The sequence below is a fragment of the Cornus florida genome, unplaced genomic scaffold, assembly GCF_030987335.1.
Source record: "Cornus florida cultivar Cherokee Brave unplaced genomic scaffold, ASM3098733v1 CherokeeBrave_3.0.0_Hap2_Chr01, whole genome shotgun sequence".
In the NCBI taxonomy this organism is placed as follows: Eukaryota; Viridiplantae; Streptophyta; class Magnoliopsida; order Cornales; family Cornaceae; genus Cornus; species Cornus florida.
In genome coordinates, this window is record NW_026775571.1 from 119,929,279 (window position 1) to 120,052,338 (window position 123,060).

At 35.4% G+C, this 123,060-nt stretch overlaps 16 protein-coding genes across 21 annotated transcripts; 7 read left to right on the forward strand and 9 right to left on the reverse strand.

Annotated features, from left to right (window-relative positions):
• Window positions 1–7,135: 7,135 nt before the first annotated feature.
• LOC132282117 (uncharacterized) lies at window positions 7,136–7,525 on the reverse strand. The gene has a single exon (XM_059783742.1). The coding sequence runs from the start codon at window positions 7,523–7,525 to the stop codon at window positions 7,136–7,138; it is 390 nt and encodes a 129-aa protein (XP_059639725.1).
• A 2,995-nt stretch (window positions 7,526–10,520) lies between these two features.
• On the reverse strand, window positions 10,521–11,831 carry LOC132282126 (uncharacterized). Its single transcript, XM_059783749.1, has one exon. The coding sequence runs from the start codon at window positions 11,829–11,831 to the stop codon at window positions 10,521–10,523; it is 1,311 nt and encodes a 436-aa protein (XP_059639732.1).
• A 9,205-nt stretch (window positions 11,832–21,036) lies between these two features.
• LOC132282134 (ubiquinol oxidase 4, chloroplastic/chromoplastic-like) lies at window positions 21,037–22,694 on the reverse strand (the record flags this gene model as incomplete). Its single annotated transcript, XM_059783758.1, has 3 exons — window positions 21,037–21,528; window positions 22,467–22,514; window positions 22,601–22,694. Coding segments are annotated over 3 exons (333 nt in total), but the record flags the coding sequence as incomplete, so codon positions are not given.
• Window positions 22,695–24,107: 1,413 nt separating this feature from the next.
• Window positions 24,108–38,023, reverse strand: LOC132267364 (E3 ubiquitin-protein ligase COP1-like). Of its 4 annotated transcripts, none has more exons than XM_059768536.1 (13): window positions 37,504–38,023; window positions 33,929–34,006; window positions 32,320–32,475; window positions 30,988–31,350; window positions 30,375–30,505; window positions 30,166–30,231; window positions 29,936–30,014; window positions 29,178–29,333; window positions 25,946–26,044; window positions 25,410–25,514; window positions 25,132–25,311; window positions 24,435–24,545; window positions 24,108–24,339 (listed from the first exon to the last, which is right to left on the reverse strand). In XM_059768536.1, exons 1-13 carry the CDS (start codon window positions 37,819–37,821, stop codon window positions 24,166–24,168), a joined length of 2,016 nt encoding a protein of 671 aa, XP_059624519.1. In that variant the 5' UTR covers window positions 37,822–38,023; the 3' UTR covers window positions 24,108–24,165. The 4 variants fall into 4 exon arrangements, with proteins under 4 accessions (XP_059624519.1, XP_059624515.1, XP_059624526.1 ...); XM_059768532.1 differs by having other exon boundaries at window positions 30,375–30,520; window positions 37,504–38,020; XM_059768543.1 differs by having other exon boundaries at window positions 30,375–30,520; window positions 32,320–32,479; window positions 37,504–37,643.
• A 2,537-nt stretch (window positions 38,024–40,560) lies between these two features.
• LOC132267400 (ubiquinol oxidase 4, chloroplastic/chromoplastic) lies at window positions 40,561–46,614 on the reverse strand. Its single transcript, XM_059768567.1, has 9 exons — window positions 46,322–46,614; window positions 45,179–45,374; window positions 44,365–44,458; window positions 43,732–43,847; window positions 43,071–43,179; window positions 42,415–42,483; window positions 42,006–42,077; window positions 41,878–41,925; window positions 40,561–40,927 (listed from the first exon to the last, which is right to left on the reverse strand). Exons 1-9 carry the CDS (start codon window positions 46,486–46,488, stop codon window positions 40,737–40,739), a joined length of 1,062 nt encoding a protein of 353 aa, XP_059624550.1. The 5' UTR covers window positions 46,489–46,614; the 3' UTR covers window positions 40,561–40,736.
• Window positions 46,615–49,169: 2,555 nt separating this feature from the next.
• LOC132282144 (non-specific lipid-transfer protein 1-like) lies at window positions 49,170–49,523 on the forward strand. The gene has a single exon (XM_059783767.1). The coding sequence runs from the start codon at window positions 49,170–49,172 to the stop codon at window positions 49,521–49,523; it is 354 nt and encodes a 117-aa protein (XP_059639750.1).
• A 6,461-nt stretch (window positions 49,524–55,984) lies between these two features.
• LOC132282153 (protein AGENET DOMAIN (AGD)-CONTAINING P1-like) lies at window positions 55,985–56,580 on the forward strand. The gene is made up of 2 exons (XM_059783776.1): window positions 55,985–56,363; window positions 56,465–56,580. Exons 1-2 carry the CDS (start codon window positions 55,985–55,987, stop codon window positions 56,578–56,580), a joined length of 495 nt encoding a protein of 164 aa, XP_059639759.1.
• Window positions 56,581–62,116: 5,536 nt separating this feature from the next.
• LOC132271421 (RPM1-interacting protein 4-like) lies at window positions 62,117–65,955 on the forward strand. The gene is made up of 4 exons (XM_059772833.1): window positions 62,117–62,902; window positions 64,115–64,558; window positions 65,231–65,419; window positions 65,785–65,955. The coding sequence occupies exons 1-4, from the start codon at window positions 62,897–62,899 to the stop codon at window positions 65,815–65,817; spliced, it is 672 nt and encodes a 223-aa protein (XP_059628816.1). The 5' UTR covers window positions 62,117–62,896; the 3' UTR covers window positions 65,818–65,955.
• A 1,509-nt stretch (window positions 65,956–67,464) lies between these two features.
• Window positions 67,465–73,942, forward strand: LOC132267411 (EH domain-containing protein 1-like). The gene is made up of 16 exons (XM_059768577.1): window positions 67,465–67,669; window positions 67,765–67,844; window positions 69,031–69,099; window positions 69,211–69,268; window positions 69,989–70,044; window positions 70,138–70,180; window positions 70,262–70,323; window positions 70,526–70,639; window positions 70,790–70,892; window positions 70,972–71,021; window positions 71,846–71,974; window positions 72,066–72,317; window positions 72,423–72,502; window positions 73,066–73,192; window positions 73,281–73,424; window positions 73,502–73,942. Exons 1-16 carry the CDS (start codon window positions 67,585–67,587, stop codon window positions 73,685–73,687), a joined length of 1,638 nt encoding a protein of 545 aa, XP_059624560.1. The 5' UTR covers window positions 67,465–67,584; the 3' UTR covers window positions 73,688–73,942.
• Window positions 73,943–74,937: 995 nt separating this feature from the next.
• LOC132267422 (tropinone reductase-like 3) lies at window positions 74,938–78,526 on the forward strand. Its single transcript, XM_059768586.1, has 6 exons — window positions 74,938–75,122; window positions 75,373–75,489; window positions 77,322–77,456; window positions 77,732–77,857; window positions 77,950–78,051; window positions 78,155–78,526. Exons 1-6 carry the CDS (start codon window positions 74,991–74,993, stop codon window positions 78,302–78,304), a joined length of 762 nt encoding a protein of 253 aa, XP_059624569.1. The 5' UTR covers window positions 74,938–74,990; the 3' UTR covers window positions 78,305–78,526.
• On the reverse strand, window positions 78,348–80,069 carry LOC132267440 (uncharacterized). Its single transcript, XM_059768606.1, has one exon. The coding sequence runs from the start codon at window positions 79,520–79,522 to the stop codon at window positions 78,971–78,973; it is 552 nt and encodes a 183-aa protein (XP_059624589.1). The 5' UTR covers window positions 79,523–80,069; the 3' UTR covers window positions 78,348–78,970.
• A 342-nt stretch (window positions 80,070–80,411) lies between these two features.
• LOC132267433 (probable carboxylesterase SOBER1-like) lies at window positions 80,412–85,314 on the reverse strand. The gene is made up of 6 exons (XM_059768595.1): window positions 84,964–85,314; window positions 83,275–83,327; window positions 81,924–82,047; window positions 81,666–81,787; window positions 80,748–80,855; window positions 80,412–80,671 (listed from the first exon to the last, which is right to left on the reverse strand). The coding sequence occupies exons 1-6, from the start codon at window positions 85,226–85,228 to the stop codon at window positions 80,582–80,584; spliced, it is 762 nt and encodes a 253-aa protein (XP_059624578.1). The 5' UTR covers window positions 85,229–85,314; the 3' UTR covers window positions 80,412–80,581.
• A 1,840-nt stretch (window positions 85,315–87,154) lies between these two features.
• LOC132267451 (alcohol dehydrogenase 1-like) lies at window positions 87,155–90,210 on the forward strand. The gene is made up of 9 exons (XM_059768614.1): window positions 87,155–87,337; window positions 88,189–88,325; window positions 88,445–88,491; window positions 88,632–88,957; window positions 89,055–89,137; window positions 89,234–89,309; window positions 89,397–89,554; window positions 89,656–89,817; window positions 89,917–90,210. The coding sequence occupies exons 1-9, from the start codon at window positions 87,301–87,303 to the stop codon at window positions 90,031–90,033; spliced, it is 1,143 nt and encodes a 380-aa protein (XP_059624597.1). The 5' UTR covers window positions 87,155–87,300; the 3' UTR covers window positions 90,034–90,210.
• Window positions 90,211–91,844: 1,634 nt separating this feature from the next.
• LOC132267461 (mediator of RNA polymerase II transcription subunit 11) lies at window positions 91,845–93,487 on the reverse strand. 3 transcript variants are annotated; one of them, XM_059768637.1, is made up of 3 exons: window positions 93,346–93,487; window positions 93,133–93,249; window positions 91,845–92,375 (listed from the first exon to the last, which is right to left on the reverse strand). In XM_059768637.1, the coding sequence occupies exons 1-3, from the start codon at window positions 93,397–93,399 to the stop codon at window positions 92,199–92,201; spliced, it is 348 nt and encodes a 115-aa protein (XP_059624620.1). In that variant the 5' UTR covers window positions 93,400–93,487; the 3' UTR covers window positions 91,845–92,198. The 3 variants fall into 3 exon arrangements, with proteins under 3 accessions (XP_059624620.1, XP_059624613.1, XP_059624605.1); XM_059768630.1 differs by having other exon boundaries at window positions 91,845–92,087; window positions 92,184–92,375; window positions 93,133–93,458; XM_059768622.1 differs by having other exon boundaries at window positions 93,133–93,458.
• A 107-nt stretch (window positions 93,488–93,594) lies between these two features.
• On the forward strand, window positions 93,595–104,018 carry LOC132267484 (mitochondrial pyruvate carrier 4). The gene is made up of 5 exons (XM_059768647.1): window positions 93,595–93,752; window positions 94,691–94,789; window positions 95,046–95,098; window positions 103,131–103,204; window positions 103,623–104,018. The coding sequence occupies exons 1-5, from the start codon at window positions 93,698–93,700 to the stop codon at window positions 103,678–103,680; spliced, it is 339 nt and encodes a 112-aa protein (XP_059624630.1). The 5' UTR covers window positions 93,595–93,697; the 3' UTR covers window positions 103,681–104,018.
• Window positions 104,019–105,343: 1,325 nt separating this feature from the next.
• Window positions 105,344–109,379, reverse strand: LOC132267494 (uncharacterized). Its single transcript, XM_059768656.1, has 3 exons — window positions 108,906–109,379; window positions 106,255–106,416; window positions 105,344–105,858 (listed from the first exon to the last, which is right to left on the reverse strand). Exons 1-3 carry the CDS (start codon window positions 109,236–109,238, stop codon window positions 105,703–105,705), a joined length of 651 nt encoding a protein of 216 aa, XP_059624639.1. The 5' UTR covers window positions 109,239–109,379; the 3' UTR covers window positions 105,344–105,702.
• Between the last annotated feature and the right edge of the window lie 13,681 nt (window positions 109,380–123,060).

The window sequence follows — 123,060 nt, forward strand, 5'->3', positions numbered from 1 at the left end:
GCATGCATAGTTTAAACCTTAAACATAAAATGATCTATCATGCATCCAATATAAGATTTATAATCTTATTATAATCCATTATGTTACCCAAAATTTAACTAAGCAATTTGGTTCTTTCCATCTATTATCAGTATGCTAAGTTGTATGCTTTTATACTGATTCATCCTTTAAATAATTTATAAAAATTATTTACATATCCGTATTGTCAAATTTCCTAAGCATAAGAAGTGTATTATGCATTTTAGAACCATCCAAAGTCCATTTAACCCATTTAGATTACTTAAAATAGGTTCCAAAACAATTCTGGGCAATTAAAACTAAGTTCCAGGTCGCGGCCCAACTTAGTCGGCTCAATTGCCAACTGAGCAGGCTAAGTTGCTAACTTAGTCGGTTAAGTTCCTAACTTAGTCGACTCAGTCTCCAACTGAGTCGGCTAAGTTGCCAACTTAGTCGGCTCAGTCTCCAACTGAGTCGGCTAAGTTGGTGCTGATGCCGTCTTCTTTATCCGTTCAGCCTCTGTAAACCCTAAAACTCCATTGTTAAGGCCTCTAAGCTTTAACCTAAGCCCCATACGTCCATACTAAGTTATTTTAGATGTTTTTACATGCAAAATTTAAACTTAAACATAAATTATACATCAAAAATTTCAGAATCATACAAAATAAGAAATTGGAACTAAAAACATATACTCTCAGTTTTAATCCAGTTAAGCATGCATGACTAATCAATTTTAGCATGTATTAATCCCCTGGAGTCTAGCTAGGCATGCACAGAACACAGATTAAAAGGAAAGAATAGAACAGAGACTTGCCTTCGAGACTTTGGTTTTAAATCTCTAACTGTCGTCTCTGAATTTTTTGACAAAGTTTTCGACTGTTGTTCCACCTCCGTCACTCTTGGTTTAGTCTTAGTTGAAACCCACAACTCTAGCTTCCCTCTTTAATCCCTCTCTGTTTCTCTGCTCTCACAACTCTCTGTATCACTGTATACGGGAATAGAGTTTTATGTATTTTTTCTCCAACCCTAAACCCACATAAGGTCATATTTATAGGCATAGTAATCCAACCCTAATCCTTGTATAAGTTGAGCCCTAATAGTCGGCTCAAGAATAATCTAAGTTATAATCTATGTAGGCTAATATGTGAATACACAGAAAACACAATCCTAATTTGTAACGACCCAAATCCTCATGGATCCGGACTATTAAACGGGTCCTTACCCGACCCAAAATCATCCCAGGGTAAACGGTCTTTTCACATTAAATTTAAATAACAAGGTCCAAAAGGGTAAAATGGTAATTTATCACAATTCAATAATTTGAGACTCAAAAGGTATAACAGTCATTTGCCGCATTACATAAGAAATAAAATAAGGTTCGGGGCAATACAGTCCGTTCGGTAGTTAAAATATAATTATTTCACTTATTTGGGTCATAAAAGTAATTACGTGTAACCTCACTTGGGTGCCAAAGTGTAATTTTAGGAAACTAAACACATATTACTTAAGTGACATTAACCAGTCGACGTCTCCACACCATACGTCGACTGGTTTGGGTTATGAACAGTGGGAAAACCTACTGCCGAGATACCGGTCGACGTCTGGAATTTTTACGTCGACTGGTTTGGGACGTGCAAGATGAACAACTTCTGGGAGGATACCGATCGACGTATGGGAAGCCACATGTTGACTAGTTTGGGACGTGATACCGGTCGACGTCTGGGAAGCCACACGTCGACTGGTTTGGAACGTGTACAAGATTACCACACTGTAAGATACCGGTCGACGTATGGGGAGCCATACGTCGACTGGTAGGATACTGGTCGTATGGGATGCCACACGTTGACTTGTTTGGGTTATCCAGACTTGGTTACCACTGTCCAAAGAAAAACCAAACACTGAATGTTCAACCACGCCATTACACTTACGTACATAAATTAAGATATGCTTGAACATCAAATTGTAATAACAACCACCACGTTGATAACGTAATTTACAACACGTTACACCAAATACGAGAATTGGTGTAATAAGAATTTAATTACATTACCCAAGTGGCTTTACACAAAATAGACCTAAATACATCACATGATGCTAATTAATACATTTTGAATCAACCCTTTTTCAAAATTAGGCCCAATACAAAAGTAACAAAAATGAAACATTTTTCTACTCCAAGCTAAGGCAAGGGTGGATAGTCTTCCGCTATTTCTTTACCATGACCTGAAAAAAATGTGAAATATGATGGGGTGAGCAATATGCTCAGTAGGTGACACTTAAGACACGTCTCTTGTGTCCCCGTGAATCCAACCAAAGAATAGGGCAATAGGAATGGGGATCATACAATATTGGGATAACACAACATAATAACAAGTCTTATTATAAACAATAGCATGCTATGGGATGCAATGCATGCCGATGTCACTCCCCATTTTCTTTTCTCAAAACATCACTTTCAAACTGTTAATATAACCTGCCCTTTGGTGACCCCGCAGTGACACGAGAGGAGGATTGGCTAGTGTCCCTGATCCTTGGTACCCCCGCGGCATCATTATGGGGTCCAGCTAGCTCAACCAGGCTAGGGCGACTCCCTAGTCCCCTCTAGGCTATATTAACACTTCGGCCCTTTGGTACCCCCGCGGCGACTGAGTTTTCCCAAAACAATTCGTCAACATACTTTCCCAAAACTCCCCTTTTTTTTCGTTTCAAAATTAATTTTCTTCCCATTTCTTACCCAATGTAAATGCATAGATGCATTTATGTCATGCCAATGTTCATCATTTCACAATTAGTTCAAATTTGTCTACAAAACATAGCTCACAAGAATTTCACAAGAATATACCACATGCTCACATACATTAATAATCTAGCATTTTGAGCATACATACGTCAACACACAAGCATGTTCATCACATGGATCATCTAATACACATAGTCCCATAATTAACAAAATACATAACAATTAGACAATTGTCTAGGAACTACCCAAATTAAGCATGTTAATTAACCATTTAAGAGGAGCTAACTCACTAAAGCACAAGAACATCATGGATTAAGAGCCCCTACCTCAAGTTAATGCAAAACCCTTAAAATGGGTCCCTAATTTCGAATTCCCTAGGGAGGCTCAAAGCTAAAATCGTTGGTACTCACGCGTAGAGCTCGTTGTGCTCTCTGTTTAGCCACAAACGGCACTTAAAAACTCCAAGAATTGAGAGAGTAATCATGATACAAAGTTTAATATAAAAGAGAAAGAAAATGAATAGGAAATGGAGCAAGAAGGGAAACCAGCAGGGAGAGAGAAGATAGAGACCAAAAATGTGGTCTCAAGGCTTTAAAGTTGGTGGTGGTGGGTCCCATGAATTTCCTTTTCTTTTCCATTTTTCATTAGTCTCAATTTGCACCACATATTACAATACATGCACCACTAGATAAACACCACATAAACATATAAATTTAAAATGCACAAAAGTAATTGGACCCAACCACAATCCCGTACACAAAACGTGAAATGATGGAAATGCCTTTACGGCGACACAACTTCCGAAAAAATGAAAAATACTGAAAATTGGAAACGTCACATAATTTAAACCAATTTTATTAAATAAAACCAATTATCAATTAAGTCAAATAAAACATCATAAAACATTTTAATACAAGAAAATAAAACACTTTAATCAATTAATTAAAACAAATTCAAATATATATAACCATGGAAGAAACACACAATTAAAATAACCAATTAAATAAAATAACACGCAATTAAACAATTAAATAAAGGATTAAATAATTAAATAAATGCCAGGACTATCCTTTTAAAATTAGGGGTATTACAAAACGTAACCTAACCAAGGGAGCTTGCTCTCAAATAAATAGAGCCGGCTCTACACCACTTGGAGCCGACTCCCTAGCCCTTGGAGCCGGCTCTATAAAGGGGGGAGCCGGCTCTTTCCTCCTTTGAGAGCCCCGCTTGCTTCCTTCTCCGTTTTCGACCTTCTGCCTCATCTCCGGCCCTTCCTACTCCTCTGTTCGTCCTTAAAACTGGTCCTAACTGTCTAATGTATATCTAGTGACAACCCCCAGTCCTTAGTTTACCACAGCAAGAACTAATATAGCGTTTTAAAATAACAACAATTTATATGCTTAAAACAGTCGACGAAGAACACAGTTGCAAGAATTGTTTCAAACAAAATTCAACCCATACAGACGATCAAATTAACATATATTAATCATGAAAGGTTCAATTAATATTCATTTAACATCCTAGAGATCCTCTAGGTATGCACAGAACACAGGCCAAGGGAGAGAGGAAAAAAAGAACTTGCCTGTACAGTTTGGTAACCAAACCTTGTCGCCGTCTCTCTAAGCTTTTCCGACGACGTCTATCCACTGACAACTCAACCTCCTATTGTTCCACCTTCCCTTCTCCTAGGTCCGTCCGTTGATCCACAGCCGAAACCTTCACCAAGATTGCTCTGTTTCCCTCACAGGCTCTCTCTGTTTCTCCCTATTTCTTGTTTTACAGATTCACGTTTAAGTATTCTAAAACCCTAAACCACTATAATGTTATATTTATAGGCGTAGACCAATAAACCCTAGTCCATGTAATATTAGAGACAGTACCCTAATATAAATCCCAGTCGGCCACAACGTGTAAATCAAAAGAAAACCCTAAGTTTTTACATTATAACAGTTAAACAAGTTAATCCAAATACACACGTGAATTCCAAATAGAAAAATATAAATAGACAATTAAAGAAAATAAACACAATAAAAAACAATTTACCAATTAAATCACATAATTCAATTAAACCAAGTAATCCAATAATACAATTAATACAATCAATTCAAATAATTACAATTAAGTCTATTTATCCAATTAAAGAAATAAAAATTCAATGAAGTCAAAAATCACACAAATAATACAATTAAATAAAAAAAATGCAACAAAATACTTAATTAAAAATACCAGAACTATCCTTTTAAAATTAGGGGTATTACAGTATACTCTCTGGCTACGAGCCTGAGAGAAATTGTATTGCATTGGACTCCTATTGTTCGAAGTGATATGTTCCTCGGTCACGAGCTTGGGAGGAGCTGTATTGCGCCGGACTCCTGAGGTCCGAAGCGATGTATTCCTTGGCTATGAGCCTGCGATGAACTTTACTGCGCCGGACTCGTGAGGCCCGAAGCGTTGTGTTCCTCGGCAATGAGCCTGAGAGGAACTGTATTATGCTGGACTCTTGAGGTCCGAAGTGTTGTGTTCCTCAGCTATGAGCCTGAGAGGAACTGTATTGTGCCGAACTTTTGAGGTCCGAAGTGTTGTGTTCCTCGTCTATGAGCCTGAGAAGAACTGTATTGTGCCGGACTTTTGAGGTCCGAAGCGTTGTGTTCCTCGGCAATGAGCCCGAGAGGAACTGTATTGTGCCGGACTCTTGAGGTCTAAAGCGATGTGTTCCTCAGTTATGAGCTCGAAAGGAACTATATGGTGTCGGATTCTTAAGGTCCGAAGCAATGTGTTTTCCTCGGCTATGAGCCCGAGAAGAACTGTATTGTGCCGGACTCTTGAGGTCCGAAGCGATGTGTTTTCCTCGGCTATGAGCCCGAGAGGAATTGTAAGGTGCCGAACTCTTGAGGTCTGAAGCGATATGTTTTCCTCGGCTATAAGCTCGAGAGGAACTGTATTGCGTCAGACTCTTGAGGTCCGATGCGATGTGTTTTCCTCGGCTACGAGCCCAAAAGGAACAGTATTGCGTCGGACTCTTGAGGTCCGAGGCCTGATCTAGAAAACTTACCAAGTATGTAAGGCTGGCCGAAGATTCAAAAATGACATGAGGCCAAGAAAGAGAGTAACTGTAACTGGGAAGTCCCCCATACATTTGTTTGGGAGACTTTCTTCCACAGAGACTCTCTTCGTGGCAACCGAATGTGGTGTGCTAACTCTATATTAACTATACACCACTTGTATTCCTATTCGATGTGGGACAAAGAATGGAACTCAAGATGGGCCAAACAACCTGGTGTGTTTGAAAAAAGAATTATTGCAAAGAATGCCCACTGGTACCAAGGTTTTTGAACACAATCTGGGTTGGGCCGTTACTGTTACCAGTGGGCCCTCTTTGCAATGCACTAAAATAATATAATATTTCCTTATATAAATGAATGTACAGAGGTATTATTTTTCGATGTGGGACAACAATACGATATGAGTTCTGAGCTAAGTAAAGCCTAAATGTCCAATAAGCATTTGTTTGCAATATACATGCACTCTAAAGTACGTTTCCCATGTAAAAAGACTTGCAAGTACAATCAATAAGCAAAAAATATAGCTTTGCTTTGTTTGTAAGAATATCTTTCTTTCATTTGTTTATGATAATATCTTTCTTTTGTCGTAATATCAACAGTAGGGTGTATGTATTGCCCCCTATGACGAAAAAGAAAGTAGCAACAAGTAATATCCCATATTACTAAAGTAAAAGGAGTAAAGATGTGTAGTACTCAAGAAACCTTTATTATGTGGGCTTAGAAACTGCCATGTTTATAGAAAAACAGATGTATACTGTTTGTAAAAGAAAATGAATAAACCATATTGTCTAATGATAGTACCTTTTTAGGTGAATTGCATTCCATGGACGAGCAATTGAACGTCCATCAGCTTCAGCCAACCGGTAAGCTCATTTCCTTACTACGTCTGTGATTCTGTAGGGTCCAGTCCAATTGGGTTGTAACTTCTTAACATGAGCTGTTCTTGCTTCAGCACCCAATCACCTTCCATAAAACTTCTGAACCGGACTCGTTTGTTGTAACTATTACGCAACTGTTGTTGGTATGAAGCGAGTCTAATTGCTGCAGCATCCCTTTTTTCTTCTAAGGGGTCGAGGCTGTGCTCAAGCTGCTGATCATTGTTCCCTTCGAGCACCAAATGGGTCCGAAGAGTAGGAACTGCTGACTCCGTGGAGATGACAGCTTCGGATCCGTAGGCCATGGTAAAGAGACTTTCGCCCGTTGGCCTTTACAGGGTGGTACGATATGCCCACAATACCTGAGGCAAATTCTCGTACCACTTTAACTTGAGCTTCTCCAACTTTTTCTTTAGGCAGCTAAAAATGGTTCGGTTAGTTATTTCAGCCTGCCCGTTCCCCTACGGATGGCTAACTGTGGCCAACTTCTGCCTGATCCCATGCTCGGTAAAAAAATTTCTGGTGCTTCTGTTGTCCAAGTTTGGACCATTATCCATCATGATAACTTTTGGTACTTCAAATCGGCAGATTATGTTGTTCAATAGAAAACTCTTTACTTGCTTGTGGGTCACACTTGAATAAGCCTCTGCCTCCACCCATTTTGTGAAGTAATCCGTGGCTAACAACACATATTCCTTTTGCTCCACTGTTTTGGGTAAAGGACCTACCATATCAATCCTCCATTGTGCAAATGGCCATAGATTCGCCATCGCGTGCAAGTCTTCTGCAGGCTGGTGTTTCATCGGGCCATCGCTGGCACTTGTCGCACCTTCGGGAGTATTCTTCGGCATTCTGAGCCAGGTATGGCCAAAAATAGCCTTGAGTTAGGACCTTATGTGCTAAGGACCTACCACCGGAGTGATTGCCATAGTCCCCGTCATGGATTTGCTTCAGAATTATGAGGGCCTCGGTAGGACTTAAATACTTCAGGTAGGGGCCTGAGAACGACCTCTGATATAATTGATTATTGATGATAGAATATTTTGCTGTGATGAGCTTATACTTGGTTCGTCCAAGATGTCAATTAGTACTATCCAGACTAAATCTTCGTCTGAAGAAGAAGCTGCAACAGCCAACTGATCTGCTTTGGAATTATCCTCACGAGGTACTTGATGGAATTCGATTCAATCGAACCCTCGTGTGGCACTCTCCACAGCCTCCTTGTAGGCCTTCATTCTATCTTCCTTGGGCTGATACTGGCCTATTACATGATTTACAACAAGTTGAGAATCACTAAAAACTTTTAGACATGTTACCTGGAGCTGGTTTGTTAACCGAAGCCCGGCGAGCAAGGCCTCGTACTCCCCCTCGTTGTTAGTGGCAGGAAAAGTCTGGCGGACTGATTGCTGTAGCTTGGTGCCTTCGGGGGTCATGATAACGATTCAAGCCCCGGCACTAATCAGGTTCGAGGAACCATCCACCCGAAGCTCCCATTGTGGCTCAGGAGGACCTGGCTCCTCGGGCTTATCCTCATACTCCAAGAGGAAGTCAGCCAATGCTTGTCCTTTGTGTGACACCTTTGGTTCGTAAGATATATCAAAGGAACTGAGTTTGATTGCCTATTTAGTTATTCTTCTTGATAAGTCTAGCTTGGAAAGAATGATTCGCATGGGGTAGTTGGTAAGAGCTTTGATGCTGGGGGACTCAAAGTAGTGTCAAAGCTTTCTCTTTGAATACACCAATGCTAGTATGATCTTTTCTGCTTTGCTGTATCGTGTTTCTGTATTTGTCATTGTCTTACTGGTGTAGAAGACTGGATACTGATTCCTCCTTTCTTTTCTAATCAACACTACACTCGTGGCTATGTTGGAGATTGCTAAGTATATGATAAGAGTTTCACCAGGCTTCGGAGCCGACATAATTGGGGGTTCAGCCATGTAGCACTTCAGTTGATTCAGAGCAGCCTGCTGTTGAGGTCCCCATATGTTTTTGTTTTTGGACCTTATTGCATTAAAGAATGGTTTTCACTTATCTGACAATCGAGAGATAAATCGATTGAGAGCTGCGATTCGGCTGATAAAAACCTATACTTCCCTGCAGGTTTTTGGTTTTTGATTTTGTATGAGGGCCCAAGCCTGGGTTGGGCTTACCTCTATTCCCCTCTCGTTGATAATATGGCCGAGGAACTGCCCTGAAAAAACTGCAAAGGAACACTTTGAAGGGTTCAGCTTCATGTTATACTTTCTCAAAGTGTCAAAGACTTCTTGGAGGTGCTTGGGATGATCCTTCTTCTTTACACTCTTAACCAATATGTCATCAATGTAGGCTTCAACCGTCTTTCCAAATATCTCGTCAAAGATCTTATTAACAAGGGGTTGGTAAGTGACTCCATCATTCTTGAGTCCGAAGGGCATAACTCTGTAATAGTATGTGTCTTTCTCTGTTATGAAGGCAATTTTCTCTTCATTTTCTGGATTCATAGGGATCTGGTTATACCCAGAATTACCAGTGGTAACGTCGACCATCTGATCAATTTTGGGTAGTGGAAAGCTGTCATTTGGGCAAGCTCTATTCAGATTAGTAAAATCTATGCACACCCTCCATTTTTCATTCTTCTTCTGAACTACCACCACGTTAGAGAGCCATTGTGGATAGTGCACCTCTCTGATGAAGCCCGCCTGAAGCAATTTACTTACTTCTTCAGCTATAATTCGGTTGCGCTCAGGAGCGAACCTTCTGTGCCTCTACTTGACTGGTTTGAACGCTGGATCCACCTTCAGGCTATGGCATGAGACTAAAGGATTGATTCCCATCATGTCTGAATGTTCCCAAACAAATGCATATGTGTTCCGTCGAATGACATCAATTAATGCTTTCTTTTCTTTGGTTGTGGGGGAAGAACCTATATAGGTGACCTTTTGAGGATCGCCGAGGATTACTTCAACATCCTCCAAAGACTCCTCAGCAGGCTTTATAGTTTCGGCTTCATCCTCTGCTTTCAAGTACCTAGGCAGAGGGGCTCTGTAATTAGTATTTGGACAGGTTCTCAGGAGGTGCGATTGGTTGGGGCTATTTTGCTACCTTCTTTGCTTCATTCTGTGTCAACATATAGTATTCTTTGGCAACAACTTGATCTCCCCTAAGATCAATAACCTCTTTACCGTCCGGAGATAAGCATCACATCACTTGATGAAGGGTAGATGGAACCCCATTCATTCAGTGGATCCAGCCTCTTCCCATAATAAGATTATAAAAAGGATGAATCTCCGTTAGAACAAAGTTCTTCTTCAGTGTCCTCTTTGCTGTGGTCACGGATAGGTCAATTACCCCAAGAGGGTCTACCTTTGTGCCATCAAACCCCATCAAGGGACTGGAGGTGGGCCGAATTGATGATGACGAAATCTCTAACTGCTCAAAGACCGCCTTTGTGATGATATTGGCACTATTACCTGGGTCTTTAAAAACCCTTTTAATCATGCAATTCGCCACCAAAAGACTGATGACCAATGGATTCTCGTGGGGAGTTGAACTCTGGATAGATCTCCATCGCCAAACCCAATATTGATGTTTCCCGAAGTGATAGTATTCACTGAAGATAACCTTCTTAGCTTATAAGCTGTCCTCAGTCGGGATCTATATACCTCATTTGACTCTTGATCATCCTCTGATCTTCCATGTATTGTATGGATGACCTTCACTTGATTACCTTCAACTTTCCGTGGATTAACCTCCCGGGGCTTCATGTACTCCTTTGTTGTGAGGTAGTCCGTCAATTCACCTCTCATTATCATGTTTTCCACCTGCTGCCTAAAGGATCTATATTCATTAGTTGTATGCCCGTAATCTCTATGGTAGGCGCAGTACTTGCTCTTGTGTCTCTGCCCAAAGGTTGCTTATTGGCTGAGGGGCTGCAAACTTCATCTTATTTTCTTGGAATAGCCAAGCCAATGTTGTGCGAAGAGGTGTGAATCTTTCCTCTGTCCTTTGCCTTTTCTCGGGTACCTGAATTATTGGTGTTGAAGCATGCTGGTTTTTTTGGCTTTTTGAATTTGAAACTCTTTTCCGAGGCTTGTTCTCCACTGTGACGAGGGTGACATGTTGCGTTTGGTGGGCTATATTCTCCTCAAGCTGGATGTAGATCTGTGCCCTAGCATTGAGAGTCTGCATATTCGGAGGGGAATATTTAATCAGGGATGTATGAAACTTGGTTCCTTGAATCATTGCAAGCTTGAAAGTTTCTATTGCAGTAGCAGGATGGTAATCTGCTATTTCCGAAGCCTCCATGTTAAATCTGGACAAGAAATCCTGTAATGTTTTGCCTTTCTTTTGCCTTATAGTGAAGAGGCTAGCAATACTCTTCTTTTGCTTCTTATTTCCGCAATACTGTGCCAGGAACATAGTGCACAGATTTTCATAGTCTGGAATAGATTTGTGTGGCCTATTCCTGAACCACTCCAGCATAGCTCCGGTTAGACTGGTAGGAAAAACTTTGCACATCCATGGATCGTTGTGATCGTCAAGAGCCATCTTTTGTGCGTAGTGATCTAGGTACCGAGAAGAATCTCCCATACCATCAAACTGGGTAGTGGAAGGCATAGTGAATTTCTTAGGTCTGTCAATAAGGTATACATCGTCAGTGAATGCGGTCTTCACTAGAGAATTATTGTGCTCCCTAGCCATCTCGGCAGGCGTTTGAACTCTCAGGAGTCTCTTCTCATCAAAGACCTCATTTACTCCTGCACCATTTGGAACACCATTAGACCACACAGTAAGCTTACGGCTGGACTCGGCCTGTTCGTCTTGCGTGCGACGAGGAAGATTGTCCGAAGCAATCGCCTTGGTCCTTGTCCTCTGCTCTTGCTGAACTTCGTTGGGCCGAGCTTTATTAGGCCGCACCCTATTGACCTGAGGCTCGTTAACCTGAGGATCGTTTTGGTTGGGAGGAGGCGCGGCCACATCAACTGGTGGTGGCTGAGGTTTCAACTCAGGCATAATAGTTTGAAAGGTATCGTTTTGCTGTTGAAGTAATGCAATTTGGGCTACGCTGGCTTCGTTCACCTGACGAAGTGTTTCAAATTGGTGCAAGAACTCTTCTCGCATCTTCTGCATTAATTCCATCTGCTGATCAGTCGCCGTTGCAGATTCTCCATTCGACATTTCGGATCGTAGTAATAGAAACAATTTGAAACAACAGTGGGAATATATTCTTATACATTCCCACAGACGGTGCCAAAGTGTATGTGCAAAATTTCTCTCTATTAAAATATATAAAAAGAAAAATACAACTCACTAAAAAACAAGCAATTATAATACTCAGAAAAAAGCGTATAATGCTCTATATCTTTATTGGAGGTCTAAACCTCTATTTATACACAAAAAGGTGGTAGAATTATAGTAGGATTTTCTTTACTTGTCCTCCAATTCTTTCCATATACAACCTACTTTACAAATAGAGTTCTTTCCTTTTTGTAATTCTTTTCATGCCAGACTTCCCTTGCAAAGAACTTGCCTTCTTTGCTGAATCATTTGCCTAACAGGACTGCTCTTGTTCTTTAAATGAAGTTGGGCTGAATGCAATGGATTTGGGCCGGATATGTATTAATTCGAATATCAATATTAATAGGCGGAGATTCAACCTTAGCGACTTTGGGCTGTGGGTATCTTTATCCGGTCCTAAATAGTATTGGGCTATCTTAACCAGTAAAAATAAAGCTTCAAATACAGCCACGTGGATGACTTTTATTAGAGGAGGATTTTTCCCTTCACACCTGTGCTTAATTGAAGTTGCATATTTCATGACATTGTGTTCTTTCAGAAACTGGACAACGCAACTATCAAAATAGTACTTTTTCAATTTCCCTCTTTGCTCTTCGTTCAACACTATTGCCCAAAATTTTACCACCTGAATTGAGAAATGAAATTCTAATAGCTTGATCATATGATAAGGTAACGTAAAACTACATATAAATTAATTTAAATGTGTTGTGTAAATCCACACACCAAGTTCGAGATCCAATTTGGGTAAAATAACTTATGTATCTCCGTTCTAGAAAGATGCATTTTGTACATGGAAACCAAAATTTCACTAACAAATGCAATTATGAAATAACAAGTTAGTATATGTGTAGTACTATAATTGTTCTTACTAACTAATTACAGAGGAAAAATACAATGAACAACAATGTACGGACTTAGGAAATTCAGAAATGTGGGTTACACTTACATTTCATCACAACCTTGCGCAGCAGCATAACTCAATAATTTCTTCTGTTTTGGAGTCAATTGAATTGTCTCACTGTCCCTATATACCCATGGAGAGTAGTAATATGCTGCGGGGTTATTGCTCCTCGTACCTCTTCTGACTTGTCCCACTGCATCCTTCCCTTTACCATGTACATTTTGTGGGAAAATTTCAATGACTGAACAACTGGGAGTTGATTCTGCTAGTCCTAGGTTCTCCTCTAAAGCCATGCCCACAGCATCATTCAACTCTGTCCTTTCATCCACATATAGTAAGTCATTGCTGTAGGAGTAAAGTGGGCATCATCTCTATCGCCAAATTCTTGTTCCTCACCTGTGTGAACGGGGGAGTAAAATGTTTCCCTCTCAAATTCATGTTCAGAATTCTGTGGCCCATCTTTCTACTCAACAGATGCTCCTCCATCTGCTCTAGAAACACTTGTTTTTCTTCCAGCCCTTTTAGACTTTTTCATCACCAAACTCTCCATTTGCTTGACCTTCCTCTTCAATATTTTTCTGTCTTTTTCCATTTCGTTACAAATATTTTTAACGCAACGCTGCATACAAAATTGTAATTGGTTGTCACTGATTAATTGCATATTCACAATTTCATTCTTAGTCGTTAACCATAAAGTAATATATCATTACCTCAACCTCACTTTTGGAACAACTAGCATTGTCTTTTTTACCTCCCAACCATGACGACGACGAAGAATGGGACACATTCGCCTTCAAAGGAATTAACTATTCCGTATAAATATTTTCAACCTAATGTACTTAAGCAATGGAATAGTATCATAAAATACAACAAAAAAATGGGAACTTCAAAAAACTTTTTAAATTTATTGTAATACCTGACCCAATCCAAAACCTCCCATTTTCAGCGTTCGCGTACAAGGGCAGTGTCCCAAAAACCAAAGTTGTTTTTATCGTTGGTGATGGGATAACAAGGGTATTGCACTTTACACCTCATCACATATAGAAGCTAAATTAAATTGCAGCGTGTTTAATTAGTCATGATTTATATTAATGACATAAATAATAAAGTAATTTGTAAAATATAAGTAGGTTATGTTATTTACCTGCAGGAAGAGTGTAATGCTACCGATTTTCCTTATTTTATTTTTTTCTGGAATTTATTTGATTTTTCTGGATTATTTTAATCATTTCCTCGTTGTGCGTGCCATATGGGCCCCGAAGGGCGTTTTGGTCATTTTAAGTCAATTAGAAATGACGGTTTCATTCTTGAAATTTTTCAGAAGTCGGGACGATTTCTGGACTTAGAACATCTCCCGATTTTCTCATTTTAAGTGACATGTATGTATGTTGTATTAGTGGTATTAAGTGGAGGGTGATATTTTATGGTATTATTGAGGTTGTAAAGAATTTTAAGGGGTATCTTTGTCATTTTAGTCTTATGGACCAACCTAGAATGTTCTAGAGACCAAAAAGGATGGCTTCATTTTTTACCCATTCTTTTCTTTTCCTTTGGCAGACATGTTCTTCCTCTCTCTATTTTCTCTCTCTATATTGCTCTCTTTCTTCTCTCTAGAATTTCTTCATGCTAAAAGAAGATTTGGTTTAAGCCGGAGTTAGCAAATTATAGATCATTGCAAAGGCTACGTTTTGGTACCGGTATTACAAACTTTTGGTGGGATTTGAGTTCGGGGCTTGGAGCTAGGGCTTGCTGAGGCCTTGTTGGGTTTGCTATCTTGAGGTAGGGGTTCCTAACCCATGTTTTTCTTGCTCCTTTATGAGTTATCCCTCATTTATTGTTGTAAAACATGTTTAATCTTGAGTTATTAGCCTTGAGGATGATGTGATTGTTGTACATGGAGTTTAAGATCATATGTGTTAAATTGAATTATATGAATAACATGCTTATGTGTTAATTTCCTTGTCTAATTGTTGATCTTCTATGCTTATTATGTTGTAAACTTGCTGAAGTATGTGAAATTTTCTTGGAATTCTTGTGAAGCATGCTTATTTGGGTAGTATAAAATCCCTTACTGCCATAGCATTGAAAGCATGAGACATACATGCATATTATGGGGCATGAATGGAAGAAAATGATTTGGAACAAATGAAAAGGGGATTTTGGGGTGAATTTTGATAAAAAGGTTTTGAGAAAACCCGGTCGCCGCGGAGTCACCAAAGGGCCGGTGTGTTAATGTAACCTAGAGGGAACTAGGGGAAACACCTTAGTGTGGTTGAGCTAGCTGGGCCTAAATGACGCCGCGGGGGTACTAAGGGTCAGGGACAGTAGCCAATCCTTCTCTTATGTCGCCGCGGAGTCACCAAAGGACGGGTTATATTAACAGTTTGTGAAGTGATAGATGTTTTTTGAAAATGGGGACATGCATGGTATTGCATTCATGACACGACATTTGCTGGTTTTGAATTTGGAATTAATACTGTATTTTCCCTGGTCTAGCATGACCCTGCTCTCTATTGTTCTATTCATTTGTTTGGACTCACGGGGTTATAAGAGGTGTGTCTTAGGTACCACCTACTGAGCTTTACGCTCACCCTATTATTTAACATTTTTCAGGAATTCTGAGACAAGCCGGAAAATGATGTGCATCCATGGACAATGATGTAGCTAGGAATTTATTTCATTTTATTTATATGAAAGCTATGTAAATTTTGGCCATGGAGAGCTCATCCTTGTATTTAATTCTTTTCAATTGTATAAAATGAGACTATGTAATTATTTTATGATGGATGGGCAATGGAGTTATGTTTTGATCAATTATTGATGCTGTGATGACCAAGTTTTATTTTTATTTTCTTCCTTTTTATCTTTTTTATTTTATTTTATTGCATTTTGTTTTGTTGTGGGGCCTAGGTTGACTAGTGGATAAGATATGTGTGGATGGGAATGTGTGTGATATGTACATATGTGTTTGTATATAGAGAGAAAGTGGAATAAAAGCCCAAAAATCCTCTCACTCTCCTACTTCACCGACACACTTTCTTCTCTCTCCCATTCTTTTATTTTTCATTTTACTTCAACCATTTCTCCACCATTTCTCCTTTAACCTTTGAGATTTTGAACTTGCATAGAAGAAAAATTGACGGGGACTACAAGAGGAACAAAACCCCTCAATCAATTTTGGATTTGGAGCACACTTTTCTTTTAGAGTAGCTAGGGTTTGCTCCTAGCTTGAGGTAGGGGTTGTAACGACCTACTCCACCACATGGTATGATATTGTCCGCTTTGGGCCTGAGCCCTCACGGTTTTACTCTTGAGCTTTACCCCAAAAGGCCTCATACCAATTGGAGGTGACACACTTACATATAAGCACTTCACCTTTCCTCTACCCAGGCGATGTGGGACTGTGCACCGCACCCGTAGCTCGCCAGTGTGGTAGCCTGGCAGTATCTCTCGCACCCTCCCACGGCACACCCGCCTATAGAGTCATCACAATCCACCCCCCTTGGAGGCCTGACGTCCCCGTCGGCACACTTCCGGCTGGGTTAGGCTCTGATACCATTTGTAACGACCCACTCCACCACATGGTATGATATTGTCCGCTTTGGGCCTGAGCCCTCACGGTTTTGCTCTTGAACTTTACCCCAAAAGGCCTTATACCAATTGGAGGTGACACACTTACATATAAGCACTTCACATTTCCTCTACCCAGGCGATGTGAGACTGTGCACCGCACCCGTAACTCGCCAGTGTAGTAGCCTGACAGTATCTCTCGCACCCGCCCACGGCACACCCGCCCACAGGGTCATCACAATCCACCCCCCTTGGAGGCCTGACGTCCCCGTCGGCACACTTCCGGCTGGGTTAGGCTCTGATACCATTTGTAATGACCCACTCCACCACATGGTATGATATTGTCCGCTTTGGGCCTGAGCCCTCACGGTTTTGCTCTTGAATTTTACCCCAAAAGGCCTCATACCAATTGGAGGTGACACACTTACATATAAGCACTTCACCTTTCCTCTACCCAGGCGATGTGGGACTGTGCACCGTACCCGTAGCTCGCCAGTGTGGTAGCCTGACAGTATCTCTCGCACCCGCCCACGGCACACTCGCTCACAGGGTCATCACAATAATGTACCCCTAATTTTAAAAGGATAGTCTCGGTATTTATTTATTTGTTTTAATTGTATTTTTGTTAATTATTTGACGATATAATAAGGCCTTTTGGGGTGAAGCCCAAGAGCAAAACCGTGCGGGCTCAGGTCCAAAGCGGACAATATCATACCATATGGTGGAGTGGGTCGTTACAGGGGGGTATTGTGCTTATAACCTATGAGTTTTTGGAATTTTATGACCATTGTGTGAGTTATGCATACACTTATGTGTGTGGGTTTAATTAGAGAGCTTATATACTGATTTAATTGCATGTCCATCATGTTTTATTGAGTTTTTATATCAATTTTCATGTGTAATATGTTATTTGTTCCATTGTTGTTATTATGGATGTTAGTTAAAGTCCTAGATCTTAATGTGTACAATTTCTTGTAATTAAAGTGCCTTATATGTTGTGTTTATTCATGGAATTATCATGTATTTGTTATTTTGTGAAGGTTAATTTTGAAGATGTATATAGCAATGATGATGTTAAACTTTTACACACTTGAAATTTGATATACTGATAACATGAATTTAAATGACTTTAAAATACCCAATTCGTTGACATTGCATCAAAGAGTATGACATTATAGTGATTTGGACCATAGGACATGGATTATGTGATTAGTATAATTTATGTGCGCATGTGAAGTGCAATTTGGGCATATCATGGAATATGGATTATTTTGTGGACTTGTTTGTTGATTTTGGGAGATACTCGGGGGTTGTTACTTTGAGAATGCGAGAGCTCGGCGCTCGCGGGTGAAACATGAGTTTCCCCACTTTATATTAGCCAACCGGTTAGTTTCTGGCGAACTAGTAATCCGAAAATAACTATTTTTATTTAGGCTCATAGCATGGCTATGTGACCGAGAGTGTGGGTTTGTTCTGAGTTATCTCATTAATTGATTTCGACTTTTATTTTCAAGTTAGCATTTATGTGTTATTGCAACTTGTGAATTTATGTACATTACACTATATTATTTATGCTTGTCTTGATGAATGAATTAATATTATTTATGTTAGACTATGATGATCCTATTTAGGTTCCCCTTGAGACTAGACGTTAAGGAGTATGTTCCTTGTATTGTATGACCATGCAATGTTTGTAGAATTTTGAGAAACCTAGTTTATATTCATGAGACATTCCTACGGAGCAATTCGTTGCTCACCCCGTTGATTCTTATATTTTTCAGGAAAGGGCATTGCCCAAGAGGAGGTTCCTTATCCCTAGTTTGATTAGGATCTTGACAACATTTTTGAGCTACTTGTGATAATTGTGACATCCATTGTGTAGCTTACTTTTGGACTTGTATTTTGACACATGGTGTATTTTGGATATTATATTTGATGACATGTTTGTAATATTCTTTTGGAGGAGGGAAATGACGTAGGAACTTACCCATCTATCTTTTGAAGTTCTTATGGAATTTCCTCTCTTATCTTTACTCATGTAATCCCTTAACATTATTTCTCACCTTATAGATTGTAATGAGGCCATGGTGACCATGACTTATATAGTGGGATTGAACAATCATTGTTTAAGTTGTGTACATGTGGGTTCATTTGGATAGTCTAATATAAATGGTTAATTAATCATGCTATTATTTATTTTATGAAACTATTATTATTATTACTATGATTATTATTATTATTTATGTGGTGAATGACATCGGTTTTCTCCAATTAATTATTTATTTACTCAAGTGAATCTAATTAATTAATTATTTATTTAATTATCTATTATTATTATTATTTTTCATTTATTTTTATTTTTATTTTTTTGCGACCCGAGTCGTGGAATTCGGGGCGTGACAGATGCCTTTCAATTATTTATGTTATGTTTTATTGACGAGTATTTGGGTTCAGCCGACCGAAACCCCAGGTTCAGAAGGGCTGAACCTTTCCTTCAGCCGAGGGCAGAACCTTTACATCAGTTGAGGGGCTGAACCTTTCCTTCAGCCGAGGGCTGAACCTTTCCATCAGCTGAGGGGCTGAACCTTTCCTTCAGCTGAGGGATGAACCTTTCTATCAGCTGAGGGGCTGAACCTTTCCTTCACTAAAAGCTGAACCTTTCCATAAGCCGAGGGCTGAACCACTCCTTCAGCCGAGGGTTGAACCTTTCCTTCAGCCGAGGGCCGAACGTTCCTTTCCGAATGGCTGAAGGCCAAACCTTCCTTTCTGAATTGCTGAAGGCCGAACCTTCCTTTCCGAATAGCTGAAGGTTGAACCTTTCTTCTGATTGGCTGAAGGCCGAACCTTCCTTTCTGAACGGCTGAGGGCCGAACCATCTAAGGTCAGAACGACCGAGCCATTCTAGGTCAGAACGACCGAACCATGTAGGTCAGAACGACCGACCTTGTATGTCAGACCGAGCGACCATGTGCTGAATGATTATGTTTTGTTAGCTGACCATTCCTCTTTGAACTATGTATATGACCCTCTTTGTAAAGTTGTGTCTTAGAGCATTTGGACAATGGATTGACTCGTCTGACAGTCATGGACACAGAAAATGGTTACACAATTTCATACTAACAAATAATCAAACAAAACTAATGAAACAAAATTTAATAGGATTAAATCAAATTAAACCTCTAAGTTTGTTTGGAAAAGGGATGGACGTAACCTTTGTAAAGAAAACCTAAGTCCAAGAACTGTAACAACTTCTTCTTGTGACCTTCTTCCAATTCCACTTTTGAAAACCTAAGTCCGAGATAATTATAATAACTTCTTCTTGCGACCTTTTTCCAACTCCATTTCCGAAAACCTAAGTCCCAGAACTGTAACAACCTCTTCTCGCGACATTCTCCTTCTTCCAATTCGACTTCCCTTCAGACCTTTTCCTTCTTCCACGACCTAGAAAATGAAGGATATTTTGGAGGAAAATGAAGGATATTTCTGGAGATTTTTGAATATGGAGGATATTTCAGTAAAATCCCCCAAATATACACTATATAATATATAAATATACACAATATACATTATATATATAATAACATATACACTCCAAATACAATGTGTAATAACTGAGAGTAACTTTTAAAACAATCAATTTTTTTAATTGACGTTACCCAATTTGGGCCACACATTATAACCAGCTGGAACAGGAGCCTTGTTCCATTGGAGCAAATTTTGGTCCATTTTCAGAAACTTTGCTTGCAGTCGTGGGACCGTCACATCTCCTTCTTCCTCTTTTGGATCACTACATAACTTAAAAACTCGTGCTTTTTGTTAAATATAGTCCCTATTAGAGCATCTCCAATGCTCTTTCATTTTGAGCTCTCAAACTAATAATTTGAGAGATAGGTAAAAAAAGACACTTCAATGGCCTTTCATTTGACCTCTCAAAATTTGAAAATCTCAAAATTTCTCTCACATATAAGAGCTGCCAAATACAAACTCATATGCACCTCCCATGAAAAGAAACTAGAAAGTTTCAACAGCAACTTCTTTCTCTAGGTGCCTTACTTGAATTGAATTGATCATTTCATCTCACTGTAAAATTCCATAACAGGACATTGGCCAGCAATTCCTAGTGTGTGTGTATATATATTTCACACACCCACATTGCCCCTAATGAGACTTGAACCTAGACTTCTACTTTGAAAGGCTACTGAGAGAGTGAGAGCGAGCGAGCTAGCTCAGAGAGGGGTTTCCTAAATCAACCTTTGAATGATCAAAAACAATCACCACAAAAGTAAATAAATACAAACTCATACGCACCTCCCATAAAATGAGACTAGAAAGGTTCAACAGCAACTTCTTTCTCAAGGTGCCTTACTTGAATTGAATTGATCATTTCATCTCACAGTAAAATTCCGTAACAGGAAAATGGCCAGCAATTCCTAATTGTACAAGACTGCGTTCAGGATTTCATGAGAGATGTTTGAACTTTTTGCAACCCTTAGAAATATGACTCCTATACTTTGTATTGATCAACAACTGATTGGGACGAATCAAAAAAATAAACATAACACAGAAGAAACATATTTCAATGATTGTTAGGCTGCAGTCTGTATCAATGTAGTGTAGCCAAAAATCTGAAGCTATCCGTTGAAAACTTTTAAAAATACACAGGCATTTTTATTCCCTAGTCCAAATATATACTACGGTATTTTTTTATGCATGAGAATCTCAAAAAATTGGGTCTCCCATGTCAAACATAATATATAAACTAGGGTCAAGCTCAAAGCCCTTTAGAAACTACAAATACAATCATTGCAACATATATACAGAAAGGGTAAAGTTGAAAACGGAAAACTTACATTGGATCTATAATTTCTATATACTGTATTCATTGGTATCGATTCTCACACTTCTTTCATCAGTATCACTTTTCCTTTGCTTGAGGAGATGTGACTGATTTTTTTATAGGCGGGATGCAGCCAGATTCATCTTCAAATGAATACTCTGGATTCGAGTGAGGGGAGCAAAGATCCACATGAGTTTGGCACGCCTTCATCATCTTACAATGTTCTGCTTCATCATCTCTGATGTTCATAAACACGTCGTACAAATTCTCTAAAAGCAAAAAACAGTTGAAAAGAAGTAAACACAACTTATTCAGGAAAAAAAAAAAAAGTTGACACAACTTATTTAGTATGCTGTTGTGGTGGTTAAAAGAATACAAGGTAATAAGAAGGTTTAATTTCCCATAGCTGCAGCGATTGAGAAAATATATTAGTTGTTTCCAGAGGATTTATTCCACAAAAGCAGTAACTTGAAGTAGATACTGCATATTTACACCTATCATTTTTATGAAATTGAGATATGGAAGAGAATTTCCATAGCCAAATTCTCAATTAAATTTGAACACTAAGCTTAAATGAGAAAAGAAAATATGCTCAAATACTAATTAGCACAATAAACACCCCATAAAAGAAAAGGAAAACGAAAAACAGTCGCAGCCACAAGTATCAAAAGGTGACATAAACATAAACAGATACAACAGTTACAAGCTCTGTAGGACATTAGTTTTACAAAGTATTTGATTATGGCTAATGATCGATTGTTTTTCTTTTTTTTTTTTTTTTGGTAAGGGATTATGGCTATTGCTTGCTACAAATAGAAAATCAGAAAACAATTGACTTCTCATGAAACCAACTGATTTAGACACAATACATTGATAGACATTAGAAAGAATCAGCATGCCCAAGACCAGCAACTGGTCCAGCAACTATTTGATCACATTCTTAACAGATAACGAATTGGTCAAGTTGAAACCTTTGACGGACACTTATGGTGTTTTCATATCACCATTTATATTTTATAAGTTTTATTGCAAGGTTTCATTCACTTGACAGAACCTTCATAACCCAACTAAATAACAGCACATATTTTCTAAGTACCATTTCGCATGTTATATAAATAAAAGTAGAGTTTACTATAAGCAACTGTTATCTTTGTTTCCACATATCTGAATCACCAACCAAAAGGCAAACTCAAAGTTTGGTTCTTACCTATTTTTGGCCTCCGGGAATTAGGAACTCTTGCAGTTTGAAATTCATCTGGGAAAAAAAGCTCAAAAATCATTAAACCTAGGCACGTAGTAATATGAGAGATAAAGAACAACTGGTAGTAAAAGTCAACTTACCAAACAAGAACAAGTCACCTCCAGTGTAATATTTCACTGCAACTTCAGGTGCAGGCTGTGTTTTCAATTCCTCTATAAAGAAACGGAAGACACGTCATAGTAAATTTTAGATAATTAAATAATAGTTCTTTCTTAAATTCAAAGGTCAATTTGTCAATTTTGGCTTCATTTGGTTGTATATAAAAATTTATTAGGAAGCAAGAACTTGGAAATAGAGAACATCTTATCAATTTGTATGAGAAATTATTCATTTACAATTTACTCTAATATGTGTTTTTTATGGACTATTATTTTTTAATCTTATTTTCTGGTTTTTGTAAAAATTTGAAATCATTTTCTAAAAAATAAAAAAGAGAAAAAAATCGTCAATGCGACTAATTAGTATTTACTTTTTGAGGTCGCAAAGTTCAAATCGCATTTAAACTTTTTCAGATTACCTAATCTTCAGTCAAACTAAATCAGTTTTGTATTAATATATAAAAATTACAAAGTTGTTAACACAGGACAATGAAACTCATAATTTAATGACGATTGAGTTACCAAAGATGCAAAAAATTGCATAAAAAGGGCTTTGTCTACCCGAATCTAACAAATGGGAAAAGAAAAGAGTAAAGCTGGACTTACGAAAAAAATATATATATATTAAGTTGGTATGTCAAACAATTCTATAAACCTTTATTTTTTATTTATTTGTTTATGTTTATTAACAATTTTTAATGCTAAACCTAAAAGTCACCATCAAAATAGTTTCACACTAAATCATCATATGGCTGCTCAAGTCTTTTTATAATGTTAAAAGACCTCCTCAAGTCTTTTTATAATATTTTTATAATGTTAAAAGACCTCTAATTGTTTATAATGTAAAATCTTAAATTACATAAAGCAAACGACGGGATGGAGATTATAGACTGGCTTTTAAAAAGAAACGGTGAGATGGAGATGATAGACTGGGTTTCAAAAAAAAGTCATCGGCAAAGAAGCAAGGCGGCGACCATGATTGAAAACATGTTTAACGAAAGCCTAAAGCCAATACATGTATAAATGTAACAGAGAAAAGAAAAAAAATAAAATAAAAAATCAATGTATAAATGGTTATAATTGCTATTGGGCTTTTATTATTTAGCTATTGCGACTCGGTTTAAAGTTAAATGAGGGCCCAATGAAAGGTATTATTTTGGGAGGCCAAGTTTAGGCTTCATGAATATTTACTTTTGATGGCACCATATTATATTAAAAAAAAAAATCAAATTTTTTGGGCGGTTGATTTTCTCCAAAACTATTTACCAAATGACTTAATTAAAAAAAAAAAAAAAAAAAAAAATCCCGTTTAAGCTTACAAATGTTTAAGAGAACTGAAATCCCTCCAAACCGTGATACAACAATTAAATATTTAAATAAGAATGAGCCGAGGAGGCAACAACAACCGGTCAAAATTAATTTCAACAGAACAAATTGAAATTATTGAAGCAAGATAAAATGCAATTATGCAACCATAATCTTTAAAAGATGAAACAAAAAGACAAGACCTTGCATTAATATTATATTTTTAATCTTTAATTGTTCAGTCAGGCAGCAAGTGCAAGCACTTTAATTGTTCCTTGACTGTTTGCTGTTAACATTATGGGGCTATCACTTTTCCAACACACAGCACTAATGAAGTAAATTCCTGCTGCATCTTCATCACCAACATCCGTATCTGAAGAACTTAATCTATGCCTAGCTGCTGGCTTCGAGATAGCCTGCAAGTGAACCCCAAAATTTAATTAGACGCCGAAATAACAACTTACAAATTTAGATGCCTAAAATGACAGCCCTGTGAAATATAGTGACCGACCTTGTGGTAGACGAATACTTCATTTGTTTCGCTGCCACAAGCAATGTATTCACTGTTTACCGTGAGACCCACAAAATTCTTCTCATTGGCGTGGCCTCTAAATGTGCGGAGCTGAGGAAAAAAAAAGAAAAGAAAAGAAAAGAAAAGGACCGAGTAAAATTTTTAAGCTTAGAAAGCCACTTTAGGATTCATAAATTTAGAAAAACAAAAGTTGTACACAAAGCCAGTCCAAGTTGATGCTAATTGCCAAGGCATTTTCATAATCAAATCGATGTTATAATTAATAATTGAGATCTTCAAAGTGAATGCTCTGTAAGTCAAACTGATTTGCCTTTCATAGCTACATATGCATTCTAGTGCAAATGATCTTGCACTCCACTTCAGAGAATTGTTCTCATTCCCACACCCACTCAATGCCACAGAGTATTCTTCCCGTAAAAGCTTTTGGAAATGAGAAAGGAAACTCCAGTAAATTGTACACAGTTTAATGGTTGTTATTTCTAGTTTCACCATTCTCAAATTTAGTAATCCTAAAGGCTTTAAAAAACATAATTGGTCAACTACAGCAAAATCATGATATGTCACACTACCTTACTTGTAAACATGATATGTCATACTGTAGACGAAAAAGATCATTCAGATGTAAACAATAGAACTGCACCTCAAAAACTGAATCATCATAAGCATTGCAACTTACTGCCAAATTTTCTTTAACATCCCACAAGCGCAATGTGCTGTCAGTAGATGCAGAAGCAAGCTCATTGTTGGACAGAAATTTTACATATGAAACAGCTTTCCTATGCCCACCGAAAATATGCAGGGGTTGGCTTGTGTTTCTCAGGTCATAATAATGAATGTGACGATCTGCGGAACCCACCTGCAAAACACATATCATATCTTTTTAATGGTCTTATCTGGCTAGATTATAGATCACGTGCCACAGCTCGGCGAGTGCGAGAATCGAAAAGGACATACCGCCACATAAAGGCTAGACCCGGGATTATACTTGACAGAACATATATTTGCTTTCATGTCAATATTAAGAACACTTGCCTCCTGATTTGTGCACCAAACTTTGACCTGATGGATATGGCGCAAAAATATACAGAAATTAGTCTAAAATAAGTCCTAGTGTCCATGAGAACCTGAAAAGAGGCCCGCCAATGGAAAAACAGAAGAAGATTTAATGGAAGGCAAGGAACATCACAAAACTTTCAGTGCTTTGACAATGAACCTAAAATTATCACACAGGAACCAAACATATCATATCAACCATTTTCTGACTCCCTCAAACCACCCAAGGAGCTGCAAGAGAAAAAGACCTGTTTGGACTCATCAACCTGTTCTGAATTAAGACCTAAGGAGCTGCATGAGAAAAAAGCTACACCAGTTGATTCTTTTTTACATGATTCCTATGCTGTATATTATAGTTAAAATATATTGGAATAAGAAATAATAGTTAAAATATACTGTCATTTAACAGAATAAAGTTTTCCAGTGTTCCTAAATACCTTACAGTCATCACTGCCAGACACAAGCATCGAAGGTTCGGCGCGCGAAAAATCAACGCTCCATGCTCGTTTTTCATGCTCTTCATACTCCATTACACTCTGAAAAGAAAAACATGGTTAGCATAGGTCAAGAGAGTACGTGGAGGTGCGTGGTTGTGTAAGCCCCACTAAAATTAGGGTATATTAGTCTAACCTCCCTTGAGCTTTGGCCTTTACATCCACAGATTAAACTTTTGCAAAATTACTTTTGACACCTTGCATGAGTTAGAAACCCTAACAACCCTAAACGGCAAATGGGAATTGACAAAATTACCCTCATCTGAAGTGTTGATGTGATTGTAATAAGACAAATTACAAAACTAACCCTGTTAGGAAATAGTGTCATGTGTGGGCATGCTCCATGAGCAAAATTTGTGTCATGATCTATATGTTGAGTCACTTCAGTGGAAGGTTTGCATCACATTGAAGCTATGGTTGTAGATTGAAAACTGAGTCGATGCATCAACATCTTGCTTCAACCTTCATCAATCACACAATATAAAGAAGGTAAGTGGCCTAGGAGGCCATAGGATTCGCAGTGAATAAATTAGAAAAATTGAATTAATTGGAGTTAATTTAAAACTAATTAGTTTCAAAATAATTATAAATTTAATGTTGAATATTATTTCATTAGGAATGAATTTGGAAAGCTTAATGTTGGTGAGAGAACTTAGATTTTCAGTTTAAGTTGAAACTTGGAAGCCAATTTAAAAGTTACTTTAGGTAAGAATTTCATGTTGTGAAAACTGACTTTTGTGTCTTTAAAGATATATTAAGTATAAATACTTTGAATTTCATGCTAAGCCTTACATATTAAGATACTAGACTCGATAAGCTTTCCAACTATATATTACATGCCCAATTTTGAGTCCATTTGACCACTCAACAAAGTGCCTGAATTCAGGCTACGTACAGTAAAGTTCAGTAGAAAAGGTCGATGTTGATCAATCGAAGTTACTCCGGAGTGACTCGATCGATCGAGGAAAACCGAGTAGGTGTCAACCGATACATCTAGAGATCAAATGGACACCTCAACAAAGTGACCACTCAACAAATATATTACATGCCTAATTTCGAGTCCATTTGACCACTCAACAAAGTTCCTGAATTCAGGCTATGAACAGTCTAGTTCAGCAGAAAAGGTCGATGTTGATCAATCGAAGTTACTCTGGAGTGGCTCAATCGATCGAGGAAAACCGAGTAGGTGTCAACCGATACATCTAGCGATCAAATGGACACCCAAAGTTGGTTAAAAACATGTTTACAAGTCCGAAAAGGTTCCTAAACTTTTCAGAACTCATAAAACATTCCTAATCAATTTCTGATCACTCCAACACTAGAAAGGTGTTTTAGGGTTCTCTAAACGTAAGTAACATAAAAGACACAACTACGCAATTATGAGAAAGATATGAGAGCCTTATTTTTGAATCACAAGTGAGGTTCTTCGTAGAATATCCTATATTGTTGTGTGATCGAGTTTTGAAGCAAGAAGCTTAACTGAATACTTGAAGATTGGTCAACCACAACACATACACATCAAAGGATTGGATGACGATCAAATCAATTGTTAGAGAAATGAACCGTGTCAGGAGCGGATTGTGTGTCTACAGAATCGAGTGGAGAGTTTGCTGGATCAGTCTGTGTCAACAGGTAACTGAGGTTCTAGGGTTTGGGAACTATTAACCTAGTGTGACTTCTTTCTCATAGTGGATTTGGTCTGGCCCTGGACTAGGTCTCATGGTTTTTATTCTGTTGAGGTTTTCCGCATAAAAATTGTGAGTTCATGTGTGTTATTTAGTTTTGCTCTCTATATTTTTAACTGATCCATCCATATTGCCACATTTTAAATAAAATTATTAGAGTTTAAAAATCTTAGTTAAAACTGAACAAGATCTATTCACCATCTCTCGATCTGTTTTGGGCCTTGCACTAACTCTGGTATTAGAGCCTTGGGTAATGATCTTAACATTTAACAAACCCTATTAGAAAATTCTCAAATTTTACCCATCAATCATTTTTCTCTACCCTCTCACCCATTCCCCATTCTTTATCGTCTCTCGAACCCACAACACCGCCCCGATTGCCACCATTTTTTGTCTCCTCTTGGATCCAAAATTCAGCTTTTATCATCCCATGAAACCTCCTGATTTTCTCTCACCCACTGCAATTTAATCCATCAAATTTACTGCAATAATTCCCAATTTGCACCATCGTGTTCCAGACAAACCCAAGGCCTTAATTTGGACAACCATGATTGTATGGACCCAATAACCAAAGAAACACAAAACTCAAATATACATATATATATGTGTTCATGTATATGCAATATATTTGTGAACATACATGTATGCACAAATAAAGCACTCCAGCATGGCACAAAGACACTAATGTTGCGTTTGGGAGCACCAAATCGGCGCCTTGAATTTGGAATTGGAACAAATTTAGTTCAAAGTAAATTTCCTCCAATTCCAAACCCAAGCCACCGATTCTGTGCTCCCAAACATAGCATAAAGACATAAAATGAAGATTAGGGACAATGGAACCAACTGTGACTCCATCATAAGACCAATGGACTTTTCTAAGCACATACATGATACATCTATATATATATATATATATATATATATATGAAGTAAATGTTTGTCTAGCCTTTGTATCAAACCTGTTTTCTGTGAAAAAAATTGCAATTTTTGTTTGGGTGTAAGTAAATCTATGGTGGTAAATTTGGTATCAACCAAAGCTGGAAATTTTCATTCAATGGTAATTCTGTTGGGGAGAAAAAAAAAATCACTAGTTGACAGGACTCTCTTTGGGTGGAGGGGCCAAGAGGAGTCGTGTCAGTTGGGGTTGGGGTTTGCGCATTTTTTATATATTATATAGTATATATAATTAAAAAATATATATATGGGTTAAATTTTGCATTTAAAAGCATTTGAAGGGTAAATGTGTAATTCACTCCACCTAAGGGAAATCTTGTCACTCAACGTGAAAAAATTTAATGCCACTTATGGAGATTTAAGAGTTAGGGCCTAACTACAATTTTGGCCAAACCTCGGGCTCAGGGGAGGTTGACCATAATGTTGACCAAAGTTTAATTTGTGGTTGCAATTGCCCAACCTCAGGGGAGATCGGGGTAATTTATCCTTAAGATTAAAAGGGGAAAAAATAGAGAACTCCAAAGAAGAGATATTACCTGACGAGTACTCACATCCCAGACAGTTACCATCCCCTCGTAATCACTGCTTGCTATATGGTTTTTCTTGTACCTGTTCCAGCTCAGGCAGCTAAGCTTGGATCTTGTGGACATTTCCACGATAGGGCATTGCACATCTGCGGGTTCATTCACCACCTGGAAAGCAATCAAATGGCAATTATTAGCTAGTGAGGCAAAGATACAAGTATGTACATATTGGCACCTATTGTTTTAAAATATGAAGTAGCCTCAACAAAGAGATTCTAGCTCAAGCAGCATATAATTAGAAAATAAAAAATATTATGGTGATCGAGAGGTCACTTGAACAATATGGCCACAAAAATGAAAATATCCTAAGTAGAACAAGTAAAAGATTATACTGAATGATGATCACAACTTGAATTTGAGATCCAGCAAAACTAACCAAAACCTCAAGAATGGTAATTATGTACTTTTCAACCAAGATACGCCACAAACTATCAAACTTAATACTCCAAAAGAAAACAAATACGGAGTATTACAACCATTAAGATTTTTCAAACCCAGCTATGAAAATTTGTGTTGACCATAATAAAGGGCCACAACAACAATAGTGAGCCCCAATACAGATAAATAGACAAATTATAAACTCTTTATAGAGACAGGAGTCGTCAAGTGTCACGTTCAAAATTCTCCATAGAACCATTTCTACAAGTTTAGATAAATTAAATAATAACAAACACCAATGCTCCAACTCAATTATCTTGTTCAAAACCTACCGATGAATATTCAAAAATCTTGATCCGTCGTGATACTCCAGCTGTGGCAAACAGTTCATCATCTCTGTCAAATTCTATACTGCAACAAAAGAAAGGAATTTTAACGCATGACAGATTTGATTATTACATAGAACTGCGAGAGAGAGAGAGAGAGAGAGAGAGAGATAAAGATATTACATATAAATTAAGACTTGAATTAAATTGTATTACACATAACAAACTTAACTGACCTTGATACAATATTGGCTGGGTGAAAAAGATCCCCATGCCTAAGTTCAGCAATGACCCTCAAACGACTATTTGAACAACAATACAGAAGATGTGTAAGTATGCAATTCTGTTGAGCAACACACGCACACACACACACGAAGTAATGGAGACAAATCCAAAAGGCTTCCTAAACAGAAACTAAAATTTGTTCACAAATAAAATAATAAACCTGTATCGTGTAAAGGTAGACAATACAGATTGGAAATCCTCAAGTCCTGCATGATAACCTTCTCTTGTGTTCCTTTCTTCCTGTTTATGTGATTGTCTAACCCAATGTCTTCGCTTTTGCAAGTAACACTCCTGTAGGTCATTGAACTGTTGGAAGAGAAATTATTATACAAAATTAAACTGCAAATAAAATGAAATTTCAATACAAGCTACATATCATTTTAGACAAATTCACCAGGACAGCCTCAACCTAATAAATAATCGATGTTTTAAGCTTCAGATAAAATTTTCTGAAGAGCACATACAGAGATTAGACAAACGAAAGCATATCATCACCATAACTCACATCGAGGTTCTAGTTCTTGTCATCAAAAGGACCGGGTTTACTTTTGGATCAGAAAATTATTAGGTATTTATATAATGGCATGATCTCTGCTCTGGATGCGGACTATCAATAGTAGTAGGCTGTTGCCTGCTGGTTGATAATAATTTGATCCACTGAATGGACAACCCAAAACATCTCTTATATTTATTCATGCATAATTGTTAAGCAACTGAGCAAAAATTATTTCATTTCCCAGCCTAGAGAAATGAAAAGTTGCAAGGGTGCTGACCTGTGCATGAACTTGTCTTTTTCTTGCTAGTGTCACTCCTGATTGAGTAAGATGTTGTGAGTCCGACAAACTGTAAGCATCATTTTTTTGGAGTATTTGAGAGCTCTCAAGAACCTGTGCATCAGCTTTCATGATCTGCGGATTCCCTGAATCCATCCGACATTGACCTTGTACACTGGGGACACAAGAATTGATGCCACTGCTACGTTTATCAATTAATGAAGGCCATGCTTTTGTTGCAAAAGGATTATCAACAAGCATCCTCAGCTTTACTGAATATCTCTCTCTTGCTCGACACAATTCTACTCTATGTCTTTCCACAGCATTAATGTCCTCCTTAATGTACTGGAGATCAATTTGTATCTACAAAGGAAGCAGGAGACTACTGCGATTAGAAAAGTAACCCTGAGGCACAATGCAGTCACCTGAAAGCTAAACAAAACACATGCCACATCGTGATGCATACGAGAAGATGAGACATGCCACTCAATGGGTCTTGCCCACCAGATATTTTATTAAAACTGCCAGCTTAGATGCACACTTTTGTACATGAATTCCATAATCACATATCCATAGTCAGTATAGCCCCTATTAGACCAATTATAAAACAAGCCAGAAGTATTCTATGAATGATTGATCAAGGGCACCACAGAAGGAAGCATAAAACAAATATATATATATATATATATATATATATATATATATACATGTATATATAAATTGCTTCAATAAGAAAAGTCCTATACATAGACGTTAGAAAACTTGCTTTATCCAGTCAGTTAATATCAAAATGTTCACTATAAACTTATTTGTAGTCTTATTCAGACAATCTTTTCAATTACTTAGTCTTGTCCAGATTGAGATAGCTTTTAGATACTTAATACTTTTTGTTTTCAAAAATCTGTTGACCTAAGTTTTGATGCCATTCAGCGATAAATCACTCCATATATTACTGCAGTACAGTGGGTGTTGACAAAAATCCATCTAGGTGTGATATTTTGGACTATGCTCCTGAGGGCTGTTGTATGGCTCAACAATTTAATGCTTGAACATCAGCGCCATTGGTGCAAGTTCGAGCTTCAGAGCAGCCACTTTGTTGCTTTGTTAAATACCAAATGTTAGGGCTGTCTCGTGTTCTTTCTCTTCAGGTTCTTGTTGTAGCAGGACCACAACTAAGTAATGTCCTTTTGGACAATGCATCCTCATCCTTTGTACAGCCCATGGAAACTTTTGCGAGCAGATATAGTATCCATCCAAATTGTAGAATAACATTTCATACATTTGATTAGGAAATCAAAATATGAGTAGACCATAAACTATAAATTCAAGTACCTCTTTAAGCTCTTCAAGCTTTTGCTTCCTTAGGCAATGCAAAAAGTCTAGCAGAATCTGTGTATTAACTTCAGCTTCTTCTTGCTCCAATTTTCTCTTCTTATTCACAAGGAGAGACAAGAGTCTATCTAGCTCCTTAACTGACACCTTGTGATCCTGTCTAAGAATCACCACAAAAATATGTTAACAAATGAAAGTAATTACAGATAACGAGATGGATAGTAAAAGATACATTCAAGTGAATAGATCCACAAGTGAATTTGGATTTGGACATGATTGAAGATGACTATCTCAATATTGGTCCCAGCTGGAAAAGAAATTCATTAAGCAGGGAATATCTATTAACATATACAGGATCCTGCATGATCTTTCTTTGAAGTCATCTATGGTCTATGAGGCAACAACTTATGCCCTGAAGCAATATAGATGATTATAGTCAAACTATAAGTAAAGGAATTAATTTTATTTCCTTGCCTGGCAAATGATACATGACCATGGACAAAATGAAGAATTACCAAGCAACAAATATCTTATCTAATCCTTACAAGAATCTCCCAATAATGAAGATGAGATGTCTTATATAACAAAATGAAAGAAATTTAAACCAATGTTTGCATATTAATATCAAAATTTAACTAGGAGTGACTAAACATCAATTGTTGTCACTGTTTACCATTTGTTGTGTATGAATTTGAGATGACTGGTTTAATTTTTCCTTTACTAAAATATTCAAAGAGGTTACACTGCAAATGTCTGAACTAGTAACTATCAAGTATTGTATTCCAATAAGTAAAACGAAGCCCCAAAAAAAAAAAAAAAAAATTAACAGGCTAGTTTAAATCTTTTACAGCTATTTAAAAATATATATATCAAGAGAAGCAAAAACAAGCATCAACCTTCACCGTAATATATTACTGACTTACAAATCCAACAAATAGTTTCCAAGAGTCCCCATAAACCTCAGCCAGCTAGTGGTTCTAAAGCCTCAGGATAAATAGAACCTCCTAGACTATCAATATATATCTATCAAATGAAGTTATAGTTTGAATATATACAAGGATACGTAAACGTAAACATAAATAAATACAGATGCATATTCATACTAAGCCCTGATTCTTTGATGAGATCTTATTCTTTAATAAACAATTAAGCCAACTCAAAGTGCACGATGAGGCAAACTAAGGTATGAGATGAATACCTCATATCAGCCCCAATGCCACAAATAAGAGGCCCGATTTTTAATGTGGTTCGATAATACTTCGCTACATTCACAGATGAGAAGAGACCATTATAATCATATTAGATAGGCCCAAAGCCAGGCCAAGACCTTGTAATACCTTCATGCAAGCATTTAATCATAAGCCTCGATTACTAGCCTGGGTATATATTTATCTTCTCAAACATTAAATATTTCTCTTTCACACAAGATAACTCTACAAATTAGAAAATGAATGAATAAATATACGAAACTGAAACAATCTCAACATCTGCTAAAGCTATTCCATTATAGGGAGACAAGAAGTACTTCAATAAGTCCTATCCAACAAAATGTATAATCAATAACTACGAGTATTAATTCAAAATTGTCCAATTAAATAAAACAACTGACCTTGTGTAGTGCCTGGCGAAGCTGTTCAAAAGGTGTTGCATTTTTCGCTATTTGACTAGCGGAAGTCTTCATCAAAAACTACAAAATTGGACAAGAGAGGTTAACACGAAGCTTGATTTAAGGTAAATAATTCCAAGATATGCAAATAACGTTCAAACATAAGAGACGGTAACCTTAAATATATATATATATATATATATCAAGAGAGGGCACTCCGAAGTGTAACTTTCATTTCTTCAGAATTATCTTAAAGAAGTTTCACTTCTTAAAAGTTGAATAACATGTGGTGTATCTCTAGATTCTCAAAATAGAAATAAAATGTTTGTACTCAATTTCAAATTGTGCAGGCAGGTGATATAAAAAATTTAGACATTAATGTCAACCAAAGAAACTTAATAAACCATTGTCTAGAGATCGTTTAAAAAATTCACTGTTTTCGTACTAATTTCATGGCTATATGGTGTGGCAAAAACAGAAAATGTTAATGACTACTGTCCAGCATTTGGATTTAAGTGTCGGTATGTTGATTCCCTCCTTCTTTTTGTTGCTTTTTTTTTTTTTCATTTTGGAAATCCTATTGCATTTTCATGAATGGCGTGAACTGGAACTAGACGCCTCTATTTTTAAATTATAATGTTAAATGATTAACTTTAATTTTCTTCTACAGGGCTTAGTAAGAGCGTGATTATAACAGCAAGAAACGAGTAAGGCATATGAATGAATGCAATGTATGGAAAGTGACGATATTAGTTTCAATAATGGAAGCAGTTATGATGCAGAGAAATGAGCATGTATCTGGTTTGTATTTGCCCGTATGTGCATCCAAGTAAGAATTTTTAAAAGTTATATATTATTAGAAAGAGATTAGTGGCACTTTAGGAATCCCAACATCACGTCAGGCAAAGAACTATTACTAACAAGGGTTTTAGAATATATAGGTAAGTGTGAAAATTGTTAATGGCTTGCAATTCTATAGAACTCACTAGGAATAAGCACCAAGCACAAAAAGAATTAAAAATTGACGTGGTAAGAAACTATAGAATACACGGAATTTCACAGGAAGATTTATTTTCATAATTGTCCATTTAATTAAGTTCAAATAAGTTGTATCTTGCTCAAACACATCCATTAAATAATATCTATGTACTTGAAAAGTCTGTTTCAAATTGCCAAGTTGCAAATAGTCAGTTATCAAGTGCTGATTATGAGTTTACTAAATGGCAAAATGAACAAAAATAAGAAATGTGAAGGGTTGTACCTAAATGACCCAACAAATTCGTAACTGGAATTAGGGGATCTTTTTTAATTGATTCATTTATCACAGTGTGGTATTTTACATAGTTGAATGGACCCATCCGAGAACAATTGGATGATGATAACATTATCAAAGATTAGAATTCTTTATTTTTATTCAACAACGTATAAATAGTTCCTTGATTTTGGTTAAGGAATTGTTGTTGAATCCTTGCCTTGGAATAAATGGAAGAAAACAGATTGATATTAGTCTGATCTAATCCATTTTCAGAGATAAATCCTGAACCTAACGGATCATTCCTTTTGCTGGTATACGAAAAACTTATCCTCACCCTCCTCCAGCTTATCACCGACAGTCTGTCCAGGGTCCCAAATAACGATGACAACTAAACACATAGGTTGCACTCGTTGCAGGACTTAATCCAACACTTTACGACACGAATTGATGACAGACATACACCACCTGTTTCCGAGTTTCTGAAGGCACCCCTCTTTCGAGAAGATTTGCCGCATGTCTAAGTTAATAGAGAGAGAAACTATTTTTTTTTTAAGATAATAGGTGTATCAAGAGTGAGGATTTAAGGATCTTGGTGAAGGATAAGATGATGAATTTGAGCAAGAAGGAAAAGTAGTTTAAGCTATTCAACAACAATCATATAGAAAGCTTAGTTTTATATGAATATTGTAACTTTAGGGAGAATAAATATTTTCATAGGGATCAAGTTATGCAAGCGATAAAATGCATTTAATAACACGTGCATTCTTATTAAGGCTTGGATGTATTTGGGTAATGATAACAAATCTTGATTAACAAGTGATTTAATAGATCAAAACGACTAAGAACATGCCTCATAAGTGATGAAAAATCACATAGTACCTATATATAAAAAAGGGGAGGTGTTTAAGTATGTATAAATTATCAATGTATCAAATTAATGAGTCATATTACAATATTTTGAAAAGAGAGTGATTAACCAGTGACTAAGATTTAAAGCGACAATCTTGAATAATCAATTTAGATTTTTATTGGGGAGATCAAAAATGGAAAGTATTTACCTACTGAGGAGATTAAGAAAAGATGTAGAGAACAAGGACCATATCAATTTTATATATTTTCAAAAAACCTATGATAGAGTCCCTACAAACAATATATGGTGGATTTTGGTTTTCCCCGGGGGGGGGGGGGGGGGGGGGTGGGGGCGTGGGTGCAGGAGGGAAGACTCCCAAATAGATATATTGACATAATAAAAGATATATATGATAAAGTTGTACCTACAAGACAAACAATTACTAGAAAAACAAGTGAATTTCTAATTATGACAAAACTAAATATATGGATTATGGAATGCAATTTTAACAAACTAGGAGTACAAGGGGATACATAGAAAAGATTGAAGATCAAGAGATACCAAAAAGTGAACAGTTTCATTATCTAGGCCTTATTATTCACAGAGAGGGAGATATTAAAGATGAGAGTGCTTATAGAATTAAAGCAGAATGGATTAAGTAGACTAGTGTCTTTGGCATATCGATTGATGTGTAACTCTATAATTAAAAGGTGAAAATTTTGAAATAGATATTAGACCAACCATATTACTAACAAATTGCATATTCAAAAAAAGAATGTAATTCAGTATCACAAGAAATTAAGTACATCTGTGAGATTGTGAAACAAGCACCCAATGATTTTTTTTTTTTTTAAAAAAAAAATAAAAAAAAAAAGGAAGAAAATCTACTAAATTGGTTTGACTATGTGTAAAAAAACCAATAACTCCATCATTAAGGAAGAATGGAGTAAAACAAAATTAACATAGGAAAGACATACTAATAACTGATTTAATGCATTTACGGCTTTACATTAAAATGTTGAAAACAGGATAAATGAAACTGACCTCAAATTATTGGAGCAATACTGTTTGGAGTTGAGTTGGGCTGATTTAAAAGAAACTCTAAAAGCAAAATCTAATTCTCCAAATTTAGCTCAACCAAACATTACATGATGGAACTTGAAAATTTTCAATTGACCTCTATTTAATTTATGAGGAAACAGACGAAATAAAAAGATTGCAAATGTATATATATTTTTCTTTTTCCAATTTCCAGATGACATTAGCCATAGAGGAAAATATTCAACAATTTCAATTCCTTTCTATGCCATAACCCAAAATTATTCATAAACTAGGATGTTAATAAAAAAATAATAATCTGTGTAATTGGAATATTTATACCTAAAATTGACCGTACAAAATAATCTAGAAAAGCAGACATATATATAAAAGAAAATTGAGTGTAGGATAAAAGAAAATTAAGCAGTGATTGACCTTATTGAGGAGAAAATTAGGGAAGAGATGGTTGGTGGTGAGGTAGTGTCCACAACAAGGACAATCGTTCTTGCTCTGAAGGTGAGTTGCAATGCACATGTAACAGAAGCTATGGCCACAAGCTGTGAGAAACGCGTCTTTAATGATCTGCATGCATATGGGACACAAAAAGTCCTTGTCCAGCTCCGGCGCTACAACCGCCGTCTCCGGCGGCGGCGGAAGTGGAATTGGCGGTGTCGCCTGCTCGCCAATAGCATCGGACAATGTTGGTTCAGACTTGACGGCGGGCACCAGTGCCCCCATTGAGCTCTCTCCCATCTCTTTCTCTCTCTAAACAATACAATTTCTCTCTCTGTATTACAAATTATGTAATTGTGGTTGGTGGTGGTGGTGGTAATTGAGCAGAGAGGTGTGTGTTTAAAGTTTATTGCTGGGGCAGCTTCCGTACGAAATAAGAAAGAATGGCACTGCGTTATTGAACAGACCGAGTGGTTGTTTGAAATGAGAGAGAATGTGTGTTTGTTTGTGAGGGTAGAAACGGCCCACGTTAGGCGGGTGTTTCCTCTGATTCGTTTTGCCGTATGATACATACGTATGGCGTTTTCTTCTCATACGGGTCTATTACTTTGAGAGCCACGTTTAACTGCGTCTAGGTTCTTCTTTCACTCACATATGCAAAATTTATATACACACGTATAACAACTTTAATAATACAAATATCTATATTTTTCATAGTAAATATTTCCTACAAAAATTGTGCCTACCTTTTTATTATTATTTTTTTTTTTCCAAAATAATTGTCACAATTCAAAATATAATGTACAATTTTTTTTAACATTCCTAATTTACCCCGGAGGCCACCTTGATGCTATGTTTGAGGGATGGAGAAGAGAGAAAAATGATTAACTATTTATACATATAAAAATTTTAATTTTAACCTTTTCAAAAAAATTCAAATGAATATCTACATTTTATTATTTTATACCATGAGTGTATATTGGTAAAAAATATATAAAAACTTTATTTTTCTTCTTTCAAAAAAGAAAAAAAAATCATATAAAAAAATTAAGGAGACATCTTTTCTTAAAAATTAAGGAGACATCTTTCCTTACTCAGGGATTCTTCATGATCTCGTCCCTCCCCCTTTCTTCCATCCATTTTCTCATCTCTCCACCAGACGAAAAGTAAAAATTACAAAAATAATTAAAATTTATATAGACCCACCTCATAAAGATATATATGAAAAGACATCTTTTGATGAAATGGAGGAAAAACCATCTTAATCTCACTTTTTCTTTTTTATGAAAAATTATTATGCGTCTATTGGAAGATTGCCCTAATAATTGTATATATAAGTCAACCACATAGGCATTGATTTTCATCGACCATTTACCCTTATCACTCGATCACTGAGTTTAATATTGGGCGTAATTTAATTATCACACTATAATTTATAAATGTTAAATATAAATTATGTTAATAGAAATTAAGATTAACTGCACACAATTCCTTAAATTATAAAAAATTTGAACAACACCTTTTTGTAATAAAATTAACCCCGTTGAAAATTTGCAAATAAGGCTATTAATGTTTATAGTTATCGTTTAGCAGATCTTGAAAATCAACCTCTAAGATTAATTACACAAATCCCTCTAAAATATGAAAAAACTACACATTATTCATGGAACAAGAGTAATAAAAAATATTTTAATGCTTAGATGCTTTGAACTTAATTGTACACATATAATATCTAGATACTTGCAGTACTAGTGTAGGCTGAATTCCAAGTTTTGTACCAGTGTGTGAAGAAGACTTGTGAGACATCACGTAAACATATGATATGTCAAGTGGTCGACACAGTGCCACGAACACAGCTGTTTGCTTTCCCATAGTTTACTTTTGTTTCTGCGTTTTTGGCCACTTCTTGCCACTTTGTTCATTTTCAACCTTAGAGGACGGTTGAGTCGTCATTAAATAAATCAATAAATACAATTTTAGAAACATTAACTACAATTCCTCAACAATTAAATAGAAAGCTCAGTCCAAAAAAGGCAATAATTTTAAATCAATAATTATACATTATTACTTATTTTTCAAACATAAAAATCATCCATCCACCATTGTAAGCTCAATATATTTCTCATTTTTTTTTACACTCAAGTTGCCCCCTAAGGAAATTTGAACTCTCAACTTCCTACTTTGAAAGACTACTGAGTGAGTGAGAACGAGCTAACTCAGATAAGAGTTTTCTAAATCAGCCTTTGAATGTTCAAAAACAATCACCACAAAAGTAAATAAATACAAACTCATATGCACCTCCCATGAAAAGAAACTAGAAAGTTTCAACAGCAACTTCTTTCTCTAGTTGGCTTACTTGAATTGAATTGATCATTTCATCTCACTGTAAAATTCCATAACAGGACATTGGCCAGCAATTCCTAGTGTGTGTGTGTGTATTTCACACACCCACATTGCCCCTAATGAGACTTGAACCTAGACTTCTACTTTGAAAGGCTACTGAGAGAGTGAGAGTGAGCGAGCTAGCTCAGAGAGGGGTTTCCTAAATCAACCTTTGAATGATCAAAAACAATCACCACAAAAGTAATTAAATACAAACTCATACGCACCTCCCATAAAAAGAGACTAGAAAGGTTCAACAGCAACTTCTTTCTCAAGGTGCCTTACTTGAATTGAATTGATCATTCATCCCACAGTAAAATTCCATAACAGGAAAATGGCCAGCAATTCCTAATTGTACAAGACTGTGTTCAGGATTTCATGAGAGATGTTTGAACTTTTTGCTACCTTTAGAAATATGACTCCTATACTTTGTATTGATCAACAACTGATTGGGACGAATCAAAAAAATAAACATAACACAGAAGAAACATATTTCAATGATTGTTAGGCTGCAGTCTGTATCAATGTAGTGTAGCCAAAAATCTGAAGCTATCCGTTGAAAACTTTTAAAAATACACAGGCATTTTTATTCCCTAGTCCAAATATATACTACAGTATTTTTTTATGCATGAGAATCTCAAAAAATTGGGTCTCCCATGTCAAACATAATATATAAACTAGGGTCAAGCTCAAAGCCCTTTAGAAACTACAAATACAATCATTGCAACATATATACAGAAAGGGTAAAGTTGAAAACGGAAAACTTACATTGGATCTATAATTTCTATACACTGTATTCATTGGTATCGATTCTCACACTTCTTTCATCAGTATCACTTTTCCTTTGCTTGAGGAGATGTGACTGATTTTTTTATAGGCGGGATGCAGCCAGATTCATCTTCAAATGAATACTCTGGATTCGAGTGAGGGGAGCAAAGATCCACATGAGTTTGGCACGCCTTCATCGTCTTACAATGTTCTGCTTCATCATCTCTGATGTTCATAAACACGTCGTACAAATTCTCTAAAATCAAAAAACAGTTGAAAAGAAGTAAACACAACTTATTCAGGAAAAAAAAAAAAAGTTGACACAACTTATTTAGTATGCTGTTGTGGTGGTTAAAAGAATACAAGGTAATAAGAAGGTTTAATTTCCCATAGCTGCAGCGATTGAGAAAATATATTAGTTGTTTCCAGAGGATTTATTCCACAAAAGCAGTAACTTGAAGTAAATACTGCATATTTACACCTATCATTTTTATGAAATTGAGATATGAAAGAGAATTTCCATAGCCAAATTCTCAATTAAATTTGAACACTAAGCTTAAATGAGAAAAGAAAATATGCTCAAATACTAATTAGCACAATAAACACCCCATAAAAGAAAAGGAAAACGAAAAACAGTCGCAGCCACAAGTATCAAAAGGTGACATAAACATAAACAGATACAACAGTTACAAGCTCTGTAGGACATTAGTTTTACAAAGTATTTGATTATGGCTAATGATCGATTGTTTTTCTTTTTTTTCTTTTTCTTTTTTTTTTTTTGGCAAGGGATTATGGCTATTGCTTGCTACAAGTAGAAAATCAGAAAACAATTGACTTCTCATGAAACCAACTGATTTAGACACAATACATTCATAGACATTAGAAAGAATCAGCATGCCCAAGACCAGCAACTGGTCCAGCAACTATTTGATCACATTCTTAACAGATAACGAATTGGTCAAGTTGAAACCTTTGACGGACCCTTATGGTGTTTTCATATCACCATTTATATTTTATAAGTTTTATTGCAAGGTTTCATTCACTTGACAGAACCTTCATAACCCAACTAAATAACAGCACATATTTTCTAAGTACCATTTCGCATGTTATATAAATAAAAGTATAGTTTACTATAAGCAACTGTCATCTTTGTTTCCACATATCTGAATCACGAACCAAAAGGCAAACTCAAAGTTTGGTTCTTACCTATTTTTGGCCTCCGGGAATTAGGAACTCTTGCAGTTTGAAATTCATCTGGGAACAAAAGCTCAAAAATCATTAAACCTAGGCTGCAATATGAGAGATAAAGAACTGGTAGTAAAAGTCAAACTTACCAAACAAGTACAAGTCACCTCCAGTGTAATATTTCACTGCAACTTCAGGTGCAGGCTGTTTTTTCAATTCCTCTATAAAGAAACGGAAGACACATATTATCATTTTATTGGCAGGCCATGTCAGAAAATGGAACTTGAATTAGAAAATATAGGAAATTCCCAGTTTGCAGCTAATTATATGGTAAGCATCACATATTTGATTCTTCAGCATGCCAAGATTTTTAAAATTGATGGATTGTTGAGAAGATCAGAGTACTATAATCTCCCTTTCACTTTCATCATTTGTACAGAATACTAACAAGCAAAATAATAATAATAATAATCTAATGAGGATGTCTCGACTTCTATCTTATACATGAACCAATTGTATTGAACTAACATCGCTGACACTTAGAATTCTTACACATACCTCCTTGGGCCTTGATAAATTTGTCATAAGTTTCATATGCATGGTGCTCCACACACTCTGAAAAATGATCTGCACCAGGAAAGAAACCAAATAAAAACATCGGTATCCAAGGAAGAATGCCAGCATAGGTCCCTTCCAATCTGCTATCTAATGCCATTTTTCAATTAGAGGGCCCCACGTGCAAACGAAGGAGTAGGAGGAGGAGGACGAGGGGCAAATGACGAGCATTTGCTTCTTTCTCAATTTATAATGGCTAACCAATAGTTTTAATGAAGAAAAGAAATGCAAAACAAGTAAAACACATCCACTGGGTAGGTGGAGGTTGGAGGGAAACGAGTGTGAGTGTGTGAACGTTGTTAGGATTTTTAGGCCTAATAACTTGGGTCTAAGATATGGAACGTTAATTGTGGAGTCAATTTCACTTATCCAAGAGCGGATAACATAGATGATATAAATCTCAGACAGGTCAATACATTGCTTCTTCACAAAAATTAGGCAGGGATTTCCAAGCGGGATATGAGAGAAAAATGGCAAGGACTTAACACGCAGTAGGAATCAGATTCTCATCATACTTACATGCCAGTCGGAGGGCTTAAAGCATACACAAAGACTAATAAAATAATAAAATACTGCAATTACCGGGTATTCATACTTACATGCCATTCGTGGGCTTAAAGCATACATAAAGACTATCATAAAATAATAAAATACTGCAATATGTTGAGCAAGAAAACGGTCGAACCACCAAGCATCTCCACCCAATTCCTGCAAAATAGAGGTGAAGGGGGAATTCTCAGTTAACATCAAGAATTAGAAAGCATAAGCAGTGCAAATGATGTTCACCGTAATATGAAGCCTGCATCATGATAAAAAGTAGTCTAAAAGAGAATTGTGAAGTTAACAAACTTCTGTGCATCATTCTCACGTTAGTATCTACTTCCTTAACCATATTAGCTTTTCCATCTTTTAACATAAAAAAACCTTCAACCACAAAATGTACCATAAATCACCAACTGGCAGTGGCCCAGCGGTACCAAGCTCCTACTCCTCAAAGGGAGGTCCAGGGTTCAAGCCTCAGGGTAGGCATGGGTGTGTGAGTACCAACTAAGAAAAAAAAAAAAAAAATGTACCATAAATCGAGAAAACATAGAAATGGAGGCATAAGTCTAGGGTGGAGTTTAGACTAAACAAATTTGCATACAATAAGTCACCATGGGCCCTTTCCAAAGCGAATCTTACCATCTTCATGGTATCTTCTTTTATAAGACGATTGCATAAACATCAAAGTCTCAAAGATACTTGAAGCAAGAGCATTACCTCCATTATAAGCAGATGGTGCATTTCATTCCAGCTCTCAGCAAAGTGTACTTTCAGATAGTCTGCTTTTCTCCACCAACCAAAGCTCTCATACAAGTGCAGTACAGAAATAAAAGCTGTCACAACAACAAATCGTAGCATAAATCCCAGCTAAGATATAATTATCACAATACCGTAATGTTCAACATACATATGAGCAAGAAAGCTTTTCAAGAACCGGCTAGAATAAAAAACCAACTCAGTAAATTTTGATATAACACTGCAGTTCCTTATCAATGCATAATAGAGGAAATTGGTAACCGAGCCCTTAAATGAATTAACTATAAATACTATGCTTATAATTTACAAGGGCCTTATTATTTTTTATTTTTTTCATTACAGATGATTCAGTCTTCAATAAAATATAACCTAAGCTCAACTGTTCAAATGCACATGTAGGCATGCTGCATGCAGAACGAAGACTATACTTGCAGAGATATCCGCAGCAACACGTGCAGATGCCAAAAATTAAGGTGTCAATGAATGTTTCAAGACTAAGAACTTAACTATTTGGAAGAAAGTTTCTTTAGATAGGGTATAGAGCCCCTTGAAGAGAATAAAAGAAAAATAAAAAGGAAAGAAACTAATACTCACCAAAATAAGGAACTCTTGCGATAGTTTCCAATACATAAAACCTTGGATAGTTTCGGTCCCGGTACAGAGCATCAAGTATCTTTATCACTGAATCCTGGAATGATTAACAAAGTTATGATCAGCAATGAGTGTCAACTTCCGGTAAGCAAGCAGCCAAGCATAGTCAAAGAAATAAGCAGACACATCAAATTCTGAACTTCTCAAGATAATGGATGCCAAATTGGCAAGGTGGGCTAGGCACTGGATGGTACCAAATGTGGGTAAAAATCATCTATAGTTTATACTATCCACTTGTTATACAAAAGATTGAAATTGTAAACAACAAATTGTATGCGAGGCTCCTCAGCACTAAGAAAGGGAAAAACAATAGAAACTATATATCATTTTTTAATCTGTCAATCAATTTAAAAATTAAGATTAGCACAATGTGGAAACAATTTAAGAGGTTAAGAACTGAAACATTGTATATCTTTCCAACAAAATAACAAGGAATGTATTAATTTGTCACAAGATCAACTCGGATAAATACACCCAAACGTCAGACTTGGCGATTTCCATCACAATAAGGGATCTCAGAAGAAAAAAAAATCAAATCATAGGTTCAATTTTGAGTCATATCTTCCTACTTTACCACAAATCTGTAACTAAATAGTCCATGTATTATTTAAAGTACCACAAGGGAAAAAAAAAATGTAGTAATTAACATTGGGTAAGATCAGCAACCATAGGTCTCCAATATACTGTAGCAACAGCTGCGACACCAGAGCTTGATCGAATTTGATAGATAAAGAGAACAAAAGAAGAGAGTATTTACCGTGAGAAAGATATTTATAGATTGTTCAAACTTAATAACCCATCTCTCCAACTCACTAGAAGATGAACCCTCAGATGATTCCCCATGCTTTTCCTTCCCTTCAGCATCAGGAATAGTCCTTGGTTGGAAGGATTCCTCCACAACTACTTTCTCCTCGCTATCTTGCAAGACTGATGCCTGGACTCTGTACAACTTCCTGAACACATTTCGGCAAAAATGTAAAATTAACTAGATGGAGCAAAAACTCAAAAGGCAAAGAAAATCAGCCATTAATCTAAAATCACTGTTCTAATACCCAGCAATCTAATGGGAACCCCTTAATTATTTTTAAAAATGGACAAAATGTGAAGTGAAGTATAATTATAGAAAACACGTATAAAAATTACAATAAGGAACAAAAATTTGGAACACCCATGGGACCTCCTAAATGGACACTTGAGTTTACGATGCTAAACCCATCACAACACTTTATGATGACAGGATAAGCTAGGTGCACAAGATTCCAACTCTCCTCTCTAACAACCTACCAAATCTTCCAATCATTTACACTGGGCAAACTATTAAGGTTTTTAAAATATTCAATGACCAATGCTTGCCCACAATTCCAAGTTTCCAACAACAGATTGTTGAATGTGTGCTTGCATAGATCATTCTCTTTTAAACCTAGATTGGATCTAACACATTGACAGACTCGATCGGTCATGACCAACTCAAGAAATTGATGATCACTATATTGTTAGTGACATAAACAGACAATTGTGTGTGCGTGTGTCAGCTTGATTAATCAAAACACCATTGCTAGCAAGTTTCTCAGCAGCCAGCCACCAACAACAAGATGTTGATCATTCACGCAATGTTACGAGTTATATGTTGTGTCTCTCAGATATTTGTTTCCTCGGGTGACTCGGTCAGTATACCCTAATAACGAAATATCTAACGCTAACAAACTTAAATTCTTTTCTTCTGTTTTCTTCCATAGCTATACCATTTCTAACCAACCAAGCAGAGAATTGAAAAATATTAGGGAAATTTTGTAGCATTAAAACTCCCAAAAAAAAAAAAATATTCCTAAATATGTAAAACTTATAGACATCGAAACCACAAACTTTGAGAAAAGGTCGATTGATGAAATTTTAACATTACCTTGTAATCAATTGATGAGATGAACCAGAGGCCTGACTAGAAGAGAGAAGATTTAAAAGGAGAGGGTTTTGAGAGTTGAAGGAAGCTAAGTTTTTACACTTTCTCGGTTTCAGGGAGGAATTTGATGACACTGAGATTGCAGAGACAGTAGAAGAGAGAGTCGCCATATTCTGTGTGTGTGTGACTACTGTGTGTGTATGCTTCCCTCTCTATCTAATAAGACTGAAACGGAGCTGAGAGAAAGAATGGAAGATCAAACTTTGCTAGGGAAGAGAATATTCAATGCCAGGACAAACATTTTTATGTCGTGTAAAGGAGAAGGGGAAATTGTAGCCAGAAAAAAAAATAATAAATAAATAATAAAAAGAAATTGAAGAAGGGGAAAAGGACTTGGCATAAATAGATTTTTAGGATAATGTGATAATTTCTTCAAAATAGTCCTTTTATACAAAAATATCGTATAAGAGAGCGTTTGTTTTGTTGTTTGTTTTGACTTTCCTGATGCCTGGTGGCAGTTTGGCTCGACGAATATTTGGCTCAACGAATATTGGATAAGGATCACTTTCAATTGTACAGTCATATATATATATTTTTTTATAAATAAAAATGCATCCTAATATTTTCATAAAATGCATTTTAATATTTTTTTATTATATATTCCAAACATGAATGACATGAATATTTATAAAACACTCATTTCAAAATAAAATAAATAACACTCTATTTCACTTTCACCCGGCGCATCTTTTTCACATTTTATTCGTTATTCCACTCCAAAGGTCCAAACTGTCCAGTACATCGATATGGCTGGGCCGGTCATACTATTTTGGGTGGTTTATTATAATGGACCGAGCCTCATAAAGGTCCTATTCAATGTTTTTGCCTTGGGCCTCGGTTGATATAAAACTTAAAAGGTGGTGTAGGTTCGATGCATACTAGGCATACCACGTTATTCAATCAATTGACAATTAAAGTTGGTTGTTCTCATATATTTATAAAAATTACTCCCAACAAATTTGAATAGTGCATTTTAATTATGTAGGTATATTAATGACTTAGTATAACTGATGCACCCTATATTTACTCGCACACGAAGGGTTGAAAAATTGAAAATTGAGTCGAAGCAAATCTAACATTGTGTTGGGGCATCCGACGTGCAAGATTGAATAGACAATATCTAGATAAAGTGGAAACAAAAGTATGTAACATACAATTGGAGTATAGTGTCGTGTCAGCGAACTCCACTTCTCATTCTCTATCACAATATCCCTAAATAGCTAATGTCGTGAAAAATCCTATAAGCTTTGGTTTTTTGTGCCTTATGGTCAATGCAACACCTTGTCAATTGAAGAGGCCGTAGAAATGCTCAATATTATTTATTTTAAGTAAATCCTCTAGTAAATGTATAAAGGCATTGGTTGAGTACTAAAATGAATTACCGGATCAACGAGAACAGAATACCTCAGTTGATGAATTAATGTCCAATGGTTTTTTAATTATTCTTTCCTCTTTGCATGCCTCCATCACATGCATAAGAAAAAAATAACTTAAAAAATATTTAACTGTTTGCAATTGTGCTTATTCATTTGCATAGTGATAATTTTAACCTAATTTTATGCATGTAACGACTGTTCTTATTCAAACATTTCATGAGTGTTGGAAACAGAAGCATTTTTTCTTTATGCTTTGTAAAATAGTGAATATATATATATATATATATATATACACACACAATTATGCAGTGCTTGTTAGTCTATATTAGGGTTGCAAGTTGGGCTGGCCCAACCCAGCTCAGTCCCAACCCAACCTTAACCCAAAATTGGGTTGAGTTGGGCCAGCCCGAATTATACTCAAAATGGGTTATCTCCAAAACTCAGCCTAAATATTTTGGATGGGACGGACGGATTTCACGGTTTTTTTTTTTTTTTTAACAAATATGCAAATTACATTTTCCTTTTCCATATTTGTAAACATCAAAATTTTTAAGAAAATTTTATTTTTTAATTCATTAATACTTGTCATTTTTCTTTTAATAAATATCTAAAAGTGCAAATTGTTTATTACAATTGAAATAGTGTGTTGGGTTTTAACTTATATTATCTCAGCCCAATATTCCAGTGTTGAGATGTACATGTTATCCTACAGATAGATTTATAACCTTTGTGGTTTATATTTTGGAATATATTATGTTAATTCATATTTTTTCTTTTAATAATGTTAAATATATGTTAGAAGCTACTAAATTCTTCATTTTTGAATTTTTTTTGCTGTGCCAAAAAAAATATAAAATAAAATAAAATATGGATGCTGCTAAGAACAAATAATATATATAAAATAAAATAAAATATGGATGCAGCTAAGAACAAATAATATTACAGCAATAATGCATTAAGTAGTAATTAATAGTTTTGACAGTAGTTTGTAGTTACTGGTTACTAGTTAGGATTCGATAATTTAATTTTTTATTAAATACAGGTAAAGCTATTTATTGCAGCCTAGCAACCCTAAAATTAAATACAGATAAGTTGTTAATCAATAAAAAATTTGTTTCCACACTCAAGTTTGTTAAGATAATGTCAAAACAGGTGCTTAAATAACAACAAAAAAGGCCAAAATTGCAAATGAAAAGCTGACCGGCCCACGATCGACTTTAATGTGGCTAAACATGCAACTCAAGTAATGACATCATCATTTTTTTTATTTCTCGTACTACCCAAACTACCCTCGCTTAGCCATGCATTATAAAATAGGAGGATTACATATAGTTCAAGCAATTCACTTGCAACCTAAAACCCTGCATACCAAAAACTCAAATTCTCTCTCTCTCTCTCTCGATTTAATATTGACAATGGGTTGCTCTTTGTGCGTGTTTGGATTGGCGGTTTTGGTTGTGATTGCTAGCCCTGTGAGTGTGAACGGAATTGAGTGCGGCGATGCGATAACGAAGATGATCCCGTGTGAGTCGTATTTGACTGGTGCTGGTGCTGGTGCTGCTGTGCCTAGCACTGACTGTTGCGAGGCGGCACAAGGCCTGGACAAGATAGCTGAGGCTTCGATACCCGAACGCAGGGCTCTGTGCGAGTGTTTTAAGCAAACTGCAAGGTCTTTTCCTGTCAATCGTGACCGAGTCAAGCAACTTCCCCAACTCTGCAAAATCAATATCAGCATAGCAATAGATCCCAGCGTGGACTGCAAAAAGTAATATCTTTCCCTCTCTCTCTCTCTCTCTCTCTCTCATATTTTATATCATATGGTTTCAATGGCCCGTTACTTATTTTTGCATCATTTTGCATTTCTTAATTTATTAATTGATCCTCAATATATATCTATATATTTTTAAGTTATAGTGATTTTAATGGATTCTTATTTTTATTATGTGCAGACTTTGATGGATGGTACAAATACATTAAGGAGGATATATAGATGCATTCTCCCAATGAACTTGGTGGAAGTGGCTTTTGAAAATTAAATAAAAGCGTGGAGCAAAAATATGTAGTTTGTTTCGTATTGGCTATGTTGTATGACAACTATACCTAATGAAAATATAATTACTTTACCGATCCATTTTTTTCTCCTTATTCACAATTTATTTTATTTTATCTTCACATATATATAATATAATTATATATACTTCCTCTGTCTCATACCTATTTGGGAAATGTGAGTCACGATTTTTTAAACAGGACATCTTTTTTAGGATAGAGACGATAATAAATAACAATTTAATAAAAGAATAATGGTTTATTTCAACAGTAAAAATTTGGACTAATCATGAAATGTGATAACTTGTATTCGAGTTTGAGAGATAAATCTCCTTGTACATGCAATATGATATGATCCATGTCAAATATGAACTTTGACTCCAATTGTAACACCCCCACATTTTTCACGCATAAGTTGATCAGGCTTATACACGAAAAACGGAGAATATCAAAAACAATTGGCAATATACAAGCATGGAATACAAAATGATAATAATAAAAGAATTTAGACAGAAAAGGAATACTAAATAATAAAACATCCATCCATCCTTTATTTAATACAGTACTCCGTTATAACTTGGAAATCCTATGTCAAGGATCCCTAAATATAAACATGAGAGTTCAACGTCAAAAGTAAATAAAAACTGAAACTGAAGTAATACATAAAACTTCTACCCTGAACTGGATCGTAAGAGTAGATGAGTTCGGATGGTGGTCCCACACTGATAACCTTAACCTTGGAACGGGTACTGATCGTATCCTGAAATAACAACAATAGTGGGTCAACCCCACGAGCAAGTCCTCTCTACTATGACCCAAATCAGAGAATCAAATAAATTAACCATTATGAATCGGATAAGTACTATATCTGTATACATCCAAATGGAACTACCCAATGTATAATATGACCTCAACCAGAATAGACGGGGATCACTTAGACTCACACTAGGTGGTTAAGTGTCTCCTTTCCCTACCTGGGAAATCAGCTATTATACACGGTGCACGGTACTGACAACACAGACTGTAAAGACTACACAGTAGTGACGCATCTCAATGTACTAATGAGTTACTAAGCATATCAATTAGGCAACACATGCCAATAATAATACTAATATACTGAGTATGTCAATTAGGCAACACATGCTAATAATATAAAACCACATACCCCGACAGCCACACATCTGTCTATCGCAACGAATGCATAAGGTATAAATGAGTCTAAACTTATTAGCCAGCTCACATGGTTCTATATGGCAATACATCCATATAATATAAATGCAACATAATTAAACAGTCCATTTATTTCCTGAAATGCACACAGCATAATAATCATGGTTTATATATCATTTAACAGTATAAACATCCCATAAGATATCATGGATAATTTATATGACTAAAACCATGGCATTTTTTAATTTAACAGTGATGTTTGATACCATTTAATAAGATAATAACACTATTTATATTTAACAATGTCATTAAATAAATCACATTCATATCCATACTGTAAACGAGCCAATAAATACTTAGAAAAGATTAATCGGCCATAAGAATAATTAACGGGTAATAAAATAATAATTTCGTGGCCCGTCAAACCCGTAAATACCAACAGAGGTCCTAAAAATCAAAGTTTAAGGTTCTGAAATTCACAAAAATGGCCCTAGGGGTAGTCTGGTAATTTCTAGCAACTTAAAGGGCCCTTCACGCGCCCCCACGCGCCGCCCTAAGCTTCCCCACGCGCAGCCAACTCATTCTCACACGCGCACGCGCCTACACGCGCCATCACGCGGGTCTAGAACCTGCCACGCGCGTGCACGCGCTCCCAGGCGCCCTCTAATGCTTCTTGCTGACGCGGCTGCTCCTGATTCGGTGGTTGCATGGACTTTGTTGTGGGCGCGCTACACTGGATAATTCTATCTTAGTTCTTCTAATCCAAGGGTCCTGGTTCGCGCGCACACCATCCTATGGCGTATTGCACTACACCGAATCAATCTGCTGATTAGTTACTCATCTAACGGTCGGATATCCATGTGCACAGTAACTATAGTGCGCCGTATCACACCGGATTACTCCGGCCATCTCCCCCATTGCCGGCGACCGGAAAACTCGCCGGAAGATCGCCGGAAATTACAAAAAAATTCCGAAAATTGCCCAAAAATTCTAGAAAAATTTCTAAAGCCTTAAATAACAATTCTTAAGATTCAATTAATTACCTAGGCCAATAATAAATTATTTAACCCTTAAATATTTAATATCACATTATTTTAATAAATTAAATATTTAATTTATCATTGTCCTAGCATGGTTTCTAGCCTAAAAAAATAGCCGAATAAATGTAATGAATAATTTATGGACTCAAAGGGGAAAAGTAGATAATAACTTGTCTTTTGGATTTAAAATAAATCCGTCGGTTGCGCATAGTCGGGTAAAAAAATACCTACACCGGTCCAGGCTCCTTTCTTTCTCTCTTTTCTTTTCCACACTTACAGAATAGCCCACAATATTATTTCTTACTTCTACGTATGTGAACTACTCAAAGGTAGCAACATATATATATATAACTAACTTATATAATATAAATATTATAATGTCAAATTTTCCATTAACTTTTCACCTTCCCATCTTCCTACATATATCACATTAAGTCAAGCAAGCCAAGTCAAGCAAAATGTCCTAAGGTTCAACTATGGGAATGAAATCCTATCCTAAGATTTAATTTTTTCATCATTACATTGATTTAGTAATATTTAGTTAGTCTTATTATTACTAATTTATTATTATAATTATTATTACTTTAAGGCATGCCACTAAGTCTTCCTTATAACATAAATGAACTCATCATAATCACACATATGACATGACTTTGGTTAATACTAATATAATAATAATAATAATTATTATTATTATTGTTATTATTATTATATTCTTATTATTATTATTATTATTATTATTTTATTATTTTTATAAGAATACATTACAATCATAATCATACTTTACAATATAAATATAACACTTTAATTAACTAATATTGCTTAATATAAACCTTACCAATAAAAATATAAAATAAGAATACATGCACATTTAAATGAATAAATTTACTACTTTAACATACACAATTAATTCACATGTACAATTAAATGAACTTAATATAATAATGTAGCATGTACAATAATAGGTAAAGAAATCTACACATAAATGAATTTAAATAAACTAAGCTCTTTAATAAAATATGGGGTATTACACCAATAAGCCTTTATCCCTATGTACCTTAATTGGGTACAGAGTCACTAAGAAGTAGTAAGACACAATTATGCTAAATTCATTTAAATCTAATTGACAATTTAAACTTCTTCTTCTATCTAAATAATGATTTAAAGACGAGTAATTATAGGTAATTATAGTTATCGAATTTAATTTATGTCAATGTGGTGAAATGTCTCATATTATCATGTATTCATTACTCTTTGTAATAAATTAAATTTTGTTGAATTTAATTTTTGAATAGGTTAAGTGCAAAAAACTCCCCTCTACTATCGATATAGTGCATATCGGTCCCTGTGTGGTAAAAAATCCCCCTATACTATCAATTTGGTGCGAATAGGCCCTTGGAGACGTAAAATGACGATATTACCCTCACTTCAGTTGAATAAATTAATAATTATAAACAAACCAAGTAAAATGACGATAATACCCGCAAGAAGCCATTGTGTGTGTGTGTATATGTATATATATATATATATATATATTATACTTATCAGTTTTATTATATTATCAGATTTTATTATATTTTTTTATTATATTATATTATCAGATTTTATTATATTTTTTTATTATATTATCAGTTTTAATTTTTATATTAGTATCAATTTTATATTTTTATTATATTATAGTTTTATTCTCTCTCTCTTTACTCTCTCTCCTCTTCGTCTCTCTAAACTTCAGACCCATTTCATTATTCTCCATTTCCTTCATCACCACACCCTTCAGCTAACGGATTTGGGGCCAAACCAATCTTTTCATTGTTGAAACTTGAGAAAACCTTGAAGTGGGCAAAGAAAGATTCACACTCACCATAAAATTTTCTCCACCAGAAGCCACCACACCAACTAGGTCTAACCCAAAAAAACTTTGATCTACTACACCAAACCCACCGTTAATTTTTTTCCACCGGAAGCCGTCGCTTCACTGTGGGAAAGGCCTTGGCCTTTTGTTTACTGGCTTGAGATGGACCAGTTGTGGTTTCCATCGCCATCGTCTTTGTTGCCATCTAGATCGCGTCGCTTTGTTGTTGCCGACGCCTTATGTGGCCATTACCTTGCTCCGTTGATGCTTGCCGGTATGCCACGGTTCCAAATGTTGCTTGCCTTCTGTTAGGTTTTGTTGAAGGAGGAGAAGAGGGGTGTTTGGTTCGCAATTACATCTATGAAATTGAAAAATTAGATAGACCCATTTTAGTATGAGAGAGATCATTACATGGGTTTGGATTAATTGATCAATTTGATCACTCTGTTCTTTGCTTTTTGCAGAGTATAATTCTACTCCTGATCCTTTGACAGAGGCTTTCCCGTCCACATGTTGAACACCGGAAGACCGAATAATTCATAGACAAATTGTGTATGATAAAAATTAAAATTATAAGGATCCTTTGGCAAGCTGCTTCTTTAGGTTTTCTGACAATCCATCCTGGTTTTGTAACCCACTACTAGCCATAACTTACCAAGCTAAACTTCACCTTTTTCTCTCTCTACATAAACATCTATAGAATCATGGAAAACCCCACCACTTAATAAGATCCCACAAGCCTAAGACACAACGATTTTTAGGAAGAAAAAAAAAAAAAAAAAAAAAAGAACAAATGTATCAAGAAATTCAAAGCTTTGACTTGACTTCTTGATTCTTAGAAAACTACTCTTGATTGAATCAACTAAATCTTTAACTAACCACCATAGCTCCAAACAAATAGATGAATAGAAAACTACTCTCGATTGAATCAACTAAATCTTTAACTAACCACCATAGCTCCAAACAAATAGATGAAAAATTGAAGAGGGTGTCTCTGGTTAGCTAGAAACCAAGAGAAAGGGAAAGAGAAGTAAGTGGTGCTCACAAGTAGACCATCACTGGACGAAAGGTACTAAGCCCCAGTAATAAATAATTATCTATTGCCTACAGAATCAGCAGAACACTCACTGCAAAAACAACCAAACATAAATATATTATATAAAATTGTATCTCTGGTTTAATCCTATAAATGGATACTAAGATTATTGAGCTTGAAGATGATGGCATGTTTGGGAGTAAATGAAGAAAATTTATGAGACATGCATGGAGAGAGAGAGGGAGAGAGAGCGGACATGCATGGAGAGAAAGAGAGACGAAATGGGTTTAGGGGTGGGGGGCTTTTTTGCACAAATGCTGATGGTTTTTATGCACAAATGGTGAGGGGCAAAATGGAAAATAAAAGGGTAAAATGAAATTTTAAGTTTTACTTTTTGTAAAAAGTTGTCAGAGAGACCGATTATGCACCTTTTTTGAATTTTGTAGGCTTGCATGCACTTTTTCAAAAAATTAAAACTTGTTCAGCACAAAGCTTATATATCAGAATTTTTTTTTTTTGCACTTAACCTTTTTTAAATTACTACTCTTTCCTTAATTCAATTTATGAAAATTTGGTGATAGGGCTCATTTTGATGGTCCATGAATTAACTTTTATGTTTAGTGTTGCGATTAGATTTGTTTTCTTATCAAAATTGAAATATTTTAAGTATATAATGAGATTTATGCTTTGTAATAGAGATGATCCAAGCCAGAGAGTGAGATCACATCATGTGCCTGAAATTACAATAAAGCCAGCAGTTCACATTGATTTTGTGCCGATTCTTTATTGCTTTGGGTAAAATCATAAGGCTGATATGGGCAATCATCACAACGGCCCCACCGCCCCCCCCAAAAGCTAGTTTCCTATTCCGAACTATATATAAACCACACTTACACATGTCCTCTTTGTAAGCTTTCCTTGCTCTTCAAGAATCTATCTTTCAAAAAAAAATCTCATCCTCTCACTCCCTTCTCTCTCTAGGGTTTTCTCTCCAAAACCCAACTCCGCCCCCTTTCTCTCTCTCTATATACACATTTCCTGTAATTCGCATCTTCTAGTATTTTCAGAGTACCATTGGAAAAAATGGGGTTCCGCAGAGGTGATCGAGTCGAAGTTGCGAGTAAAGAGGAAGGGTTTCTTGGTTCGTACTACGCTGCGACAGTGATCGCAGAGGTTCTCGGGAAGGATTACATTGTGCAATACAAGACCCTGTTGAAAGATGATAGGTCCGGACCCTTGAGAGAGATTGTCACCGCCGGCGACGTCCGGCCTCGTCCACCTCAAATTCCGGCGACATCCTTTGGATTGTACGACAAGATCGATGCGTTTGACAACGATGGTTGGTGGGTCGGAAGGATTGCTGGCAAAGTTGGGTTGGATTATTTGGTCAATTTTGAGACCACATGGGATCAGATCGTTTACCCAATGAGTCGGTTGAGGGTTCATCAGGAATGGGTGAATGGCAAGTGGTGTCTACCCTGTTTTAACTCTGTCCCAGGCCTTTTGTGTTTGTAATGTCTGATTCTGTTCTAGGTTTTCTCATGAATTGTTCTTTAATATTAGTCTCGGGTTATGTATTAAGGATTGTATTTCTTGTTACTTATTGTAGAGAAGCTTTAATGATGTTTTATGATCTTGATTTTGCTTCGATTTTCAAGCTTGATGCTTTAATTGGGTGATTGTTTAACTATTATTGGGAATTGGTTTGTGCTGGTTTAATTTGACGGCTCTATTTCAAGTTTTATTTGTGATATAATTGTGTTTCACTCTTATGATTTATTGTTCCTGTTCTATTTTAATGCTATGCTATGTTGATTAAGTTTTTTTTCTTTTTTTTTTTCACTTTCTGCTTTTTTCCCCCTTTGTTTTGAAATTGTTGAATAGGTTAGCAGTTTGGTCACTGGCACTCTCTTTACTTTCTAATGCAAATTCTTGTTTAGCCTCTTTTTTGTTTTCTCTGTGGTTTAATTTTTGTGTCGGCCTATTTCCAATTTGTTACGTTAAAACTCGTTGGTCCTTCTTAATGGTAATTCTGTGAGTGTGACTGTGTGTGTTTGTGTTGTGTTTATATATATGTGTGTGTGTGTGTGTGTGTGTTTGATTTTGTTAACTCTGATTAAGGCTTGAAGAAGCCTCTCCTATTGTTTGAAATATTTGCGTACTGTATTGTGAGTTTCCCTTTGAAATGGGTAATTGGTGTAGCTGAGGAGTGAGGATTGATGTGTGTGTGTTTTGACACGTAGTAGTGATGGGTCAACAGGGGGTGGTAGAATAAGAATACCCAGACAGGAGGATTGAGGAATATAGATGAAGCAGCATCATAACATACACATGGATCATCTCATATGGGGGTTTAAATTAAAGGAGTTACCATTGTTAAAGTGAAGCCACTCAGAGCTTTTATTAGTTTTAATCATTTTATTAAACACACATATAGACAGAGGGACCAAATCTTGAACAATTTTTTGGTTGTTGCTACACAAATTCTGATGACTTTTATTTGTTTTTCATTTTGGCGTTTACCCTTCAATTTATTATTATTACTTCATCTACTGAATTATTCATTAATTATCACTAAATCTCATTCAAATTAAGGTGAAAGAGTAATGTTTCTGAGAGTAATCTCTCCAACTCAAATAGGGTGTGGGTACAATCTACCCTTCAATTTATTACAATATATATTTTGGGGACGTATTTGCTAACACTAGTAGTATTTTGGAGGCATGTTTGTTAATTAGAGGGGAGACTTTTTCGCTTTGTTTTTATTGGGGCTTGGACTCTATGTTTGAAAGGCCATAAAATATCACTAATTTAAAATCCCTAGTCATCTAAACGATGTATTGAGATTAAATAAGAAATTGTGATATAAACATCAATTGCAGTATAATAGATTTTTAAGTCACTAGTTACTAGATACGGTCAGAAAACGAACCCAATTCTAGAATCCCTTCCATGGATCAAATATTCTTATACAAACAATCAGGATTTTATAATAAGTATATATTATGAAAAGTGATACATTATTCAAAATTAAATATATTGGTAAGATTGTGTGAGTTAGGGTATAAGTCACACTATATGACATCATTCTGCTCATGTCTCCACTTACATATCTTGTATTTATTGAAGAATGTAACATTGCTCGCATATATGTTAAAATTGAAAGTCGTCATGAAAATATCTTCGCACTTAAATATATGTTAAAATAATAAATGTATACAAAATAAAATAAAATACAATGGTAATATTTTCAAAGGAGACATTATTTTATTTACAGAACATATAATCCAATCATAATACAATGGTGAAGTGTTTGAATCTATATGTTATAAAAATTGAGGCGAGTCACTCTTGAATATGTTAAAATCCTAAATATATACAAAATCAAAAAAAAAAAAAAAATACAGAAGTAACAGTTATTTTATCATTATTTTATCTCTAAAGTGCAAAAATCATCCCACCTTAGCTCTCATAAATTTAATTTTGGAAAAACTTATGTTATGCTTTTAATCTTAAAAATATATAAAAATAAAACCCTAACCCTAAATCACAACCATGAAACCTAAAATCCGTAAACTACTTAGGCCGAAGAGTACATGGGGTCCAATCTATCTAGAGGCTAAAAACTACATAAACTACTAAAGTACTTAAGGCCCAGTCTATCTAAAGGCCCGATATTCTGGTTATTAAATAATCCCGCACTATTGATATTGGTAAACCAATTTAATCCAAATTTTCGAAATAAAAGTGTATTAATATATAGACAAAGCTTACCTCCTATTCAATGAGAAAGAATAAATTAAAATTTTCTCTAATTTTAATTTCATACTCTAATTCCGTGCAATGGATCATTCTCATTTCTATCTTTCTACCATCTAGGTCTCTCTCTTTTACCATCTCCAAACACCTCATCTCTCTCCGACCGCCTTTAATCCAAGACCACCACCTTCACGCACAACAATGGTAGTAGCACCATCAACCTCCGCCAAACCGACGACACCATCCCATGCTTCCAGAACATCACCTATAACAACCCAATTGTCACCCGACTCGTGGAGGCCTACCCTCGTCACCAATACCTCGTATTCGTCAGCCCTTCTTGAATTCTATATCCATCCCCTATCTCCAATCCTGATTAATTTGTTCAGAGAGAAGACTCAACCCTGTTTCTAACCCTACTTTTACCTCCCCAATACCAAATATTGGAATCTCAATTAATGATTTTCTTCAATTCCATGGAAGGTAAGAGACAAGTATCTTCTTTAATATATTACAAAAAAATATCAACATCAGTTTTTATTGGATTAGTCTTCTAAATGTCAAATGATTCAAGTCAATTTAATAATTTCTCAGCAGTACGATGGTCTCCTTTAATTATTGATTGACACATAAATAAAAAAATTAATGTTATGGTTAGGAGTACCAAATAGGTGCCTTGATTTGGAAAATGGAGGAAACTTAGTTTATAATTTGTACTAAATTTTTTCTAATCCCAAATCCAAAACAACGATTTAGTATATTAAGAGCATTTCCAGCGGTCTGTTAAAATAACTTTTTGTGTAAAATATACACTGCCACCTATGATGTGTAAAATTTTTCCATTTCCAGCAATCTGTTAATATACATTGCCACATCACCAATGTGTAATAGGTTGTGTATTTTGTGTAAAATACACAACCTTTTTACTCTGTCAGATCAACATATTTCCTTTCTCATCATTCTTTCTCGTTCCAGTAAAGAATCAACCATATATTAGGTAAGTTTGTAAAAGTTACGTGGGGTCCTGACATGACACATGGTTGATTGTCAGTGGAAGATATATTTTTACACAAAAGTATAAAACAACCGTTGGAACTAAAATTAAATAATACAAATTTTTTGTATAAATTCATCATGACACATTAGATTTACACAAAAAAATAAACACAACGGTTGGAGATGCTCTAAATTTTTTCCAATTCCAAATTCAAGGCGCAGCCAAACATAACATAAATAGAATTAATACATTTACATATGTGTCTACTAGTGATCGAATTCGAAGTTATGCTTCATGAGGCACACAATGCCAATTTCTAACCGAGTCAATCCTTTGGGGTTTAAGTTAGCTGTATTTTCCCATTTTTTTTTTTTTAAAGTATGGAACTGTATATACATTTGAAAAACAAAAAAAAAAACACTAGAATTGATTTTTTTTTTTTTTTAATAAAGCAAATTATAAATGACCCGCAAACCTTTCCACCCTGGAAACACGGATATTCTCGAAGACTTAGAGCATCTCCAATGGACTCTTCGAATTTGCCACATCGGCATTTTTCAATAGTCACGTCAGTATTTTCCATAACCACGTTAGCATTTGAGTCTTCATATTTTAGCTATCGAATGTATTCCAATAGTGTATTTTTGCTCTTCAAAAATATTTAATATTTTAATATTTTTTAAATTTTTAAAAAAAATTATTTTTTAACTTTTTTCTAATAGCTGTATTTTTAAAACGGCTATATTATACAAAAAATTTAAACAATACAATAAAAATAAAAAAATAATACAATACGACATGAATTAAAAACATAACAATTAGAAAAAACAGAACAAATCATATGGAATACTTGAGATAATTCTATGGAAAGCTTGAGTTACCGCGTGCGTGCATAGATGCTAAAATTTCATTTTGGCGTTCAATTAGCCATGTTTTTTCGGCTTGTGTTGGCATCGATTCTGGATTTTTTTGCATGATTAGCATATCTTCAGTTCTTTGTTTGTTTTTAATCTCTCTTAGTTTGCTTTGAAGGTCGAGTTATCTGGTTGGTTTTTTTATTTTTTATTTTTTATTTTTTATTTTTATCTATTTTGCGTGCCTCTTGTGCTATTTGAGTGGCTTCAAGAGTTTCAGATTATCTTTGGTAAAGGGATGTTGCATGATCGAATTTGCTAATAAAATCATTTTGACTTTTAGGTTGTCTTTTATCCTTATTTTGCCTCTGTTTCGCTACTTTTCGTCCTTGTGGTCGCTGACATTCTTCAACATCCGTCGGATCATTTTCGCCTATATGCGCTGATCCTTCAACTGAACTTGGTATCGTTGCTGTATTACTTGATGGAGTAGATGGGTTTGAGTGACCAATAAGCTCACTATCATCAATGTGGATTCCACTCCTCTTCTTCGGTTTTGATTTTTGATTTTTGATTTTTTTTATGTCAAATTTTTTTTGACAATGTAAATGCCATTTATTATTGCTCTTCAAAATGTTCCAACAACTGCCAAACTTAAATTTAGTGTTATTTTGACGAGCGAACAACTCTTTGGCTGCTATCATCTAAAAAAATAAAAATCAATAATTATTATAAGACAAATCTTTAAAATATCTATCAATTAAATTTAAAATAATAAATAACTTACCTTGTACTCATTGTCTTGCCCACTGGGGTAATTCCTTTCGATCTGGGCCATGCATTCAGAAAATTTGGTAATCATTTGTTGCATGCAGGACCAACGATTCAAGCAGGCGATATGATTTATTTTAGGTGTACCAGCACCACTAACGTATTGCTCAAAACTTTCTTGAATTCAGATCCATAACGCTGCCTTTTGTTGGTCTGAATCAATGACCGCATCAATGCTAATGACCATCCACGCATAACATAAAGCCTCATCTTCAACCGTGGACCAATTTGGAGGCTGAATAGCCCTTTGATTTTTGGGAGGTTGGGTGTCAATGGATTGTGGCACTTCAGTAGGAATGTTAGAAACTTGAGAAGGTTGATGAGACGAAAATTGAGATTCTTTTTCAACAAATTGAGATTTTTCTCCAACAAATAAGAAGGGATCAAAATTATCATTTGATTAGTTGAATTGTAAGTTGTACTTGTAATATGGTGGTGGATGATTCATAGAATTGAACTTGAGTAAAAAATATAATTAAAAGATTAAGAAAATGACTTCATGGTTGTAGTTGTAGGTTGAAAATTAGAAAAGATGGGTTGGAAATGGGATGAATAATAGTAGGGGTTGATGTATTTATAGAGGAAAAATGAAAGGTTTTTTATAAATAAATAAATATACATATGTACAATTATTTTTTTAAAAAAATAAATTAAAAAAATAGGTTTTTGTGCCAATATAGCCGTTAAGGCACTGTTTGGGTCAACCAAACAGTGCCTAAAACGGTTATATGCCGGAAGGAATATTTTGAAAAGTAAATTTTTTTTTTTAAAAAAACACTTTTCTCTATTTTTTTAAAGGTTTTTTTACCTAAAAAAAGCTTTTAAGACACTATTTATGTCAGTCAAACAGTGCCTTAACAGCTTTTTGGTTCAATTATTTTAAAAAAAAAAAAAAAAAACCAAAATAAGTCAAAAATCGGAATTTTAACTTTTATTTCAGCCAAATATACCTTTAGAAACAGTGTTCTGGGTTTGAATTAAAAAAAAAAAAAAAAAAAAAAAAACAAAAATGGACTACAAAAAGTGAGCTTTGCCCTTTTTGGCGGCCTGGTTGGCGATCAAAAATCTGTGGCCCACTTTTTCGACAGCCCATTGGAGCAAGCTGTCTCTAAAATTTGGGCCAAATTCGCTAAAGCCATCACCAATGGAGCTGCGCTTAAATGTATAAATAAAAAAGAAATTTAACCAAAAGCTTTTTGAATATTGAATTAATTTAACGTACATAGGAAGGTGAATTCGAGTATTTTCCCACATTTGACTAGGAATCGATGCACAAGGCAGAAGTTGCAGACGGCTCGACAAAACGACCGACTAATAGTGGATAATATATCATCCGGGACAATAATCACATCATTAGTGGTCAAACATTGTAACCATCGAAGTATCGAACTGTTGTCTGTATCACCCACGTTCGTAAGAATCTCCGGGTCTTAAAAACCACTTCAAAATGGTCCAGACCAATCTCAGCCTTTCTTTGATTTTTCTTTCTTCCCTATTGGGAATTTAAGCGTTTGTTTTGGAAATCAGAAACAACCAGCCCAATCCACCGGATTAATGGCTGTAAGTGTTCTTCTTAGTTCCTACAATTTTATCTTTGATGTTTTGTAGGATGGGTTTTGATTTTTAGTGTTTTATTTTCTGTGTTTTCATATATATATATATATATATTTGCTTTATCTTTAGGGTACATTTGCTTTTAAGTTTTCATATTGTTTAGCTGATTCATATCTGCATTTCTGTATCTGTAACTTCAATATTTTTTATTACTCTGCAAATTGTTCTGTTACCTTGCAATCCAGAGCTTATGATATGTATGTACACATGTCTCTACTTGTGTGTATATAAATATGGTGAAATTATATGAGGATAGATGTGGAAAATAATATAATTGAGGACTTCTTTTACCCGACTATACAATTAATGAATATTTAGGAAATAGCTTTTATTATTTTTGAAAGCTCACAAGAGTGCTTCTATTGCAGTCACTACAAAAACCAATTGGTTTTTGCGGCATTTCTCGTATAGATATTAATGACATTAGGACACTTGTCACTGCATATCTCCTCCATTGGGATGGTTCAGGAGCTAAATCAATCCAACGTGGGCCGTTTGATTTAAAGCTTGTTACTGCATTTGTCAGTTCAGCACTAAATATTTTGGTCTGATTACTAGATGCATTTAGTTACATTGGATAGAGTTTGATTTTTAAAGTTGAATTTCCTACCTTTTGCATTTTTTGGATTTGTTTTTTTGCTTCAGAATCAACTTGGTTATATTATTTTCTTAACCTTGTTAGATCATCTATCTATTTATATTTGCCAGCTTCCATTTTTTTATACTATTACGTAATACATTTAAAAGAGAAAAATTAATGGGAACAAAGTCTAGAAAACGTGGATTCTCCTACACAATCTGTTCTTGCCATTTGAATCGACTAGTCCCCATTCCTCAAATGAATGCACTCAGATAACATTTTTGACCCCCTGCAGCTTTACTATTAACCAGGATGAAATTCTTAAGTGCACCGTGAAATGTGTCTTAGCTTTCTCCTTGTCTTATTTATCCTCACTTCCGGATTACTAAGAATATCTGGTCCCTTCCATTGGTCAACGTGGTCTAGTCCTCCTTAAATATCACCTTCCATAAATAATTTTGAAATTGTTCATACCCCTGATATCAATTCTTGTTGTACATGATGTCTTGTCAACTAATTTCATTTACTTTGAGCAAAAGATTTGGGTAGAGACATTGATCTAAATGCCTTTGCTGCAGCAACAATCCCATGTTCCAAAGTTTGGCAATTGGGACAGCGGTAATGTACCTTACACTGCCTACTTTGAGAATGCGCGCAAAGAGAAAGCCAGTGGTGTGAAAATGATGAACCCTAATGATCCCGAGGAGAATCCAGAGGCCTTCATGTTTGGCGCAGGGGAAGCCGGAAGTGAAAATGTTTCTAGTGCAGTTCAAGCTCCAACAAATCCTATCCATGTTGATTCAGAAAAATTGATGTTAGCAGAAAAACACCACATTGAGGGACACCAGCAAAACAATGACCATCAGAGGAACACTTCTGTTCACGTAAACAGTGGAAGTCATAAGTGTATTGCTTCAGAATCTGAAATTGATAACAAGATTTTTGGTCATTCACTGGTGCAGCCAAACCACAATCGTAGGAGATCTGAGCAAGAGAAGAGTATAACTGAGGCTGCTGATGTTGTAAGTTAAATTGTTTCTAGATTCCTAATTTTGACATACCATAGGGTCAATATAGGGAACACTAGCAAGCTGGAATAGATACATGCAGAAGGTACGATACAACTTCTTCGCTAGGATAGGGTCTTTCGTTGTTTATGAATCTCTATTTCTTTATGAAGAAATAGATGCCTTCTTATGTTAGCACTGCAAAAATGGATAGTATAAGATACTAGTATGGTTTATTTTCATTTTTCCAGTTTGGATTCTTCAACATTTTGAAAAGACTGTTCAGAAAGCAATTTTAGAAGTATATTTTTACATCTTTTATTTCATGAGCCATACTAGAATTGTCTTTGAGTTTACAAATTAAATAGACTGACCAAATGAAATTCGAAGAGCATAGTTTCTGTTAAGCATACACAGAATGTGCTTTTAGTACTGTATTTTTCTTTACTGATTAAAACCCATTGATCTGCTAAGTCAATTTAGTTGAAGTTAGAGGAGAGCTTGTATAAGAAGGCTACACAGGCATGAAACACTCGCACAAAAAAATAAGAGTTGGTTCTGAAATATTACAACCCAATTGAGCAACTTTGAACTTCTTGTATTACTTAGTTGTGCATTTCTGATTGCATTCATATTTGCAACTGTAACTTATACATTCTGATTTCATAAGTTTTGTTGTGGTGACAGTCTTACAGATCAGTAGTGTTGCCCAAGTTTGGAGCATGGGATGACATAGACCCTGCATCAGGAGTTGGCTTTACTGTCATTTTCAACAAAGTAAAAGAAGAGAAGCAAATTGCAGCTACCAGGTTACCCCCAGTGCCCCCGCAACCCAGCAACCATTCGAACAATCAGAAAAAATATACTGGACTAAAGGTATACAACTACTATATGTTTACTTAGTCTTTTCTTTTTCTGTTTTCCGGAGATCATTTTACTTGCTGTGATCACAATGACCATTTTTGCTTAACAGTGACATGAGATTGAAAGTAAATATAGCTCTGTACTCAAATGATTGCTGAGCTGAGTAGTGATGACAGCAAATGAAGATATAATTTGAATTTTATTTTTTCGGGATAAGTACATAATTTGAAAACTTATAGTGGCTACCAGCTTGTTTCAAAATTGTATTTTCTTCCACTGTCTCACCAACCAGGTGAGGCACAGCAGAACATTTTTTTGTTTTCATTCCTTTGATCTGTTCTTCCATCTATTTTGTTTGTTCTCATATCATTACGCAGATACGTTGCTGCCCGTTTTCAAGAAGGAAGTGACTGTTGCTTGGGGATCTGTTTAGGCTTCTGTTGGGCCTGACTTGGAAGTTGAAAATTCATATATAGCGCATTTTGTGCTTTCCATTGTATTGACACTATTGTCCAATTAAAATATTTATTTTGTATAAATTATATACATTGTTTCCTTCAGTACTATGTATGAATAGATCTTTTGGTTAAGGATTTGATTCTTATTGTTATGAAGAAAAAAAAAATGAAATATCTTCAGAAACTCTTCACAGGGAGCACATACCAGGGGTTGAATAACTGTGCAATTTTGCATGATAAGCTCGGCGGTGCATCCTAACCAACACATCAAAAAGACATTATTCCTGGCTCCCTTTACCATGATTTTGTTATTTATTTTCCCTCATCATGAATAAATGAGCATATACTAGATTGAATTGGGTAAGTTTGATATTGGGATATCCTCATTCTTTTGGGAGACAAAGGCAAGACTGATGATGATGTTGGTCTTGCAGTCACAAAATTATGGAATGATGGTGTTGGTAACTTGGTAGTTGATATTTCTCTGTGTCATCAAGATTTGAAAACTTTGTTCTTTGGACTTCCTATGTACAAGTTCCTAATCCTAGCTAGTGATTACTATTACTGCTGTTTGTGACATCCAGATTTCAAAATTTAGGAGCCATAACCGTGTACCTTTTTTTGTTGATTGCACACCCTTTGTTAGACTGCGCAATTGTGCTTGCTTTAACCGATTAAATTTGAAAATACGATAAGCATAAAAAAATAACGAAGTTATATACAAGAAACCGATATTTCATGATGTTACATTATAATGTAGTGTGTTGCGCTAATAATACATGACACTACACATGTACTTCTACAAGAGAAAATTTAGTTTAGGGAACCTAATTTCAGAAAAAGGTTAAACATGGCCAATGAAGTAATTATATTCACACACACATATATATATACACAAAAAAAAAAAAAAAAAAAATCCCCCTTCATGATTTTGACTTATGAACAATTTGTAGTATGGAGTCAAATCATTTTTCAATATTCTTTAATTGTACTTGCACATGTCCGCGTGATCATAACAAAGTAACACTATAAAATGTGTTATGCGAATATTGGCCCCATTAAATCATAATAAGCTCAATAAAATGAAATTACTAAGAATTAAAGTGATATAAACAAATTTTAGGACTCAAAATCGACTCTCTGCTTGGAGTGAAGGTGAACCTTCAGATAAATTTTTTCATATTAATTTTTGATACATTTGTTTGGAGTTGTACACATGCATTTAAATTGTTATTGAAAAAAAAAGAAAAGAAAAGGAAAAAACAACCGAAATCGAAATTGGGGTCCATATGCTGAATTTGTAAATGGCGCTTTAATTCAAATTTTCGAAGTTTGAAAATTGCTAAAAAGGAGGATTTCTGTATAAATCTGCTTTTTCGTTCGGTTGTGATGTGATAAGGCTCCGTTAAGATGTACGCAGGATATGCCATATAATGTTATTCAGTGGGATCCACTTCACAATCAATAGCAACAAGTATGTACTTCCGATTGCCAAGGCATAATTGATCAAACTGATTCCATTATACGACATCGTTTTTGTCTTGGTTGCCTTGTATGTGTGATGTATATAATCGTGGCAATATCACTCTCGCAAGCGCTAATATAAACCCCAATACTACCTGTTTGTTTCCTAATAAATTCCCTCTCTCGAGAGGTTTTAAACTCGAAAGTTCCAAAATCTTATCGATCATATCATCTGAGTTTTTTTTGGCTAGATAGATGGAGATCGCAACTGGTCCGATCAGTTCTTGTTCGAAGGAACACCAGAAAATCTATCAAGAGTGGTTCAACATCGCCGATTCAGGTTTGTTTTCTCCATTTTTTCCTCTTGTTCTTAGATGAACTAATTTTTTTATTCTGTTTAATCAAAGTTTTCTCTCTATGATTTTCTCTCTCTAGATGGCGATGGACGCATCACCGGAAATGATGCCACAAAGTTCTTCGCCATGTCGAATCTGTCCCGACCTGAACTAAAGCTGGTGAACAATCTGTTTTTTTTTTTTTAGTCAAGTTTAGATTATGTTCGATTTACTTTGATGTGGTTGTGTCATTTTTTCCCGATAAAGTATCATGTTCTGTAAATCAATTTCTCTCTCTCTCTCTCTCTCTCTTTTCATAGAGCCTGAATAATATATGTGCATAAGTAGAAGGATTGTTTTGTAAATGTTTATTTAATTAGCTTTTATCATGTTCAAATCAATTTGTCATGGTTTGTTTTTTTTTTATTTTTATTTTATAGCGCTTAATAATACATGTGCATAATAGGAGTGTTTTGTTTGTAAATGCTTATTTTAGTTACAATAAATTTGGCTTAAATTTTAGGTTACTATTAGATTTGATTTGTACCACCGGGCCTCTAGCCTGGATGGTATGATATCTCCTCCCAAAGGGGAGGTTGAGAGTTTAAGCCTTGGGAGTAGGGGCATGTTGTGACTTGATTTGTTGAATGAAGTTCAATTCAAATTTTCAGAAATTATAGAATTATATCCTTAATTGAACTTGATTTGTTGAATGAAATTCAATTCAAAATTTCAGAAATTAAGGATATAATTATATCCTTCATTGAATGTTTTCCCCCTTAGGTGCCAATTTATCCATTTTGGAGGTGTAGTGTTTTACAGTTTATTGTCATGGATCATGCAGGTGTTACAGTTTATTGGAATATAGATTGTTTGTAGGTAGATATATGTTATTATGATAATGGTCATGATAATTGTCTTCATTACTGTTTTGTTAAATTGAGAATTTATAATTGTCATTTTGGAGTTTTTTTATGTATTTTTTATTTTTATATTGTTAACAAGATAAACAATGTGTTTCTCTAATTACAGAACTAGTATGGTTTGTTAGACCATTTACCTATGCTAATCTAATTCTTTTCCCTGGAATATATTATAATTTAATTGGCTAGTACCTTTTGCGTTTTATTTTCTTGTTTAATTGATCTCATGATGGATTTATTTTGTTCAACAATTTTGTATTGCTCAACTTAACTCAATTCAACTAAGCCTTTTTCTCAACTACTTTGGGTTGGCTACATCAATCTTATTTTTTCATTCCGATTTATCCAAGGCCAAAGTTCCAGTCAAACCTCTGCCCTATAATTTGTTTGCACTTTCTTTTCTGGTTTTCTTTTATTTATCCATATGTTTTGTGATTTTAAAGGTGTGGGCCATTGCTGATTCCAGACGACAAGGATATTTAGGTTTCAAAGAGTTTATTGCAGCAATGCAGGTTTTTCTTTGCAGTCTATTTCTTGCATCTTTAATAAAAGTTCCTCTTCAAGAAAAAACTTTGTGAAAAGATTGGCAATAATTCATTTTGGTTGTCTTCTTGCGATGACAGTTGATCTGTTTGGCACAAGCAGGACATGAACTAACCCCAGATGTCCTTAAAACTACAGGCAAGTAAAATAATTTGTTTTAGCTTTACTCTTTCTCATGTGTGTTTTAGCCTTTGAGCAGCATTAGGATTGGATATAGGGTGGTATTTTCAATTAATAAGCTGTTTAGCCTTTGAGCAGCATTTCTCAAGTGTCACTCTCACGTGAGGCATCATAACCTCAAGCATGAAGCTTAAGGCACTGGTTTTTAGATACAAGTTCCCTATGTTGAGGAATGTGCAGAGAATAAACCTCGGAATATGATAAATGTCACACTCCCTCAAACAGTTAATAGAATTTAAATGAAATTTACAGACACATAAAGGTTTGGAATAAGAACAAACATACTATGTAAGTTTTATCAACATATATGAAGCCTTCAAATTGAAATGATGTGAGATAGGATTTTTTTTTTTTTGGATATTGATTATGTCAGATACATCAAAAGTCAAGTGTACTTACTAGGTTATTAAGCCAAGTTTCGCTTTGTCATCATATTCTTGATTCTTGCATAATATATAACTCTATATACATTAAGCAATGTCAAAGGTGTTAGAGCAAAAACTATGGCTCTAGATAATGGATTTGAAGCTTGTGTTGGGTCTCAGATTAGCATTGTTTATAATTTTTTTGGATGAAGTTCTTCTCTTTGTGGGTTAGGGTTTCATGCTTTAAAGTACTCTAAAGAATTGTTATTTTTGTTGTTTTACTTATAGTGGATGTAATTTTATTGTGTTACAGTTGATATGGAGCCTTTAAAACCTCCATTGATGGAAGGTTTGGATGCCTTACTGGTTGTAAGTAATCTGTTTTTTTCTCCACTCTTTTTGGATATGTTAATATAAAATTGTTGATTGTGTTGGTTATTGGTGAATGCTTTTTCTTCCCAGAAAACTAGCCGTTTAGCAATCAATGGTGAATCTAAAGCAAATGGTTAGTAAAATTCTCATATTTCAATGGATAAGTGACATTTGCCTATATGTTTGATTAAGTTGATTTATTGAAATAATTTAGGAAATACTCCGTTGCAACCGCCACCATCAGTTAACAAGTTTACTTCAAAATCCACCAAAAAGGTAAAATTTTCTTCATTATTTGCTTTTTTTGTGGATGGTGGAAATCTTAGTAGTATTTCTTTGTCACATATTTAAAGGTCCAAGCTACTTATCTGTTTCATTGAGTTCTTTTCTTGCAGTTATATACATTTAAGGGGTTATATAAATTAAAATCATTTTATTTTCTTGTATGACGTACTCACTCCAGTAATTTTTTTCTCAGACATATCACAATGCGGTAACATCAATTGTTGATGGTTTGAAGAGACTCTATGTTGAAAAGCTAAAACCATTGGAACTTGCTTATCGTTTTAATGATTTTGCATCTCCCTCCTTGGTGAGTGGATTACAAATTGGTTTTATTTTTGTATTTTTATCCTCGAGGTGTTTTATTTTGCTTTGATCTCTTATGTATATTTTACATATTTATATGTATTGGTCTGTTATGTATTGTTATGATTTGATGTACGATTTGTCCTTTCTGTAGACGAGTAGTGATTTTGATGCTAAACCCATGGTCATGCTTTTGGGTCAATACTCGACTGGAAAAACTACATTCATTAAACATTTGCTTAAATGTGATTACCCAGGTTAGTTAGATAGTTAATTAATTAATTTATTTTTTAACATTATTGTTCTCTGTATTACAATTTCTATTTGGTGGAACAGGAGCTCACATTGGACCAGAGCCAACAACTGATCGGTTTGTTGTTGTTATGGTAATTTTTTATCACGGTTCATTTTTTGTTTTATTTTTTCCCCTAAAATGATAACCTATATTTGAAATAGGTAGTACATCTCACCACGGCCCTTTGGGGTCAGCCTCACTCTCTCTAGATTACTTCTGACACACAATTGATAATAAAAATGTTTATCATATTTATTAATAATCCACTTTTAATAACAGGGGATAGGTTATTATCATATTTATTAAAAATATCCACTTTTAATAGAAGGTAAGAGATGGAGAGGACAACAAAAAATAACATGGGATGAGGTTATTAAAAGTGATTTAAAAAAAGTTAAAATATAGTAGGTGAAATGGCATGTAATGGAAAAAGTTGGATAGATAGAATGACCAACCCTATTCATATGGGATTAAGGTAAGGATGATGATGGTGATCCACTTTTAATCTTTGTTTTGAATTCCTTATTATTCAAGCTTATATTGGAAATTGGATGTTTTCATCATTATATTCTTCTTGTTTCAAATGGTTTGTGGAACCTGCATATTCACACAGATACATGAGAAGATGGAATTTTTTTTATTAAAACAATATTCTAAACTACAATACTATACAATCTTGTAACATTAAGAACACCTTAGACAATGTTTGCATATAGACGCCACTTTGGTTATGCATATTAATTGTGTAAGTAGGTGCATCCTTGTATTCACTGCATGCAGTTTGTTGCCTGGCCGTATATTGCTAAAGTTGTTAGTCCATGAAAATTTGGTATCCTTTACAATGTTAAAAATTTGTTTAGTTATACATTTTTCAGTTTCATTTGAAATCAATGGCATATTGTGTTCTGTACGCAGTCTGGAGATGATGAAAGGAGTATACCTGGCAACACTATTGCTGTTCATGCAGAAATGCCATTTAATGGTCTTACAACTTTTGGAGGAGCATTTTTGTCAAAATTTGAGTGTTCCCAAATGCCACATCCCGTAAGTTTGAACCTGCATTAGAAGCTTCTTTTTCTTAAAAATAAAATTTTCACACCTAACAAAAAGTAATCCCTCTTCCATATCTTTGCAGTTACTAGAACATATTACATTTGTGGACACTCCTGGAGTTCTATCTGGAGAGAAACAACGAACTCAAAGAAGTTATGATTTTACGGGTGTTATATCATGGTTTGCAGCAAAGTGTGATCTTATTCTCCTACTCTTTGATCCCCATAAACTTGATATAAGTGATGAGTTCAAGCGTATTATTTCATCCTTGCGTGGTCATGATGATAAAATACGTGTAGTCCTAAACAAGGCAGACCAAGTTGACACCCAGCAAGTGCGCAACTTTTTTAGCCAATCAATTATATATAATTTTCCCTTTCCATATTTATCATTTGATTGGAACTTTTCAATCTGCTTACTTATTGATTTCGTATTACAGCTGATGAGAGTATATGGCGCATTAATGTGGTCACTTGGTAAAGTTTTAAACACACCAGAGGTTGTGCGTGTTTACATTGGGTAGGTTTTTTATATACTTTATGTTTCACTTTCACCAACTTATTTTGTATTATGGGCTATATCTACTATTGGTTGGCGGCAAGAGTATATTTTACTTTTATATTGGTTGTCTTTTGTATGCAGGGAAAGATGAGGATCAAGTGTGTTTGCTATTTCATTTTTGATCATTTTTCATGTATTTGCTTTCTTGTATGTAACTGCATTTAATGGCCTCTTAAAGCATGTGATAAAACATTAAAAGCCCATTATGTAGAGTGATCATCATCGACTGAGGGGGCTGGAAGTAGACTGGTGCAAAAAAATTAAATTGGAGCATCAATTTGCTACAGGAATTGTTTGGTTTAGATTGGTTGTTCCATCTAATGTTCATTTAATCTCTATGATTCTGCTTCTACACACATTTGGAGTTGCAGAATAATGTTGATGGCATTATATATAATGTTTACCATGAGTCTCTGACAGTTGGCACACATTTGGTGTTTGTGCTCTTTTTTGATGTTATTCACCTCAGGTGTTGAATTTTCAGATGAGTGTGCTAACATTTTTCTTCTTGGCTTTCGCAGCTCATTCAATGACAAGCCAGTCAACGAAGCAGCTGTTGGTCCCATAGGAAAAGATCTATTTGAGAAGGAACAAGATGATCTCCTCATGGATTTGATGGACATTCCAAAGAAGGCTTGTGATCGTCGAGTATGCTTGCTGCTTATTAGCATGTGCTGTTTTAGATTATTATTTCATGCTGATTGAATTGGAGCTTGATAGAATTTTGATATTGCAGATCAATGAATTCGTTAAACGTGCTAGAGCTGCTAAGATTCATGCCTACATAATTAGCCAGCTTAAAAAGGAGATGCCCACTATGATGGGCAAAGCAAAAACTCAACAACGGCTCATTGATAATCTTGAAAATGTATTTGCAAAGGTAACACCCCTCCCTCTCTCTCTCACAAGTTTGTTAAGATTGCTTGCATTATTTTTAATGCTAAATTTGCGAAACAGGTCCAGAGGGAGTTCCATCTACCAGCTGGTGATTTTCCAGATGTGGAGCACTTTCGGGAGGTGTTGAATGGTTACAGTATAGATAAATTTGAGAAATTGAAGCCTAAAATGATTCAAACAGTAGATGACATGCTTGGCTATGACATCCCAGAGCTACTAAAGAATTTCAGAAATCCTTATGATTAAAAAGTGTTACAGTTCAATGTAGTTTAGAAGGTGGAATGCTTGCAGTTGGTTTGTTTATTCATATTGATGCTTAAGAGAGTGAAGTGTACTGAAAAACACACTACACAGAAAAATGAGTGGTAGTGCGGCTTGAGAAAGCCAGGACAGTTGGGCTATCCCATGACCAAGCTATTAGTAATGAGTACGCAATTGGTTTCTATGTCAATGTTCAGACTTGAATATATTTTTAATAATCGAGTTTTTCTTGCTCTTTCACCTTTTATTTTTATTTTATAACTATAGCAATCGAGAATTATGAAATTGTTATGCTTTGGCTGTCATTGTGATATTAATTATTAAGTGATTATTGACGCGTGCGCTTGTCACATGTTAGAAGCACAAATGGAGCAGAACCATCAAGACACTGTAAAAAAATGAAATCGTATGTGTAAAAAATGAATAAAGAGGCAAGTCCGTGCTTGAGAAATTCCCTCTCTGCCCGATTCAATTGAGATAATTTTATTTATTTAATAAAAAATGTTTTCAAAATTAAAATTTTAATTAATTTTTACTAACTATAGATTTATATATATAGATATTCTTTGAATGTATTGAAAGGACAATGGTTGAATTTGATAAATGGTAATTAAGCACGGACATTCCAATTTTGTTTTGAATATTGGGACACTGATTTATATAATTCTTATACTGTTATATTATGACTTTAAGTGTAATTTTTAATTTTTTTTTACTAATGATAAAGTAAGATTAATTTAGTAATTTTATCTTCAAAATTATGAGTTGTCAAAACAGTAAGAAACTTTTTAAAATAATAGAGAGGTGTTGTAATTACATATTTTGTATATTATGAATTTTTATTTTTATTTTTTTACAGTTAACCATTTTTTTAACCGAACACTTCAAATTAATTATATTTATAAGTATAAGAAACTCAGTTCAAGGGGTCCACCTAAATAGCTTTGTTACGAACGCGTGTAGGAAATGAGTCAAGCTTGACAAATCCGATGATGCAATTCCAAACTGTAAGACACATTTTTTTTAGTCCTTTAATTCTATTTAATTTTGATTACGTCGACTAAACTAGTAGACGGAGTCAAGGTTTGAATAATGATAGCAATTCCAAACTTTTTAAGACCCTTAATTATTTTTATTTTTATTTTTATTTTTCTGAATTATGAATATACGTGTACTAAACTATTAAATGGAGTGATCAATTATAGCAATTGCTAAGGTTGTCCGTACTGGTGCTAGGCTGTATATTAGTTGCGGCTGGTTCTTCGTCTGAATTGCAATCGATAGAAACATGGAGAAAATAGGGAAACGATTTGAGGGGAAGGTAGCGATTGTGACGGCTTCGACTCAGGGCATCGGTTTCAGCATCGCTGAGAGGCTCGGCCTGGAAGGTGCCTCTGTTGTGATCTCGTCTCGCAAACAGGTTTTCTGGGTGTCCCTTAATTTTCGATTTTGTCCTCCTCTTTAGAAGAAATTACATGTCGATTCTTCTGGGTTTCTTGAATTTTGCTCCAATTCGAACTCAGTAATGTGTGTGTACGTATATATTCATGTGTGTAATTATGTATGTTTGTATATGGTTGGTGGGGTGCCTTTATATTTAAATTCACATGAATTTCTTCAACTGGAACTTGGAAATGCGATAATTTGTGTTTCATTTGATGGCTTTGCAGAATAATGTAGATGAGGCAGTCCAGACGCTTAAAGCTAAAGGAATTGAAGTGTTGGGAGTGGTTTGTCACGTTTCAAATGCACAACAAAGGAAGAATCTCATAGACAAAACTGTTCAGGTTATAAAAATAATTTAATTTCTCTTCTTTTTCGATTAATGGATATGCTGTTTTAGATTTTCATTTAGAAAGCAAAAATGTTATTTATCATCTTTTTATGGACTGCCTGAGATTAAGGACACTTCTGTTATAGCTTCACTTTCAAGATCGCTTATTGTTTTATGGAAGGAAGTTTAAGCACTAACATCAAATAATCATAACATTGGATGAGGTTATTAACAATGACTTTAAAAATTTAAATATAGTAGGTGAAATGACATGTAATAGAAAAGATTGGAGAGAGAGAATTCATGTGGCCGACCCCATTCATATGGAATTAAGTATAGGATGATGATGATGATAAAGTAATCATACTCAAGGAGGTCAAACATTAATTGGATGATGATGATAATATAATCATACTCTAGGAGGTCAAACACTAATTGAGTTTGCCACCTAATAATGGCAATCATTCCACCCAATGAAGTGGGTAAAACTTCCTCAGGACAACTGACTGTGATGTGCTGTTTGGTGCATGTGATCCTAATTGGTCAAAATCATGTTAATATGAGCTCCAAGCCTAAACCTAGGACATAAAAGAGTCGTTGAGCACTCTAATCAAGGTTTCATGTTCTAATCCTCATCGTGAACATCTACTGTGTAATTAGGTATTGTTTGTTTTGTTTCAATTTTCTGCCCACGAGTTGGGGCTTATTTCTTACAGAAATTAATCTTTCATGTTTAGTAAACAGCTACTTTTAAGGCAAGGATGATGATGATGTTTAGTAAACAGCTACTTTTAGCAAATCAAGTGGGAGATGATGTGATGGATTGTAGTTCCAATTCTTTGTATTGTGATAACATTTTATTTATGCTGTGCTTTTGTGATAATTAATTTACTCTGGAAAAAAATTCTTATCAATTGGGCTTGTACATCCTTTTTCTTGTAGTGCTTCTACAACCAGCCATGTTTACCATGACCCCTTTCAGGCCAATGTGAGTTCCGCTAGCAATGGCATGGACTTTCTGTCTAACCTTGGGTCTTAGTTTTAACTGCATCATTTTGCTGACAAAAGGAATTTTCTAAAACTATAAAAAAAGAGGGGAAAACAACTCATAAACAAACTTGTGCAATAGAATAAGATTCTTCATGGCTTTTTGATTTTTTCAAAATGTTGCGCCTTTGTTTTATTGCAACCATTTTGCAAAGAAAAAGATTCTTCCTGAACCAAATAAGAAAATGGAAGAAGGAAGAAGAAAGTAACTAGTTATCAACTAATTTTGTGCAGGAAAATAAGATTCTTCATTTGTTTATTTTATTATTGGATTTTGCTCTTCTTTTGTTCCTGTCATAAAATTAATTTATTCTAAAATCTGACTATTCATTCATTGTTCTTTCCTTAAAGTTTTCCCCTTTTTATGCTGAGAGCCTGAGACGCAGCTCAGTTGGTTTTCTAAACTTTATTTTACCTAATATTTGTCAGTGCCTATTAGTGCTTTTTTCTTAGAATTTTGGTAAAGTTATCAGTTGCTTTTAGGTAAGCTAGAAAGTTGTATGTAAATGATTTAAAAGGATTTCTGATTCTTAAATTTCTGTTTTTCAGTTCCATACCATAGAGATATATCTTAGATGATAGAAATATTTGAATAACTGCAGTTGATGCTCTTTTTGGTATAGAGTGATCTATGAGGAGAAGCAAATATTGGCTTGTATATCTGTCTTTGTCATGTTTATTTTCCTATGGCTTCAATGGTTGTCAGTCTGGATTTTTATTAATAACAATTTATTTTCCTCTGAAAGTGGTGGATTTCCTTTTTATTGAAGCATCTGTTACATGAAACCTTTATCACAGAAATATGGAAGAATAGACGTGATTGTGTCCAATGCTGCTGCCAATCCTTCCGTTAATGGCATTCTGGAAACTAAAGAATCTGTCCTTGACAAGCTATGGGAAATTAATGTGAAAACTTCTATACTTCTTCTACAGGTAAGTCTCTTCCACGGTGCATAAATTCTGTTGGGGGGCCTCTAGGCACATTGTCATAGCAGGGTCTTATGCAGTACATGGTGTAATTTTCTCAGATAAATGGTTGGCACTTAGCATCACGTAGGCTTAGTTGATTTTCCCTGACTATTATGTAGGTGGTCTGCACAGGATAGAGGGATAACTATCTTTCTACTATTTCAGACCATATATTCCACCGTCATATCTACTTATTATTGTTTCTTGACTCCAATTTCAATGGCTGACAAACTTTCCAGGATGCAGCTCCTCACTTGCAGAAGGGTTCATCGATTATTTTTATCTCCTCTATTGGTGGCTACCAACCACAGGCTTCCATGGCTATGTATGGAGTAACCAAAACAGCCCTTCTTGGGCTTACTAAGGTACTTAAATGGTTCTGACACACTTGTTTCAACAAAAAAAATTGGGTTTTTTATGGTTTCTTTCACAATATTCTCTTTTGATCTTCTTTCAGGCCCTTGCAGCTGAAATGGCCCCAGATACACGCGTAAACTGTGTTGCTCCTGGTTTTGTACCCACACACTTCGCTGACTTCATCACAAAAAATGCTGCTGTTGTAAGTATATTTTAGCCTTGAAACTTTTGTCTGTCTTTCTCATTTGAATAGAAGATCATTGGACTTTGTCATTGGCTTGATGTGGGTCTTGATTTTTCTTCAGAGGAAGGCCATCGAGGAGAAAACGTTACTTAACAGGCTCGGAACCACAGAAGACATGGCTGCTGCTACTGCCTTTTTAGCATCTGATGATGCTTCTTATATAACTGGAGAAACTCTGGTTGTTGCCGGTGGAATCCCTTCTCGACTCTAGTTCCTCTTCTTCTTTGTTTTACAATTTCTTCACCCTTTTGGTATTTTTATCGTCATAAGACTGGCATTATAGATGCGTAAAAGTAGTGTCAATAAAACCACAATCCGGCTCTTCCGGATTGCTCAGAGAAATGTACTCCATTGCTTTCCCACAACAATTTAGTAAATTGGGAGGTGATAATATTGTGTGAAATGCAAGCGTAGTTCGAAGTATTGAAAACAATGGATGTGCTGTGCTGGTTCCAATACACTAATGTTTATCACGCCTACTATCAAAGACGCAGACGGTGTCTGCTGTAGCCTAGTAGTTCTCTCTTGCCTTGCAAAATAAAGACTCAAGGTTCAAGTTTTCATAGGAGCAATGTACTAATGTGTGTTTCTTGTAAGGATAAAAATAAAAATAAAAACAAAACACTCACCTCACAAAAAATAACTTGTATATTTGTTTAATACATATGATTCTTGTGCTTGTGTAAACTTGAAGTTCCAGCGGAGTTCCATCCAATATATAATCGAGAAATTACATAATCGGGAGGAGTTTGTATAGAATAAGTTGAACACAAGCTAGCACATCAAGGTAACTTATCATAACCAAAACTACCAAATCTACGTTAAAAGGCTAATAGAAAAAATGTATGGGAGCCTTAATATTTTCCCTTCGAAATCATCAGGTCCAAACACTCCAAATCCTCTCTCTGATAAGACTCACAAACTTCCTTACTGACACCTTCTCTAACTTTTCATCTCCCTTGCCGCCACTACCACCAGCAGTCTTATCCACTGATTCTGGCAGAGCAAACTCGTCCTCAACGGAAGTCGACTTGGACTGCTTCAACTCATCCGCCAACCCATTACAGCCTCTCTCTCTTTTCTTCTTATTCTTGTCTTTCTTGCTCTGCACCAACTCAATTTCAACTGCATCAATGATTTCATGTATTAATTGACGGTTTGGTGACGAGTCCCACCTTACCCAGTAACTCATATAGCAGCTGAAACAGTTGCAGTTGAAGCATGGCGGGTGCTCTCCACCACCACTGGTCTTCCGAGTGTTCCTCTGATTGTTATCAGATGAGCAAGAGATTAGATAAGCCAATACTTCTCTATCTTCCAGTGAGAGAGCCGCTGTGAGTGTCAATATGGTGGCCGGAAATAAGGCTAGCTGGTTGGAGGTAAGACGTGGTAATCGATGGACACAGTCTTTGCCATACAACTTCCTCATAGTTGATGAGAGAGACAAGACTTTTCTGAGTGAGCTTGGTGCACACAGAGGGGTTTGGATTGAAGTGAGAATGGTTGCTGAGTTTTTATCGAGGGATTGAAGTTATGTAACCGAATCTCGGAGAGCGTTCGCGCAGTAACCTTTTCAGGTGCACAGAATTAGTGAGGGGACTGGTTGAACAGTTTTTACGAGAGGATCCTCTTACCTGAGTTTGTAAATTTGATGAACAGTACAGAGTGTGATGTGATGGAAGCAGTGCCAATCCACGACCAGTCTCTCTCTCTCACAGATTAGCCTGACTTGGGTAAATAATTATCACCACTACCGGTATTCCACTTGTAATGGTACTACAGTAAATCCTCTTTTGCAGTAACTTTCCTATATCCGCCTTGTATTTTTCACACATTTGTTCCAGAGAGCATCTATTGAAAACTAAAACAAATGCGTGAAAATCTACAACGTATTGAAAATGGATATAAGTGTAATGAAAATCACTTTTTCAAGTCATTATTTTTAATTTCAACGCACTTTAAAAATTGTGTTTGTAACACATTTGTTTTATATGTTGAAATTGCATTGAAATATAGAACAAATGTGTTTAAATAAGATTTAAACGTGTTAAAAATACTCAACAGCACAGCAAGAACAAGACCTACCATTGCAGAGGATCCAGACTCATGTCAACATTACAAGTGACAAAATTTCGAAGTTACTGTAATGAAATGATGCACCTAAAAATACGGTATAAGTAGCAATATTGAGAAAATTTCAGTTTCTAATCTAATTCAAATACGAGGGAACATACAAGGGGAATTGTTTTTACTATGCTTTTCCTTTCCCTCCATAAATCCTCTAACCAAACAACGTCCAAGAGAAATGCAAAAGAAAGTAGACAAAAGTAAACAAAATCAAAATATGCGGACCATAAAAATGCAGCATATAATATATTTAATGACAAAGGAACACCAACATAATTTTTTTTTCATGCATAACGACTAAACAGTAATCGAAACACAGGAACTATGACAATAACCACATGGCAGTTGCATTGCACTCCCTTCAGGAAGAACTCCCCAGTCGCGTCTTGATCCATGATTCCAGGTTACGCAGCTCCTCGTTGTTTATTGAATGGCCAAGACCAGGATAAGCCTAAAAATCATCATCAATCAAAATTTGCAGTGGCAGTATACGAATCATGAGGTTTGACAAAGGGTAACATATATACCTTGAACTCACAGCTCATGCCAGCTTGTTCAAGGAAAGGTGGACCTGCTTGTCCAGCTTCAAACAATACTGTTTTGTCATCCATACCATGAGACCACAAGATAGGTGTCTGCACAAAATGTTCAAAGCTCAAAACATTTGAGATGCAAAAACACAGTTCAACCTTCTAAGAACAAAAAAAAAAAAAAATGCCATGCTTTTACAAGTTAACGTTGCAGTTGTTCAGTTTTAATATTGAGAGTGACCTGGCTGTTGCAATAATCGCGAATGAGTGCATGCACGCTTGTGCATGTGCATGTTAAAGGACTCAATGCCCAGATGAATTACAAAAGATCAAGCATATGTGTGTACCGCAGCGAAACAACATTAGAAATTGCAGGATACATACAACGAGGAAACAGGATCATGATGAGAGCAATAAACATTTAAATACATGATAAATGGCCAATTCTAAAAGAAATCACTTCCTTTGACTACAAGGCATTGAATATAAAGAAAATTCACCAAGTCGCAACTGAAAATGAGATGCAGAACCTCTTAAGTCTTATAGTCTTATTTGGGGAATCTTGCCAACATGAGACATTGAATTATGTCCAAAGAATAGTTTTGTATAATGATATTGGAGTTCTTCGCGAAGTTTTTCAATAGGAAATGGTCTTAAATACCCATCAATGCCCATCCAAGGCCCACCTTACTCCCGGAACAGGGCAAATAAACTTTTTTTCTTTATTATTGGTACTGATAAAGTTGTTCATATCTAAGTACTTAGTTTGTATGTCACCATACAAGCATGCTATTGGTTGAAAATCCATCTACCCATCTTAATAATGGATACTTCAGTTTTCACAGCTTAAGTAAAGAAAAAAAGACACGAAAAAACAGAAAACAAAGAGTAAACACTATATTGGACGAGAAATACCCTCTTTGCATCTGGTGAAATTCGTTCTAATATGGAATCATTAAAAGGAACCCATCCGCTGAAGACTGCACCTCCTCCTAGAGTTCTAGGGTACAACAAAACACTTGCTAAGGTCAAGGCACCTACAAAAGCCAATAAATTTATACATTACCAGGAGGGGAAAATGAAGGGAGAGAAAGAGAGAGAGAGAGAATATATATATATATATATATATAGACACAGAGAGAGAGAGAGAGAGAGAGAGAGAGAGAGAGAGACCTCCTTGACTAAATCCACATACAAATACGTTGTTAGGATTTGTGCCAGCAGCTAGCTCCTTGTCTATCATTGTATGCACGTTTTGAACTGCTTTAAGCAGACTGCTCTCATCTTTTGGAGAATCCTGATAAATATTGACAGAGAATTTAAGTTTAAAATGCATCAGGATCAACTTCACCATCTGGTACAATATCAGAGCCAATCCACGTTCCGATTTTTTATAACCACATGGCATACTCGCAGAATAATTTCAATAATGAAAAAGTATTGAGACATGTTGAGCATTAACAAGACCAATAGTCCTAGAAAATCCATAAACTTGGGATCAAGACATCTAACAGGAAACTGGAGATATAAAGGCTTGGTTCTCATGAATTTAGTAACATATATAAAGTTAGATGACACAAAAATTAGTGTTAGTAAAATTAATGTATCCACATGTTGTAAATCATCAAATGATAAATGCCACGGTATCACCACCACAAAAAAAGTGTCTAAGATCATCAAACAGTGGACCTTGGTGTCAGAGGACTAACAACTTAAATGAGATACATTTTGCACTGTGGGCATGATAACACTATTTGTCACACCTTTAGAGAATTTCAGATATTCAAACACAGAGAATTGGGATTTGTGAAGTAACAAAAATGAAGCCAATTCCAACCTTTTTCATGTAAAAATCCCACAACATTTTTTCTTCTTCTTATTAAAACCCTAAATCCACAAGTTTCCCTTGATCTAAGTCCACCATAACACCAATTGCAAGAAATACCCTACTGAGTCTCATAGTGTTGTGTCTACATTAAACAGGAAACTTTGCAATGACATAAAAGGAAAGCGTGATTTGAACTCATTGGTGATTTCTTCTAAGAAATTCAACTATCCTTTATTAAGTGATTTTCCACAAAATCATTTTTAACAAGAGGCCAAAAGACGAAGAACAATACAAGAATTTATTGAATAAGCTTATTGAAACGTCTATAGACCAATGCAAAATTTTTTGAAGTGCCACTGGCCAACCCTACAGAACCACTTATCATTCAAAAAGAACCAGGTGATATTGTGGAAAATCAATTGCTTTCGACGTGAACAAAATTTAAATAAAACTTGTGAAACAGACAGTCCACTTCATACAAGTACCGAGAAAGAAATTCCAAAACAAAATCATTTTGTTTTCAAACTGTTATTTGAAGTTTATTATAATTCTTCTATTTGATACCTTAATGAGACAAAATTAAAGGCCAATCCAGTTGAAGACTTGATGGTAGATGCCTAAAAACAGATTCAGAAGAGAAGGAAACCAGTACGGAGATATTAAGCTGGTAAAAGGAAGAGGAGAAGCAAAACTTACAGTTGTCACAGGTATCTCATGTATGTCGAACCATGAAGGCATCACAGCACCATCTACAAAGAGAAGGAAATCAGAATAAAGCACAGCATCACACCATGAGGGGAATCAAAATACAGTCATCAGGATGCGTACGCATTTTGACCTATTATAGTTTACCCCAAGATATGCCATTGGGACAATGATATTCTCGAAGATGCAACTTGAAAAGAACACATTTCATAACCTAAAACAAGTCAACAATACTGTCAATACAATCTTTACTGACTCACTATGACAGGAGGAAAGCAATTAGAAAAGAGAACATCTTGCTTCAATCTAAGAGCAACCTAGTGAGCTCATGGGTTGCTCTATCACCATTCTTCCTGGAAAAGTAACAGCAAAGTCACCTCTTTGCCTCAACCAGAACTGTACATCTTCCAGAAGTGCCAAATTTTGAATAGTGACAGCCTCAACAAGAACTCTCAGTGGCCGAGCCACATATAGCCCACTTGGGGTAGTTGCCCCCACTGAACTTTCTTTATTTTAATTTTATATGCATTCTTTTTTCCTGGCAAACAAGATATTTTATTAAATGAAATCAAAGACAGTTCAACTCAACTGCCCTAGCAATGTGACCTGGTAGGCCATAAGCACATCGAAATCCTCCCTAAGTTGTCTACCAAGCACCGCCCAACTCATGTGCCACCCTATTAGCAACATGAGAAACAAAGGAAAAATTACAGTGATAAAACATGCAGCTCCAAACTCTGATATCTTGTAAGATAGCGTGCACCTCAACCGGACCCAAGTCTCCTTTCTAAGCAGCGCCCAAGACTGATTGAGCATCATCTTCAAACACTACCTGATCAAAACCATTCTCAAGTGCAGCCTTCATTGCATCTCATAACACTATGGATTCTACTACAGTTGCAGTCCCAACCTTGCTGTAGTAAGTCACCGCAGCAAGCACCACGTGACCTTTGTTGTCCCAAAATACCACCCCACCACTCCCTTCTCCTGTCACCCTATAAAAGGATGCATCAACATTACATTTAATTTTATATGTATATTATTGTAGTATTGTGAATTTTCCATTTTTAGAATTTGTTTTAAAAAATGCTAAACTTGAGGGTTCCAACCCTGTCATCTTCAATTTTTCTCTTTTCTTTTCCAAATTCTCTACGCCCCTCATTCTCACGACCGTACCAAGTTCATCCTCTCTATTTCAATCATCAATTTCTTTCTTTTATAGTCATATTTTCTCTACAAGAAATTAACCCGTAATCAAAGGCCCAATCATACAAATCAACATTCTACAATGCTTCGAACAGGCCCTACCAGAAGAAACATGGAATTCAATTTTCTCCCATCAATGCATTTGATCACTTCCCATAATCAACTCTACTTCCAAGACTCAGACGCAGATCACACTCTTCATAATAATAATAATAATAATAAACAGTATAATGCCACCAATGAACATTTTCCAATTCAATCATGGCAATGGCATTGAAAATGTGCACTTCGATCATACTCATCAACCGCATATTAGGAAAACACAAAATCCCTAATTTATATACCTTGAACAAAAAAAACCACATGCAGTTTCACTCCAATCATCAAAACAGAGAGATAACAGAATCAGACGCAAACAAAAACAATACCTATAAATAGAAGACATAGATACATACATATATGTGCAGAACTTACAATTGCAGGTGACAGGGCTTAGAGGGGCAGAAGGGAAAGACCAGACTGTGTTTCTAAACTGAGGAGAAGTGAAGAGGGTCTTGATGGGTTCGTTGGCAGGGCCGGAGTCACCCAACCCATGAAGCCATAGGACAAAGCTTCGTGCCATTTCCTCTGACTTTCGAGACGATGATGGGTATGGCTGTGAGAACAGTAAGAACAGAAAGGTTGTAACTAAGGTGACTGTAAGGACTGCAATTGGCTTCGCCAACCATATGGAATTCATGACTCACCGTCCATGGCGATTGGTGCCCCCGTGCTTCCCAATTCTCGGCCAATTGGGGGCATAGATTGAAAAGACCGAATGTACCCCAGTGGTATCGTAAAATTCCAAATATGTGTACCTTTTGGATGGTGTCTACTTGTATTGGTCCTACCCAAATGGGCCTAGTCCATCCTAAACCCAGTTGGGCCCATGAGGCCATTCGAACCACTCGACATATTATTTATTTATTTTTTATTTTTACAAAAGTCTCTTTGTTTAAGATGAAAATTGACAATAGAGAGTAAAAAAAAGGTAAAAAAATCATCGTGTGTTTTTTTGGTCAAATAAAATTTCTTTTCCTACCGTTGAATCCAAACTGTTAAAAGTTCTAAAAAAAATTTAAATTCCTTTTTGTTATTTTCACCTTACCAAACTAAGAGTCCGTTTGGGTCTTTTTCATTTTTGAAAAAAATTATATTTTATTGATCAAACCTAAATATAATTACTATAAAGTGATTTTAAAGTCCAAAAAAAAAAAAAATTGAATATTCACCAAAATATAATTATTATAAAGTAATTTTAAAATAAAAAAATAAAATAAATAGTCACTAAAATTAAAACTTAAATATTAAAAAGTGACCTTTCAAGAATATTTTTGTCATAAAATTTAATTATTCTAATGAAATAATTTATGAGGACAACGTGACCCTAAAATCCTCCCCCCCCCCCCCCCCCCCCAATTCCCTCCTTTCCTTCCCCTTTCTCTCCTTAAAAAATACAGCGTCTCTCTCAACCAGCCCGGGAACAAATCAACAAAAATCAAAGACCCTATCTTCCCTGCTAATGCAACTCCCACCCTTACTCCTCGCCCTCTCTGTGTGGAATGAAACCACTGATCATCAAACAACAAAAAATCAAACGGCCCTACACGTGATGAATAGAATTACCTGCTTTAAGAAATGGGAATGTTATATATGATCACTATATATATATATATAATTGTGTGTATATGAAACTTTAATTAATGGAAGAGGGATCCACACATATAGTTATAAGGTCAGTTGTTAATCTAATCTGATTGGCTCATGAACACAACCCTCCAAAGAGTCTAGTTGGGAACCCTAAAGCCCTAATCAATGGAGTATTCGAATTGACAAAAAAAGAAACCAATGAGAAAAAAGAACTAGAGGGTAAATTTGTTCAATTATAAAATAGTTTATTATAAGAAGGATATTTTTGTAATTAATTATTAAATGGCCACTTAATAGCATTTAAGTACGTAATAGATTTGGTGACTATTGACTTTGAAGTCACTAAAAAGGTAATTTTGTTCCACTTTGGTAGCTAAAAATTAATTTTTTCTTTATTTTTATAATGACAATTACAACCCTTCCTAATAAAGTTGTTATTATCAAATACGGTAACATCCTATTAAAAAATATTATTATAAAATCAACAATAAAAGTGTTTAAACAAATATTGTTATTAAATAAATTAAAAAATAATTTAATTGTGAAAATAACTTATTATAATGTGTGACTAAAAATCAAATATGATTTTTAATTACTGTAATTTTTTAATGACTCAAATTTTTTTTTTTTTTAAACCAACTACTCAACTTATAAAATCATTTTTTTTTTTAAATTCCAAGAGCAACCCTAAACGGATTCTTAAGCCTTAAAAAATAATAGTAATATTTTAAAATCACTATATTTTCTTCGAAATCAAGACCGAGACATTAAAGAGTTTACTTGTGGATCAAGTTCAAATCCTTAAAAACGTGTAAATCAAAGGACAAACATTTTTACTTGTGGACCAAGTTGAAAACCGTCCATATTTATTACAGTACTTACTCAAAAAATAAAAATAAAAATAAAAAATAGAACCTTCTATATATTTATATTTTTTCTTTCTTTTTCGGTCTATATATTTATATTAAAGTGAAAGATTTTCTTTTTTTAGTATACGCGCTAATATATGGTAATTTGACAATGCGTCGTTCTGTCTCACATTATAAATAGCACCTTTTTCTTCACAAAAATATATCAATCAATTCTTCATTCATTCCTTGTCACATACACACATAGAAGAGAATGTCTAGCACAGCAGGTCAAGTCATTCGTTGCAAAGGTAATTTGCTGCTATTATTAACATTCATCAATCTGATCCTTCTTTTCTCCTTTTTTGTTTGGTTTGTTTGTTTGTCATTTGTTTCTGATCTGAGTTTTATTCACTTTTTTTGTGTTATAGTTTGTTTTATGTTTCATTTCAACTCTTTTGTTTGTTTAGTGAAAACTTGAGTAATTAGTATAGTCACCTTTTATGTTTTTGGGTTTGATTTATTTAGAGTTTAGATTATTGGATGATTGTTTTTTTAATGGAACACAGAAACAGATTTATTGGGATATATGTGTGTGTGTGTGTGTATTTGGGGTTTTTTTGATTGCTTAATTGCTTAATCAAAATTGTTTTTTATTTTTGTTTTTTCCGTGACACTCTAAACTCTAAAGTGGATTTGAATATTTTGATTTTTGATCAGAACTAAAACAGGATTTATTTATTTTTTGATTGTTTTAATGATTTTTCCCCTTTAATTTTGACTCCTTTTCTTTCATTACATAGTCTGCGCACCTACCCACGTAAAGGTAATTCATCCCCTAAGGTTACATGGCAAATAGTCTCACCTGCATGTTTGTACGTTCTTTGAGTGTCATAGTCTTCACGATGTGCCCTAACTTCTGAAAGTGAACCGAGGTCATAATGTGCCCAGCTGCTGCTAGAAGTATGGGCTAAGGAGGGGGCAAATCATCTTGTATTTTGTCTATATAATATAGAGAGATCCATAAATTTCAAATTGGGATATCAGACATCTTCTGTTTGTTTATCTATTTTTTAAAAAGTTTATATAGGTTGATGAAAATTTGATATATATGGGTTGATTTATTAGTTTTTGTGTGATTAAATGCGTGTATGTTTTGTAGCTGCGGTGGCATGGGAAGCAGGGAAGCCACTGGTGATCGAAGAAGTGGAGGTTGCACCTCCCCAGAAAATGGAAGTTCGTTTGAGGATCCTCTTCACCTCCCTCTGTCACACTGATGTCTACTTCTGGGAAGCCAAGGTATTTTCTTTTTTCTATTACTAATGGAAATTTATACACGAATCTGATTTTCAGTATCTAATTTGCACTAGTCATGACAAAATCTGTAGTTGAATTGAAATGTGTTGTTTATATTGCAGGGACAAACACCCTTGTTTCCTCGCATATTAGGTCACGAAGCAGGAGGGTATGTGTACTTCTATTTTAATATATATATATATATATTTTCTTTTTGAAAAGAGTGTATATGCGAACACATATTTCATATTTATTCATTTGTTGGATTGGATTTTATTTATTTATTTATTTATTTTTTGTGGTGACCAGGATTGTAGAGAGTGTAGGTGAGGGCGTGACAGAACTCCAGCCCGGGGACCATGTCCTCCCTGTGTTCACTGGTGAGTGCAAGGAGTGTGCTCACTGCAAATCCGACGTGAGCAACATGTGTGACCTCCTCAGGATTAATACTGAAAGGGGTGTCATGCTCAGTGATGGCAAAACTAGGTTCTCCATTGACGGACAGCCTATATATCACTTTCTCGGTACCTCCACATTTAGCGAGTACACTGTTGTCCATGAGGGCTGTGTTGCCAAGATCAACCCTGAAGCACCACTTGACAAAGTTTGCGTTCTCAGTTGTGGAATATCCACAGGTTTGGAAAAGAAAATCCCATTCCTTTGTAATGATATGATCATAATTTGATAACTGAACTCTAATTTTCATTGGTTGGTTCTGTTTTGTGCTTGAAGGATTTGGTGCGACTGTGAATGTTGCCAAACCAGCAAAGGGTTCAACTGTTGCTGTTTTCGGATTGGGAGCAGTAGGCCTTGCAGTGAGTAAAATTTGTTGTTTTTAATTTGATTGCTTCATTGTCATGATTATGAAATTGTTACAATTCCTTCTTCCCATTCTTTGTAAAAATTCCCAGGCTGCTGAAGGTGCTCGAGTTTCTGGGGCTTCAAGGATCATTGGTGTTGATTTGAATGCTAGCAGATTCGAATATGGTGAGTTAAAAAGATTTATGTAAAAACTTATATGAAGTTGTTTTCGATTTATTATTTGATGATTCTTGTGTTAATTTTTTGCAACAGCCAAGAAATTTGGTGTTACGGACTTCGTGAACCCAAAGGATCACGACAAGCCTGTTCAGCAGATGATTGCTGAGATGACTAATGGTGGAGTGGACCGGAGCATAGAATGTACTGGAAACGTCCATGCCATGACCTCTGCATTTGAATGTGTTCATGATGTAACTAAAACACTTCCAAAATGCTGATTAAATTTATAATCTGTAACACACATTGATCCATCCATAATCTGACACCTGAATTAATGTTGCTTAATTGTCAGGGTTGGGGTGTTGCTGTATTGGTTGGGGTGCCCAACAAAGATGATGAATTCAAAACTCATCCCGTGAATCTGCTGAATGAGAGGACTATTAAGGGAACTTTCTTCGGAAACTACAAGCCACGTTCTGACCTCCCAGCTGTTGTTGAAAAATACATGAACAAGGTAAGCTACTTGTGAATTGTTGTTAGCAAAAACGTGTTGATGGGCTCTTCATATAACTGTATTTTGGTCTGACATACGTACGTTGTCCTAATGTTGCAGGAGCTGGAAGTGGAGAAATTTATCACTCACGAGGTCCCATTTTCAGAGATCAACAAAGCATTCGAATACATGCTGAAAGGGGAGAGTCTGCGCTGCATCATCCGCATGGACGCTTAGGACTTTACTCATGACTGTTTGTGGTGCTAAAGTTACCCAGTCTTTCCACTAAAGGAAAGACTAGTTTTAGGGAGAAGAATAAGTCGCAAGTTTGTGTTTTTATGTTTGCTTTAATGTTTTTTTGACTTATTATATGACTACTAAGAAATTTAATTTCTATATATTTTGCTTTCCTAATATGATGGTGATGATGGTGGGCTTTTAGTTGGAAAGTTGATATCTGTGATGCAAATGAATGACATAATTTTGATTCACTTGTCACACAACTCACGCGTGATTGGGCTAAAAACACGACCAACTGGTGGCTATCTTAGTCACCTACAATATCCCCAGGCATTAATATTAGGGTCTGCTTTTGGGATTGCTCCCAATCCCCCTAATGGGGTTCGTTTTTTTGTACAACACAAAATGAATTTATGAATTTAAACATAAATACCCTACGGTTCTAGATTCAGTTGCAAATAAAGAAAGGGAGCCGTTATTTGTGCTCCAAAATACCCTCAACTATTGTAACCTAGATAAACAAGTATCTGATGACTTTTATGACTTTGCGCCTAGATAAACCTAGGTCTAGTGACCTCCTCTCTCTAGCGCTCCTCATCCACCATGAGAGAACCGCCCGTAAGGAATCCAGACATGGCCAAATGACCGGTCATGATCAGGTAATGGAGGACTGCGTGGCTGCGTGCAAATTCTTCCTACGTTATAGGAAGAAAATGTTATTTGGCCTATCCTGAGAAATATGACTTCGTGTATGAATGAGAAACTTGCCATTGACTCTAATCGAGAAATATATTGTTACGAGTTAGACTTGCCCCAACTCAAATTCAAATGGAGAAGTAAAAATAAATGGGTATATATCGATTAAGTGCTACTCTCATCTAATAACTTAAGACTTGTCCCATAGGGCTTGTATGAATAAAAATATAAGACACAAAAGTCTTATGACCCCAGCATATGGCAATTCAGCATGGATACCAAACTTTCATTGATATTAGATATAAGACTAAAATTGGTCGCATCTACAATAGATTGTATAGATACCAAACTTTCATTACTATGAGATGATATAAGGCTAAAATTGGTCACATCTACAATAGATGCTGGGAGACACATTCTTAACTTTTGATATTATTTTGCATTGACTGCTGTCAAACTGACAATTTTGCATTGACTGCTGTCAAACTGACAGGACTTCACATCAGCTAACAATTAAAAAGCAGTGGCTCCTCACTGATCTTTACACACATCATAAGGGAATATTTGCCTGTTAGAATTCAAATTCCTAACTCTTTTTTTTTTTGTCTTTCCAGCAACAAAAGAAGACGGTCAGACAGACAAGCAGCCCAGATAAACCAGCAACCATTCTCAATGTAGATCCTCAACGGTTACTTTACATAAGTCAGCAGTTATAATGGATATACCCGTCACTCGAAATCGGCAGAAAGAGTTCAGATTAATTGAGGTGTTATCATATTTACATATTTTCTTATGGAGGAGCTCAGAAATTTGCCAGTGTCATGGAACCACCTCAGTGTTAACAAAACAACTATAAAGAATAGAGATCTGCTGATAAATATATTCCATGTCCAGTCTCTCTAGCATGTGCCCTAGAGGTCTACACGTGCTTGGCAAGCACATTAAAGAATATGCATCTCAGATTCTCAGTAGATCTTGAGAAAATTGTACTAGAAAGAGAAAAGAACCTCAACAATTAATTCCAGGATAAGATTGCATCAAATGAAAAAAATAAAATAAAATAAAATATGGGCAATCATATTTCAGAGGATAGTATACAATATGGAACTAGGTTAAATCAGAAGATGATAGATGATATAAATCTCTAATAATGAGCAAAAACAGACTCAATCAGTCATTTCAGTGTTTGAAGTTGAAAAGATATAACTCTTAAGCATATACCAGTTTCATCCTATAAAGCAGAATAGTCTACAAACATTATATGATACATATATGTCTTTGGCAAAATAAGATAAAATTGAAGGTAACATCTACATATTCTTAGAGAATTCAATTTGTTTCCCGCTCTTCTAACCCTGCAGAATTGACACAACAAATGATTATGAAAACTATTGTACTGTCAATCTCGTGAACAGAGGATCCAATGGAGAAATTAATTTAACAACTCTGACCAGCCAGGAAAGCCTTCAAACTGCATCATGATATTCATCAATTGTTTGTTTCATTCCATCCAACTGCCCGATGACGTATTCCAGTTTCTTGCAACAGATCTCATTAGATATTCTTGAAATGTAGTCACACTTCTCAAAAGGACGGTACTCACATGCACTTTTGATTTCTTCCCGCAGCGTCACTTGAATGTCCTATATTACAAATAGAATATAAAATCCGTTGCTATTAGTTCTCCAATTTAACCAGGAGATTCTAACCCAAACTCCAAAGTCCAAATTATAAACTAGAATTGTAGTGCTATCTAAACATGCACTAATTCAGCATTCACTCACCCAAACACTATCACACCAGGAATTATTCCCCAATTTTCCAATTTGTTCCAGTTTTACTTTAATCAACTACTCCCAAAATTAACTTGTGTAGTTCAATAGTTTCTGAACTATTCCCTGTCATGGTGAGTAACAAATAATTCCTTAATCTTCTTTCTTCAGAAATTCCTTCCAACTCCAAATACTATCTGAAACGACAACATTATATTCTAATTTATACAACATGTACCAAATTCTTCTCTCAAACAATGCAAATTGGAAAATCCCCAATATTTTCCCAAATAACTCTCACATAATAATTTTTCATGAATCAATTAAAAATTTCCAATTCTTCTGCGGTGGTATCCGCTGCTACTCTCTTAGGGGAGGTAGTTAGGGCTCAAGTCCCAATATTTTCTATATCATGTTTGAAAGGCCTGGCTTTAATTTGTATATGCATATGTTCAGAAAGGTGATTTAGAGTTGCAAGTGGACTTCCACCGACTGCCTTCGCCATGACAAACACGCATACAGTTTGAAAATTTGTACTTCTGTGTAACAAACAGAAATACATATATATATATATATACGCACACACAGAAGTATATATATGTGGATGATAAATAGATCAAAAACCGACCTTGATCAACTGCATGAACTCTCCGCATTGGTTGTTAACCAGTTCCTTCCTGGGACCGCTAGGGTTTGACAGTTCATCCATTACTCCTCCGGCCAGTTCCAAAACCCTAACGATCCTCTGGTACAACCCCAAAATAATATAAAACATAAATAAATAATTATTTTTGAAATATTTAATTATAAAAAGAAGAAAAAAAGAGAAGATATTAAGTACCTTCTCAACATTTTGGAGTCGTTGCAGAGAAGTGTTCGGGCTCTGTGAATCCATAGAGTTGATTAGAGAGTTCACGAGGCAGAGAAGATCGATATTAGCGATTGTTACTCTGGGTTGAGTACGACGTCGTTTATAAGTATGAGGATTTAGTAGTAGTTGACTAATGAAGGTGGTCCCATTTCGACGATTGAGGACGAGGCATTTCCTAATTGGGCCATAAAATATGCGGGTCCGAGACTCACCGTAAGAATTGATTATTGTTATCATTAGTAATAAAAAAACACAAGACCGTGAAACATTTTTTAAATAAGCGGCCCATTTTAGCACGCTGTGTGTGAGGGAGAGAGATTTCATGGCGACTTCGAAGCTTCAAGCCATCTGGAACCACCCAGCAGGACCTAAAACAAGTAAGTCTGAGTGTAATTCTTTCACACCTGAATCATTTATTTTGGTAGATTGATTCACTGCTTTTAACGTTTCCGTTTATAATAAATAACATCTGAATGATTTCCATCTTCGATATTAGATCTTGTGCTTTTAGGTCGTGGCCTCTCACTTACAGATTCGAAGGTCTTCTTAATGATCGGGATAGACTAAATCGAAGACAAATTTATTTATTTATTTTTTGATTGAAGATGATGAGGGATATAATTTAGGGAATAGGTTTATTTGAGTGTAGCTTTTTTTTTTTTTTTTTTTTTTGTCTTGAATCAACTTTGTAAAATAATAAACAAATGGTTAAGTGAAAAATTATGGATGATTGGATTCATGAGAACTCATGGAAAATATTTAATGGAAAAAAGTTATTGATTTTTGGCCATTACAAGTGAAATGTGCAGACAGAAAGAATTAATTTTGTATATGTTATAAGAAATACATGGTAGCGTGCAATCTGTGAATTGGGATTTTAGATGCAAATGATGAAAAAGGGTTCCTGTACTAGATTCCAAATAGTTGGGATAAGGCTTTCTCAAATGGATTGAGGTTTAAAATGATTATATATTAAATTCAGTTTACCGCATTGGGATAAGGATTTCTCGAATTGGGTTGAGGTTGAAATTAATTGTTTATTTATTTTAGTATTACTGCATCCAACCCTACCAACAATGGCAGACTATATAATGAATTCAACCTAGGGTATTGAGATCTCTTCAACTTCTAAAAACCTCTTTCTAACCACTGAGCATAATCCTCTATTAAGAATTCATATAGAAATGTATAGCTTAAGAATGTGGTGCTATCTTTCTTTTCTTTGTTCAATGTGTTTTATATTTTAATATAAACAGTTGGTATTTATGTTACCTATTTCGGTTTAACTTATGCGCAAAATACTTGTTCTATGTAGTTCACTTTTGGGCTCCAACTTTTAAGTGGGGCATCAGCATAGCCAATGTTGCTGACTTCGCTAAACCACCAGAGAAACTTTCATACCCCCAACAAATAGGTATGTTCTATTTGGTGATTTTGTACATTTATTCATTCACATATATCTTTTATCATGTATGTCTATGTGTATGACTCTCTCCCTTGCTCACACACACATGCACCCACAACGTACATGTTCCCATACAAATAATATTTTATTTGTTTTACAATTGAGTTTATGTTCATCTTTCTTCTACTTTTTTGGCATGCAATTCGTTTATCATCTTATATTTAGTAATAAAAATATTTATATCTTTCTTGTTTCTGTAATACAGCGGTCACAGCCACTGGAGTTATCTGGTCACGCTACAGCACTGTAATCACTCCGGTAAGTTTTATTGTTAATGAAATATGGCCACGTTTGAAGAGAGTAATTTTTTCGAACTGGTGGGTTTAGATCCTTTTTTTTTTGTTAGACTTGAATTTAATATCTACTACATTATAGTTGAGCTGCTTGTAGTTTTTTTTCTATGACATGCTTCTTTTTTCTTTTTTCGTTATTTCCACCTTTTGGCATCTTTTTATTTTATGTTTTTTCAAGTTTGAAGTATTATCTTTAGATTATATAGGTGTACATTAGACATGAATGATTTATCAGCTATACAATCTTTTTATACCATATCCTTGGACTGTTTGCACACTTCATGTGGTTGATGTGCTGCACTATAACCATAAGTTCATGAATTAGAAGCTTAGCTTTACTTTTTCGCAATTGAAGATTGAGAATCTAATTCTATGAGATAATTGGTCTCCAAGTGCTATGGTTTAGGTTAATGTACAATAGCTTACCCTTTTATATGTGTCCCTTTCCTATTTTGGTACAACCTACATTTCTAAGCTCCTAAAATCATAATATAAAACTCTAATTATTTGCCTCATCATATCCCCCCCCCCCCCTCCTCCTCTCTCTCTCTCTCTCTCTCTCTCTCTCTCTCTCATTTTCTATTCTTTTGCTGAATCATTTGCTAATGTACAAAGTTGCTAGCGAACAGGAACATGAACTGAACATAAATCTTACTTGTTTGGAGCTGTGAAATCAGTTTTATTCAGATACTTTTTTTTTTCCTTCTTCCAAATTAGTGTGTTTCATATCCTGTAATAGAAGTTCACCTTTTAGTAAATCATAGGTTCCTCAGATCATGATAGGCTATGTTACTAGGACTCGGGTACGCGTGTCGGGTATGGGTATGTATCCATGCATCAGATATGTCAAATTCCCAAACAAAATGACACATTATTTAATATTTTTATTTTATTTTCTAGAGTAAAATAATATCCTTATGTAACATAGTGTCAATATAAGTTCACTCATTTTGCAGCAATAATATAATTCAAAATAAATTATTGGATGTGTTTTTAGGTGCATGTCCAACCAAAAGTGTTAGGCACACTATGTTACTTGGACTAGGCTACGTATGTTGGATACGGGTATGCATCCACGCGTCGGATGTGTCAAATTTCCAAATAGGACACATTGACACCGCTAAATATTCGTATGACTTAATGTTTTAAATTTTAAAGAAATAGTTTCTTTGTGTAACATGGTGTTTAATAAAGGCATTTCACTTGTTTTGAAGAAAAACTATAATAAAATTGAAATGGATGTGTTTTTTAGGTGCATGTTCAACCAAAAATTTCTGGTACATATTCCATATCCATGTGTAAGTGTTGTGTGTCCAACACAAGTACTTCACTTAATTTTGAAGAGTACATGTAAGTTATGTAACATACCAGACACATATCCGCACCCATGTCCGAGTATCGTGTGTCCAACATGGGTACTTCACCTACTTTCGAAGAATCCATGTAACATAACATAGATGATAGGTAGCAGGGAGAGTAGGGTAAACACATGAAGAAAATATAACTTTGGCTTTTCATCTTTGTGATCAATATATGCTTCAATATATGCTTTTCATTTATGTGATCAATATATGCTTTTTATTTTTTATAGTGAGCAAAAGATTTATATATGAAAGCACAGGCTTAGTAATTAAATGGGCTGGATATTTTGTTGATTTCCCTACTACCTTGTCAAGCACACTGCACCGTTCGGTTGAATTTTTCCTTTGGTCAATCAACTCAAATTAACCAGTGAAAGCTGTTCTGGTGGGAATTTAAATCATAAGTATTGGTTTTTGCAAAGACCATTGATAAATATCTTGCTTACTTCATATCTTTAGGACATTTTTCAGCTGCACCGATAAGAACCTCTTTTGTTGTTGTCATGTTTAGTATATCCTTGGGATGTCTACTTTAACGATTGAATACATAGTCGTGCTTAACTTCTTATTGAATTCAACAACTCATTGCTACCAGGGCTCTGGGTTACCTTATGCTTTCTAGTTCACTAACTTGAATCCCTAGAATCTCCAGAAATTTTAATCCTCGTACTTGACTTTGTCTAATCTAAGTATCAATAGGAAATAAATTAAAACTTCCTAGCAATTTCACATTTCATCAAGTGGTAGATGATAGATCCTTTTTATAACAAGTTCTGAGCTCCCTTTTGCTGTCTACCTCAATTATATTGATTCCCAAGACTCTCCACCAATATTAAATCTGCCTAGCCAACTAAGAAAGATGATATTTCATAACACATCCAAACTTCCCAGTAATATCACTTCTCATCAACTGACAGATGATATTTCTTTCTTCTGCTCTACGCATTTAATAATTTTTTTTAGTCCTCGCTTCATTTTTTTAGAAGGTTTGCGTATCCAATGGTTAGGAATCTCAAACACAGTGTCAGCTTCAAGAGGGGGAATAATAGCCAAACTAAATTCATTTCCCTCTGTTCTACATCAATCAAGACAGCTGCAACGTGAACATGTTGCTGAGGAACTTGTTGCTGTTGGTAGTCAGGGATCATTCTATATACTTATCATATATCATTTTCCGCTCTTAATTCTGCAGCTTATTTCTTTTGTAAAGAAAAAGAGAAAAAAGTTCTCTCCAATCCCGAGCATTTTGGCCTTAAGAGTGCAAGAATATCCTTCTTCATGGAGACAAGCTGAGAAGCATGGACAGTTCTATGAGGTGTTGTGTCCTTGTCGGACACCATTTCAGACACTGTCACTTCATGGACACTCCTTGACACGTCTTCGACACTTTATGACCGTGTTTGTAATATAAAAATATTTTTTTAATATTTCGTACACTTGGTCGACACATATTGGACACTTGACTCACATCTTGGACACTTAGTTGTCACATTCTAGACACTCGGAACATATCCCTCACTTTGTCTTATATAAAACAAACAAATGGTAGTCCTAGAAATAAAATTATGAACATATATCAATGTGTCCAGGACCGGCCCTGGGCTTAGGGCCCAAAAATTTGTATTATTAGGGCCTCTCAAAATTTTGGGCCTCACATTTGCCTCGGGCCATAGAAAATATTAGGCCTCTCAAGGCTAGCCCTAAATGCGGCCATCCTCTTTTTCTTTAAAAAATTGACATTTAAAACATCTCATAGTATGTAATATGAACAAAAACATAACTACAATGACAGGATAGAATAGTAATATCATATATAATAGAATATATTATTTTTGATATTCAAATACCTTCACCTTCTATCTTATTTAACTTTAGTATATAAAATAAAAAAGTATTAAAGTTCTATAATTGTCTTAATCAATAGATATTTAAATGAAATTTTTATATTAGCCGTGTCCGTGTCTTACTTTTTAGAATTTGATGTGACGGCGTATCTGACGCTCAAGAGTTTTTTTTTCTTTCTCAACCACCAATTGTTGTGACGCCAGTTGCCGGCGACTTGTTTTTTGGGCCGACCGCGAACTGGCAGTGCATGGGGGGCCATTGTCCGCCCCCATCACATGCGTAACTTGTGGCCATGGGGTGTGCAGGGGGTGACACGATATGAGACGCCCAGGTAGACGTGCCCTTGGCCAGATGGCTTCGGGCGCAACTTGCGTTCAAAGACTTGATGGTTTGTGTCGTGTCCTGTGTGCGTGTCCGTGTATATGTGCGTGTCCGTGTATATTTCCATGCTTCTTAGGAGAAAGTGTCACTCTCTATTCTGATTGTTGTTTTATTTTATCTTCATATCTGTTCTACAGTTGCTAGGTTTTTACAGATTACAAGTAATTTTTATTTAATACTCTTCCCTATATAATCATGATTTTACCTTGCCCGCTAAGGGAGGGAATAAAAACTAAGAAAGTGCCATGGTTTTGACATCTGAAGCTCTCAACTGGTCTGCATGGAAGAATTTCAGGATCAAATATATAAAATGGTATAAGTTGCCAAATGTCTAGCTTTAAGGTAGAGGCTTCCATGAAACATGATAATAAGCCTTCAAATTTGGGTTTAAAATCTTGGAAAATGGGAAAACAAGATGGTCAAGTTGATTATCAAATCCATACATGTGAAACAGTAACTAATGATCCAATAAAAATTTTCAAGTTTTGTTTAATTGGCATAATTAGTGAGAAAAAAGAATATAGAGATATAATTTGGTGGGATTTACAAGGAAAACAGATTCCTAGAGAAATGATGAAGAGTATTCAAAATATGTATGTAAACAAAGAAATTAGATTTCACACTGTTTGTAAGGAGACTAGTGATTTTTCTGTTATAGTGGAACTGCACCAAGGGTCAGTTCTAAGTGCATATTTATTACAAATTTTTTAGATAAAATCACATTAGACTTGCAATGAGACATTTTATTTGTCGATGACATGGTACTATTGAACACTCCAAAGAAAATTTAGCAAGAAAATTAAAAAGGCAATTATAGTCAATAGGTTTAAAAATTAGTAGGACTTAACATGAATATATAGAATGGATATTTTGTAAGGAGTCAGATATTGATAATATAATGATCATACTTCAAAACCAAGGGATTATTCAAATTGACCATTTTTTATATTTAGGGTCAATAATACAAAAGGTGGTGAGCTATATGTTTATATAATTAGTATAACCAGATTGACAGACAAAATAGGGATAAACTAGTCTGTGTTTTATACAATAAAAGAATAGCAAATAAGTTAAAAGGAAAATTTTATAGAAGTGCTTAGGCCAGTTATTTTATATGGTGTAGAATGTTCAAAGAGAAAAAGATCATTTTGATGTATCTGTTGATTCGTCATTTCCATTGAGAGATCGTATGAAGCGACGCGGGTTTTAGAAAAGAAATAAGAGCAATGAATTCATGTAACGAAAATGAGAATGTTAAGATGGTTGATACTTGATAGGAGTGCCTAGAAAACATAGGGTTACTAATCAAAAAGTCAAAATCTGAGTGTAAAATTAGGACTTAGGAGTGGTGTCTATTAATGATAAAATAAGAGAAATTTGACTTGGTATGGAGATAAACAAAGAAGACCTATAGATGTATGGTAAGAAGATGAAGGTAGGAGATAGATAAGGCGACTGAAATTAACATGGGATGAAATTATTATTTTTTTTAAAAAAAATTTCTTATAGGAGAGATGACTTGTAATAGAAAAGAATGGAAAAAGAGAATTTATGTGGCCAATTTCATTCATATGGGGTTAAGGCAAGAATGATGATAATGAGTGAGGAAAAATATAATGTAACGTAAGGAAAATTTTAAACCTTATATGGTTATAATGGAGAACAAAATGGGAAATAAAATATGAAGAGGTGGAGAAATATTTAATTTTAGGGTGTATTACACTCAGACCTCCTGAGGTTAGGTCATTTTTCAGCTAGATTAACGTTTTGGTTTTAGATTTCACTTACATTTGAATTAGTGGTTTAACATTTCACTTACACCCCAAATGTCAATTTTTGGTAGGACCGTAGTACCTTTGAGGTGTTAAATGACTATGCTATCATTTGACCTTCCGTTGACTATTTTTATGACCAAACTACTCCCAACATACACCTTCCTCTTCCTCATACCATCATCATCCCCAATCACAGAATTCGCGGTTCGACCACACAAAACCCAACTCCTCAAAATTACACACATATATATCTATATAGATATAGAAAATAGCCAAACATATATAAATTATACACATATATCTATATATATGTATAGATATATACACTCACAATTACACACATATATGTATATAGATATACACACACACACATACAGAACAACCAAACAGGGGAGCCAAATAAGGGTCAGCCAGATCGATGATGGGGGTTTGGGTTGTGGATTGGAGGTGGCGGTGGCCGGGCGAGCTCGGAACGGCGGTGGAAAAAGCAAGGTGGTTCACAGTGGCGACGGCGGTAAGGTTTCATTAGGAGAATCGACTCGATCCAAAGTTCACACTACAACACCGATCGCCCATGAACCCAGTCTTTGTTGAGGCGAGGTCTCAGTAGGAGGAGGAGATCTATACAATTTTTGGGTGGGGGCGGTGGAGGTGTTGGTTGGTAGTGATAGAGGTGTTGGGTGGAGGCGGTGGTGATGGGTGGGGCGGTGGTGGTGTTGGTGATGGGTGGTGGTGAATGAGGTGTTGGGTGGGGCGATGGTGAGTGAGAGAGACCGCAGCTGGATGGAAAATTTGGCCAGTTGGGTTTGTTTGCAGGAACAAATCTATACAATTTTTGGGTGGGGGTGGTAGAGGTGTTGGTTGGTAGTGATAGAGGTGTTGGGTGGGGGCGATGGTGGGTGAGAGAGACCGCAGCCGGATGGAAAATCTGGCCAATTGGGTTTGTTTGTAGGAACAGATCTATACAATTTTTGGGTGGGGGCGGTGGAGGTGTTGGTTGGTAGTGATGGAGGTGTTGGGTGGGGTCGGTGGAGGTGTTGGGTGATGGGTGGTGATGATGGAGGTGTTGGGTGGGGGCGGTGGTGATGGGTGGGACGGTGGAGGTGTTGGGTGGGGGCGGTGGTGATGGGTGGGACGGTGGAGGTGTTGGGTGATGGAGGTGTTGGGTGGGGGCGATGGTGGGTGTGAGAGACCGCAGCCGGATGGAAAATCTGGCCAATTGGGTTTGTTTGCAGGAACAGATCTATACAATTTTTGGGTGGGGGAGGTGGAGGTGTTGGTTGGTAGTGATAGAGGTGTTGGGTGGGGTCAGTGTAGGTGTTGGGTGATGGGTGGTGATGATGGAGGTGTTGGGTAGGGGCGGCAGTGATGGGTGGGGGTGATGGAGGGTGAGAATTGTGGTGGTGGTCGAAGGGGTGGGTGAGAGAGACCGCAGACACAAAATTGTAGATGGGGTGTTTATGTCATTTAAGATTAAAAATATTTTGTATTAAAAATTTGAGGGTAAAAAGGTAAACTCGCATATGTTTGAGACCAAAAAGTAAATTGGGGTGTAAGTGAAAGTTAAAATCAAAATCTTCATCTACCTGAAAAATGACCTAACCTCAGGGGGTGTCTGTGTAATTTACCCTTAATTTTACATTCCTTTTCCTTCCCTTATATTTTTTTACAATTATATTTTAGAACTTTATTTTCTGATCTCATTATTTTTTGTTTACTTTACGCAACACTTTTCACGCGGCTTGTTTGGTTACCATAGAAGCATGATGGGAAATAATATATGAGTAAGGGTAAAGCGGGGTAAAGGGGAAGTTTATAATCTTCATATCATTTTCCAATGTTTTTCCTTGTTCCTCCTATAACTAAGATTTTTTTACTTATGCGAAAAATATGAGGAAACTGCTTTTCCTTTTCTTTTTCCCTTTCTTTTCTTTTTCCCTTTCCTTTCTTTTTCTTCTGTCACTAAGTTTGCGAACTGAACAGAGTCAAATTGTAGATGGGGTGTTTATGTCATTTAAGATTAAAAATATTTTGTATTAAAAATTTGAGGGTAAAAAGGTAAACTCGCATATGTTTGAGACCAAAAAGTAAATTGGGGTGTAAGTGAAAGTTAAAATCAAAATCTTCATCTACCTGAAAAATGACCTAACCTCAGGGGGTGTCTGTGTAATTTACCCTTAATTTTACATTCCTTTTCCTTCCCTTATATTTTTTTACAATTATATTTTAGAACTTTATTTTCTGATCTCATTATTTTTTGTTTACTTTACGCAACACTTTTCACGCGGCTTGTTTGGTTACCATAGAAGCATGATGGGAAATAATATATGAGTAAGGGTAAAGCGGGGTAAAGGGGAAGTTTATAATCTTCATATCATTTTCCAATGTTTTTCCTTGTTCCTCCTATAACTAAGATTTTTTTACTTATGCGAAAAATATGAGGAAACTGCTTTTCCTTTTCTTTTTCCCTTTCTTTTCTTTTTCCCTTTCCTTTCTTTTTCTTCTGTCACTAAGTTTGCGAACTGAACAGAGTCTAAGAGGGAAGTGTCACCTCTGTTTATTGATTTAGCTTCATTCTGATGAGTTTTTTTTAATCGATTTGAGTTCTTTATTTATCTTTGATTCTGGACTGCAGAAGAACTGGAACCTTTTTAGCGTAAATGTTGCAATGGCTGGGACAGGCATCTACCAACTTACAAGAAAAATTCGGTATGTTGATTTGGATTTCATGTTGCATTATTGGTTGTTGGATTGTGGTAATAATTATAGAATCTGTATGCTAGTAGGGAAAGGAGAAAATTATCTCCATTCTAATCCTTTCAGTCAGTGGTGAGTTTTGATTATATGGAAAGGGAAAAACACTGAAGAAAGGTTTTATCAGTATAGCAACAGTAAACGATATTACTTCAATTGCAAGATGGTCCCTGTAATGGCGGTTGAGGGGTCTATAGCTGAGTAAAGTACTTGCATGATCCTCTCTCCAGTCGTTATTGTATTGTCAACTAATGCTGGACATGCAATTTACACATGTGTGCGCTCATGTGTGATTATGTGTTTGTGTGGATGTGTGATATGCGATTGTGTTTTATAAAACGATGTCCTTATATTTCCCTTTCAATATTTCCAGGCACGATTACTTTAACGAGGAAGAAGCTGCTGTTGCTGTTGCTGTTGCCAAGGAATGACGACGAAAATTTCTTTCTTTGTGTTGTATGATGATGGCTCATTTTCCCTTCTTGCCTTTGAATGATTGGTTCTATGATCAGTGCCTGCCCTCAAGCAGGTTCTGCATTGTTTTCAATTATGTTGGAATTTGTAGCTGTGGCTCTGATGTTATGGTGGTGTTAAATGACATCAATAGTACTGTGCAGCGGCATGTTTGATCAATTCTCCAACTACTGTGATGTTGAAATCCCTTTGTTAATAACTTCTTGTCATTATTCGTAATGGCCTTTACGATTTTTAATTATAGAACCAGATCTGGCATTAAGGTAATAAAAAGTGTGATAATTTCACGTGTAAATCTGTAAGGTCTATGCAATTCTATGCAGGCTGCTACCAACTTGGCAGTGGCAAATGGTGCCGCTGCAAGTTAATGAATGGATAGATATCCTTATTAAAGGGATTGATCACCGATGGCATCCAATTAGTATATCAATTTTTTATAGTAATTCATTAATCAATTTCCTTTCTGTTGAAGAACCTATTGATTGATAAACTCAGATACATGTTTCACGGCATGAATGATTAGGAATATAAAGCAGAATGATTTTTCATGCAATTTTTAATTTACGCCACTGCTAGTTGCATATCCAATTTATCCTCGTGAACAATTAAAAGTAGAACCAACATAAAGTTCTGAAAATTTGAATTATAAGTTCACAAACTACAAATTTGGATGCCTTGAACCTCATCAATTACAAATTCTCTTGTTTATTTATGGGAATCGTCCATCTCTGCTTGTACACTTTTTAAAGCATACACATTCCTATTTCTGGAAGTATTATTACTAGACTTGACAGAACATGTCTGCAAACATGTATATGGGTAGGGATGTCAATTTTTACCGCCCCGCCCCGTTCCGCCCCGTTAATAACGGATATGGGAACACTTATTATACCGTTGGGGCGGACAAGGATACAAATTTTGTACCCGTCGAGGGTCACGGGACGGGTAAGGGTTCAATATACATATCCTAGGGGCCCCGCCCCGTCCCGCATATAACTATATTTAATATATATATATATATATATATATATATATTAATAAGTTATTTTAGCGACTTACCCAACCCATCTCTTACAATCTTAATTTGGGATGTAAACTTGGTATTAAATTTACTTTTATTTTGATTATGGTGGAAGTTGGAGCTTAGAACTTCTTGTGATTTGGTTGTATTAAATTTTTATTTTTGTTTATTATTTTCTTTGAATTATGTTATATGCATGTTATTTTTTTTATTTTTGTTAGAATACATAATTTTATTTATGTTGTGTCATTCCTAGGCTTTGCACATTTAAATAGCAGGAGTTTAAGTTCCAAAAAGTGGGAGAAAAAAATTTGTTAGTGGGGCGGGCACGGGGGCACAGTATTTCCTAACGGGACGGGGTTGGATATGAAAATTCAACCCGGCGCGGGTCTCGGGGCGGACATGGACTTGACAAAAATTAAAAGGGGCGGGGCGGGATTTAGGGAAACCCGCTCCAAACCCGCCCCGTTGCCATCCCTATATATGGGCAAATGATGAAGATAACAGGAATTAAGGAACCCTAAGAAAAGATTAATAGAGCAATGATAGTCAAATAAATTCACATGACGTAAAGCTAAGTGTAATAATATAACTAAATATTAGTTCATCAAGCCATTTCACTCTGTATTTCTGGTCTGTCCAACACAGTATAGTTATATATATATATATATAACAATAATATTCATAAACAAATTCAAATCATTCAATTGTAAAAAAAAAAAAAAAAATATTGATTATCTATCTCAGTTGAGTCGGTACACTGAATCGCTACAAATTGCAGTCAACTAAGCTGAGGGAGCAGCAAATGAGGACTGAACTTAAATGAATCACTTTAGTTTTGCTTACTCAAGGCAGCTTGTAGAATCATAAAAAGCCGAAGGAGAAAGCTAAATCTTTCAATCAGGAACAAATTGATATGCTATTTATCTCCTCTTAAACCAAGATTTCCTTAAACACGTCATGTGCCAGCACTACTTGAATTCACTTTTCCCAACTGGCCATCTTTAGTTTGATCTGTTTTCGAATCATTGTCACAGTCGTGAGCTAAACCCAAACTTAAATCCAAAGTGCTTTTGTTCAGATCCTGCCGTGCTAATGGATTATCGCCCGGAGCCTGACACAAAAGTACAAGTCAAAATTTTCTAAAAACTTCAGCAGATGCACCAAAAGTAAAACAGCGACTCAGCTCATAATAATCAGCAGAGAATTGAAAGCGGAGGGCACAACAGTGGAAATTCCACCATTTCATTTTGTTCCCCGGTGGCATTCTGTGGTGTGAGGGTTCTACTTTATGATGCAGCAAATCAGCTCACTTTTATTTCCAAAACAAATTGACAGTCATAACCTCATTACCACAAGAACGCCCTTTATCATCACAGCTCATATAGGTTCTGTACAAGCACTGATAAGGAACAGCAATTTCCTTTGAAAAAAAAAAAAAGACTCCACCATGAACTCAAACCAAAAACAATGCAAAAGAAACAAGCATAAGAAAAATGTAACTAGTCACCTGAGTTTCTTCCATGGGCACATCATTTATGTCAGGTTTTCCATCAAAACCATCACTCTTGGAAGTTGGTTCGTCAACCTTCTCCACTGCATTTGGCTCAGTATCACTTGGTTCGTCAACCTTCTCTGCAGCCTCACTTTTTTGTTCTTCCAGAACAGCAATCTGTATTTCAATCAATCAGAAAAAATCATCTAATAGCAAAGATCTACACTAACCACTTTCCAGAAGCATGAACAAAGATAATAGAATAAACCTTTACTATTCCAATGGTGGTCCTTAAAACAAACTGCTACTTGGTAAAGTGAAAAAGGGCATAGCAAAAAATACCGTTCAGTGTTGTCCTCAAGCAAAGTGCATTTACAAGTTTCAACTTTGCCATCATAATTTGATAAAACACGTAAAACAGGTTTGCTACAAACTCGCAAGTAGTTCCGATTTAAGAAATAAAAGCAAGCACCAGAAATGTGTTTCCAAATTTAGAGCATGCGCAATAATAGCATGACATGTTAAAAAACCCTAAAAGATGATGAATCCATCCTGGATGTGCTCTTCCCAAGTCCAATCCTAGTTTACATTTTCATTTCTCTCTACCACTAAAATCTACAACCTAAATCATTGGAATCAAATTATATATATATGTGTGTGTGTGTGTGTGTATATATTTAATAAAGGCGATTACCTAGACGAAGTGCTAGGAGGGGAAAATTGGAGACAAATCCGAGCTTCCACATTATTTTGCCCCTTCTTGTCAGACCAAGCTTTTATCATTGAACCAAGCAATAGCCCTACCCATCAGAACCTATATCAATGCTAACAAAGTAAACGTATCACCCCCACTAGTACAGAATTGGGATATACTCTATTGGTACAGGGGAATAGCAGTGCACTGTAAGAAGAATTTACCTCTGTCAAGCACATCATTACGCACATAAATTCTAAAATGCAAAACAGGATTCACATAGCAAACCCCAAAAATATTTTAAAAATTTACTGAAATGGCATTGTAACAGGTTCTAGAAACCAAGTAGTCACTTACCACGCCCATGTGATATGGACACTTGGGATGTACTCTATTGGTACAGGGGAATAGCAGTGCACTGTAAGAAGAATTTACCTCTGTCAAGCACATCATTATGCACATAAATTCTAAAATGCAAAACAGGATTCACATAGCGAACCCCAAAAATATTTTAAAAATTTACTGAAATGGCATTGTAACAGGTTCTAGAAACCAAGTAGTCGCTTACCACGCCCATGTGATATGGACACTTGCATGGGTGTGTATGTCAGTCCAGCATTTATGCAAGGAGTTGACTGAATCTAAAAATTAATAAATCAAGAGTCGGCTTTCACTTCCCAGAACAGCATTCCAAGTGCATATGCATATCCTTTTTTTTTTTTTTTTTTTGATAAGTAAGTGCATATGCATATCTTAAATGCAGCATGAGTCCCGAAAAGGCTTCACTAATTACCTACCTACTTTACCCATACCATCTTTTTCTTTTAACAATTATAAGATGTAAAAACAATAATTAATTTCCATCAATGACATTAGTCATAGCCTTCTATGCACGATTATATATAATTCAATAGTAAAACACAATTCAACTTTTCTTTTGGGCACATCCAAAATAAAAATTCAAATCAAAACTACTACTTCTCCTTAGGCCACCACAACTGATTCACAACTACTGCCACCACCTCATCTTATATTCCAACATTTTCCTAATATTAATTTATCTACTCAGTTAAAAATGAGTTAATATAAAGGGGAGATGAGTGGAAAAACAAATCAGTTGTGTAGCTTCTTTTATTAAATATAGTGTATTCATTGAAACCAAGGTCAATGCATGGTCTAATGTCATGACAAGAGTACTTTTCCTGATTGTAGTAACTGGCTATGTTACACTATTCTCTTTAGAAATATAATAAGATGTAAGAAAGTGGAAGAAAACCACCACAAACGACAAGAAAACTCACGATTACAGAGGAATAAATTCTGCACATCATGAGTCATATTGAAAAATAATCAATGGATCAAACAAAAATTCGGCCAGGTGTACACTTGAACATGTTAATCCTCCACCAGCTCATTGTACAACAGATGTGAACCTCCTCATTTGGTGTCTGTCAGTAACTCATACCTTCCAAGCCTTTAACTTCAATTTCTAAGAAAACAAACTAGAGAAGAGTACCAAAAGTTTTTTTCTTTTTTTGGTAAGTGAGCATGAAAAGGTTGGGTTTTACAACTTTTCAAAGTCAATATCATGGAATACAAAAACAAGAGTCTTGCTCAAGAATTTGAAACGGTGTCAATTTCAACACTTTAAGGGTTCAAAGCCATAATTTCTTTATATGTACAATCTATCACACAAGTAAATATCAAATTGGCATTTTAAAAACGATTAAAGGTCGTCAATTTCTCACATCAAAATCCACAAAACTTCCAGTTTCTCTGCCCGTAATTCAAACCATTCAAGAACGCAAGTCCCGATTTTTCAATTGGAAAAGTAAAACCCTAAACAAAGAATCCACAATAACCCAAGAAAGTAACACATTCATACAACACATCATAATACACAAAATATATAAATAGAAAAGAGACAATTGAGGATTAAATAGATCTGAGATGTCTACTGACAGATATATACCGGAATGTATTTGAATTTACGGCGAGGCGGGTCTTCCGTGGCAGTGGTGGCGGCGACGTCGTCTTGTGCGGAGATCTTGTCGCCATTATTGTTGTTGTTATGGTTGTTCTGGCTTTGCGTAATTGGGGTCCACTTATAGAGCAATAGATGAGAGACGTTAGTACCGTTAGTAGTACGGTTGTTAGTTTGAGAGTGGTGATGGTTGGACGAAGCATTGGATGATGGGGATACGTGGATCCATTTCTTCTTCCACTTCCTGACCCGACCGTTGAACACGGTGGTTGGTCCATATCGAGTTGAGGAACGGCCGAGTCGGGCCCCAACTCCCTCCATCACACGCCGGAAGAGAAGTAGCGGATCGGTGGTGACTCGGCGGCTTTCCGATTCGCAAGAGGATGACAAAAGAGAAGGGAAATCTTGCCCCTTTAATCTACCGTCTCTCTTTCTGTGGATTTTAGAGGTTTCCAAGTTTGGTTAGGATTAGGTAGTGCCGGAGATATAGGATGACTATTGCCATAAATCATGACCGTCCAAAACTTGGACCCTTTTTAGTTTTTATTGACTTTCTTTTTAAAAAATTCTGATTGCAATCATTAGTACTGGCACCCTCTAACTCGCAGACTTTGCTCCAGTGATTTATTCGTCCCATCAATTTTCTCTTTCTTTTTCCTTTTTAATTTATATTTTTAATACTTGTTGTTCTTCTTTAAAATAAAAAATACAAAATAGAATCATACAATTATTCTTCACACTCCATAATTTTTTTTAAAATTCAACCTCATTTACTATCTATTATCAATTTTTTATTTACTAAAATCAAGTGAAGTGCAATGATACAAAAATGAAATGCAAATAATCAGAATCGATAGATGATACCTTTTCTCTTTAACAATAAATTCAGCGTCGGTCAATAAGTTCACTCTATGAGTATTTTTTTATTTTATTTTTATTTTTTATTTATGCCTTTTTGCTTTTGTTCAGCTAGATTTACTCATATTTGGCTTGTTTCTGAATAGTATGGGTGGATTTGTTGTTTTATCTCCGGCTAGATTTCTGATTTATGTTGATTTTGGTTGTCCCGGACTTGATGTGATTTTTTCCCTTGATTTGATCTTGTGCAGGTTTGGGTGGTTTTTCTCCTGTTGGAGGTGTCTTATGGATATAACTTTGGAGCAATTGCCTTGATGATGGCTAGGCCTTTGGTTCTCTCCTGTTGCTACTCTTCTCCCATGGTAGTTTCCGTTTTTGAGATTTGACTCTTGTTCTTAACAAATTTAGAGTTTGTTCTTCATTTTTTATTTCTTTACTACAAGATTTGTATGCCTTTATCTAGCTTGACTTTTGCCTCTGTACTGTTATTAATGACTTGACCTTTGTGCTTTCGCAATGATAAAATAAATAAAAATGTAAATAATCAAACTATATAAACTATATATATATATATATATACATACACACCCGTTCGATTAATGTACAATTAGATACATTTTGACTCTCATCCCAAAGAAGTCTTGTCCTCCATTATTTCATTTTATGCTTAGTAAATTTTCAACTTTATTTTACACATTTTGTTGAAATTTAAATTTACTTGACCTTCAATTATTAAACAAAAATGTCACATTTTACTACGGAATAAAAATACATGGACTACCGTATTTACAAAAATTTGACCAGAACTCTTATTCATTTTGATGGCTCGATACATAGAATAATTTGAATACATTGCAGTGAGTTGTTACTCTTGTCATAATTTTATTTAAAATTGCTAGACTCAAATTAGAACCATATTTCATAGAATGATTTTTTCCTTTACACTAAATGGTGAAACCAAATATATGAATGCCAAGGGAAGAGAGGGAAATGGCATATGATTCCTTTTTAAGAGGCAATGGAGCTTGTTGAGTTCAGGCAATTATTTCCACACGGCCAAATTACAACTATATACAATTATAAACAGCTTTGATCAAATACAAAGAAACCCACCCACTCACAAATATCTTCCCCTCTTATGTACCAATCCTTTTTTTTTTCCCTGGCAACACCAACCCATAAGAAAGCAACAAAATTAAGCAATATCAGCTACAATATCAAACTCCAAAAGCTTAAAGATAGGCAATGGGAAAGAGTGAAGCACCCAATCCCTAGGCATCCTATGCTGTGAAAGCTTGGCTAGAGCATTCGCCACTTGATTTCTTTGTCGTCGAACATGCGAAATGGAAAACCCAGATAGAGATTTCAGTTCTTGTCTTATCTCAGTAACAAGAGGAACAATTGAAGCATCTGTAGGAATAACTCCTTCAATAGCCTCCACCACTCCTCTACAATCCGATTCAAAACATACCACCGGAAACTTAAATTCTTTGGCCCAAAAAATTACACAGCAACAAAAAGACTTCGACTGAAGCACAGATGAGGACGCAAAAGGCTGAAAAACTACGGCTTGAAGAACTGCACCGGAGGAGTCCCTAAACATTGCACCTCCACCTCCCTGTTGAGTGAGCTTTGAGAAAGAGGCATCAACATTGCATTTAACAACACCATGCACTAGATGAATTCAACGCGAGGGAGCATCAGACCGCTGCGAAGAATGAATGATCAGTTAACATTTCCTTTGTAAAGAAACAAGTTCCCAAAATCGAGTTAAAGCCAAGTTTGCAATCAATGCAGGATTCCATTCGATCTGTTCAAAAATAAATTTATTCCGAGCCTTCCAAATCGCCAACAAACAAAAAGAAGCCATACTCACCATAATAGATTTATCCTCTATGGAAAACACTAAGCTACCCTGAAGACCATCCCACCATTCAAGAAAAGAGAAAGTGGGGTTTGCAAGAAAATCCCAACGAAGGAGGGATAACTTCCACACCTGAAATGAAAAAGAACAATGGAAAAAAATATGGTTAACATCCTCCACATCAACCCACATCGCTGACAAATCGGATTTACCAAACAATCTCGACGAGCAAGAGCAAATCATGTTGGGAGAATCCCGTAGCAACATTTCCAAAGGAAATGTTTAATTTTGGAAGGAAAATTAAGGGTCCACAAATCACTCTATCGTTTACAAGAACTCAATTGGCTATCTGCCCTCTGTAAGTCACGCTAATTCGAAGATTGAGAGAGCAACACAGCTAAGTTGTAGGCAGATTTAACACTAAACTTACCTGAAGGCTCTACTTCCCAAATTTGGGTATCCAAAAATGCTCCCTGTCTTAAAACAATTTGCGAGATATGATGAAGCTCAGAAGCATTAAACAACTGCCTCAAAACATCCATTTTCCACTCTATGGAATTACCATCCAATCTGGAATTACCATCCAATAAATCAATAACATCCGCATACTTTCATAATCCCAATGGCATGGAAATACCTGGAATCCATTTATCCTTCCAAATATGGATAGACAACCTATCACCCACCACCCATCGTAATCCTCTCCTAAGCAACTCCTGAGACCACCAAATACTACGCCAGGCCCAAGATGGATTTGATCCCAGAAGCGCTTCAAGAAAAGACCAGGAGGGAAAATATTTTTCTTTAAACAACTGAAATGTCATCCCAGTTTTAGAGACTTGGAAGTGCCACGCCTGCTTCGCCAGCAAAGCCAAATTAATAGCTTCAAGATCTTGAAACCCTAAACCACCATCCTTCTTACTCTGGCAAAGTAAATTCCATGAAGCCTAATGCACTGATTTGAGCTTACCATGCTTCCTCCACCACAATGCCCGCATATGTTTCATTAGCTCCAAACACAACGTACGCGGTAATCTAAAAACAGACATAATATAAGTAGGAAAAACATTCAACACTGCCTTAATTAGAACCTTTTTACCTCTATCCGAGAGAGTATGTTGTCTCCAGGACGCAAGATGCTCCTTTATTCGATGAAGCAAAAACTGAAAGACATCAAATTTAGAATGACCAATTATCGCCACCATCCCTAAATATTTAGTCTGAAACCTATTCTCTATCAAGCCCAACATATGACTTAATATACGCCGCAATTGCATAGGCGCATTTTTAGAAAAGAAAATAGTATATTTAGCAAAATTCACCTTTTGTCCCGATGCCATCTAATATGCCTGAAGAATTCTCTTTAAATATTCTATTTCTGTAATAGACGCCTGACAAAAAACATTAGAATCATCAGCAAAAAATAAATGAGAAATAGACGGCGCAGTGCGACAAATCCGCACTCCTGTTAGAATCTTCGCTTGTTGAACTCGTTGAAGAGCCATAGAAAGGGCTTCAGCACGGAGAATGACAATTAAGTTGAATAACATAATCAATTGTCCCAAAGAAAGTCTTTGTAATCCTTAACTTTTAAGTCATAGAACAAGCCGGGATATGCAGCAAGGTTTGACCGTATATGTCCAGCACCATAATTGAATAGTGTTGACTTAGTAAATGATCCATTTTTGGATGCATTGAGCATTGGATGGTAGTGTTATCTCTTGTTCTAGCTGAACACAGAATAATCCCACACCGAACAAGTTTTAACACAAATGTGCTCCAAGTACTAACTAATATGTAGTATTAGTAAGAACAATTTTATTAAGACAACTGATTATTGAAGTATTACCGGTAGTCATGAATCATAATTGCGGATTTGATGGCAGCAGGACTCCAACTGGGGTGAAGAAGACTGACAATTCCGGCTATGTAAGGACAAGACAAGGAAATTGCTTGGTTGACACCAAATTTCATCATCGTTTCCAGGAAACTTAGGTGTCCAACAACCTTTCATTTCAACAATGAATAATTACAATTACCATAGTGAAATTAATTTCAAAAGTAATAAAATTTCACCTATAACATCAAAATTAGCTGCAGTCAAAGCTAGTGAGTTTGAATAGTAATATCCTTTGTCACCAAAACTCTTTGATTAGCAAAGACATGATAAATATGATTGAAGTGAGTTCGAAAGACAAAAAGGATTAGGGTTACCGGCGTCAAGATTTCCAATAATGCAAAAACCTGTCAAATATTAGAAGAGATGGAGATAGTTTGTGGAAGATACTGTATATTCATTTCATTATTTGTATAATGACTATACATGATGGTGCACATAAACAAGAGAATGGCTACAATCAAGGCTACAATCACGAGGCATAAAGAAGGAAAATAAAATCAAATAAAATCAGCCATATTAATCCTAAGTTGACCCATGAATTGAGCTAGCTATATGGCAAGACTCCCCTTTAAGGTGGAGTGTGGATGTTGTGCACACCCAGCTTGCGGATGAGAAAATTAAACTGACCGGAGCCCAACAGATTGGTGAAGATATTGCCAATCTGATGAGAAGAAGAGACATGAAGAGTGTGAACAATACCGGCTTGCAATTTTTCGCGAATGAGATGGTAGTCAATTTCTATATGCTTGGTTCGCTCATGGTAAATCGAATTTGCAGCAATGTGTAAAACAGCTTGGTTATCACAGAATAAGAGAGCAGGTTGGGGGTGTTGTATTGATAAAGTATGCAACACGGTTAACAACCAAGTGAGTTCATAACAAGTGGAAGCCATGACACGATATTCAGCTTCAGCAGAAGAACGGGAGACAGTACTTTGCTTCTTGGATTTCCAAGAAATAGGAGAATCACCAAGGAAGACGCAATACCCAGTAATAGATCTGTGAGTGTCGGGACAACTAGCCCAATCAGAATTGCAAAAAGCTTTAAGAGGAAGTGCAGAGGATGATGGAAAGAAAATGCCTTGACCCGGAGTTCATTTGATATAGCGAATAACCCGTGTGGCCGCATCTATGTGGGGTTATCGAGGGCTATCCAGGAATTGACTCAGAATTTGAATAGCATAGGATAAGTTTGGTTGTGTGATCGTGAGATATAATAAGTGGCCAACTAAGCGCCTATAACTGGTGGGGTCATCAAGGGGAGGTCCATCAGACTTGTTGAGCTTGAAGTTTTGAACCATGGGAAAAGTGACAGGTTTGGAACCAATAAGACTGCAGTCGACAACAATTTCTAAGGCATACTTGCGCTGACATAAAGAAATCCCTTTGGAAGAATGAGCAACTTACAAACCCAAGAAATATTTAAGAGGACCCAGATCTTTGGTTTTGAAGTGATTATTGATAAAAACTTTAAGATTAACAATGGAAGCACTATCATTGCTAGCAATGATAATGTCGTTAACATAGATAAGAAAAGCTATAAAAGAGGTGCCATGTACCCGAGTGAAGAGAGAATGATCACATTGAGCTTATTGAAAACCATGGTCTCTAAGAGTGCTGGAGAACTTAAAAAACCATTATTGAGAGGGTTGTTTTAAACTTGTCACGACCCGACAATTCCAATAAAATCCTCAATTTATACAAGTCCAAATACATCAAAATACACACATGATCACAAAAAAATGCCCTCTTTTATATAAAGTCAGATTCCTCAAAAATACAAAAAAATTCTCCAAATAATAAAAACAAAACTCGTAACGCCAACTCTTCATTCTAATTTTGTATCTACAATCCCTGTCCATCTTCGGTACCTGAAACTGGAGGGTAGTGAGACTGAAAGTCCCAGTAGGAAAAACCATAACAAGAATTTCATGGAAATTTAATAAAACAGTTTCACAAAACATACATAATCATATGAGTATATAGACAAAATAAATATGCATCTAATCAAAACATTTGATAAAATCATTTGAGTCAAAACCACCCTATGCCATTCAAGGTATAGAGAACCCTACACTGAAAAAAGAATTCCTCACTGGATCATCAAGTCTCTAAGCTTTTGCTGCGCCCTCTGCAACTCTCGACTCACTCACTGTCTGCTCAAACTCTTTGTCTTCTCACGGCTCTCTTTCTGCCTCCTCTAATTTTCTTGTTTGCTTCTCTATCTTCTACGTAGCAGTGTACACAACACACATAATTAAGAACGCGCCAGCAATCGGATTTATGACCAATGGATGTGGCATAAAGGAAGTGATAGATTCAGTGTGGCGATCTCACAGTAGCTGAAATACTTCAACCAATAAGAACGCGCCAGCACTCACAGAGCTTGGATCCCGCGCGTGGGCGTGCGTGGGAAATCCATGTTAGCCTGTTTTGATACTTAAAATTGAAACGGTCCTAACTTAGTCATTTTAAATCGAAATTGGGTCATTCTTGAGCTCAAATTCAAGAATTTTCCGTCCTCTTTCCAATGGTACTAATTTCATTATCAGATTCCCATCATACTAGGAAATATTTACGTTTTGGTGAGACGGTATAGAAAAATTATACCGAGATGGAGTATTTATGGGAAACTTTTTCTGACTATGTTTAGTAGTATTTAAATTGGCTTAATTATAATTAATTAATAATTTATTATGGAATGAAGTATATATATATATATATATATAGATATAGATATAAATGTATATATATATATGGAAGGTGTTATACACATGCAATATTAAATGATAGATGTGTATAGGTTGTATATATTATTTAAGATGACTAGTATCATTAGTCTTATTTGGTATATATGGATAGGTTGATTATTAAATTAATTATATGCATTTGATATGCATGGAATGCCTATATATGGGTTGTTTTGTTGATAAATTAATTTGTCTAGGTATGAATTGTTTGGTTGATAAATTTACTTTTAAGGTTCGGTACATGGTTGAATTGTAGGCATGGATAAGTTGCCAAAGACGTAAATATATTGCCTAAGTATATGTATGAATAGAAAAATAAATAGGAAGCATGGATGAGTTATTAAGATTAAAAGTATAAATATATATACTTTAGGGGGTATGGTTGAGTTGCCAATATATAAATAAATATATTTTTAATGGCATGGTTGATTTGCCAAAGTATAAATAAATATACTTAAAAGAGGCATGGTTGAATTGCGAATATATAAATTAAAATATTTATAATGGCATGATTGATTTGCCAATGCGCAATTAAATTGCTATGTGTTAGATGATTAAAATATCATCTATGGTTATTGTATGTATAGATTGGGTTAGGATTAGATATTCTTAAATTATAATAATCTAATACTTATTGGTTAGTGTATTATTTTATATTAATAAAATAATATTGGTAGAGACATGGATGATTTGTCAAAGCCTAAGTATTGGCAGTATGATTTAAATAATTAAATTCATTATTGACTTTTGGATTAAATATAAGTTTCCTTGAATTATATTTTATTATTTAAATGATTTAATAATTATTTAAAATGAACTTAAAGTTAAAAGGGTTTCTCTTGAAAAAAGAAGAAGTTTTAAATTTGTTTAAGGATGATTATGTTTAATTGTGGTTTAATGGTTTGAAAAATTAATGAAACTATTAAAGGATGTGAAGGTTATACTGTATATAATTAGTTATACATATATGCATGTTTATTAAACTTAAAACTTTATTAGGTTTGCTTTTAATCAGAGATGATCTACTTATTGGTTTTCAGAGGTCTGGTAGAGAGAACTTGCTTGTAGGGTTTAACTCAAGATTTATTTTTCAGGTTACTAGAAGTTTCAGTCTCGAGGTTGAGGATCCGCAGCTGGGAGACTGTCATTCATCTATTCAGCTTGTGTACTTTTAAGTAGTATTGAAATATTAGATAATGTTTTAAGGGATCCTTGAGTTGCAGGATTCCCGAGTTGTAATTGGTGGAGAATTATTAATTAATAAAATATTAATTTATTAGTTTCTTCAGCGGTTTGTTTATTCTTTATTATTCATCTTTGTATTCTGTGCTTGTTTAAATACTTTAATTGTTTTGATATTTCCCTGATTTTGTGCGCGGACTTGATCCACCCGTGTTCCGAAATTAGGGGGTATCACAAAGCACATCAAATTGTGCCGTCCTTCATCAAATTTCACGGTGATCAACAATAAGCACATCAAATCGTGCCGTTCTTCGTCAAATTTCACAATGATCAATAACAAGCATGTCAAATCGTGCCGTTCTTCATCAAAATTCCACGGTGATTCAAGATCAAGCTCGTGTAGCCCGTGGATCCAACCAACAAAAAAGGAGATAGAATCATAACAAAAAGGAAATAAAATCAGAGGACCTTATTCTTTGTAAAGAATATTACAAAGGATTGTATTCCAATTTTTCTAATTTAATAAAATATTATTTTTGCTCCATATTTTGTTCTTATTTGTAGACTACAAAATTTGTGTGTACATGCAGTGTGTATCACCCAAATCCTTGTAATATTGAAGAATGTTCTTTTTCTTTCTTGCTTTGGTTTTTTCTATTCCAAACAGACATCCATAGAAATATTGTGAAAAGTAGGATAGCGCGAAGGGCTTTTTTAACTTGGTATAAGAAAAGTTGATTCAAACAAGAAGATCAGAAAAATGTAAAAAGAAGGATGCTAACTTTCTATTTGGTTAATTTTTTCAATTATATTCCCGTCTCTTTTACCTGTTTTTTGTTTATAACAATATTACAAGTTTATATTAGTTGAATTCTGCTTGATTAATTTAGAAACTCTGCAATGGCATAGGATGAATTATTCCTTGAAGTGAGAATTATTTTGTTTCATCGAATATGATTACTTGTGGCTTGCTCTTGCTTCCTAGTGCAATATATGAATATATGAATGATTCTGGCTCTTCAAGTCTTTATCAAAATGGTCCTTACTGAGACGGTTCGGAGGGGCAGATTGAATATAAAGATTTTTAATATTATTTGCACAAGATAATTACTTAAAAAATTCAAACCTGCATTTTCATGCTTGATAGTAAAGCATTTAATATTATCAATAAAGGGAATTTAAGTTGGCAAGGTGTAAGTATGGCTGGTTGAATTTATGTTTTTGTAGCATTTTGGAGGATTTAAATTTGACAGTCACAGAGATAAACCTGTTAAGAGTATGGCTTAATCACTTGCAAAATCAATGACAATAAATATACACCACCAGACACAATTTCTAATTGTATATTAGTTTTATTTTAGACTCTATATCTTCTGAAAAAAATTAGTCTGTAAGTGCAAAAATTCGTCAACTATATAAGTCGAAGAATAAAAATTCGTCAAAACTCTATGCCTCTATTTATACAAGTTTTGGTGGAAGAATTAGGGTTGGACTCGCATTGCTTGCCCCCCACGAATCATCCTTAGGTGATAGTTTCCCTCTACAATTCTTCCATATAACATTTCTCCTATATATAAATACTGTGAAAAGTAGGAAAGTGCGAAGGCTTATTTAGCTTGGTATAAGATAAGTTGATTTAAACAAGAAGATAAGAAAAATGTAAAAAAGAAGGATGCTTGCTTTCTATTTGGTTAAAATTTTCAATTTTATATTAGTTGAATTCTATTTGATTAATAACTCTGCAATGGCAGAGGATGAATTGTTCCTTGAAGTGAGAATTATTTTGTTTCATTGAATATGATTAGTTTGTTGGGATCACATGCCCTACAAGCTAATTATTTATTATTTATTCGATACGGAGTATTTTATTAATAAATGTGACCGATATTTGTGCATTGGGCTTTACATATATTTACATGAGATGCATTATAGTCCTCAAGTAGCATTATAGGTGACTTAAGTATGTAAATGAGATTTATATGCGGGAGATTTGGGCTCCCCGGTTTCTTGCACCTTGGCATTGTTCGCAGTCAGTGATAAAAGTTGGACACTTTTATCTGTAAGACTGTAACACATTGACCTCTATGAGATATGATGGTTTGTCTCGACCATTTGAGTAGTTGACTCTAAGTTAGTGTGTCAGTGTTCTTTGAGTACACTGAACTAGATTACCATAAGATCACACCATACAAATTAGTGTTATTATTTTGGTGTGATTCTTATCTATAAAATACATTAAGCTCTAAATCCTGAGAGGTTTAGTGGACTCAAGTTAGTATTGGTCACTTTGACTTACTAACGTGTGAGATCTTGTAAGGTCAATACCACGGTATCTTGGGTGGCTAATGTTGGAGCTCTATGAACACAAATGCTCAACATGGAATCCACACTCATTATAAGAGTTAGAATATCCCCTTGATGCAATTTAATAAGTTTGAGCACTAGAACATGGCCAGGGCATTTTAATAAAATGTTTACTAAATTATTTTTCTATTATTTATTTAGAAAAATATTTATTTTGAAAAATTCTTTTATAAAAGAAATTCAGTGATCATAAGGATTAAATTGGTTATTCAAGGAACATAAGAAGTAAGCATGCCTTAGGTGGGACAATATTTATTTTCCTTGGGGCTACTTATGTATATTCGGTAGTGGAGGGACTTATATGTAGTTATTTAGTATGACAGGGCCTTGTTGTAATTTCTGAATTCTATAGTGCAATTATAATATTATTGTAGTGCTTATTGTAATTAATTAGATATGATAGAGTTATGCTCTATCTAATTGGAGTTAGGATAAGAATCCCTTTTGATCCGCATCTCTAACCCCATCTACATACACGATATATTTCTCTGATTCAATTAATTCACACATAATCTTACAAAATACAGAATAACGAGAGTGAGAGATATATGATTTCCACAAACCTGTGTATTCCGGGGATATAGAGGTGATGGTTTACTGGTGTTCAAGGCCCAAGGAGGACCAATCTAATTCTCGAAGTGTGGACGATTAATCAATCGTCCAAAGGTATGAAATTTTTTACAAATACTCCAATTATTGATTTCGTGAAATATTACGTGGTTATGCTCCAAAATTTTTATAATCGCTTCCGTTTTGCGGCTTACTCTTGCCTCCTAGTGCTGTATATGAATGATTCTGACTCTTCAAGTCTTTATCAAAATGGTCATGACTCATTACGCAGTATCATCTTCGTTAATTGAGGCAGTTCTGAGGGGCATATTGAATATAAAGATTTTTAATATTATTTGCACAAGGTAAGTACTTTAAAGATTCAAACAGGCATTTTCATGCTTGACAGTACGTAAAGCATTTAAAATGTGTTGAAGACTCCAAACACTTTTCTCGAACTCATAATATTCTGATGCAGTAGTCCATAAATTGGGAGATGTGGACAAATAAAACGAAGGCAAATAATTATCAATTAAGGGAATTTAAGTCACAAGGTATAAGTCAGGCTGATTGAATTTATGTTTTTGTAGCAATTTGGAGGATTTAAATTTGACAATCACAAGGATAAACGTGTTAAAGAGTATGGGTTAAACACTTGCAAAATTGATGATGATGATCTCTCTCTCCCACAGGCGCACAAAGAAAGATAGAAAAGGTACATACGTAAATAACACACCTCGGCCAAGAAAAATAAATTAAATTAAGAAAAAAAAACTCCTCAATTTATGTTTGTCCAGTTTTACATATATTGAATCCCGATTTATTAATTTTCCAAAGCGCCAATATTACTCATTTATCTCATTGTAAAATTTTAACAAATATAAGTATATTATTTTCTCTTACTAATCTTTAATTTAACATTAATGATTTTTTCAATTTTTGGTTTTTTGTGATTCTCTTTGTAGGGGCTGAAACGGTAGTATTACAGATTGGAACTTCAACCACTTGGCTGAACTTCATAACAATTGCATGGATAAAGAAGGTTAAGATTGGTTTTTTATTTTTTATTTTTTTTTGACTTTTACTATTTATGTTAACAAACTTGTGTTTGCTAACTGTTATCTTATTTTATTTCTATCTATATTTGATGGTAACGATAAACTAATTTATAAATTGCTCGCAGATATAAAATTAATTGTGTATGAACTGAATAAATATCTGTTTTCCAATTTTCTGAAGAAACTTATTTGGTGCATTGCTTGACATTTCTCTAATATTTAAGATCTAGATAGACGTTTACCTTAAGTTCATAATATTTTTTTTTTGGTTTTGGTGGTGCTGAGTTCCTATGATGGTGAGGTTGACGGTGAACATTCTGCTGGTGAGGCTTATGCTGCTGGTGCGGTTTTTGTTGGTGGTGGTGATCCATTTTTTTCCCTGACAAGTTTTTGGATTTCTGCTAATACTTCCTTTAATATGTTATCTATTGGATTTCTGCTAATACTTCCTTTAATATGTTATCTATCCGTCCATTATTTATAATTTTGAGGCACAATAGTACTTGGATTATTGTCAATCCAAATTTGTTTCCATGTCTATTATTGTCATTCCAAACCGATTTCAATTTTAACAAGATTTTTGCACAATGAAGTGAGATGGATTATTTTAAATTAAGAATTCTAACCCTACCATTTTGTGTAGGTCTAGTGTCCACAGACATTTATTTTAACAAACTGTATATGGTGATATAACGTAATTGGTAAAATAGAATATTTAAGAAAATTATAGAGATTGATTACCGAAAAAAAATAAAACTAGAATCTTCGTCCAATGAGACACTGTTCTTAAGACAATTCTATAAAAAGAAAATATTGAGTTGTTTTACCATACGGATTCAGAAATTTAGGAGGGGGGGAGCGATAATGAAATTTTTTAGTAATTTTAGGGGGTAAAGTAATATTTTATGGATGTATAGTTGAAAAAATGAATTTATGAAGCTCAAGATTGAAAAAAAAGAGGGTCTCACTAATGTTCGAACCGCCGTTCGATAGATAAATCCAAAGGGAAAAAGTGTGTTGGGCACTAGATTTGTTCAGGAGAGCATGAATTATAGATTAGCTAATACAGATTGGCACCAATCAGATGATTATAAGAACTTGAAAGATTATGAATTTGACAGTCAAGGCACAGACTAATCACTGACTCAAATCCATTGTCGAATCCTATTCGGTGGAATATGAAGATACTTATGGCAGAACGATCAATTTGGTCTATCACAATAAAGTCATAGACGAAACTATCATAAAAATGATTTATTTGTAGATTAATATATCACTTCGAAATAGCATATACATCACACATCCTAGATCAGGAGTAGCATATACATCACACATCCTAGATCAAGTAAAGACTATGAGTTTTCAGCAAGCCACCGCTACAGTAGCTTTTGCAGTAAAAAGAAAAAGAAGAGATCATCAATGCCTTGGAAATAATCCTAACTTAACGTGTTTTTATCCAAAAATTATTTTGGGAAGCTGCACGTGGCAGTAATGAGAATCTAATCAACATAAATAATGTAGGAACAGACTGATCATGACTGCAATGACACGTGGTGTATACCCATCAAATTGTAATGACACGTGTCAACTGTGCAAGTGTGGTGGACCACTGATTGTTG

Excerpts from the sequence above, each read along its gene's own strand:
- LOC132267494 (XM_059768656.1), bottom strand. The coding sequence starts at position 109,238 with ATGGAGGGAGTTGGGGCCCGACTCGGCCGTTCCTCAACTCGATATGGA. Across the intron at positions 106,417-108,905 it reads GTAAATTCAAATACATTCCG|ATTGCTGTTCTGGAAGAACA; the intron begins GTATATATCTGT and ends ATTGAAATACAG. Across the intron at positions 105,859-106,254 it reads TGCCCATGGAAGAAACTCAG|GCTCCGGGCGATAATCCATT; the intron begins GTGACTAGTTAC and ends CTTTTGTGTCAG.
- LOC132267451 (XM_059768614.1), top strand. The coding sequence starts at position 87,301 with ATGTCTAGCACAGCAGGTCAAGTCATTCGTTGCAAAG. Across the intron at positions 89,138-89,233 it reads TGGGAGCAGTAGGCCTTGCA|GCTGCTGAAGGTGCTCGAGT; the intron begins GTGAGTAAAATT and ends AAAAATTCCCAG. Across the intron at positions 89,555-89,655 it reads CATTTGAATGTGTTCATGAT|GGTTGGGGTGTTGCTGTATT; the intron begins GTAACTAAAACA and ends CTTAATTGTCAG.
- LOC132267422 (XM_059768586.1), top strand. The coding sequence starts at position 74,991 with ATGGAGAAAATAGGGAAACGATTTGAGGGGAAGGTAGCGATTGTGACG. Across the intron at positions 77,858-77,949 it reads CCCTTCTTGGGCTTACTAAG|GCCCTTGCAGCTGAAATGGC; the intron begins GTACTTAAATGG and ends ATCTTCTTTCAG. Across the intron at positions 78,052-78,154 it reads TCACAAAAAATGCTGCTGTT|AGGAAGGCCATCGAGGAGAA; the intron begins GTAAGTATATTT and ends ATTTTTCTTCAG.
- LOC132282153 (XM_059783776.1), top strand. The coding sequence starts at position 55,985 with ATGGGGTTCCGCAGAGGTGATCGAGTCGAAGTTGCGAGTAAAGAGGAA. Across the intron at positions 56,364-56,464 it reads TCATCAGGAATGGGTGAATG|TCTCGGGTTATGTATTAAGG; the intron begins GCAAGTGGTGTC and ends CTTTAATATTAG.
- LOC132267364 (XM_059768532.1), bottom strand. The coding sequence starts at position 37,821 with ATGGGAGAGAGCTCAATGGGGGCACTGGTGCCCGCCGTCAAGTCTGAA. Across the intron at positions 32,476-33,928 it reads TTCGCCAGGCACTACACAAG|GATCACAAGGTGTCAGTTAA; the intron begins GTCAGTTGTTTT and ends ATTCTTAGACAG. Across the intron at positions 30,015-30,165 it reads CCAGCCAATATTGTATCAAG|TATAGAATTTGACAGAGATG; the intron begins GTCAGTTAAGTT and ends CTTTTGTTGCAG.
- LOC132267433 (XM_059768595.1), bottom strand. The coding sequence starts at position 85,228 with ATGAATTCCATATGGTTGGCGAAGCCAATTGCAGTCCTTACAGTCACC. Across the intron at positions 82,048-83,274 it reads ATGAGATACCTGTGACAACT|GATTCTCCAAAAGATGAGAG; the intron begins GTAAGTTTTGCT and ends AATATTTATCAG. Across the intron at positions 80,672-80,747 it reads GCATGAGCTGTGAGTTCAAG|GCTTATCCTGGTCTTGGCCA; the intron begins GTATATATGTTA and ends GATGATTTTTAG.
- LOC132271421 (XM_059772833.1), top strand. Across the intron at positions 64,559-65,230 it reads TAACTGAGGCTGCTGATGTT|TCTTACAGATCAGTAGTGTT; the intron begins GTAAGTTAAATT and ends TTGTGGTGACAG. Across the intron at positions 65,420-65,784 it reads AAAAATATACTGGACTAAAG|ATACGTTGCTGCCCGTTTTC; the intron begins GTATACAACTAC and ends ATCATTACGCAG.
- LOC132267440 (XM_059768606.1), bottom strand. The coding sequence starts at position 79,522 with ATGAGGAAGTTGTATGGCAAAGACTGTGTCCATCGATTACCACGTCTT.
- LOC132282117 (XM_059783742.1), bottom strand. The coding sequence starts at position 7,525 with ATGCCGAAGAATACTCCCGAAGGTGCGACAAGTGCCAGCGATGGCCCG.
- LOC132267484 (XM_059768647.1), top strand. The coding sequence starts at position 93,698 with ATGGCGACTTCGAAGCTTCAAGCCATCTGGAACCACCCAGCAGGACCT. Across the intron at positions 93,753-94,690 it reads CCCAGCAGGACCTAAAACAA|TTCACTTTTGGGCTCCAACT; the intron begins GTAAGTCTGAGT and ends TGTTCTATGTAG. Across the intron at positions 94,790-95,045 it reads TTCATACCCCCAACAAATAG|CGGTCACAGCCACTGGAGTT; the intron begins GTATGTTCTATT and ends TCTGTAATACAG.
- LOC132267400 (XM_059768567.1), bottom strand. The coding sequence starts at position 46,488 with ATGGCGACTCTCTCTTCTACTGTCTCTGCAATCTCAGTGTCATCAAAT. Across the intron at positions 44,459-45,178 it reads CTATAAATATCTTTCTCACG|GATTCAGTGATAAAGATACT; the intron begins GTAAATACTCTC and ends TAATCATTCCAG. Across the intron at positions 42,078-42,414 it reads ATTTATCAAGGCCCAAGGAG|AGGAATTGAAAAAACAGCCT; the intron begins GTATGTGTAAGA and ends GTTTCTTTATAG.
- LOC132267461 (XM_059768630.1), bottom strand. The coding sequence starts at position 93,399 with ATGGATTCACAGAGCCCGAACACTTCTCTGCAACGACTCCAAAATGTT. Across the intron at positions 92,376-93,132 it reads AGTTCATGCAGTTGATCAAG|GACATTCAAGTGACGCTGCG; the intron begins GTCGGTTTTTGA and ends TTTGTAATATAG.
- LOC132282126 (XM_059783749.1), bottom strand. The coding sequence starts at position 11,831 with ATGTCGAATGGAGAATCTGCAACGGCGACTGATCAGCAGATGGAATTA.
- LOC132282144 (XM_059783767.1), top strand. The coding sequence starts at position 49,170 with ATGGGTTGCTCTTTGTGCGTGTTTGGATTGGCGGTTTTGGTTGTGATT.
- LOC132267411 (XM_059768577.1), top strand. The coding sequence starts at position 67,585 with ATGGAGATCGCAACTGGTCCGATCAGTTCTTGTTCGAAGGAACACCAG. Across the intron at positions 67,670-67,764 it reads GTTCAACATCGCCGATTCAG|ATGGCGATGGACGCATCACC; the intron begins GTTTGTTTTCTC and ends TTCTCTCTCTAG. Across the intron at positions 73,193-73,280 it reads AGAAGGCTTGTGATCGTCGA|ATCAATGAATTCGTTAAACG; the intron begins GTATGCTTGCTG and ends TTGATATTGCAG.